Here is a 142,051-nt window from a genome sequence, read left to right as displayed (position 1 = left end):
CTCCTTGTCCCCTCTGAGGTGATCATGTGGCCTGGGATCTGAAGGCAGAAAGAAATTTAAAATATGCCCAGAGCACAAATTCATTCTTCTCAGCTCTTGAGAGGTTGGAAGCTCTTGAACTCTCTTGAATGTTATTTTTTTTTTCCTCTATGCCATATCGGGCAAGAACCTGGTTATGGAGCTGTTGGGCTTTCTTGGAAGATAAATGTGGCCTATTGAATGCCATTTATCATGATCACTGTAAGAAATAGAGCCTGCTGTCAGGGTACCTGGATGGATTACAGGGATGCAAAGCTGGAACAATTCAGCAATCAGCATCTCGGTGTGAAGGCCTTCCTGAAAGAGATGAAGTAATGGCTAAAAACAGAGTAAATTTGTTTCAGAAGGTAAGATTAATCATCATGCAGGAGAAGTATTGCTTCAAGTGCAAGCAATGAAATTGCACTATGAGTAATAAAGTTGCCCAGAGAAAAGAGCACTAAATAAACTAAGTACCAGGAGACAGATTTCAAACAAGTTTTATCTGTCTCTAAAATGCCCCTCTTTGAGATGTAGGGGCAGACATGGCTGAGCAATTGAGCAATCTCCAGGGACGGATTCCACCCTGCCTCTGGTTATCACTCCAAATTGTGCAGTTTCAGAACATTCAAAACTTTCCATCGTTGTCAAATCTGTTTAAGTGTAATGGAAAGTTATTCCTGTCTAACAAAACTGGTTTCTTATAAATAGGGAGGATTTGGCACAGCTTGTGCTTATAACATGTATAGCACAAAATCTTCACTTCTGGGGGCCTCAGCTGTCAGAATAAGGACTGTATGGGATGAGGACCTGAGCTGCCCTGTTGCCTTTGGGATGAGTTTCAGGGCAATTTGGTTTCAAACGTTGCACATTTATAATGTCCCTCGAAGAGCTTTTAGCCAGGAGGTCAGAAAAAGGCCTCCACAGATCAGACAAATGGCTTGGGGTGGCAGGAGCTGATCCATGGGCTGTAAGATGGCCTGGAAACACTTCACCAGCAGCTGTCCATGATCTCAGCATTCTGCCCTCCTGGCCACTGTCAGGCTGCTGCTCACCCTGTGCCCAAAGGAGCCTGGGGGGTTGAGGAGGGATTTCCAGTGGGACAAAGGAGTGGCCCTGCTGTGTCCATGACAGTGATACCAGTGAACAGAGAAGTGACGGAGTCAAAAATCCCTGCAGGGATTTAAAAGAAATGTGGATGTGGCACTCAGGGACAGGATTTAGTGGTGGCCTTGGCACTACTGGGGAAATTGCTGGGCTTGATGATCTTAAAGGTCTTTTCCAACCCGAATAATTCCATGGTTTTTGGGAACATGGTGTGCAAGCAGTGCTCTGCTGAGCAGGGAAGATGAGCTAGTGCTGTTCTGAAGCCAGAAGTTTGTGCCTGTGGCAATGAGTGAGAGAGTCCAGGAGGGATGGAAAAGGGTCAGCTGACATTTTTTTGCATATTGCCTTAATTTTAAGCCACTTTTAAAAGGCTTAAAGGTTTGATTAGGAGAAAAACTTCAGCAGTGAAGAGGTTGGGATAAAAGGCTGGCTGGGTTGTGGAGGAGCACGTAGGAAAAAATGGCAAGACTTTCCAGAGGAATCTTTTCCCTTAATAAAACCCCTATATTTGATAAAGCTTTACTTCACTTATATGAGTTTATGGCTGGCATTTATTTTTGGTTTAGAAACAGGCATAGAAGGAAATTGAAAATATCTAAATGCTTTATCTCAATTTTTTTTTCCTGAATAAGATGCTTTATCTAGGAAACTGATACTTTGAGAAGGCAAGTGAAAGAGACCTTTTAGTGCTTTTCAGTCCCTGGACAAGGGCTCAAGAGACCTGCAGAGGGGCTGTGTACAAGGGCCTGGAGGGACAGCACCAGGGGCAGTGGCTTCCCATTGACAGAAGGAAGCACTTAAATTAGATTTTATCATCTATCTTCATTTATGCACAATATGCCTTAAATTTTTGTGATGTTTCTGGGGAAAATAATTCACAGCTCCATTGATCTGAGGGTGGCAAAAAATTTGTGATTTCAGACTGCTATTGTTAGAAAGAATTGCCTGGAATTGCTACAAATTGGTGAAGCTGGGGCAAATTCTGCCCTTCCAGAGCAGCAACTCTTCCCTTACAGAATGCCCACTCTGCTGTTTTCTGCATATATGGGCTTGTTTTCCAACATTTCTCCTGCTGATATTTCACAGAAAATGCCATGCCAGTAGCTGGTCACCATCAGGGATGAAAATAGGCAGGTAAGGCTGAGGTAGGAGCCTCTGCTGGCCTCTGTTCCCACCAGCTGTGGATAAAGACTCCATGGCCATGGGGCAGCTGCTTGTTTTCCAACAAGTCAGCAGATCAAATTAAAACCAGAGCTCTCAGCTGGCCAAGGGCCCCATCTTCACAACAAATTCACTTATTCATGGATTACAAATTTTCCTTTTCCCCCTCCTATGAGGATTTAGGCGCTGTTACAAAATCAGGGTATTAAAAAAATTTCACGCCACTGTAACAGGTACAATAATATTTTGGATGAATTCAAATCCCTGCAGTTATTATTCTAGCTCAAGCTAAATTAAAATTTGCAACACAAAGAGTGGCTTCTGGACTAATGTAAATCTCACTTCAGGCTTTGACGAATCCGGATTAGTGTTTTTGGTTGGAAAAGACGTAATGAAGGCATAACTGCCTGGAAAAATTCTAAAGATTAGCTACACTCTGCTTAAGGGGAAATTATTTTGATCCACAGCTCTTAATTCAGTTTAATAGCCTCTGTAAATTTCTCTGAATGACTATTTTAAAATATTAACTCTGCAGAGTTGAAGTTGGAAGCATTTTTGTCACTGAAAATTTTACCAGGTCCTGTGGACTTCAAACGCCGCTTCTGCATCTTCCTCTTCTGTGCACCAGGAGGAGGAGGAGGAGTGTGAAAGATGCTGACCTACTTTAGAACAAGGAAAAACAGCTTTGGGAAATAATTTTTAAAAAAGTCCTTCTCTTTCTGAGTAATTCTTGCAGAACAATAGAGCAATATTTGACACTTAGAAACCATACATTCTAATTTCATTGTGTTTTTCATTTAGGAAAACGCTTGGAAAATGGAAGCTCTGCATTCAGCAGGGAAATTGTTCAGTGTCTTGAAGGTACTATTGCTGCTATTAAGAAATCGGTACAGAAAATTTAATATTTAGTCTCAAACATATGGGAATAAATGAGTTGGGAACTGTGGAATTAATCTTTCACAGTTGTACTATTAGAAGTGTTCTCTTGTGTGAATTAAGAGAGAGAGGGAGGAAGGTATTTTGGGGTGATGGGAGAGGGGGGTGCTTGCCTGTAGAGGTTTGGCTGTCACAGAAAAAACCAATCTGACTAGGTGTTTTAGGTTGCAATTCAAGATGTATTCTATTCCCATCTGCTGAAAATGGTTGAAGAGGTGTTTTTCTTTATCTCATAACTTGGGGGGAGGGTGAGGGTGTCTTCTGTTAATGGGCAGCTGTTCAAACCAGGTGGAGCAGTGTTCTTTATCTCTTCCAGGACCCGTCCTCCCTCCAGGGGATATCTGCTGTTCATGGGCCATCCAGGCTCACTGCATGACTGATAAATTACATCATCCCACTGGGAGATGCTCCACCCAGGGGCAGGAGCCCAGCATTTCTACCTAGATAAAATCTGAGATTCAGAACACCAGCACAGCCTGTTTGCACTGGATTCCCAGAGGAAGACTGGACCCATCTCAGCGCCACTGGACCATCAGAGGAAAACTGCATCCTTCTACAGGATCATCTCTACTCCAACAGATCCACATTTGTCACTGTAGGAGGACTTGATTGGACTGCTCCCAGCACCCTGACCAACAGGGTGTCAGGTTGTATTCTGACTCTGTCACTGTTCTGCCTTTTTTTTTTTTTTTTTTTTTCCCCTACTACTACATTTTTAATATTCCTGGTAAAAGCATGTTATTCTTATTCCCATATCTTTGCCTGAGAACCCCTTAATTTCAAAACTATAATAATTCACAGGGAGGGGGTTTACATTCTCCATTCCAAGGGAAACTCTATGTTCTCCTTGGAAAACACCTGTCTTTCCAAACCAAGACACCAGTGAAGATGTCACAGCTGATGCAAGCCTTGGCTCACCTGGAGCGGTTTTAATGGGGCAGCAGGAGATTTATACATTTATATATTATACAGACTGGGGAAATCTGACGTGTGCCTACACTTCTGTCAAAGCAAAAAGAGTCAAGGTCTTCTGGTCAGTGAAGTGAATTGTGACTCAGGGCTGAAGTTCTCCTCTAAAACCTGTCGTGACTTCATTGTTCACTTCTGTGCATGTGCCAGCTCTGAACCTGCATTGACTCGGCGGGAGCACCATGAAAATCATAAGGAGGCAAAGGTCTGCTCCTGTAGAGCTTTTTACATCATGTTTTAACACTGCCATTGCAAGGGGGGAAAACCCTGCTTCCCTCCCTCAGTGCTGCTGTGAGGATTCACCCACTGCTGTCAGTGGGGTCTGCAGATGCACAGAGTGCAGCAGGAGGGTGGTTTGCCCTGGGACTGAGTGCAAAGCAATTTTTTTTAAAATAACTTATCTTTACTGGAAACTTTTGTTTTGCATAGTTTCATAAAATCGTAGAATACCTTGAGTTAAAAGGGAACCACAAAGATCATCATGTCCAACTCCTGGCTCTGCACAGGCCATCCCCAAAAATTCCACCATGGCCCTGACAGTGCTGCCCAAACACTTCTTGTAGGGTGACAGCTTGATAATAAAAGAGCTGACAGCAATTATGAACTGAGGATGGCTGCTTACAGCCAACTGCTGTAAGACCTCTGAAGCCAAATGTCCTGGGGTGACCTTTTGATGCTTGTATGCCCAATTGTCTGTTTTGTTTATGCTGTATATTAGGTTCTGCACATTTAAGACTGGTTCTGAGACTGAAGTGGGGGGGGGGGGAAGAAGAAGCTTTTTGGCATTTTCCAGCGCCAAAAAGACTAAAACTAATAGAAACCTAAGCAAGCCAAGCTTCACACACAGCAAAGACTTCCTCAATTTTACCATGTCTCGTCAAAGCAACAAAAAGTTTTATTATTTCATATTATTCATTCTTTATACTTACATGCATTTTATTCATTAAATAAATAGTTTTTTCCACTTTTCACTAAACAATTTTTCTCCCAAACCAATCAGGGAAGGGGCCGTTTATGTTTACTTCCAAAAAAAACCCTATTCAAACGTTTTCTCCCAAATTTACTCTAAACCAAGACACCAATAAAGACAGAATGGCTTCAAACAGAAGGTGTGTTAAAATCATCTCCATAATGTACTTATCTATGCAGGTATAAAACTTCTAATTTTTCCCTTTGCTCCTTCAATGGGTCTCTAAATCATCTGTTTCAGGCCAGCCTTGCATTAGTCTATCAGATGAGTGTTTTATGCAAGGTGCTGAATTAATAAAAGCTGTTTTCTTTTTTACCACTTCAGCTAATTGAGGATGTAACTCATAGGAAAATTAAAACCTTTTACACATTTATTTTACACCTCTAAATATTCCACCTTGCCAAGGAACAGAGAGTAATTTATATGAATGCATGCAGAACTGGCTCTGCAGACAGCAAAGTTCAACAATATAATTTCTTTCCACAGTGTCTCAGCAGATGATTTCAACTTCCAGAAAAAACTGAAGGAGAAAGATTGAATGAGATTTATGCATTAGTTGTGATGCCTTAAAGCCCATCTTTTTCCAACTGGAATAATGCAGAGACATCTTCCACTATCCCAGGTTGCTCTAATCCCCATACAACCTGGCCTTGGACAATTCCAGGGATGCGGCAGCCACAGCTTCTCTGGGCACCCTGTTCAGCAAGGTGAGCAATCAGAATGATTTACTTAAACATGGAAAATATCCAGCATCAAATAATTATAAAAAGAAAAAAGGCTGAGGAAAAGGTGGGTTTTTTTTATCAAGATGTATTACTTCATTGTCACTTGTGGATTTTTTTAATTGTCAGAAAGAAATTTGAAGGCATATGCTTGAATGTCTAGAAGAGATTATAAATAGCAGCAATCTTTGCTTCAGAATGCAGAATTTTCCAGGAGAGATTGTTGCAGAGATGACAGGTAGTCTTGACTTAACCAGCTCTGAAAAAATCCCAATGGGAGAATTGAATTTTATATGCATTTAAACAATTTGAAGTATTCTATAAAATAGATCTTGCTGCTAAAAATAGTATTATTAATAATAACTAATAAGTTATTAATGGAAGAAGATGGGTGTTTGCTGGTGTGTGATACTGTGAGGCTTAATCTCTCACATAAGAACCTAAATGAGAGGCATCTTCACTGAAGACCCTGCACAAGCGTTAGAGGAATGACTGCAGCATTTCCTTCTGATCCCAGCTCTGTGCTGCAGCTTCCCTCTCTGCGAGGTGGGGATAATGACACTTAATTGAATGTGACATTGATTCTGGGTGGGGTTCACTTGTCCACATGCTTGTCACCTGTCCCTTCTAGACAGGAAAGAGAAAGAGGCAATTTCAGAAATCCTGGAATAGATATTTAAAGCAAGTCAGAAGAATCACAGAATTGTTTCGATTGGAAAAGACCTCTAAGATCATCAATCCAGCCATTCGCTCAGTACTGCCCTGGCCACCACTGACCCTTGTCCCCAAGTGTCACATTGACATTTCTTAAATCCCTCCAAAGATGGTGATTCCAGCACTGTCCTGGGCAGCTGTGCCAGGGCTTGACAACACTTTCAGGAATAGATTTTTCTCTAACAGCCAATCCAAACCTCCCCTGGCACAACTTGAGGCCATTTCCTCTTGTCCTGTCCCTTGTTCCCTGGGAGCAGAGCCTGACCCCCACCTGGCTTCTCCTCCCTCCTGTTGGGGAGTTGCAGAGTGAAAAGTTTCCCTCTGAGCCTCCTCTTCTCCAGGCTGGAGCTGGAGGTCATTGCCAGCTGGAAATTCCTCTTTCTCTCCATTGGCTATGGCAGGGGACTGAAGCCTCAAATCAAATTTAGATACCCATACAAAATAAAGTTTGAGCTCTGTTTTTTCTTGATGGGTTTTTTTTGTTTGTTTTTTGTTTTTGTTTGTTTGTTTGTTTGTTTTGTTTTATTTTTGGGGTGGTTTTTTTTTTTTGTTTTGTTTTTGTTTTTTGGGGGGGGAGTGGGGGTGGTGTGGTTTTGGGTTTTTTTTCTTGGGGAGGGGGGAGGTTTGGTTTTTTTGGTTTTGGTTTTGGTTTTTCCTCAGGTATGGTTTGACTTGAAGGAAGACCAAGACATATTCTGCTACCACCCTTCTCTCTGCACTGTGGCCACAAAACAAATTGTTCAGGGAGCTGACAGAGATGAAAGTCAGGGTTTCCTTTTCCTGGGAGAAGCAAGAGAGTTGCAGTTCTTTATCCAGCTAACCACGGCATGACTGTTAGTGGTGGCACAGGAGGAGGGATGGGAATGTGGCAGGGTGGCCAGGGAGAGCAGGACTGGCTTTTTTTGAATACTACTGAGTTAGATCAGCTTTAAAATCATCAAGAAACAGCAACCAGGCCTTTTTTTTTTTTTTTCCTCTTTTTCTTTTTTACCCCTCCCACAACTGTGTTTCATGTTTGTTGTTTACTTTCTTTCATAGCCAGTTCCCTTCTTCACATCTCTCTGCCTACAGCATGTGTCTGCTTTGCAGCCAGAAGGTTGTTTGGACCTTTGGCTCCCATCTTGCACACCTTAAGTGGTTTTTCTTTTTTTTTGTAAGGGTGGATGGACCCGGTGTGTCTCTTATCTCTGAAGCTGAAGAGATGCTGTAGTACTACACCCCTGCACAGAGGAGCTCCATCCTCAGTGCCTCCATGCTCTTTCCCTTTCTCTTCTGGGAGAAAAATATTGAATTTCAAGCCAGGTGAAATCCTACTCCTTATCCTTGGCTGCCAGAGCTCATTGTGCAGAAGATTTTTTGGGGAGGAAAGGAGTAATTTTCATCAGTTCATTATATATCTACTGAGTTTCTTAGATAAACAGCATGAAAAAGAGCAATTCTGTGAGAACACATCAGGCTTCTTCTTGTTGATAAATGCAGATGACTCAGGGGAAACGTGGTAAGACTAAACTACTGGAATAAGGATGTGATTTCTGGGATGTAAGAATCACAGCTATCCTTTACAACCTGACAGCAGCAGTAGTAGAGAATTGGAGATTATAAACCAATCCCTAAATGCTTTAGCTTATATATCTAAAAAGCTTTTTATACCTAAGAGGCTTCTGCATGTTTTGCATTTATTTTTTTGCCCTTGTTACTGCTGCACGTGAATCTAGTGCTGCTCAGACACATCAGCTGCAGCTTGCTGTGCTTATGGAATTGAATTCCTGCATGAGAGGCAAAGAAACCCTTTGGAAAGAGAGAATGCTGCACCATGGCATGCGTGGAAAATTGCACTGGCCAGAGATTATTGAGGAGAATGGAAATATTTTCAAACCATGGTGAGCAGTGCTTGGCCCTCACCCCTGCAGCTCACTGCTGATGTTCCTAAGCAACTCTCTGCTGCAGCAGCAAGAGGTTTTTAAAATCTCTTTTTTTCCTGGAACAGCAGATCCTGCCTGCTGCTGCCTGCCTTCTACAGCCCTGGTGAGCTCAGTGAGGGAAAACTGGAGTTTTAGCAATTAATGTTAAGGGGCTGTTGCAGACAAAAATCTTAGAACAGAATCATTAAGGATGGAAAAGCTCTCTAAGATCAACTAATTGACCATTAGTTCAGCACTGCTAAGCCCATCATTAAAATATAGCCCTAAATGCCATGTCTCCATATCTTTTAAATCTCTCCAGGGATGGTGAATGCAGCACTTCCCTGGGCAGCCTGTGCCTGGGCACCCTCTCAGTGACAACATTTTTATTAATATCCAATCTAAGCCCTCCGTGGCACAACTTGAGGCTATTCCCTCATCAAAATCACAGTTTTCAGCTAAAAAAAAAAGACAGAAGAATAATTCTGAATCAGTAACTGTGCTAGAGATCCCCTTCTTCTTCAAGATTTGTTCCAACAGAGACTTGGGAGATATTTGGTTTCTCCCTGCCAGATTTCATGTCACTGTCACCTTCTGCCACGCTGCTAGAGCTGTCCAAAAAAAATCACAATATCCCTTCCTTGGGGAAGCCTCTTCCTGCTTTCTTTGGTCTTCCAGTGCTTGCAAGCAACCCTTCCATTCTTAATGAAATGGTGGGAAATCCATTGCATCAGAAAAAGCATCACTTCCTGGAAGACGCAAATAACTGGAATCTATTTCATTGGAACACAAAGTCTTAATGGTCTTATCACAGCTACTGGTCATGTCATGCTTTGTGGTGTGTGTATGAACTTTGTTCATGTGTGGATAAGCAAGGATTCATTTCAACAAACACAGAATGGTGGAATCACAGAACGGTTTGGGTTGGAAAGGATCTTCAAGACCATTTCTGTTCCAACAAACCTTCTGTCCCTTCCAACCCAAACCATTCTGTGCTTCTGTGAGTGTGGTAAAAAGGTAAAGGCTTTGAAACCTACTCCCAGTTCTGCAGATAAGTACATATATATTTCAAAAATGAAATTGCCTTAGAAATTACTCCAGGTGTTGAATTTTGCCTTCTCACAAGGAGCTGATGTGTTTCCACAGTGGCACAGGCAGAAAAGTGACTCCCTTGGCCTTGGGTGCACATGTGCAGTTTTGACTTCTGTATGAGTGTTATACACAAATGTATCCACTCACAGACACGGAACGTGAATTCTTTTCTGTATCAGAAGCTCTCAGAATGGCACACCTGTATTGGTGCTTCTTACAGGCTGTGAGACAAACAAACACACGCTTGGAATTCACTCCCTCCAGGCAAACTGCTTAAAATAAAGGTATCTGCATTTCCCAGCAAGCTGTGAGATAAGGTTTTACTTGTTTTTATGTTCTGTCCTACTTTCTGTTGTGTGTATTTGATTTTCTTTCTGAGTGATAACATAAAGACAGATTACCAGATTAAAAATTATTCAGATTTTTTACTAAATCTGGTATAATCAGGTTCCTGCACTGGAATAAAATCACATGAAATTTGATCAGGGCCTAATTTGCATGATATATTAATTAGTCATAGTCGCTTTATCTTACAGAATTTTGTCATTTGGTACATAGCTGTGGTTTTGCAGAAAATCATTTTCTTCCAGCCTAAGTTTTGTGCTCGTTTAATTTTGGAAGGCTTCAGATGTTTTAATTTAAAGTGTTACACATTGCACAGTACATTGCTCAGTTAATTGCATTAATTTTGATATGGAAGAAAGAAATGAAAAGGAAAAAAAAGTAAAAAAATCCTTGATGCTCATCTTCCAAGAAAATCTTCAAAGGAAAAGGTTGAATTTGAAAACTTGGGTATAAAATTTTTGGACTTACAGCATTTGATAAGTCTGAAAGTCTGAATTCAATGGTACATTTTACACAAAATTCTTTGTGTAAAATTCTTTGGGTTCATTAGTGCAAAGGTCAAAACTCAGTTTCATAATTGGTCAAAGTGAGGGGCATTTATAGAGAAGTGCAGCCCTTACCTTTTAAGAAGAAACTGAGCTTTTTTCATGTCTGACCTTATTAACTGTTAATTACTTGGTTATAAAGTCACTTTGAAAAACACAAGGTCTCTATAGACTGTTTTTACCAGATTCAGGGAACAGTTTGCTACTCTTTTGGTCAATTTATCAGGACATTTTTACAAGGAACATTAAAGAGAGTCAGTGAGAGTCTGATTTGGATCCCAGTCCCTCCCATGCCTCTGATGGAGCTGCTGGGAGGACCAGCTGAAAAGGAGGAATTAAAATCAACCAATATTTAGTGGATGCAAACTATGATGTGAGACAGGAAGAAATTTAGAAAATAAGAGTATTTAAACATTATGAAAGAGTTTATACTCCTCCAGAATTTTAACCTGAGTAAATCCTGCAGTGAGGGTCCCTCAAATAGTAGATTTCACAGGTTAACATCTTAAAGGTTTTTTCATTACCAAGCTGCATCGGTTATTTTTCTAACTCTTTCTGTGATTAAATGGAATTAAACACAGAAAATACAGCCTTAACCACTGCTCCTTCAGTATTCTTTCTTTGCAGGATGTTGAAATTCTAACTGTGAAATCTCAGAGGGGCTAGAAAACAGTAGATCCTCATGCAGATATTATGAAAGCTTTAAAAAAAATAACCCACCAGTGGCAGTAAAGGGATTCATTATCTGCTGTTTTGGAAATTTCATTTGTTTTGACATATTCTGTTTTATTTTTATAGGCTATATTTAATTCTCATAGCAGAAACACCAAGCAACTGGAAAAAATGGGATTTAAAGAGACAGATATTTTGACATTCTCAGAAAAGAGAATCTTTGGGACAGAAGTTTCTCCTTCTGAATGTCACCTGAATTGCAAAGCATTGCAAAAGGAGTGAACAAGCAAAATATTCTGTGGATTAACCCATGTTACATTCACAGAACTTGACATGCAGATCCTCAATTTAGTCCTAAAATATTATTATTAGTAGTATTAATACTACTACTAATAATTAGTTGCTTCTATCCTGATCTGCCTTTTGAAGGGTTGTAGGGCAAAAGTAAAGAGGGAGAAGCTGAGACTCTTCCTGGTGAACCAAACCCCACTTTTGAACCCCCTTCTCTAGACAGTCCCAGCTAAGAATCCCTACAGAGAAGGAAAGAGGAGTTCCCAGAAACTTGTGTAAAACCATTGCTCAGAACTCTACTATTTTTCTTGGTGGCAGAACTATTTCATTACTGTCCTCGTGAAATGAATGTTGCCATTAATTAACAATGAAATTACTGTAAAAAAATGAGCTGCAGCCAGCATCCAGCCCTTGATCCTGTAGGCAGTTATAAATGTCTTATCTTTACTCTTCTGAGCACTAACTTCAGTAGAAATATTTTTTTGCTGAGGAAGTTCACCAAGTTTTTTCGAGGGTCCAGGGAGTTTTGATCTGACGGTGACCAGAGAGCTGCAGGCCAGGAATTTCACAGCCTGAGTGGAACAGAAGCATCATGTTTCTGGTTTTGGTTTTTTGGGGGTTTTGGGTTTTTGGGGGTTTGTTTGTTTGTTTGCTAGGGTTTTTTCTTTTTTCTTTGTGTGTGTGTGTGGGGGTTTGTTTGGGCTGCATTTTTACCTCTGCTCAGTTGAGCTGAGTTAAAGAAAATATTTCATCAATGTCTGTTTTTCCTTCAAATTTTTTGCCACGTGGTCCCCAATCCTAGTCAAGATAGATTTCTGGTTCTGTATTTGTTTGCTATAAGACTACTAGGATGCTGGGGTTTCTTATTACTTTTTTTCCCCTTTGGTTTTTCCTCTCCTCCTCTCTATCAGATTTCTTTCCTCAAACACTTCTTCCATGTAGTGGTTTCAAGTTTGCCTGTTTCCGTTTCCCAAAACACAAGGTAGGTTCATGCTTTTTGCACAACTCCTGTTTTCCATAGGAAATTTAAAAAGGAAGCAATTATCTCTTGGTCTGAGTGCATCCTGTTAAACACACAAATGCACAATGTTCACCAAAGAGAGGAGTATGAATCTGTGCTCAAACTTTTTTATCCTGTAGACCAGCAGGTTGGATTTCCCTACCTGAAAGCACGTGTTTCCTCCCTGTGTACTTTTTTTATGGAAAATATTGCCTCTCCCCACAAGCTGGCCTTGACTTGTAATTTCAGACCTTGTAGTAGAAATCCTACTAGTTCTGTATGTCCTTCCCTTCTTTGGCAGTTTTATATCCTCATCAGATAGATCAGAGGGAATTAATGAATAAAGATGGAATGGAATAGAGCTCAAAAGCATGTAGACATAGCTTATATTCACATAAAAGGCCTGAAAATTAGAATGTATTTTTTCCCTAATTTTTTGGGAAAAAAGGATTTCAATAAGGAACCTGGAAAGGTAAGAGAGCTATATTTATCCTGGCTCAGAGTTTTTACTACTGAGGCCATGGGCTGATGCTGAAAGACTTGAGAGGCATAGAGAGGTCTGATGAGCTTGAAGGAGAGGTTTTGAGTGCTGGGATGGAGGGAAGAGAGGGTGATGAGGTTGGGATGTTGATTTGGGAGGGCCTAAATGTGCAGTAAGAGCATGGGGCAGACAGATGGATGTGGGAGGACTGTGTGGAGATTTGTCAGCAAGGATGAGGTCGGGTTCCTGGTCTGAAAAGCTGAGTGTGCAGTTTTCAGAGTCATCCTGGCTGCCTTGCTCTGTGCTTTTTTTTATATTAGTATTGACCTCCACTGTGGGGCGGGGGGGAAACCTAAATCTGGTGGGGGCTCTCAGACACACATCTGTGTCAAGGGGACTGTGTCCATAACCTCTCCTCCACAAGTGTACATCTCAAACAAGAGGCTGGGCCATTAAAAACTCTGCCATGCTGGGACTGGGCAGCATGATCTGGGAGCCACATTGTCCCATCCCATGGCCACTCCACCTGCTCTTCTACAGCATTCACAGACGGGACCCCAATCACCCACATTCCTGTTTCCTGTGTCTCCCATTTTCCTGCACTTGCCCCCATTAGCCCAGACCCACAGCTCCTGTCTGCCTCCACTGATATTGCATCCCTACCCTCCCATCCTTCATGGTCAAGCCTTCCCCATTTTAGGCACTGGTCGAAGTTTTCTCTGAATTATTGCAGTAAATCTGTTGGAGTGAGTGATGGGGGTCAAGTCATCCCCCAAGGCTACTGACTGTCACTGCTCCTTACAACAATGAGGAATTTTTTCCCAAAGAAAGTAGGGCACTGGAGTGCTGAGTATGAATGTGCAGCTTTCAGAGATTCCAGGAGCTCCTCTGGTCTGTAGCAGATGCTCTGTCCCCAGGGAAATTGTCTGACCCTGGGTCACCAGTCTGATTTGAGACAGGTTAAATCAGGTGCCAGGAGTGCAGGAAATGCACTCTTTGCCTGTCTGAACTTAGAGAGGTGGATTTACAGCCAGCCTTGAGGATTGTTCTCATTCTGCTGGTTGTGCCCCCACATCACAAAGGACAGACATGGTCGTGTAACTCCTCAAGCCTCCCTAAAAATCACTGCTGAGGCTGTCACTGCTGAGGAAACCATTGTGCTGGATTCATTCTCATGCTCTTCCTGGCACCTGAGCTAAGCTGAACATACAAAAGGGATGTCAAATGTGCCTTGATACTCTCCTACTCTGTATTTTCCTTAATATGATCCATTCTAAAAGAGCCTCCCCTCTCATCTAATACAGTGCTGATGAGACTGTGATCAGAGGATTGCCTTTTCTTTTGTATCCTGAACAGAACTAGGTATAAAAAGAAATTGTAACTATTTTCACTCAATGACACGCTAATAACACTTTCTCCTTTTTTAGTTTTTCTTGCTTTGCTTTATTTCATCTTATTTTGATGAAACAACTAAAGTTGCTTCCTTTTCTCCTCCATTTTTCTTTCAGGGCTTTCAGTATTTCTTCCACTTACCCTCCACTATTTTCACCTGCAAAATGCCTCAGTCTGCATGCTGTGTTATGGAGGTGAAGTGTGTGAGGGGAATAAATTCCTTTGTAGGAACCATGTCAGATCAAGCTTATTCTTCTCTGTTTGGAGCATTACAGTGATGCAAAATATCAAAGTAGTTCACAGGAATGAGACTCAGCTCACCTTTCTCTGCCTTTCTCACATACCTGTTTCTGCCTAGGGAGCCATTTCCTCTGTTTTACATATTTTACTCTTTTTTTTTTCTCCTCACTTTTTATACTGATTTTTCTGCTACAGTCCTTTATATTAAAAAAAAAACAAACCAAACAACAAGCCCAAACCAAAACAATTTAAAGCTCGTGAGAATACCCAAACATCTATACTTTATCTGATGTTTCTAGTCTTTGATCACAGGAGTGGGTACGACAGGTTTACCTGACTTCAGAGTCGCAGAGGGAACAAAAACAGGGAGTACAGCACTTGACATTGAAGTCCTGCACAGAAGTGAGTTCAGAGTCTTATGTTGCTTCTCATCCTGGGCCCAGTTTCATTCCTTTGTTTGGATTTATTTCCTGGGTATCACCTTGTCTCTCTGGTCTCTCAGCTTGCATAGATTGTTCCCGTCCTCCCTTTCTGTGCCTTTTCCTACTGCAGCAAAACAGAGAGGATGTATTTTTCCACTGAAAAGTCATTTAACTCATGACTTGTGTATCTTTGGCCTTAACCAAGATGAGATTCCACTATGCTGAGAGATGCACATGCATCAAAAATTGACTTTTTTTGGCCAGAGCTACCGTGATTATATTTAAGTGCTCATGAGGAATGGGTGAGTGAAGTTCAAATCAGCTTCAGTTCCCAAAATAGCTGTGCTGGGTGAGGCTCAGTGCAGGTCTCACCAGAATCCTGTCTTCTGCAGTGATCAATAGTCCTCCTTGGAGAAGTAATGCAAGAACAGTCAAATATAGAATGACCCTTCTTCTGTATAATCTCCATGACAAATGGAGTGTCAGGAACTTCTCTGGATGAGGATGATATCTGCATTTTAATAGCTTTTGATGTAGTTTTATGCTGAGCTGGATCCTCAGTGCAATATTCTCCTATCACTGATTGATTCTTTTAGCTCACGTATGCATTTATCCTCCCTAATAACTTATATAATTTATTTAATAAGGACAAGAATTCTCTTGTTTTAAACCTGCTGTCTCAAAAATTTATTGGCATCTTGTGTTATGAGATACAGTTAACTCATCTCCTCAACTCCTGCAGCAAAGTTGTGTGGGATTTTTACACACCTTTACTCTACGTCCCTTCAACTGCCTCATTTTCAGGCTGAGCAAAAACAGTTGGAAAAATCACCCTAGATAATTGTTACCCATGCTTTACTGACTCAACAGAACAATGATTCCTGTTAGTTTGCAGGAGGTCTGACCTCATACTGGAATTAATCTGCTTTTTCCTGAATTGCTCAGGTGATAGGACAGAGTAAATGCTTATCATATCTGCAGATGACAAAGATGATAAGAGTGGGAGCACCCTCTGCAGGGCAGAACTAGAAATTAAGGATTATTTTAGCAAGCCAGAAAATTATTTAAGGGAATTTTTTTTTTTAAATCCATGTTTTCTTATTTAAGTAAAAACCAGTTGTTTGTGCAAATCCATCATGAGGGAGATATTTAAGCAGTGATGAACAGAATTAAAGCTGAAAAGTTGAATATGTCAACGAAGATTTCCAGCAATGAAAGAGACAATAGTCTGACCACTGTGTGTGAAAAGGTGGTCAGGCAAAGTTTAAGGTGTGTGTTCTCACCTGGAGCTTTGGTATTGAACAGAGCTGAAGTTTAAGGGGGATGCAGATTATTTTGAGATTGAAGAGGAGTTCAGTAAAGATGATGAAAAAAGGCTGAAGAAATGTGCAACTTTTCCTTTAAGAACAGGTAAACCTAAGAGAAGGCATGGTGGGAACTATCACATAAATAACAATTCTTAGGAAGACAGCAAGCTTTTCTCTTTACCCACTGTCTCAGACAAATAACTGGGAACAGAACAGATTTAACATAAGAAGAAGCCCCTTGGAAAGCACTGTCAGCACACAGAGGAACCCCTGAAATCAAACTGGAACCAGTTGTCTGAGTTTTGCAGAGCCAGAGTATTTCTGCCACCAGGGTTTTTAAGGACAAATCAAACATCTGTCAGGGGTACTTAGGTCTAATTAATTCTGCTGTACAGCAGAGATGCACTAAGATGAGCTTTTGAGATTACTTTCAGTATTCTTTCTTCTACTGTAAAAAGAAGAAGAATTAAATCTAAGCAGGCTAACCCTGGAAGAAACCCAGAGAGAAACAAAAGAGAGAAACAAAAGAGAGAAACAAAAATTTTAAAAAATGAAGGGAGATCAGTTAAGCCAATCAGTTACTGATAGACCCAGCTTTTATTCATAACAGTGTAAGTCTGATGTGCAGTCTTTGCACTGTCTGAAAAAACAGTTCCTCTGCTTGGCAGAAAAGAGAGACGAAATTGGGAAGGAAACAAAGAGGAGTATCCAAGGGCAAGGCACCTGCCTGAGGCATAATCAATGTCCTCTGTCTGGTGCATTCAGTCAGGGATTGTAGGAAAAGGCTTCCCTGGCACAGTGAAGGGGCTGGGATGCAGGTGAGGTGTGGAGCAGGCCTGTGACATGTGGGATTTATGCTTTGAAATTATTCTGCACATCATCCAGGCCCTTGGCTATCAGCTTTGTCTGATCATATCTGTCTGGAAACAAAGGCTTCCCTCAAGATGAAATTTAGTTGGGTAGTGGTAGAGCTGATCCAACGTTATTGAGTCAACACAATTTTGTGGGAGCAGAGGAGGGAGAGTTTCCCTGCTTGAGCATGACCTGTGCTGCACTGGCTGCTCTCACCCATTTTATTTGGTGAATAAAAACAAACACAAATGGCTTGTGTTGATTTTGGTAAACCCTAAAATTTGTTCAACGGGGTGAAATGGATGATGCTGTTGAAAGAAAACCTGTCTTTTTAATGTCAGAGGAATACATTAACCTTTGTATTTCCATGAGCTAAAACTCATTTTATTCTTCTTGATCTCTCCAGAAACAGTGAAACTCTTTGGAGGATATTTAGAAAACTATGGCAATATTCAGTTGTAAATATTTTTTTTTCACAGAGCAATAATAAAAGAAGATATTTTTGCAGTCAACTCAAGCCAGCAATAGGCAAAAGCCTGAATGACCTGACAGTGCTTCATGGTAACATGTTAATAACTACTTCAAAATAAACAAAAAAAAAGAGGTTTTTTTTTCTTTTTAAGATAACATTTTTAAGAACATCTTTCAGTGTTGTTGTTTTATGTTTTGTTTTGTTTTGTTTTGTTTTGTTTTGTTTTGTTTTGGTTTGGTTTGGTTTTTTTGGCACAGCAATGTACCCCATTTTAACTTTTAACTCTGTTGTAAATCTTCTGAAGGGATGGTCCAAAGAGATCTTTATTCAAAAGATGAACTTAAATTTTCTGGTTTACTGGTTTTCATAAATCTATTTGACTTACCATGTGAAAAACAAAATTGCATTTTGCAAATAAGGCACTACCATCTTTGAAGTCATATGAGGCAAATTATTAAATCTGTGTTTTCCAGCAATGCATAAAATCTTGGCTATATAAACAATTTTTTCCTGATATTATTCCTTTTGTTGATACGATGCTCAAGCTTTTCTTAAATCTGTACCTCATAATGTCCTTGCTGTTCTTATTTAGTTCATCAGCCTTGTAATATTTTCCAGTTCGGTGTGGCTTTAATTTTTAACAAAAATTCAAATAAACTGTTCAGTAAGTTTTTTCACCAGTTATCATGTCAGAAATCAACCTTTGGGGTTTTTTTATGCAAGATTGGGTACTTGAAAAAGTTCCTGCAGAGCTACAGGTCTGGTGGCCAGTCATGCTGTGGGAAAATAAGGCGAGCAAAACAAGTTTCTTAACATTTTGTGAGGGTTTTTTTTCATTTTAAGAAAAAAAAAATTGTGCTCCGTGTCACTACACGAACTTCTGGAAAGTGAATGGGAAATACTGAATACAGAGCCAACTCTAACAAAAAAATTCAGCAATGAGAGGAAAAATATCAGCAGGCTACAATACAAGCTGGAAGGACTGGATACTCTGGTTGTCAAAGAATCCTGAATGGGTGATCACTGTAAAATACACTAAACTTTTTTATTTTCACACACTTCTTTTTTTCCTTCTGAATCCCACAATATATTCATTCTTAGCTGGTTTCAGCAGGCACTGTAGTGATGGAACAAGGAGGAATGACTTCAAGCTTAAAGAGAAGAGGTTTAGATTGGATTGAAGTTTAAATTCTTCCCTGTGAGGGTGGTGAGGTCCTGGCACAGGTTTGCCCACAGAAGATGTGGGTGCCCCATTCCTGGCAGTGTTCCAGGCCATGCAGGACACGGCTTGGAGCCCTGGGAGAGTGGAAGGTGTCCCTGCTCATGGCAAGGGCTTGGAACTGGATAGTTTTTTAGTCCCTTACAATCCAAACTGTTCTGTGATTCTCTGAATCTGTAAAGCACAAGCAGCATGTCCAAACCCTCCTGCTGCAGATTGAGATCATTTATAGGAAGAACCAGAAATGCTTTTAGGAATTCCTTAATCATCCTTAACATCCATTTCCTGAAGAGCTGTGCTAATAGCAGTGAGTGGGCTGTAAAATAGTCTGAGCATCAGTGATCTTCCCAGAACTGAGTGCTTGCTTTTGCACAAAGGATAAATAAAACTAATAAACCCCAACTCCTGCAGCTTGTGGTTGGGTGGTAATCACTGCAGGACTGCATTGTTAAATAATTTTAATAGTTTAGAATTTCCATGTGAGCAATTTGTACTGTTGTTTCAGTGGCTGCCATTACATATATATATGTGTGTCTGTGTGTGTGTATGTATATATATATATATGCGTGTGAGTGTGTGTATATAATTTTGTAATGCTACTGAGAGAAGATGATAAAAGACTTCATTAATTTGTATTTCACATTGCAGGTTTTGCTAAAGGCTAAAGCACTGGAGTCCAGCAGAAAGGTCGGTGGTTGGGGTGCCAGGCAAGGTCCCTGGGGTACACTGACTTCCTGTAAGATTTGCTTTTAATAGAATCCCTCATTCTGCCTTCCAAACCAACACACTGTTTTCCAGACTAGAAAAATATGCACCCTTTACCTCAGACTTGTTACTTTTCTTTTTAAAAACAACATCTAGCACATTTCAACTCAATCCACATAGTCCACACAGAAATACACATGAAGGAGTAAAGTCCTTAGATGTGGTATTTTAACACGAATTTTATAATCCCATACTTTTAGAACTCTCCTCTAGATCACTGTGTCTGCACATTACACATTGTACACAGGAGTACAGACAGTACTTAAGAAGATCAGTTACTCCCTTAATCCCTAAATAAAACCTCGCTTCTGCATGCAAGAGTGAGTTTGTTTGCACACAATTTTTAGGTGCAGTGAACCTGTCAAGTGACATTTCACATTAGAATAAAAAAATCACATAAAGCTATGAGGGTTTATCACATGTAACAAAAATAAACCTTCTCTGCTCGAGGCAGCTTGGCTGAGGTGACACCTTTCAAAGCCTCTGAGCTGGTGGCAAACAGTCCTTAGCAGCGATGGCAGATGATAGAATGAAAAAAGCATTATCATCACAGTCATACAGAAATATGCACTGTTACAGCCAATGAGCCATGTTATTTGAGAGGATCTTCTTACTCTTGGTTTTATTTTTGACCCTTCAGCACTGCTCTGCATCTTCCTCTAGACCCTCGGCAGCATCAGGTTTTGGTCACCAATACCAAGCCAACTCCTAAGAAAAGAAAATTTTTAATCTGACCTATTTAATGCCCTCCAGCAAAGTCTCTATATTTGAAGCACACAGAGCATAAACTATACATTATAAAGAATTTTATAGTGCATTTCTTCTCCAGCAGTCAGTCTCAAACATCATGAGGAACCATGCACATGTTTTATCTTTTGCTGTTAGGAAGAAGACAGTCTGTTTCCACTGATGGGGGATGGAAGCTAGAGTATGTGATGAAAAAATCAAGTTCTCTGGTATATTCAAGCTCTACTTTTTTTTTTCTTTTTTTTTTTTTTTTTTTTTTTTTTTTTTGTATTAAAGTCTATTGAAAACCAGGCTCTATTGTTTTATTCAAATACTGTGTTAGGAAATGAACAATACACAAGCAAACCATTGTATTAGGATGTGTCACAAGCTTTTTATACAGATTCACAGTGATAAACAGATAAAAAGACATTGCTTTTGATCTATACCAGATACTTAGAAAGAATACAAAGTGCAGCTTTTTAATATTATACAGTCTCACCCAGAGGTGCTTCACCAGAAGTCTGGCACAGAAACAGCTTCTTTTTGAAAACAGAAGTTTCCAAAGTGTGACAAGCACTAAAATCGCTCCATCCAGACCACTGGGACAGAGTTGTTGGCACAGGCTCCTTTCAATGTCCATTCCCAGTTTCAGAGAGGATGCGTGAGGGCTCTGTGTACTTTGCTGTCAGCAAGTAGAAGAGAGCAGGGGCAGGCACCAAGGCAAGCAAAGGCAGGTCCTGCTCAAGCTTATCCAGTTTGGAAATGGAGATGATTCCATAGGCATGGAGTAACCAGTGGCTGAAGAGGACAACAAGCCTTTTCTTCCTCACAAGCAGATCCTTGAAAAACTTGTAAAACAAACACAACATCCTGTTAGCATTCCGCACCTGAAATTTAAGAGGTGTGACAGGTAGAGCACGAAAATCATGTGAAGCCTCCTGGGTTTGAGCCCTTCCAGCACACATCCAGTTTCTCAGCACACCATCAGAGGGAATTCTCACATGAGATTCCTCCAGCCAAGAGAGGAAGGGATAAAGGAAGAGGCTTAAATGTAAAATACGCCACTGAGAAAAGGCAAGAGACAAAATGGTCTCTGCTCCCTCAAGTCTTTTTTACTCTTGAGTTTTAACACAGGAAACACATTTACCCACCTCCACTTCAGAAGCAGACATGTACACAGCCAGTGTAACCAAAGAGAGCACCAGGATGATGTATGGGAAGGCATAATCTAAAGGCAAACATGTAACATGTTACAAGGCAAGAAGTAGCACGGCTTATCCTTCAGCGGAGCTTTTCCACACATGTGAAGCAAACTGAGCTGCTCCAGCTGCCCCTTAGCATGGCACCACACATGCACAGCACTGACGGTCAGCCAACCACAACCTCTTAAGCTGTTCCCCCTGAGGTTTCCTGCTGTTTCTTGGTGGAATTATTCAACACTTCCAGCACGAATTGAAAAAGGCACATAATGAGGAAAGTAGTCAGGCTGAGTGGAGATTTTGTGGCACCTCTCCAAATGTGACAAGAATGCTGGAAGCTAAACCAAAAATAGCCAATCTCCCCAAACTTACACTGAAATCCATCTCTAAAATCAGACAAACTCTGCCTTAGCAAAAAATGGAACTAGATCACTCAGAAGTACATTCCTCTCACACCCCCTCTATTCATTTTTTCGGGGGGAAAGGGACAATCTTTAGCAGCAATGGCTGAGGCAAAGCAGTGTTGGTCAGGAGCCTGGCAAGGACAGAGCTCCTAATGAGCAACCTTTTCAGGAGAAACTCCTCAAAACAACCCTAAACAATATCCTTATTCCCAAAGCAAAAAGTGTCCCTTCCATTTCTCCCTTAAGTCCTTTCTCAGTGTGCATTTACAGGTGTGTTTAGGAGTGTTTTTTAGGAGAGAACTCACAGAGAAGGCCTCCTCCCACGGCCTGCAGCACGGTGAGGATGGGGAAGAAGTAGAGGGCTGCATAAATGCTTTTAAATCGGTCAGACCTTCCCAAACCACAAGCAATCTTCTTAACCAGGAGAGGCCGAAGCAGCATCATCAGCACGAGACAGAAAGCATAATAGATAAACACAATGGTGTACCTAGAGGAAAAAAAAAAAAAAAAAAACAAAACAAAAAATTCTTTAAAATGTGCATTTTCTCATGGAGATTCAGGTCACAATTAAGGAATTTGGGGTTAGTCAGTAAACTCTAAAGACTTTATAGGCAAAAGGTGAAAACACAAAATGATGGTATCGCTTTTCCTTGGGGGAAACAGTTAAGATGTTTCTTTCCAAGGAAAGGCAAACAAAAGGAAGAAAAAAAAGTTTTAAGCTACATAGTGACAGGATAAGAGGACATAGTCTCAAGCTGCACATGGGGAGGTTCAAGTTGGACATCAGGAGGGATTTCTTCACAAAAAGGGTGATCAGACACTGGAATGGGGTGTCTAGGGACTTGATGGAGTCAACCATCCCTAGATATGTTTTAAGGAAAGACTGGAATTGGCACTCAGTGCCATGGTGGTGTTGGGTCATAGGTTGGATTCAATGACCCCAGAGATCTTTTCCAACTAAACTGTGTGTTAGCCTGAGCTATGCCACTTTCTTTAATAACTCAGGAAGTCATTAAGTGTTGCTAAACCCATGTAAAACAACTCAATGCATGAAAGATTCAGGGGATTGATTGCCACTGATCCCAGCTCTACATGAAGACCTTTGGCAGCTTCGAGGAGAGACAGGGACCAAACAGAAACCCAAAGGGCAGGGGGAGGCAGGAACACAAACCCTTCACACTCACAGGGGGTACACGGCCTCGTGGGTGCAGTGCACCGTGGTGATGTAGTCGGGGCTGGGATTGTAGAGCATGGTGTACCAGTCTGAGAGCTTCTTCACCCTGCAGGAGCGGATGTGCAGGGAGCCCGCGGGGTCGCTGAGCAGCAGTGTCACCACGGCGGCCACGCCACACTCCAACAGCGCCGTCAGGTGCTGCAGCAGCGCGCTGGAGCTGTGGGACAACACACACACACTGTCACTGCCACTGCCAGGGAGGCAGCAAGGGTCAGCCTTGTCAAACTTCTAAAGGGGGGAAATGATGCCTTAAGTTTTAGGTTTTGTGATTTTCAGGTTCTGTGCTGCCTAGGGGTGTAGTTCTGAGCCTCCTATTAAGTGTCAGTCAGGTCTCTTCACAGGGTAGGTAGACAAAACAAATCCTTTTCCTGATGAAGACCAAGGACAACTTGTTTATACTTTTTCACGCCCAAAAGTATAAGCAGCAGTGGACTGAAAGGAAGAACAAGAAGGATGGGACCTCACAACCTTAAGCTGTAATTGGACAATTAAGCTTATAAAAGTATGAGACCTTGTGACCAGTCAGCCATTTTGTGACCATTCTTAGTCCATCTTGGGTGTAGCCCTGGTCAGGTGATTGTACTGCCCAAGGAGTACCCTTAAAAGCCCTTCAATAAATATCTACTTTATTCTCCAGCTCTGTCCAGTCTCTGTTCCAGTCTCAGCCTTCCCAAGGCATCACCAGTTCCTGGCAAATCCTGATACCCATTGGAAAGAGGAAGCCTGGGCAGGGCAGAGCCTTCTGCAGAGTTAAAATCACTCCGTCTCAGATGATTTAGTGTGTAAAAGAAAAGAGCAGCGAGGGTAACACACCACACATCTCAGAAGGGGTGACATTGCAACAAGTGATATAAGCAGAATTTCCAAAGCTGCAAGTCCTCATTGAAGACGGTAAATATTCACATATTAAACATTCCCTCCTATCTTTTCACAGAATCGCAGAATGATTTGGGTTAGAAGAGACTTTAAAGACTATCCAGTTCCAACCCCCTGCCATGGACAGGGAAAGTTCAGTAGACTCCAGAACCATCACTTCTTAAAAAACTCCAGTCTAACACCTAATGGCCACATGCAGCTGTGGATTTAAACCTCTTTTTTACAGAACTTCTCTGATGTAAAGGCCACAACAGCTCTGCTATCAAGACCCAAACCCAGAATACATACTCCTAAAGAGAAAACTCAAACTTATCCTCTCACCGCACTTGTGCAACCCTGCTGTCACTGACCCAGGAAAGAGGGGATGATACAACCTGCTGCTTCTGTCTGGTGGGAAACCAAATCCAGCTCAAACTGCCAGGTGGACTGTGCACAGCCACACTAAAGAGGTACAGACCATGCCCTTAGGACAGTGACTGGAAAGGGTGCCCTGCAGGACACTCACGTTTTTAAATAAACCCTCTTACAGCTGCTCTAAACTTCTGTGCAACCATATCAGCTCAATCAACAACAAGGATGGATGGGGCTCTGAGCAACCTGGTCTACTGGAAGGTGTCCCTGCTCAAGAGAGAGAATTGGAACTGGATGATCTTTAAGGTTTCCCCCAGTCCAAAACAGTCTAGGACTCTAAGAACTGCTGGACAGTTCAGTTTAGTATCTCAGATTGGACAAAAGATTTCCAACTTTAAACAACTCATCTAGAGAAAGGGTACACAAACCTCTTCTTCCCAGAATACCACTCAATGAAGAACCAGTGTAAAACCAGGGGCAACATGGCCATGAAGCCGAGGTACAGCCAGTCATAGCGGTCTGGAGAGCCCACACACTCCCGGCAGATTTTGTTGTCATCGGTTCTTTGGCCTCTAGGACACACCTACAGAAAGCAGAGGTTGTATTTAGAACCCCACTGCCAACAGCAAATCACTGCAGAAAATGGAAAAACAGCAGCACGGGGCAAGACATAGACCAGATTTTTAAAGAGATGAAACAATAACCCCAGTAATTTCTCAACCCACACTTGCTCTCTCTGGATTTTCTTTTTTCATATAAACAGGGGTGAGGCATGATTAAAAGCCTTTATGCAAGCCTCCATTTTCCTCTCCTGCTGTCACACCACTCCCTTTCATCTCAGCTCCCTCACCAGGCTGCTCGCAACCACTGTCCCCCAGTTTCTTGCTTCCATCTCATCCCACCTTTCCTGGATCTCGCTCTCCTTTAGCACTTCAATAAAATGGGCGTGCACAGCGACTTATTTCAGCATAGCTCTCCTCATCATCCCGTTCCGTTCCAGCTCTTCCAGCCCCTCCAGTCAGCTCGGGCTCAGCACCGAGCCTCCAGCAGCTCCTTCGGGAAGCGTTGTCAGGGTGCAGCTCCTGTTCGGTCAGGGCGCTGTTCTCGCCCCCCGCAGCCCCCGTCATCCCGACCCGCGGGGGCTGGGCTGGGGCCAGGCCGCTGCTCCCGGCGGGACCCGCCTGAGCCACCCCGCACCGGGCCCAGCTTCGCACTCACCCCGCAGTCCCCGTAGGTCTCCACGGAGCCGTTCACCGACAGCACGGTCCTGCCGCAGTACAGCCCGAGGCACGCGGGCTGGATGTCCACAGCTGTGGGGAGAGCGCGGGCCGCGTTACCGGGAAAGGCAGCGAACGCCAGTCCCGGACCGCTCCAGCCGGTGACAACACACTCAACCCCATCCACACCCCCACCCTCATTCTCAGCCCCGTCCCGGTGCCCCATCCCGGCCTGTCCTACCGGCGCGGAACATCGCGGTAACCCAGCAACCGCGGCTCCGGTACTTCCGCCGCGGCACTTCCGCTTCCGCCGCGGGTCGGCTCCACCCGGGAATGCGGGCGCGGGAACACGCAAGAGGCGGGGCCGAGGGGCGGGCCCTGCGGCGGGGCGTGGTTCCTTCCGTGGGCGTGGTTGAGCGTGATTTTAATTGGGTGGTGCCACGTGGGCGTGGCCGCAGGGTGGGGAAGCCCGAACGGGGCGTGGCCTGTCGTTTGTGGGCGTGGTCTCTGGGGGCCCGTGGCGCGGGCGCGCCCCCGCGGTGTCGCCCCGGCGGCGCGGGCGTCATGGCGGCGCACGGCGACGGTGGCGGTGACGGAGCGGGACGGGCGCTGCCGCCGCACTCGCCCTCGGGCTCGGTGCTGCAGACGGTGGAGATGCACACGGGCGGCGAGCCCCTGCGCATCATCCCGCGGCTGGAGGCGGCGGAGCAGGCGGCGGCGGCGGGGCTGTCGCTGCTGTCGCTGCGGCGGGAGATGGCAGCCAGGCAGGACCACGTGCGGCGGGCGCTGATGCACGAGCCGCGCGGCCACGCCGGCATGTACGGGGCCGTGGTGGTGCGCGGCGGGGCGGCCGCGGAGGGCGCGCACCTGGCGGTGCTGTTCCTGCACTGCGCCGGCTACAGCGCCATGTGCGGCCACGCCGTGATGGCCCTCGGCCGCTTCGCCCTCGACTACGGGCTGGTGCCGGCGCCCACCCGCCCCGAGACCGCCGTCCGCCTGCGCTGCCCCTGCGGGCCCGTCACCGCCTTCGTGCCCTGGGACGGCCACCGCAGCGGCAACCCCGTGCGCTTCCACAGCGTGCCCGCCTTCGCTGCCGCCACCGGTGGGTTTTGTGGGGAGGTTGGGGGTGGCCGTGCAGGCCTTGGGGGCTGGTGGCCTGGCTGAGGGGCCAATGCAGATTATCTCCTTGGTTCCACTGTCGTTCAGATGTCATCAAGGTCATGCTGTAAGGTGCCACAGGAGTACTCAAGTTACCATTCACTCTGCATGCAAGCCTGTGTCTCAGCACAGTTTTGCCTCCTCACCTTCTTCCCCTTTCTCTACTCAGACTTGGCCATTGATGTCCCCGGCCATGGGAAGGTGGTGGTTGACATTGGCTATGGTGGCACTTTCTATGCCTTCCTCAGTGCCGAGCAGCTGGGCCTTGATGTGTGCTCTTCAAGGACCAGAGACCTTGTCAGTGCAGCGAGTGCAGTGACAGAAGCCGTGAAGAAACAGGTATGGATGAGCACTGTGGGATCCCAGCACGTTCCCTGTGGTGTGACTGCACCAGACTGAGATGCTCAGGTTGGAGGGAGAGTTCCATCCTCCCAGCCCCATGTTGAATTTCAGTTCTTACAAGAATGTAAGAAGGAGCCTTCCTGCTTCTCTCTGTCTCTGTTACCTGTGAAGCAGAGGTGGAAATGCAGCAATGTGACTGTGTCTCCTTTGGTCTCTCACAGAAGCTGCACTGCACACATTGCAGCTGTTGTGTGTATCTGTGACCCTCTCTGTGCTGTTCCCAGTTCAAGCTTCATCACCCTGAGAGTGAAGACCTGGCTTTCCTCTATGGCACCATACTGACAGATGGGAAAGATGCCTTTAGTGAGGAGCCCACCACCAACATCTGTGTGTTTGCAGATGAACAGGTACAGAAGCAGGCTCTTCTCAGGCACAAGAGGCACCACAATTGTCCCATTGTCCCTTAGATCCACTGCAAAGAAGAGAGACTGTTCTGATTCTTAGTTTAGGCAGTGCTTGCTTGTGCTGTTGTCATGTCTCTGGAGAGCAGTGTTGATGCACATGTTCTGGTTTTGCTCCTAAGAGTTGAAATACTTCTGCACACCTTAGATGGGTGTGCATTTTTAAAAGGTTTATACCTAAAACCTGTTGATTGGAATCTTCCAGGAGTTCAGGGGTTGAGATAGGATCCCAGCATAGTACATGTCCCTAAAGTCCTAATCCAGGGAACATCTGCTGGGGATTCACAACAAGAGAGAAATGGGGTGTTAAAATTCTGTTCTTGTCTGCAGTGCATAAATGGCAGGGGAAGTTTTGGTTGGACTTCCCAGCAGAGAGGAGTATGGAACACTGGGACAGGTTACCTCAGAAGCTGGCCAACACTGTGTTTTTGGAGATTTTAAAAACCAGGCTGGCCAGGAGCCCTCTCAGTGTAAGGAGAACCAGTCTTGCCTTGAGGTGTGAGAATGGGGCAGGTGGTCTTAGCCCCTCTCAATCCTTTTGAGATGATGCTGGGAAGATTTCAAGTGCTCCTGAATAGCCTCAGTATTTATTACATCATCCATCCCTAACTGTGCCAAAGCCAATCACAGTCCAGAAGTATCCCAAACCTGCTTCTTTTTTTCCTTCTCAGCTGTGATATATCTGGATTTACTACAAAACCCTGGGTTGGAAGGTTTTCCCCCGAGTGCAATGTAAAGGTGGCAGAGAGAACTGAGTGGAGCAATCTTATTTTGTATTAAACCCCAAAATCTAGAGCTGGTTCATCCCTTCTGCTGTAGGTTGACCGAAGTCCGACAGGTTCGGGGGTGACAGCCCGCATTGCCTTGCAGTACCACAAGGGACTCATCCAGCTGGACCAGACCAGAACTTTCCGGAGCAGCACCACGGGCTCCTTGTTCACTGGGAAGGCAGTGAAGGCAAGTGGCTTGAGACTTTCCCCGTGTCAAGGGCTGCTGGAAATGTGCTTAGTGGGAAAGCAGAAAAGCCTTTCTGTGCCTGGGGAAGGGTGTGGGGAAGGAGGGAGGTGCCTGGGGGTCTTGCTCTCCCACAAACCTGGCACTTCAAGGATTTTAGGACCTTATGTTGCATGGCTGCAGCATAATTTGGGATGTACCAGGGCAGGGCAGAGCACTTGGGGAGGGGTGTCTTTCAGGTAACACTGGATTTGTGTGGGGTTGGGAGAGTGGAGAACCTTCTGTTGCCTCTATCCTCATCCTAATCCCTCTGCAGGAAGCCAAGTTTGGGAACTACAATGCTGTCATTGTGGAAGTCTCAGGAGAAGCCTTCTACACTGGCACAGCCACCTTCACTGTTGAAGAGGAAGACCCACTGAAACACGGCTTCTTCTTCAAGTGACCCAAGGCACGAGTGGTGGCAAAGTCTCACTGATGGTGCTGCGCTTCTGCTCATGAATTTCAGTTTTGCTTCTCCACATGTTGCAACAGGAAGAACCTTGACAGCATTTGTCACATTTCAGGATAACAGGCTTGTTGCCCCGTTGTGATTAGCATATTGGGTGCACTGTGATTAGCATATACAAGAAGCTGTAGTATTTTTCTTCTTTTTCTTCCCAATAATTCACAGAAAATGAAGCTGATCTTGGAGAGCTGCCTTCTAATTTATGTGCCTTCTCTGTGTCTGCAAATTATAAATTTCAAAGTTAGATTTCTATTAAATACCAGCTGAAAACACTGTCATATTCCTTGTTTTATGAGCTCCTCCCTGAGCTCATCTGCTGGATTCTGCTGAGTATGTCATGACTCTGGGTTTGAATTACTTGCTCTTGTTGTCTCCTGCTCAGCCAGCTGTGCTGCTCTGTCTCATGCCCCAGCTCCCCTGCTCAGCCTGTCCAGACAACCCCTTCCTCACTCATTTGTCCCATCCTAGGGCTGGATGCAGGCATTTGATCAGAATTTCCTATATTCTTGTTAAGTGTCCATGCTGTGCTGCTTCCCTGAGCCTTCCTCTCTTGCTTCTCTTGGACCACTGGCTGCAAATACCCTGTGGTTAACTTTTTAACAGGAGCAGCTGTGTTTGAAGGTCTGAGCCATTATGACCTTTGACTGCTAATTATTTACTGATTCTGTCCCAGTCCAGGGGCAGCTTGTGCACAGAGTGCAGTCAGTGCTAGATTTGCCAGAGTCCCTCCAGGGAAAACCCAAGCATTTGCAGTGGCAGGAGCAGAGCTTCTGACCTCTGGTGGCCTGTCACTTCCACTCTGTCTCTGGACAAAATGGTGCTTGTTATATGAAGACACTCATGGAAGGAACTGGCACTTGTTAAAATGAGACATGAAAATGAGAACTATTATCTCACAGAAGCTCATGCAGCAGAAGGGAGAAAGTCATACTGGTGAACTTAGATGAGGTTGGCACAGAAAAGCCTGGGAGGGATTTCTGTCAGCTTGAAAATAACTTTGTAGCAGGAGGAAATAAAAATCCCCTGATTTATGAAACTGCTGTGTTGCCAATAGAAGTTTTTAGGGTAGTGTCTGGGGCTCTTGCTCCCAGCTTTCCTGTAAGCCACTTCTGAGCCCCATACAGCCTCTGGTCCAGGAGAAGAAGTGACACACATCTGTGCTTGCAGGGGCATACTCTTCCATGTATTTTCATCTGGGCATCTCCCTCCTGATCAGCCCCCCCCCCCCCGCCTGGCTCCTGGGAAGGAGCTGGGACAGCAAGTCACAAAGCCCAGCACAGGAGGTTCTTCAGGCGTTAATTGGGATGCATCCTTCATTACCTATGCTCTACCCACATCCCCAAGAAAATTTTCAGGTAGGAGCAGGCAGCTATAGCATGGAAGAGAGTGGGGGGAAAGCGTCCTGCTGCTCATGTGAGGGTCCTGATCCCTCAGTCCTACAACAGATGGTCCTTCAAGCCCCAGCCGGGGCGGTGGTCCCGGCCTCCACCTGAGTCTGGGGGTAGCTGCTCCTTCGTGATGGGGAGAGGGGCTGCCAGGGGAGCACATCTGTGGGAACCCATCGGGATGGGGATGACGCCGGTGTGTGGCGTGGTCCCCCGGCCGCACTGCTCGTCGGTAAGGGCTCCGCTCCGCGGTCCAGCCGGGCCGGGCCGGTTCCCCGGGCAACGGCGGCCGAGAGACGTCAGCAGCCGGGGGGCCGGGGCTCCGCAGCCGCGGCGGGGCCGGGCCATGAGGCTGCGCATGGAGCCGGCGGCGGCCGTGCCGGGAAACCTCTCCCGCGGCGGCGGCGGCAACGAGAGCGGCGGGGCGGCGGCGGCCGTGGGCGCGGCGGGGTGGTCGGCGGCGGCGCTGGCCTCGCAAGCGGCCGCGCTGCTGCTCATCTTCGCCCTCTCGGCGCTGGGCAACGGGGCGGTGGTGCTGGTGATCGCCCGGCACCGGCAGCTCCGCACGGTCACCAACGCCTTCGTGCTGTCGCTGTCGCTGTCGGAGCTGCTGGGCGCCCTGCTCTGCCTGCCGCTGGCCTTCCTCAGCCTGCTCAGCCGCCCGCCCGGCGCTTGGCTCTTCGGGCAGCGCCTGTGCCTGGCCAGCGCCGCGCTCCACGCCGGGCTGGGCATCGCCGCCACGCTCACCATGGCCCTGCTCTCGTTCGACCGCTACTGTGCCATCGTCCGCCAGCCCCGGCACAAGATGGGCCGGCGCCGCGCCGCGCAGCTGCTGGCCGCGGTCTGGCTGGCCGCCCTGGCGCTGGCCGGGCCCTGGTACGGGCTGGCGGGCGAGGGGCGTCGCGAAGCCCGTCCCGGCGCCTACCGCTGCGTCTACGTGCTGCCCTGGGGCTCTTCGCGGCTCGGGCCGCCCTACGGCGCCGCCCTCATCGTGCTCTGCTACCTCCTGCCCTTCGCCGTCATGTGCTTCTGCCACTTCAACATCTGCCGGGCGGTGCGGCTGGCCGAGAGCCGCGTGCGGCCGCTCACCACCTACGGGCACCTGCTGCGGGCCTACGGGGAGATGCGCACGGCCACCACCGTGCTCATCATGATCGTCTCCATCATCTGCTGCTGGGGGCCCTACTGCATCCTGGGGCTGGCCGCCGCCGCGGGCCGCCTGCCCTTCTCGCCCACCATGGACGCCGTGGCCAGCGGGATGGCCTGGGCCAACGGCGCCATCAACCCCCTCATCTACGCCGCCCGAAACCCCAACATCTCGGTGCTGCTGCGGCGCAGCCGGGAGGGCGGCTACAGGACTAGGAACAACGTGGTGGCCTACCTGTCGGTGCCGGGCCGCCAGCCGGGGCCCCGGAGCCGGGCGGAGCGTGTCCGGGAACGCTACATCAATCGGCACAGCGGCGCCCCGGGCAGCGCCCTGTCCTCCTCCAGCCCGGCCAGCGGCGGAGAGGTGGCCATGTGGGCCTGCAAGACTCCGGCCGTGCTCTTCTGTCGGGATGGGCAGCCGGACACCATCTCCGAGGCCACCCTGAAGGCCAAAGCTGGCGCCATCGACACCAGCCTCTGAAGGGATGGAGGCTGGGATGGAGGCATCTCTCCCCGGGGCTGTCTCCCTGAAGCAACTCCTGGAGCCCTTTGTAGCCAGATTACCGGGAAACTGTGATGGGACCGTGTTTCTTCTCCGCTGTGTGAGCTCTGCTTTGGCGGCCCAGTCTGCCAGCAGCAAGAGCTGCACAGGGAAGGGAAATCCCCATTCCTTTTCAGCAGGCCTGATGCATCAGTGACAGCCACCGAGCCCAGCCAAGGCAAGAGCTCAGCTGCAGGAACAGGACAGTGTTTGCTCCAGACCTGCAGGAAGTGCCACTGTGAAGCCCAGAGGCTGACACACCAAAGCTGACTGAATGTCTGTGTGAGCTGTTTGTTAAGTGCCAAAAAAGCAATTGAAAGCTGAGCACCGGCAGCTGGAAGCCACTCTGAAAACACCACACTGTGAAAACCTCATTATGGCAGGAAAATGTTGCTTTTACCCGTTATATGTGGAAGTGCCAACAGTCATAAAGTCACAGACTGTAGGACAGGCTGGAAAAGTGATCTATTTATATTTTTTTTTTATTTAAACTCTGAAGCATAACAAAAAAGTAATTATGAAAGTGAAGAGGTATGATACTGGGAGGGAAGGAAAGGAAGGTCATGCCTCAGATGTCAGAATTTCAGCAGCCTTTTCTCTTTCTTTGCAGGTATGATCTACTTAAAATACCATGAATATGAGAAACATGAGTTCCTCAGACAGACTTAAAAGGGTGTGGGTGTAAACTGTGGTGCACACAAGATGTGTGTTTTCTGTTTGAGCTCATCCAAAGTGTCTCACATCTCCAAGGGTTTTACCATAATTAGAGGAGCTATGTGAGAGAAGTGTCTGAAAGGAGAGGTAAAGCAATACCACGTGCTCCCTGTGTGCTCTGCAGCATGTGAAAATGTGTATGTGCACAGAACAGTTATTGTTGTATTGATGGCAGCAATCCATTGGAATACGATATTTAAAAACCAGATGTTTGCTGTTGAAAAAACAAAAGAAAAATACCACCACGGAAGTGTGATTGCACAGCATAAATTCAAATGAATTTATCAGTGTAATCCTTTTGTTCAAGGGCCCAAAGCCTTAAATTAGTATTTTGAATCAGAAATTAAGATTTGACCTTTGTCTTTGCCAGAGTTATGTGTGAGACAATATTTTTCCTTGTACAGGCTTTAAAAATACAGTGTTTCAGTTTTACCTGATTTTTCAGCTGTTTGTGGCATTAGTGAACACAGTATCATTATTTTGTAAGGGAGACAAGAAATAAATTTTCTTTTATGCTGGAAATGAAAGTGTCTCAGCCTGGCATCATTCTCAGGCCAGCCTTGGGAAGGGAACTCCTGTAAAAAATTGCCAGGTGAATGATAGCAGAGAGACCTAAATGTTTGTGAAATTTTAATGCAGCTGGTTTCTATGCTGTAAGCATTACTGTAACTTTCTTCTCTGATGCTCCTGAAGCCCACGAGGAAAAGATCTGACCCTTGACTACTCAGCACTGCTAATTTGCCCTGCAGCTACTGGATTTTGCAGGTTGAGCAGTGTTTTCTTGCAGTTTCAGAAAGAGGCTGTGCAGAAAGCCCACAGCTCTTCCCAGGAGCTGTTTGGCAGTGAGTGAACACTGCTGGCTTGTTGGAAGGGCAGAACAGGAACTCCTGGCACACCTGCCCTTCCACAGCAATTGGTGGCTAAGTGTAAATGGAAAAAAGGGGTGGTTTGAATGATGAGATTGGATTTAACTCTTACCTGGGTAGCTGCAGGTGGTAACAAGGAGATTGGTGAGGGGTAATTGATAATTGGCTCTGGTCACCTTCCCTGTTGCTTCTGTCCCCATCACTCCAGCTGAGTCAGACACTGAACAACCACTGATTCCCTCTTTTTCATACTGGTTTCCTTTTCTATTGATTTGGTGTCCTGGCCAGTGTACCACAGGTCAGGGGAGCATCTCTTTGGCAGTCAGTTATGACAAGGGAAGAACTGGGGGTATCAGGACTGAGGGAGCTGCACTGGGAGTGGAAGTAACACAGCTTTGTAGGAAAGGGGTAGTGAAGCTGCTGTAACACAGGTTTAAACATATTTTTAACAAGCTCAGGCTGGTGCATGTTAGTCTTGCATGTGAGGAATTGAACAAGGGCAGCTGGCTGTGAGGTCTTGGAGGCATCACAAATTGGCACATTTCTGTGAAAAGCTAACTTGGGCTGTAGCAAGGGGAGATTCTTGACCTGATCCTTTTTGACATGGACCTGCTGCAGCTCCAGTAGAGAGCCAGCTTGTGTTTTAAAGCTGTGCCTGGCCTGTGCTTCTCATAATCACAGAATCATAGAATCATTTCAGTTGAAAAAGGCCTCTTGGGTCATCAAGTCCCAGTACTGCCAAATCTACCACTAGCCTATGTCCCTAAATGCCACATCTACGTGTCCTTTAAATGCCTCCAGGGACTGTGACTTTACCACTTCCCTGGGCAGCCTTTTCCAGTGTTTGGCAGCATTTTCTGTGAAGATATTTTCCCTAATATCCAATTTAAACCTCTTCTGGTGAGACTTGAGGCATTTTCATCTGGTCCTGTTACTTGAGAAGAGACCGAGCCCACCTGGCTTCAACCTCCCTTCAGGTAATTGTAGAGGGATCCCTCCCAAACCTCCTTTTCTCCTGGCTGAACTGTCCCTCAGCCACTTCTCATATCACAGCACTCTTGAACAAGTCAGGTACGCAGGTCTCTACACCCACATTTTTAAAAGTATGTTTTTAAAAATACAACCAAATGGTCTTAAATAAACCACAAAACAGCAGCGAGAGACACACACAAACCACACCAAAGGCTGCAGGCTGCCTGCCAAAACAGTGCTTGAAATGCTGCTGTGTCCCCGCTCTGCTGAAGGCTGCTGCCTCTCACGGAGCACCACAGAGTGGGTGAGAAGGTCTGCCCCTGCACCTCACAATGCTCCATGTGTTCATCTGGGAGAAAGAAAGCAATGGATTAAGCCACCGTTCTACTCTAGCTCTGAAAACTCTGTCTGTGGTTGCAGCTGCTTGTTCTTGGAGAAGACATTGCAGCAGGTGACTCCTAGCCAAGCCACTATGGGACATCTCCTAGTTCCCCATGCTGGTGTCACCCCACTTAGAGATCCACTTTCTTTGGGCTGGAAAACTCAGAAGGCAGGAAAGCACTGATATTTTGGACACTACAAAACTGGCTCTGAGGCTCCAACCCTCCAGCCTCTTTTCTTTTTCCTCCCTTGAGATGAGCCTGGACAAAGCAAATTGCACAAATCTTATTTGCTCAAAAATATGGGACATATTTTACCACACCAAAAGTCATGTGGATTATTCTGTGCAGGATATTCAGCATAAGACAAAGAGGAGTTCAAGTGATTTGAAGGCCAGTTCAGCCCTGAGTACTCCAGTACAACTGGAGTCAAAGTTTGACAACTCAGTCAAAGGCAAATTAAAAATGAGTCTTCAGGCTCTTTAGTCTCTTGTTGACTTTCCAGCATACTTAAACCCTCAGTTTAAGAGTACCTTACTATTTGGCAATGATGGCATGCCACTGACTGACCTAATGCATTATATCTTAGAAGGAAAACATTAAGTCTTGATGAATGACAAGCATTTCAGAACACACTGCTCCAACTGCATGCAGGGGTTGTTTTCCTGCTGATTTAATCATCAGATTCATTCAAGTAGTTATTTTCCACTCCCTTCCCAATCTGTGGATGAAGCCTCCGTTCAAAGCAAATGCTGCGTGCATAACTTATGAACTGTGAACAATTAGCAGTCCAATTAGCAGTATTTATAAGTGACAGCCAGATGGGCTGTAATAGTTGCCGTCAATCACCAGAACTGGGAGAGCTCAGGAGTACGAAATATCCTATTGCTGCCTCTCAGCACTGGTGTTGATTCCTGTATCCAGCAGATGCCAGCAGAGATCCAAGCAGCCGGCACAGCTGTCCCGGTGGCGATCCTGAGAAAATCCTCCTTCTGTTAATGAAATCAACCACTGCCCTCAGAGCTGCTGCTGCTTCCCAAATATGAGCACTCAGGGTAGGGGTTGTGACTGATGCCCAAAGAGCACCTCACCAAAACCTAGTTTGGAAGATTCAACACATGCTGTTCTTTGGGAATTTTGTTGTACTGGCTGAAACTAATAATTTGGAAAGCACCTCAGAAAAGTGGCATTTTGTGCATGCAGGCCAGAGCTGCAGACCTGCCATCTGGAGGGCTGGTGAGATCAGTCCTAGTGCTGGCAGGGTGCTCTGTTCAAGCAGCACAGCTGCCTCTGCACTCTGGATGCTTTTGTATTTTCACATGATGACTCCGATTATTAATAATAAATGGATGCACATGTAGATCTGCTTGCAGAGCAGATTACAGAGCCACAAAGTAAGTGCTAGAAAGAAAAGGTCCTGAGTCCTCCAGGAGGAATAACCCACAGTAAGATCCAGTCTTGCGGGACCTCATGCTCAACTGGTTTGCTGCTGCAAGCCATGAGTTGCCATGTGGGGTGAGTCCCAGTGGCTTCACTGGGGCTGAATGTGGGAGGACAAGGATTGCCCTCCTCCTATAGCACAGCCAGCCCTCCTGCTGTTCCCAGCTCCAGAGGAGGGATGGGTTTTCAGTGCCATGCTGCTGGCAGGCCACTGCCTGAGTCCGGAGGTATCACCACAGCCAAAGTGCTTTGCAACTGCTCAGCATTTCTAGGTATTTTTTCCCTAGGAAATCACCACTGCAAGAAGCAGGAGGAAAAGTGACGTGGAGAGAGACAGACTGTGAATCCTCTCAGTGGCATGAAATGGATGAGTCACAGGGGAAATCAAAGTGAAAGTGGCAGAAACCCCAGGGCACAGCACCAAGGCCTGCACTAATCCTGTCTGGGGAGTTAGGGGTGATCTCAGCCAAGAGGACCCCAGGAGGCTGTGACAGAAGGAAATTTAACAAGGGGGGCTGTTTGCTGGGGCTGTTTGTACTGAGTGGCAGAGCACGCCAATGTGCCCACAGGCTCCTGGGGTGATCATAAGAGACGAGTAGCTGTGATTCAGCAGAGGAAATAAATTCACCCTGAGAGGAACTGCATGTTATTTGCGTTATTTCTTGGCCTGCTGGCACTGAGCTCCTCCAGGTTCAGCTCACAAAGGCAAGCACTGCCAGAAGCACACAAAACCAACTGGGGAGCAATTTCCAAGTACTTGTCATCCTTCAATTTATACGTCCATTCTTCTCACTTTTATTTTTAATTTTATCTCTTGCATAGTCAGTTCAGAAGCTAAGGGAACATTGAAAGGTGATCGTGAAGGTAACAACGTTTTTTGAAAGCTTTGTTTAGGCCATAGCATTATGCTTTTCCTCAGGGGTCTTTCATTGTGCACACTGAAGAGTTAAAGGTGTTTGCAAACCACAGTGCTCCACACATTTGCTTTCCCCTCAGACATGGGGACACCTTTTCTTCTTGCCACCCTAAAGAAAAGCAGAAAGATTCAGCCGTGATGACTTCGGGGAAATCACTTAGGAAAATGATATTCCTCATTTCCTGGGGTGGAGATTGGGAGTGGAAATAGTGCTGATCAGCCGTCCACATCTGAAGGAACATTCATGTTCCTCCCAGGGGCCAGAGCTTGAAGGCAGCAGGGATATCTCCTCGTGCTTCTGCCAGCAGCTCTGATGCAGAGGCTTAAACACTTTGGGTAGTGCTTGGGGGCTTGGCCAGAGGGATTCACTGAGGGATTCACACTCAGAGCAGGTGAAAATTGTCCCTATGTTGGGGCTGCACATGGACACCAGGCTGGCTCCTATGTGAGATTATGGAAAATACCAGGCTAGTCCAGCCCACCCCACTCCATCAGAGGGCAGATGGGAGGATGCTGGTGCTTCAAAACCCCTCTGGATGGACCCTACAAATTAACACACCCCACCCCCCCCCCCCCCCAGGCTCATCTACCCTCAGGGTAGGTGTGGACAAAAACAGCAAAATAAATTTCTCTGAAATTCATCTCACCCTCCCAGCAATTCCCTTACGAACTCCCTTGTCCCATAAATGTAATTTGCTTACCTGATTTAGCAACATACTCTGAACTAATCCCAACATCAGGGATAAAAAAATGCTCTGAGTAACCAGGTCACTTATTTTTTTCCAGTGGAATCTAATGTGCTGCAGCACTTGTGCCTGATCTGTGCCTGTGGCTTCTGTGCTCAGTCTGGTGCATTTTACAGAACATTTGGTAATATAGCATCCCTGAGGTCAAGTCAAGTTCTGAATACAGCATCTGAATTGTGGAGTCTTTAGAGAAAATGTAACTCAAATGGTGATCGCTTCCTGCTATTAAATTGGAAAGATTTGCCATAGGAACTAGGTCTTGCCTGAGTGCTTCTCACTGATTTCATAGCAAAAAGGGTTTTGGGCAATGATCAGGAACCGGGTAAAGCACAAAACTGGGACTTCTGTACTTTTGCTTGTGCCCAGGGGATGCTCTGCACAGAGCCTGGCAATGTAAAGCCATGTCAAAGCACACAGGCACAAATTCAAGCAGATGGAAAAGCTGCTGGTCCCCCTCAGCACCCAAAGCCCAGGTAAAGCCACAAGGGCACTGTCCCAGCCCAGCTTACAGCAGTGTCCTGACAGGCCAAAGACAGAGGTTAGGCAGCAGGAACAAAGCTGTGTCCTCCAGACTGGCTGTGGTGGTGTTCAGGATAATCTTGGTTTTAGAGCAGCTCTGCTTGCTGTTGCCCAATCCCAAGGAGTCCTCTCCGTCCTACAGAGCCACCTCTGAGCTGAGAGCACATGAGCAAATACTGGAATATGGGCCAGTTAAGAAAGTAATGGAAAACTGGCAATTTCAATTACTTCCCTTCACAGAATTGCTCTGAGAACTGGAAACTCCAGCTTAATTTCAAGTTCTTTGCAGTGTGACAAGAGAATACATACAAGGTGTAAGGAAAGCTGGGTACAAACAGGCTCCCAGCACAGATCCTGGGACTGGGGCAAGCTGGAGATGCTGTAGTGGAGTGGGGCATTCTGTGGTAATTTCCAAAGCCATGGAAGTGAGTTCAGGTGACCCATGAAGCTGTTTTGAGTTAGTTTATCTTACACACATGTGCATTTTTTATGCCCCCCACATGCAAACACTGTGCATCAACCTGAAGGCTGGGCATTACCAAAAGTCACAGAGGAGCCACAGGCTGTGACCTTTGGCTATTTGACTCGAATTACAACGGAGAAAATTAAAATTAGCCCTCCTCAACCACCTTTATCTGGGGGAAACTGACATAGAAAATTTAGCATGAGAACTTTTCAGACCACGGTAGAGACCGCAGAGGAAAACAAGAAGCGGAATTGATTTTGTACGTGACAGCTCTAAAATGCTGAAGTTGGGAAGTGCCAGCAGATGGCACTTTGCTCAGCCTTTGCTGAGGCTCCGGGCACCACGGGATTTCTCCCTGGCTTAACCGCACACTCTCATCAAGACTGGTTTAGGGCTAAAAATGACACCAAATGCTCAGAGGTTTCAAGTCACAGCACTCCAGATTCAAACGGAGAACTCTCCTTTTCACATGCATCTGTTGGAGGACCCTGAACAATGTCAGGGAGAGAGCTCAGGGAAAGATGTCTGCAGGATTTGCTGCAGAAGATGGAGTGGAGATGGGGCTCATCCCCTCCCTCCCTCATCCATCACCTTTGTGTCCTCTTGGCCTCTCCTATCTCCTCCAGAAGCAAAGCTCAGAGTGTTTCCACCCAAAGCACAGGCTGATGAAATGACCAGCTTTTATGGGAGCTGAGAATCATAGGATGACAGAATTGTTTGGAATCACAGAAGCATTTAGATTGAAAAGATCTCTAAGATCATTAAATCTAGCCATTCCCCCAGCATTGCCAATCTCACCATTAACCATGTCCCCAAATGCAATATCTACATGGCTTTTAGATACCTTGAGGGATGGTGACTCCACCACTGCCCCGAGCAGCCTGTTCCAATGTTCGGTAACTTTTTGGAGAAAGAATTTCAATATCCAATCTAAACTTCCCCTGGCATAACTTGAAGCTGTTTTCTCTTGTCCTTGTTTGTTACCTGGAGAAGAGATGAACCCCCACCTGGCTGTCCCCTCCTGTCAGGGCGCTGTAGAGTGAGGTCCCCCCTGAACCTCCTTTTCTCCAGGCTGAGCTCCCCCCAGCTCTCCCAGTTGCTCCTCCTCAGACTTGTGCCTGTTCCTGTGGCATCCAGCAGTGCCAGCCCTGCACAAGGACTGCAGATTTGGTCAGGCTGTGTGACAGTGATGGTGGCAAAGTGCAGTTTTACTCCAGAGCATCTGCTTGAGGTGTGACATGGGGACAGTGGCAGTGAGGACAGGTCCCACAGCACAGCTGAGAGCAGAACTAGCAACATCCCTGCTTTGCTTACCCTTTCCTGAGGGTCTCCAGCAGAAAGAGATATCAAAGTCTGACAGGTCCATTGGGCCCACAGTCCCCTTTTTTGGGATTAAATAAGTGTCAGAAGTCCAGCAGCTCCTGCCACTGGCACAGAGTGGCTGCCAGCAGCGTGGGAGTGTCTCTCCACCTAGCCATGCCTGCCCTGCTTGCTGAGCTGAGCTGTGCATGCAGTGCTGCAATGCTGCCGTGCCTGCACCAGGCCATGGCCACAAGCCCTTGACTCATCTTTTCCAAGCCGGGGCGCGATGCCAAGGGCACCGGGCTGTGCGGGAGGTGACACCTGACACTCCTGGCTCCGGCGGGACTCCCAGTCGCCACAGCCTTCGGCAACAGGGAAAGCTGCCGGGCTGGAGCAGGGCACAGTCATCAGGGCTGGCTCGACAGGTTTGGTGTCACCAACCCGGGTGGCCCCGTGGGACAATTCCTCCAGAAGCGCCGTGCCCGGCAGCTTCCCTGGCACCGGCGGGTCTGGGCAGGTTTGGAACATCCAGCACACTGCTGGCTCATGGATGTAACTGCAGGGAACAACCAGGATTTGGGGTACAGGAACATTCTTTCATGTGAAAGTCCACTCAGCCAGGACATCAGTGGACGTGGGCTCACACAGCACAGGTGTGCCAGTCCAGCACAGTGCCCACCCTGGTCCCCTTCCCTCTGGGATGACAAACACTGTATCTGAAATTTGTATTCTTAAACAATAGGTGCTGCTGATCCAGCCATGCGGAAGGGTTTAAAGGAGTTTGAAAGTTACTAGGATATTTTTTCCCATGAAGTATCTTGGTCGAATAAAAAGCTGTGTCCTGACCTGGCTCCCATCTCCCACAGCCACCCTGCCCCCATCCTGGGGACCATCCTGTGTCACACAATGGCGTGGCCCAGGAAACCTGCAATCTGCCATAAACTAGAATTTCAGGTCCTCATTGGTTTGTGGGGTTTGGCCAGCTTGTTCACATCTATTTATGGATGAACCGAGATCAGCCCTATGCTGAGGACATGGGGATTTATGATGGGAAGAGCAGCTGAAGCCATCCATTCCTGTTTTCCTTGGGTCCTTTCCCATGGCAGCACCAGCCCACAAGTGCCAGGGCTGGTGATGGAATCTGTGCTCCCTGACAGCCCCCATCCAAAATGGGAAGCCCACAGGTCAGAGCACAATACCGATGCTCCCAGTGGCACAAGCAGTGGGGTCTGGGGGTGTCTTTGCGTGCTGCAAAAATCACTCCAGAGCATTGGAAAAAAAGTAAAACAGCCTGGATGGAAAGGTGGGAGGGAGAGGAAAAGGTGAGCAGGAATAAGCCAGGAGGGACTTGGGCTACTGCCAAGGAAACATCACTAGATAGGCTTGCTAGAGGCACAGTGGCCAGCGCAGCCAGCAGTTCTCCTGGAAAAAGGGACAGGATCCAATCCCATGATGCAAAACTGGCTGCTGCTTCAATGCAGGATCCTGGAAAAGCCCCAGTGGGCTTTTAGAAAAATACCCACCAAGGTGGGCACAGGCATCAGCAACAACAAAACAAGGAGAAATGAACAGGTTCACCAACTGGGAGGCATTTCAGAACCCACACATGGGTGACAATGAGGATGCTGCAATCCTGGAGAGTGGGAAAACCCAACTGCCTTAAACCCAGCAGGGGGAAACCCTCAACCTCCTAAAAGCCAGCACTCAGGGAAAGGGTGAAAGGGTTATCCCGACCCCAGAAATGCCTGTAAACACACCTGAAAAAGAGCAACCCTCAGCCTCTTTTTTAATACCTGCCTCAATTCCTAATTATCCCATTTCTTCCCCTAAAAAATAACTCACGCCTCTGCCATGTACACTCACTGAAATCGTTTTGCTTTATTGCATATTGCCATCTTAAAAAATGTACAGTCTCATAACATTACACAGCATTTCCCACTAGCTAGAACTACTAACATCCTTGCACCTAACAGACTACCTTAGTCACTACGAAGCTAATATGGTCCAAGACATAAACTTTCGTTTACAAATTATCATGGAATTTTTTTTTGTTGTTTTGTTTTTGGCATTATTAAAAAAAAAATCATCTTTAAAATACACACCCAAGAGAAAAGAGTGGCTACTTACACCAGCACCAATCTAAAAGTAGTTTTCGACAATGGCACATGGAATTACCTGCACACAGCCTTTGCATTTATTTATAGAGATATATTTTTTCTTTTTTCTATTTTTTTGAAAGAAAACAAAGAAATGGCAAAGTCAGCCTGATAATCAGGCTGCTGTAAAACAATTTAAAAAAGAAAACAACCCAAGAGGTTTGGAAGGGCAAGAGGAAATCTGTCAGGAAAGGTCCTGATGTGGCACTGGGGTTGCAGAGGCAGGAGCTGGGGTGGGTGCTGGCATCCACAGACCCCGGGAGGAGAGCACCCGTTCTGACCCCCACCACCTGTCCAATTAATAAACACGTGTGACCAACCATTCCTTAAACCATCAGAAGCCAAACTTTTTTTTTAACCTTTTTTTTTTTCCTTCTTATTTTATATATTTTCAATTCCCCCCATAGTCCATTCCCTCAATTGTATCAGCCCCATTTTTTTCAGCCATAAATAAAAAATATAAATAGAGGCACTTTAGTTAAGGAATAGTATTATCATTACCTTTTGTCTTTATTTCCCCCTCCTTCTTAAAGCAAAGTGCTTAACTCCACCTTTGAACGTAATCCGCAGGTTTTGCAGCTGTTTGGATATGAGGTGCTGGACTTTATTTTTGCACTTACCTGCTTTATTTATTACTGCTTTAAATGCTACTCAGAAAGTCTTTTTTTTTTTTTTTTCCTTTCTTTTTTTCTACTTTTTTTTTTTTTTTTTTTTAATCTACAGTGCGTTGAATGTTGCAATGAAGAAAAGAACAAAATGGTAAAACCACAGCTCTTGACAACTCTGCTTTGAGAGAGATTTCACAGCTTTCACTCAGCACACAGACCCCGTGGCCTTCAGGTGCTTAGAACCATTTTTTTTATACAAATTAGTTTAAACAGCACTTTTGCTATACAGTACATATAGTTAACTGACATCCCATACCCCACCAGTAATACCGATTATCTGACAAAAAAAAAGAACAACCAACCTTATTTCAAATAGTGTTAATATCTAGTGCAACAGGGACAAACTCATCTCTCCACAGGAAAAAGAACAAACAAACAAACAAAAAAAAAGGATCACAAAAGTATTGGTGGTATAAAAAGGTTTTGTTTTGCTTTCTTAAAAAACATACCACAAATAAATAAAAGTAAAAAGTAACAGTCCTCTATATACTCAGCATAATTTAAGAATAGAAATGTTAATATGTTAATGGTGGTTATTTTTTATTCTCCAATTCTTAATTTTCTAAACCCTTAAATTATTACTCCCTGAGAGCTCTGAATTACTTTTATTATTGGTTTTTTTTTTTCTTTTTTTTTTTTTTTTTTTTTTGGACTGACATTTGACAGGTAGTTCTGCTTACAAATTTGCAATGACAATGAACAGCAAACCATTCAAAAAAGGACCTGGCTAAGAGATGAGTGTTTCTTGGCATCGCTGCTCCTGTGTGTCCGAGAAAGAAAAAGGAAAAGAAGGCAGGTGAAAGCTGGTGGGTTTTACCCCAACCCCTTTGTATTTCAGAGACCTTTGGTCCTGACCCACCTTGACAGAGGATAGTTTGTCCCACTGAACAGAAAGCAAGAACAAAAGTTACAACGCAAAAGTTTATGCTCTTCGTCTCCTTCGAGAACCGAACCTTTCCCACCGCCTTGGGTCAGAAAACGTTGCAATAGTATAAATACATCAGTGTGGCGTTAACAGCGAGAAGCACTTTGGGGTAAAGTTTGTCCTTTAGCAAGGTGGCAGCAGGAGGAAAAAGAGCATTTCCCAAGGATGACGGGAAGAGCATCGCCGGGAGCGCCCGCGGCGCCGAGCTCGGGAACCAGCACGAATGAACGCACAGATCTGCGAGTTTCTCAGAATCGTCACAACAATGAGAGAAAAACAAACAAACAAACAAACAAACAATGGATTAAAGTTCAGTCAACTTTGCTATTTTTTTCTTTTTCCTCATCTTTTCTTCTTTAAACCGCTTGGCTTGTGTGTGCAAGGCGTCCCCTGCAAATGGCCCGAGGGGGTTCTGAGCAGGAGAGCAGCAGGAGGCAGCTTCCCCACTGGCTGCGGGACCACAGGGACAACCGGCGGCTTGGGGTTGGGTCCTCTCTTGCTCCACGGACGCGGCATTGTGCTTGTGCATGGGGAGAACTACTTTTTTGTAGTGGGGAGGAGGCAGTGCTGGCACTCACCAACTTGAGCCGCCCAAGCACCTCCCTCCACACCCCCCGACCCGACTATGTACACAGTATATACACACACACGCACTCACCCGCGGGGACGAGGAGCGTGCCACTGTTCCGCCTCGAATCGCGAGGCAGTGTCATGGAAACAAAAACAAAAGAACAAACCAAAAACCAAAACCCACAGCCACTTCAGCAAGACTGACCCGCCTGTCTTTAGCTGGGTTTTGCTGTCAGTTCTGTCTCTCAGAAGTTGAGCTTGGTGACGGGCCTCTCGCGGCCGCTCTCCGCCAGCTGGTTGGTGATGCGCTTGCGGTTGCGCTTCAGCTTGGTGAGGTCCTTGTCGAAAACCTCGCCCGAGCGCAGTGCCGACACCAGGTCGTCAAACTCGCCGCTCTCCTCCCCGCTCTCCTTCGCCTTCCTTGCCTTGCGCTCCCGCTCCCGCTGCTCCTTCAGCTGCAGGTCACGGTGCAGGGGGAGAGAAGGCATCTCAGACTCACACAGGTGGTTTGTGGGGGTGCCCAGCACATGCATGGTGACTCCCAAACTCATGGAGCAAAGGTGGTTTCCCACCTCAGTGCTTAGCATGTGAGAGGTGGTCAGGGTTATTGATAGAACATGTCCCTGGAAGTGCTCCAAGGACAGGTTGGACCTGAACCTTGCCTACAGGAAGGTCTCCAAGCCCACAGTGAGGGGTTTGGAACTAGAACTAATTCATTTCCAATCCCAACCATTCTATCATTCTGAGATTCTGTGATACAAACCACAAGCTAGGGGTCACAGCCCCATGGCTGCTGCTCATGGATCACAGCAACTGAAAGACTGCAACAGCTCTGCTGCACGTTTCAGCTGCAAGACCTCACCAAACCCAAGGCCATGAATCAAGTAATCAAAAGTGAAAAGCCATTTGGTCTAAAACCACAGAAGCTACCTTGCCAGTCTACAGTGCTCCCCGTGCCACCCTGACCACCAAGGGGACACAACTGCCACTCCCAGGTGCCCTGAGGGCACTGCCAGAGTTGCTGGCGTGTGCTCACCTGAGCCTCCATGCGTGCCCGGCGCTCTTCCTCCTCCTTCCTCTTCCTCATGTTCTCGTTCTCCTGCTTGGCCTCGGTCACAGCTTGAAGGAACTGGTCAAAGATGCCAAAGAATTCGTCAGGCTGCATTTTGTCTGTGTCTTCTCCAAAGTGCTTCACAGCCTTGGAAAACTGGAAGAAAGAAGACAGGGGTGCATTAGTCTTGGAAAAATCCACTAGGCTGGTGAAACTTTCAACCTGATGGGGCAGAGTGAAAAACTTCCAGCAGCCATAGCACATAGCAGGGTTTTGCCTCATCAAGCTTTGATTTAAACCTGAAATAAATCACCTGATGTGTTACCTGTTGCCCTGCAAGACCTGGCTCACTATCAAGCTCCCTCTCCCCATCTCGCCTCTGGCTCTGCTGAGCCTCCTCTGCCCCAGCTCCACTTTATTAACTAAGCAGCAGTAAAAACAAGGAAGCAAAATACTGTGGGACTGAAGACATAAAACTAATAGTAAGCACGGCAGGGGAAGGGAAACTTGTACTTTTAAGTTTTTCTTTGAAGTATTTTTGGGGTATTATTTATCACTGCCACATGCTCTGCTATTGAAACCAAATGTGTTGGTGAAACTTCTAAAAGAAGATTTCTGCCCAGACTCAGGCACAGCCCTGGGCAGGGAAATAGGGAGTTTTCCGGCCTCTTGTGCTGTTTGCACACCATTAAAGTGAGGGAGTCGAATAAGGCCGTAGCAGAGGTCAGGACAGGACATCCATGATCTGCCAACGTGCCCCAGTCCCCAGGCAGCCCCCGAGTTGTCCTTGGGACTGACACTCTTTGTTCTCACTTCCAGTCTGAAGGAGACTCTTTGTGTAGAGCAAGTTTGTTAAAATTGTGAAGGCACATTCTGGAGATAAGCATGCTTAAAAGAAAAGAAAAACAAAATCAAAGCATCAACAGATTTATTAGTTGCTTTGATATTGCAGGGTAGACCAAGAGGAACATTTTTAAAGCCTGCCTGTATGATTTAGTTTTATTTGCAGGGGTGTCCCAGGCTTTTCAAAAGACATTTAATGCATTTTTTATTTCTTTGTTTACTTAAGAGACTTAACGCTTCAAGATGCAGGGAGGAATCTGAGAAGTGCCACTATATAAGTCAACATAATTGAGGTTAATCTTGCTGATTTTAATCAAGATATTACAATTCTCTGCCATGTTGCAAGAGATGCTGGTGGGGGAGGGAATGCTGAAAAGGCTCTCCTCATGTGATATAAAGTTTATAAAATGGGGATGTTTCTGCTTTCCTAAGAGAAAACAGGAACACAACTTGAACCTGGACATGTGTTTAAAAAGCAAAGAGCTGGAGCACTCCACAGAGCCCATCCCTTTCAACAACCATGGAAAATTGCTTCAGAGTGGACTTCCACAGATGCTGGGGACCACGACCAGACCTTCTCCTCCAGATCCAGCCAAGTCAGCAGAAAATGATACAGTTTGCAGAGCATTTGTCACCAGTCCTAACCCAGTGCAGAGAGTATCTCTGCCAGGTTACCATCAAAAGGCCAAAAGGTGGCCTGGGTTAGCCATTGCCTCAGGAAGGTCCATCATAATGCCCAAGCACAGGTCAGAAGGACAATGCCAACTGGACAATGGGCACAGCCAGGGAGAAGGAAGTGAGGCTGAAAAGCTGCTCAGATCTCAAGGACATTGGTGGCCTTACCAGCTCTTTTGCTTCCATCAGGAGATCTTCAACATCTGAGAAGCTGAAGCTGGCCAATGTGATGAACTGGCTGACAACAGACACAAACTTGTCACCTGCTTGCTGAACTTGAGACTTCTGGAAGTCCAGCTCCTTTGGGGGGAAAAAAAGTAAATCTGGTCAGGCCCTGGCTGATGAGGGACACAAATACCATGGGCCCCTGGTAGTGTCATTGGGAGTATGCCTGAATCAGTGCCAGGGGCTCTGCCAACACCACCACTGCTGCTCCCCCTGCTGTGTGACACCCTGGATTACACTGCCTGAAGTAAGTTTTTAAGCCAAATCCTGCAGGAAAGCTTATGGAAGCAGGATAATTCAGCAAGACAGTGAGTCCTCTGGGATGCCTCCACCTTTTCGTCACCACTCCAGCTGTGCTGCAGAAGTGCTCCCCAACCCTCAGTGGTTTTATAGCCAAGGGGAGACTCCTCTGCACATCACAGGTCCTCCTTGGGCATCATCACTAGGCTTACTCAGCCTCCCTTGATGCATTAGACATAAACCATGCATGTGCCTAAACACACATGGTAACTTCAGTGCCAAAACACCCCTGAGAGGACAGGCACACGTGCAGGGCAGGAAGTAAAGGCAAACAGATCTCCAGGATGTGATATAAAAGCAGTTTTGCTGGGAGCTCCCTGGCCTGCCTCCCCAAGGAGGGATGCAGTGCTGCTCAGGCTGGACTATACTTGGTTCAAATGATACTTACAGTCTCTACTGCTCTCAGGCCGCTTCTCAGAGTGTTTATTTCTTTCTCCAGCTCGGTCATGCTGTTGGAAATAGCAGGATGTTAATTTTCACCTTTTCCCAGCAAAATCTACAGCTCTCCAATCAAATTGACCATGGTTTTCCCACTGAAAAGACTCCAACCCTGCCCACACTGCCTCCTTTCTGCAAATCAGCGTGACTCAAGCAGCAAATCAGGCTGACAGCCTCTAAGCTGGGACTATCTCAAAGTGGCTGCAGCTGCCTGTTTCAAAGCAAAGCACTTCTCTGTATTTTTAATCAAGGGGACTGTGCAGGTTTAGCAAGCTCAGCAGCCTCCAGCCCTCTCCAAGTGAAAGGATGGCTCAGGAAAAGGGCTTTGCTGGGCACAGATTTCCCTCCAGGTCCAGCAGTAGATGGGATCATTGTCCCAGGGCACAGAGAGCAGTTTTTCAGGGCACCATGGTTGGGTGAGCACCAGACAAAGCATCCTTCTGAGGAGCAGCGAGGCTTCCACAAAGGGAGACAGCCCAAATATAGAGAAATAAAAATAAATCACCACGTCTGGCACTGGCTTTGTTTACACAAGGCTCAAGCCCCTGATGAGCTTCAAATTCAAGTGCTTATGGGTTTCTACCACTGTGTCTGAGGGGAAGCTTTCTCACAAAGCCTCGGTGACCACAGACTTGATGCCTTTCCAGGGGTGTCTGTGCGAGGGCTGGGGTCCCTGGAAATGCTGACGTTGGGTCATGGGGCAAGCATTCCTGGCAGGTTTAGTCTGGGAAAATGCAGTTTTGGGAGCCCTGTGCTCCAGCAGTTCATTACTAGTGGTGGGATTGACAGAGGCAGCAATTTCTGCTTCACAGCTGCAAGACTGGGGGGGAATTCAGGGTTTTCCAGAGCTTTAGAAACTTCTTGGTTTCGCTCTAGATTGGACCAAACCCAAATGTTACATATGGTGTCCAGTTTAGAGTGAAATGATAAAGTTTAGGGGGGTAAGGAAACCCTCTGTGCAGGCGTTTTCTTTCCCATACGTGTGCCTGTGCAACAGCTGCAGGTCAGGAGCATGGGAAAGCCAGAGCCTCCAGCAGCATGGAGCATGTCCTGCTCAGCCATGCCCTCAGCTGATGGCTCCAAACTGAGCACCACACACCCACACAGCCATGGAATATCCTGAGCTGGAAGGGACTGACAAGGATCTCCAAGTCCAACTCCTGGCCCAGCACAGGACAGTCCCAAGAATCCCACCCTGTGCCTGAGAGCATTGTCCAAATGTTCCTTAAGCTCTGTCAGGCTTGGTGCAGTGACTATTGCTCTGGGGAGCTTGTTCCAGTGCCCAGCCACCCTCTGGCAGAAGAATACTCTTCCCTGCATGCCAAAATTTGTCCTGTCACTGGGCTCACTCCAATGGCTGGTGATAATTTTACATTTTATATGAGGATCCTTGTTTTGTCCAGTTCATATCTTCCCTGGGAACCCATCACTGCTACAAAAGACCTTTGAAGCTTGGAAGACCCTCGAGCAACTGTAAACTCCATGTATATTTCACAGCATCATGGAATGGTTTGGGTTGGAAGGGACCTCAAAGCCCATCTAGTTCCAACCCTGCTGCCATAGGACACATTCCACTATTCCAGGTTGCTCCAAGCCCCACCCAACCTGGCCTGGAACACTTCCAGGGAGGGGGCATCCACAACTTCTCTGGGTAACCTGTTTTAACCACACCCTCTCTAAAGAGGTGCAGTTTCAACCCCCTTTCATGTCCACAGCTAACAAAAGTGGTTGCAGAAATGTGTGATCTTTGCTGCTCACATCCCTGAAGCATCAAAGCCCATAAGCCCCTGCTGGAGTTTAAAACCAAAACAGAGCCTCATTGATTTCAGAGGTACTTCAGCACATACTTGAGGGCTTTGCAGAGCAACAGTAGATTCCTCATGAACTTAAAGGTTCAGGCTGTGTTTAAGGGCTTTGCTGAACTGAGGCAGCCTGTTCCAAACAGGTCACTGGGCAGGGTTTAAAAAGCTGGCTGCAAACCCCAGAAACTCCATGTTGGTAGAATAAGGGGCAGGCAGGACCTGGATGCAGGTGAGTCCCTCACACAGCTGCCTGGTCCTGCCCATGCTGCAGGCAGAGCCTCCCTGGCACATGAAGATAAACAGCTGCCCTTTATCTGCAGCCACACCACAACCGCTTCCTCCCGGATTACTTAATGCACCATTAGAAATTAATTAAATGCTTTTGTGGTGAGATAACAACAGGAAGCGGCTGCTGCAAGCAGCTCTCCTCCCCCAAGCTCACAAGTTTAGAGCCTTTGCTGCAAGGGCTGTGATTTAAAGCTGCCAGGTGATGTTTGCTTCTGAGTCCTGGGCTGCTCTGAGCCAGCGTGACCATGGCATGGCATACAGCCCGACAGCTGTAGGGCAGGGATACAGCTCCCAGCACCTCTGGCCAGGAGGGTGGCCCAGGGTGAGGTGACATGGAAAAACAGGCTGAAATGAAGGGAGAGGTGCTCTCAGTGCTGCCTAAGTGCCCCCTCAACCCCTGCTTACTTGACTTTGGCTGCCTGTGGGATGTCTCGCAGCTCCTCGTGCAGGCGGAGGACTTTGGGGTATTTCTTTTCCACAACAGTGATGAGATAGTGCAGCAGGGTGATGTTCCTAGGAGAGAGGGGCAGAGAGGTCAGTGTGGCAGCATCTTGGGGAGTTCAGTGGTCAGTCAAAACCTATGGTTTAACCCCAACCCTAATAATGAACTATTTGAGGATTTCGGCAAGGATGCTGCTTGATGCCTGTCTGGAGACATGGGGGTCTGTCCCATGCACAGCTACAGAGCAGAGCAGCCTGGTCCCTGCAAGCAGGGGTTCTCCACAGGAGGAACCCAGGGGAGGTGACTTGAGCATCACTGCTCTTGTCCTCCACTGTCTTTACTGACAGATGAGACCAGGCAGCTTTGAGACCTGACCCAGCTCCTCTTGCTCTGTGAACAGAGCTCAGCAGGGCAGAGCAAACCAGGCAATGGCTGCATCAGCATGGGAGAGTGGAAGTTCCTGTGGAGAAAAACCCCTGGAAACCCTTTCTCTGGCTCTTGGCATCTTCAAAGGGGTTAAAATGCATTTGGAAGATGATCCTCCTAATCAGCCTCGGCTGCAGTTTAGCCAGCCCAGGAAGGAAAGGCCCCATTAATTGTTGTGCTGATATGCAGCTTGGCTTCCCTTGAAAGCTGTCCTGCTCAAAAAATGCTCCTGATCACATCATCACTGATGTACCAAGTTGGGCAGCAGGAGGAGGGGACTGCTCCCACCTACCCACATCCCAGAGGTGATGCTAATGACCCCTGCATTTCCCCAGCACTCCTGGGGCCCGTGGATGCTACCAAGGATAAGGGCAGGGGCTACTCACTTGTCAATGCTGGACTTGGTGTCTGCAATCTTGTTGAGGCTGGAGATCTTAAACCCGAAGGCATTGCCCCTCTGGCCCTTGTTCATGTAGTTCCCAAAGGCCAGGACCACCTCCAGGAGCTGCTGGAGGCTGCTGCTCTGCAGCACTGCCTTGGAGCCAGCACGGATGGCTGAAAGCAGAGAGGGGTAGGACATTACCCCCTGCCAAAACAGCCCACCAGCAACCCCTTCAGGACCTCCCCAGGAGTGACCACCAACCCCTTCCCTTCCTCTTCCCCCAGGCTCATCCTGGCACAGAGCATGCTCTTGCTGGGAGTGATCCCTGTCCTGGCAGAGTCCCTTAGCAGCTCTGGTCACTTGCCTTCCACCTTGGGCTTGACCTCTGCAACTCTCTCTGCAAACTTCTTCTTGAAGTAGAGGGACTGCAGCCTTTGCTGATAATGGTTTATCCTGGAAAACAAAGAGGAGGTGCAGGCTGAGCTTTGCTTGCTCCAGGTAGAGCTCTGTTGCTCCACTGCTCACAGCTGTGCTTACAAAGCATACTTGAGCCAGGGTGATTAAAAAATAATGACCCCTTTTCTCCCTGAAACTGCTGGGATGGGAAAAATTGACAACTGAAGCTACAGCTGTCCTGGGGTGGATCCCCGTGGGTTTTTAAGCACATGCTTAAGCCAATCCCCTTAACTCAGCAGGTTCAACAAGTGCATTTTTACACCCTATTGATATGTGAAAGAACAAACAGTTCTTTCACAACCACTCCTATGCAAAGGTGCTGATGAGGTCTGGGCTCTTTGTGATGAGCTGCAGCTGGAGAGAGGCTCACCTACAACCAGAACTAATGAAACTGGACCATCAGAATGATGAGCTGGGCTGGAAAGCCCCTCTCCTGGGCAAGTCAGTGATGGCTCTGCTCATGTCAGTTGTGTTTATGCTAACCAAGATCTCACTTGTATGCACATGGCAGTCTGATTTGAGTCACTTGGACCAAGGACCCACGGGAGACATGCTCACACACAGGGCCATGAGCTGTGCTGTTGTACTAATCAGAGGTGACAAAGACATCACACTCGGTTACAGACCACAAGGCAAAAATTAAAAAGCCGTGCTGGAAATCAAGGAAAACATTTGCATCAGCACATTGTGCTTTCCAAAGGATGAAGGCATGAGACAGAGAGTCGGTGAAGAAGGAAGGTGACCTGTGATAGAAAAGCTAATTCTGAGCATCACTGAGCCCCGAGGGCTCAGGTCTGAACTTCACAGCTCCATCCTGCCTGCCTTTGACACTCAGCAAGCACACAGCTCATCGGTGCACTTCTCAGGGAGCATGGGAGCATTTCTATTTTTGATCTCCCAGTGCAATTGTAAAACTCACTGACCTTGCCAACAAGTGACTGGCTTGAAGTTCAGCTAAGAAATTCAAAGAGCTCAATGCTCAGTTCAATTTAAATAAGGAGCTTCAAGATTTTAACCCAGCACCTCTAGAGGATGTGCATGCAATAGATAAGGTTATTCATCCCTGAAGACTCCTAAGTTTTAAATGATTGCTACCAGGAGCAGGAAGAAATGACATTTCCTTTCAGTCTCATATAGTCTCAGGAGCCCTGGAGATGAGTCAGTCCTGAGGTGAGAAGTGGTACTCATCTACACAGCAGGGCCAAACGCACATACATCAGGCTTGAATATTCATTAGGATGAAAGGGAAAGGAGCACTGTGTTATCATTTTAACAGCACTTCCCACCTGGGCCACAATGAATCATAGAATGGTGTTCGCTGGAAAGGACTGAAAGATCATTTAGCTGCAACCCCTCTCCCCTGTAGGGACACTTTCCACTTGACCAAGTTAAATTACACAATCTCAGAATCATCAAGGTCCAAAGAGACCATCAGGATCATCTAGTCCAACTATCAACCAGAACCACGACAAAATCCATCTCCTCATCCCTCTCCCCTGCTCCTTCCAGCTGCTGCTTGTATAGGAGCGCAACCCTGAATTTAGGACCAGAGCATCACCAATGATCCTTGTAATTTGGATTATAGAGCAAGCAATTATATTGCTTGCCCTCCTGTCTGCTTGGCCCACTTATTTCTTGATGTGAAAAACAGTAAGAAAAGGGCTTATTTCCCAAGCAGATTGCATGAAACAGACACTCCCCCAATCAGCCTGTGCAGACACTGGCCAAAATGTGTCCCCTGAGCCACCAACCTGCTCATTTCGAAGAGGAACCGGTCAGCCTTGGCCATGCGGTCCAGCTCGTGCTTGTGCTCCTCCAGCAGGTCAATGTCACCCTTTTCAGGAACAAACTTCAGCAACTGGACAGGAGGAAGCACAGCAGTGGACATGAGGTCCATGCACACATATTCTTCAGGAGTTAAAAAGTGATTTATTTCCTTCAGTCTAACACCTTTTCAGCATGTACAGACAGTGACCCCAAGGCTCCTGTGAAATAAGTGTTATTGCTGTCCCTGTCACCTTCCTCACATTACTCCATCACGTCAGTGTCTCCTGCCTCTGCCCTGCCATCACTCAGCTTTTACAACAAATGAATTAAGTCTGCTCCAAGGAGGTTTCAACATCAGCTCTGCCAGAGGAGATGTCAGTCAGGGATTCCCATTTGCTGCAACTCTACTTATTAACAGATGGAAATTTTGTGCAATGAATCCTCCCACATCTCTGCTCCAAGTGCAATTACCAGCTCAGCTTTAAAGACAGGTGAGTAATATGCTTCCAAAGGGATTCAGAGGGGGTGAAAATGGGATTCCCCTTCTGAGGCTTGCACAGACACTGTCTAACCTTTCAAAAACAAACCACCACTGAGCACAAACTTCGAGCTGCAGCCACAAAAAGGGGAAATGGCCCCACCTCAGGGTCCCAGGACAGACCTGAGTACAGGAATGGCACGTGAGGGCCATGCTACTCCCAGAATGCCACATTTGCGGTGCTTTCCTGCTGCTCCGGCCCACCTGGGTGGTTCTTCAACAAGTGGCTGGTAAATAATTTGGGGCCCAGCACACACAAAGCTGAGCTTTGGTCCCAAATTTGGCACAGCATTGTTTCAACATGAGGCAACCACAAAGGAGCACGAAACACGTTGCCCACCTGTTCCAGCATGTCTTTTGGGAGGTCCTCCTGCTCATCCATTGTCAAAATCGCTCGTTTGATCTCCTCATTGGATAGTTTCAGCCTGGGAGGTGGAGGGAAAGGAGAGTTATTCCCAGCCCAGCAATAGGGGAAGGCTCACGAGCCTTTCCTTACACATCTGTGCAACACGAACAGCTGAAGCCCCAGCCAGCAGCAGCATCACAACCAGCTCTATCCAGCATGCTGTGAAGGAGGATGTGTGAGAAATGTGGTAGGACCATGCTCTGCCAAGGCTCAGCACAGCACTGAGCAGCCCTGGCCCTGCTGCCAAACCCCGCCAGCCAATTCCCTCTCCCCACACTGCAGCTGCCATTCCCTATTTCCCTGTTTCACAGTATTTTGTGGAAGGACTGTAAGCAGGACATTAAATACCCAACTTTCAGGTGTAACTCTTGCCCATAGCAATGCTGCTCCTGCAGTTCCAGCACCCCCAAAGGCCACAGTGCCAGTGAGGTTACATTATCACTGGCAACAGAGCCCAGCTCAGGCTCAGGAGTGCAGCTCAGCAGTGCCCCTGAACCCACTGCCACAACCCTTGAGGAAAATCTGGCCAATTTCCACTGCTGTTCTTGGATTTAAACCTTGTCTCTCCCAGTTTTCCTGACCACCTTCAGCTGGAGTTTTCCTCTAGGAAAAAATTAGAAAGAAATCCAAAATTTGGACAAGTGGATGTTCAGCATCCCAGGAAACCCATCATTTTGGTTTTCTTTGGAGGGGTGGGGATTCAGTGCTCCTGGAAGTGCAAGAAGCTGGAAACCAGCCTCTCCCCCACCTTTTTCTTCCTCTACTTCACCTAACAGGAATTGAAGATGCAGCCTCAAACTGCAGATTTCCCAACCCACAGACCACTGTGTCACACAGTGAGCACCACCAGGCTGGGCTTCCCTGGCAGGAATCTTTCTGCCAGCAGCCCACACTGAGCTGAGGCAACAGAGAGATGGAAAGATGCCCTCAGCTCCTCCTTGGGCTAGAGCAGCCATTAATTACAGCTTAATTCGACTGCAAAGAACCGCTCCCTGCAAGGACTTTGATTGCAAAACCACACGTATTTTTCTTTTTCTTTGCATTGCGGTCTATGAAATAATCTAAATTAAATAAAGGGAAAGCCCAGAAACTCCTGCAACTCCATTTACCTACATCCTCCCTCTCGCCTGGCGTGCAGTCGTGGTTAAAGCCATTGCAAGAGATTCAGTTTAAAAAATGTAATTCCCTGTACTTGCATGCAGGGAAAAACCACAGAGTTGAAAAGACATATCTGAGGAACCGCATGGCCCCAGTATCGGTGATCAGTGCTGCCAAAGGATGCTGAAACACTGGATGTGGCTCAAAGGAATGAGCTGAAACCAGAAACACACCTTACAGCAGGATGTGAGACCTTGGAAGTCAACCTGATCAGCAGATCAAAAAGAAGATCAGGAGCTGACTTGATCACTCTGAGTAATTAAACAAGGAGGGTGTTTTTCACCCCCACATTTCTTGAGGGAGCAGACTGAGACTGTGGAGTTGGCTTTTGGAAGCTAAGGCTGATACAGAAAGGGTGCTGGTCTCTAAGGCCAGGGTAGCATGGGCTTGGTTTACTTGGAATATGTTGCTCGAAGCTGGAAGTGAAGGATTAGCTTTATTGAGACAGGTGCATCTTATAGACCTGGCAAGTAAATCTTTATTCCTTATAAGCCCATATTTCTCATCCTGCACTCAGTCCTCTCTCATCCCCTCCTCAAGGGAGCACCCCAGAGAGTGCTTGTTAATTAAGGAGTGAATTAAAATCTACCTCAGCCAGGGGAGGAAGCTCAAAGATTGCACTGAGCAGCAGCCAAGATACTCGCTGGGGTCATCATACAAGGACCAAACCAGAATCCTTGGAAAATATCCCTTCTGCTGCTTGCAGGAACAGGCAGCCACATCCTGAGGTCACCCTACCTGTCCCTTACAATGGCAGTGGCCAGGATGGGACATGATCCAAGGTGGGCTATGAAACTGCAGAAGAATTCTTTTTACACCCAAGCAGAAACAGGAATGCTCAGACCACCAGCACTGGTCTCCACCCTGACGAAAAGCAGACATTGGCTAGATCTGGGCATTTGGGGATCCCTGGGAGGCAAAAATGCTCCTGGGAGAAGGGGGTGGGCAGGCAGCTACTCCCCATCCACAGCGAACACCTAAAGCACAGAAAAGTACCCTGATCATCTCCAGGAGTGTAGGGAGAAGATGAAGGTGACTTTTTCAAGCCCTTACTCATTGAAAGCAAAGCCAACAATAAAAATGCATTCAAAAAGAAAGAGGTTGGGGGAGAAAAAAAACCAACAATTTTTCTCAGGAATCATCACAAGCCAGTGCCAAGAACAAGAGCCTGCCCCCTGCATCAGCAGGGGCGCCAGAAGAAAACAGACTTCTCAGACAACTCGATGGGAAAGGGGCCAGTGAAAGCTCGAAGCTTATCTATAACCACAATAATTATCATTGTTGGCAGCAGCTGTCGAAGGCGAGCTGTCTGAGAGGAACGGGGTCACAGGACTCGCTGTCACAGGGATTTAGAGGCAGCAGCCCGGCGATGCGAGGTGACAGCTCGCCAGCCCCACCAGCTTTTGTTTGGGCCTGTGGAGGGCGTGGTAAGTGTGAAGGGGGAAAACCAAAATTCCACTAAGAAAGGGACGAGCCCTGCCTTGAAAAGCCACATTCATTTGAAGGAGGGGAAAAAAATTAAAAAAGTCTCATGTCACCTCGCCGGGAGAGAGAGGAATCAAACGAGCATTCACTGCCAGCGCAGCTGGAAAATGAAGGAGTGAGGGGTGGGTTTGCAGGGCTAAAAATACACACCCATACATAGGGAGCAAAAGCAAGGGCTTGGTAGGTTCATAGCAAGGCACTGACATCAGCAAAGCGTCCTCCAAAAAAACAGGAGAGAAAAGCAAGCCTTAAAAATGTTCTTGTGCTGCATTACAAGCTGGAGGAAAATCCAGTGATCTCACTGCGCAGTAATTTCTCCCAAAGCAAGGGAAACAGGCGAAAAAATAAATCTACAGAGGGAGATAAAATATCTCACTGGCCGTAATCTTTCCACGCTGTGAGCCAGACAATGCCTGGTGAGCTCACAAACGTCTGGGCTAAATCAGGGGCCAAGCCTGCAGGTCCTTTTGCATGTCAAAGTCTGCTCAGCCCTGTGGTGGCCATGAAAGCGAGGTGGGACAGCAGCAGCCCAGCTGCCAGACCAGTCCCTTTGGAACACTGGGATCAGGGAACCACTGATCTGCCCAGCTTTGGGATGGGCAGCTGGGGTGGGCAGAGGCAAAAGGGTTTGCCCAAATGATACATGGAGTCTGCTGGAGATGAAGGAGCTGGACCTGAGAATACTATAAGGATGCTTGGGCTTTATCCCTACATCGCCTCTGAGACACCTGCATTAAATCACCCCAGAGGGCTTTTGGGGAGAGAAGCTCAGTTGTGGTCCTGGAAGAACCATGGGATGAGCTCCAAAGCACTTCCAAAGCAGCATCTGGGACAAGTCACTGCAACTTCAAAGCCACTCATCCCTGCATGAGGATGGGCCTGGGAAAAGCCAGAGGCCTGAGGACCACCTTGCAGGGCAAGTTTGATCCTGCTTCTCCCCTAGGAATTGGCCCACAGGGAAAGGCAGACAGGCAGCAACTCCATCCTGCCCTTTTTGTGGGATTAGTTACTGGCAATTCCTTTCCAGCCATTGCCTTCTTGGAAGAGAAGGGTTTGCTGGTGAGATGAAATTGAGACCTTCACTCAGTAAGATGTGCAAGATGCCTTTGAAGTTGAGTGCTTGGGTCTCTCCCCTTCCCACTGAAGGAGCTATTTGTGTGCTTGACTTCCAGATATACACTTAAACAAACCTCTGCTGAATCACACCTAAACCCACTCGACGCTCAGCCTACGTACGCCGGGAGCAGCTCAGCCAGTGCCCCAAATCCCATCGTTTTACTTGCTAATAGCTGCCTGCCACAGACATACTCATTTGACTGCTGCTTTAAACTCCGCTTTCATCATCATCCTTTTTTATTTGGACTGCTAGGAAGTACGAAAATCCCCAGAAGCAGCCCAGAGCAGAGCCAGCCAAAACCAGGGCAGCTTTAACCCCAAATGGTGCCACATTCATCGCTCTCACTGCCCACAGGCTGCCAACCACCTCTGGGAGAAGCTGAGTTACCCACTCAGGGGTTTTATTTTTTTGCAGACATCAGCCTCTCCAAGCTTTCTAGGGAAGGAAATCAGCTGGGCTGCCCAGGCAAGGCAGGATCTCCACTTGGAAGACCCAGAAGGAACCTATAGTCTGGGAAAACACCGAATTTGGCTGCAAACCCAACCCACCAGCAATGCTGCTACATCCTGGCCAGTCCTGGGTGGCACAGAAGCTTCTGTGACTCCAGACAGCAGAGTGAATATTTTTAAATTTTACTGATGTTGGATTTTTTTTTCTGGGTGAGTCAGAAACAAGTGGCAAAAGTGGCAAAAAACAACATTTTTTGCTGCTCTTTGGATGTTTTTTTTTCCCCCCCAAGTAACACCGATAGCTCATCCTTTCAGACCACCGCGACCTGGTTTCTTTTTCTCAGGATTCACTCTGATTGGTGTAGTTTATCTTGCTAAAATAGTTTTTATAATTTTGGCAGCTGTTTGGAGATCAGATTAAACTGCTGGTAGCAGTGCTGAGCCTGCCTCATGAGGGGTGTGAAGGAGGCTGTCAGACCGCAGGGCAGCTGTAAGAGGGGGACGTCCACCTCCCAGAATTCCGATGTGGGCAGCAAGGTCCTGGCCAAGTTACTGCTGCTCCCTGCACCCTGCTGACACCCAGCACTTCCCCAGCTCAGAGGGACCCTCTTCAACCACCAGCAAAGAGCAAACAAAACCCAGGCTGGGAAAGATAAGAGGTGAAATCAACCCCCTTTCCACCTCCTGTGGAAGCTCACTGGGTGTCCCAGCCCCTCGGGGGCTTTCCAGGGACACCAAATTGCCACGTACCCAGTTAATGGCACTGCCCCCCCGCCCGGGTTACCCCACCATGAGGATGTAAGGCTATAGCTGGGTTCAGGTGTCACTGGCTCTCCTGCTGCACTGGCTCCTGTCACCAACCCCTTGTTCCAGGGATGAGGAGCACACTCAGGGCAGGGTATTAAGCATCCCCCCACTCTCCAGAGGGCAACAAGGCATGAACCATACCTGGAGAGGAGGATGTTGCAGTTCTGAGCTCTCCGGCCATCTATGACAGAAAGCTCCTTGACTTTGTGCCTGGAACTCAAAGTGTCATCGATGGCATCTTCCTTCTACGAGAAAATAATAATAAGAAAAGCCTGAAGAAGAGCCATGGAGCAGCAAGGACACTGAGTACCCTCAGTACACAGCAGCGTGATACACAGTGGGCCCTCATGAATCAGGAGTGTCACCATGGGTAAAACCCCTCGCCTGTAAACCCAAACACAGTAAGTCATTTCATAAACCAGAGCTGGCTTTGAAGCCACTGGTTAGAAATGTAAATATTTTCTCAGACAGGGAAGATTTAAAAATCTGCAAACACACGGGTGCTGCTGAATAAATAAAGGCAGGCTTTCTTAGCATACATACTTGTGATACTTCATTAAACCCTCGCATGGAGTGTTTCATTATGGGCTGCTGCACACACTCAGCATCGCTCAGCCCTGCTCCAAACATCTGTGATCACCCTTCATGCATCACTCCTCCCAAGCCAGATAACCAATACAGCTTTTTTCACAAGCAACCAGCAGCTTTTTCAATTAACTCCTCCCAAAAGAAAGGATTTGAAAGCCGGAATTGGTGTGGCATAAGAACCTGCATCTCCTAAGTGGCTTAAACATGTTACCTGCAGATGAGTAGCAATATTGTGGTTGTGAGCAAATGGGCAGATCTACGTAACAGCAGCTTTGCAGAGCCGCCCGAGGAGTTCATGCTGTCCTAGGTTTTAATTTACCATATTGCATATTTTAGTAAGGGTAATCAATTAAAAGCTGGCTATTCAATCCTTCTGGAAGGAACACAATCTGGAGCTGCAAGGTCCTGAACGTCTAAATGATCCACACTAAATGTCCACGAGCATACACCTGGCATATGGCCACTGCAAAGGCCAAGAGTGAGCACTGAAATTACCATTTTTTTATTAATTTTCTTGTTTTAATGAAGAAAACATACAGATATGAGAAGTGGGAATAGAGGCAGGTGATGGAAAATGAGCCCCAAGTCTCCCAGCACCAGCTGCCCCTCTCATGTGCCTTGCCTGCTCTGACCAAGCAGAGAGCTTCAACCCATGGGTTTATTTCCATCTTTTGAAAACAAAAACTGTTCAGGGGTAGGAGCTTCTCGGTGTTCAGCTGCATCTAAAAACCCAGCTCCTGGACCCAGACATTGGCTTTGACCTCAGGCCACGCAGCAGAGAGGATGGGTTCTGCCTTACCAGTCTCCCCAGCATCAACTTTCAAGCTGCTCCTTCTGGGTGACCTTTGCACCTCTCTGATTCAACCCCATTTGTCACACATTAACCCCCCTCAGAAGCAGCCACATGCCCCTGTGTCCCTGTCCCCAGCCCCACATCACACTCCTGCAGGTGCTCACTTACCTGTCTGGAGCTACCATTCACAAAGAAGTCCTACAGCCATAGCAGAAGCATGGAAAAAGGCAGGAAAAACACATGCAGTTCAGTGATCTCAGCAAAACCAGAGGGAACTGAGGCACAGAGAATGGAAAAGTGCACTATGGGGGGGTTTTGGCAGCATGGGGAGGCACTTTGGGGTGCTGAAATGGGGGGGGGGGAAGCAGGCGAAAATGTGGGATACAGGATGTGCAGAAGGGGAGAGCTGATGGAAGAGGAGGCTCCATGAATGGATCAAACCAAGGTACATTGTGCACAGAGGTGAGGAGGGGACATGGGATGAGGTGGGAAGATGCTGGCCAAGCCCTGCTACTGGCCCAAAGGCACAGCTCTGCTCAGCCTGCCATGCCAGGAGGAAAATTGCTGGTTCTTGCACATCTGAGGGACTGAGATGCCAACGTGACTGCCAGGAAAAACAAGGCTTTAAAGTGGAAATAACAAGAGGCACATCCTGGAGCAAATCTGGCCACAGCAAAACTTTACCATTTGCCACAGCAACATGCTTCCCCTTGAGTTTTCATCCTCCTCCTCTTCCCTGCTTCTCCAGGGCTCAGCAGCCTGGCCAAGTGCCACCCCAATGCCCAGCAGCACCATGCCCCTCCCAAGACCTGGCTGTCCTGCTGGGCTTCCCCAGCAGACTGGAAGCAGGTGTAGTAAAGCTGGCACTACACCCATGTGCACACACAGAAGAGTTTTCCTTCCTCGTTCCCTTGGCTGAGCTGTGCTGATCAAGAGTCTGGTGGCTAAAAAGTCTCTGGTTCAGTTAAGGCTAAGGATCAATGTTTCACTTATCAATCTCTTCCCAGCAGTTTCCTTGGTGGGAGAGGCACAAAGCACAGCCACAAGCTGCAATAGGTATCTTTATCTTTGTTTAATTGGTTTCTAATTAGGAGCTCTTCCTTTCACTTCAACCCTCAGACCTGCCCAGGATGCTCACACTTGCCCCAGGCTGCTGGAGAGAGAGAAGGACATGGTGGGACTTTCTTTGCAGTACTCTGCTCTGGGAGAGGAAGAGCTTCTCATGCATTAAGGTAGAGAAAAGTTTCACTACAAAAACCCTCCCTCCCTGCCTCAAACCAGCCTCATCCCTGCCCCTTTCCCTGCCAGGAAATGTGATCCAGGCTCTGCTGCAGGATGGTGTAAGTTTTAAATGTGCTCTCACCATCCCCACAAACAATTCCCAGCCCTTCTGTCCCTGGCCCCTGTGCAGGTCACTCTCCCTTGCACAGAGGAGCTGCAGGCTTTACTTCCTTAGCCCTTTTTTGGGAGATGAATTCTTTCCCAGCTCACTGCTAAGCCCCTGGTTCAACAACACAATATATTTTCCACTTGGCCCTGACTCTTTTACATCACTCACCGCTGCAGGACCTGCCAGGACTGCCCTGGCTGTGTCACTGCTACTTATCAACACCACTCCCAGCCTCTACCCCCATGAAGCCTCCCAAGACACCCCTGACAGAGGCACAAAGCCCTGTGTAGTCTAAGCCCTGATGGTCCTGGACTTGCCTTTCTCCATCATTACATGCACACTCTTACACAGCTACTGCCAGTTCTCATGCCACAGCCAATAACTTCTGTTTTGACGTGTAAATGCTGATGTTCTGTACAGTTGCAGGGCTGAGACCTTCTCTGGGGACAGGGACATCTGCAGAGACTCAGCTGGGAAGATACAGACTCTCCCAACAGCTTCATCATTATGAGGCAGGGATGCTCCCAGGCTGAGCCCCAGGAAGCCCAGCGGGTTCCTGCCCTCCCCACATGGAAAGGGCCTTTCCCAAAAGCTGCAGAGCTCACTTAATAGCCTGCATTTACATCTGAGCCTGTGATGTGGGAAAAACATTTGAAGAGATGCTTAAAATTAAGTACATGGTTAAGCCTGGGGTCTGTGCAGTACTCAGGGATTCCCAGGCCCTGGCAACAAAACCAGACAAATCCCAGCAAAGGCAGCCCCACAACAGCCAGCCTGGGGGGGTCAGAGAGCTCTGTGCACTGCACACACCTCTGCCTGCTGTCCCCAAGTCCTGCTGGGGCACTGCCACAGGGATGCACCACTTGACCATGTATTTTCAGAGCCCTGGTTTGTTTGGGGGCATGGGCAGACAGGCAGCCCCCGATGCTCCATGTCCTGTGGATATTGTGACTCAGGAAAGTGAGAGGCATGATCACTGAGCAAGTGGCTCAAGACAGGGAACAGAGACAAGAAAACCCTGCTCTTCCCTTGCATCTTTGTGACAGAAACCAAGTTTTGCTAGAGCTTCAAAATGTTGCGAGTTATTAAACCATTATTATTAGTTCACTGTGACTCAGGGACAGGGTGTTCACTCCCCCAGCCCCTTACCATGTACTCAGTGCCCCGTGGTTTGCATGTGCTACAGAATCACAGAATGCCTTGGGCTGAAGGGACTTCAAAGATCCACTAGTCCAAACCCCTGCCATGGGCAGGGAACATTCCACTGGACCAGGCTGCTCAGAGCCCCATCCAGCCTGGAAAACTTCCACTCCTCCTGATCTCATGCAGCACATCTAACCTCACACACTGGACCCTGCACTCTCCATCCTGGGACTAACACTGGGAGCACCCTGGGGACTTCCAGCTAGACAACCACATCCCTCAGGCCCAGGGAGATGGGTTCCATGGCTCCACTCACACAAAATGAACCACAAGGTAAACCACAAGGAACCTGTCCATCACATCCCCAAGGGCAGCTCCAGCCCCAGCAGCATCTCACAGGAGGGATTTTGTTTTGTCTTTCACAACTGCTGTTCAGATGCTCTCACAGCATCTTCTGCCAGTCCCACCCGAGCCCTACATTCATCTCCCTCTTGGTCCTCATCCTATTTGGGGTGTAAGCCCATGTCACAGCTCTCCTTGCACCATCTCCCTCTTCCTCCTGGCCCCAAACCTAACCAGCCACTTCACCCAGCAGGACCTCAGCCAAGCCAAATTATTTTTAAATTCCTGCCTGGCAATAATCCGAATCACACCAGGTGACTCACGGGCTCGAGGGCAAACCGTCCTGCTGACACTCAGGTTTCTATTCTTGCTCCTCTTCCATTTCCATTCCTTGTCCTCAGACGTGCCCTCCAGTAGGCATGAGTCAAGCTCAAAAAATGCCAGGGGAAAGAGACATTGCTGTGGTCACCTACTCCCAAAACACTGGGGCAGGCAGCACATACTTCTGGTGGGTTACTCTTGATATTTGCCCTGCTCTAATCCACCCTGATCTTCCCCTCAAGCAGCCTCTGGAACAGATTAAACTCTCACATTGCCTAATGAGCTTATGGGTCTGGTCCACTCCTTCCTGGCACCATCCCTCAAACTGAGCCTGGTACGAAGGAGACAAGCTGCTCTCTGCTCCCAGGAACACAGCCAGGTGTTCAGCAGGTGAACATCCTTTTTCAGCTTTTCTCCTTACTTTTTCTACTCACTTCTTGTAACACTCACCGGCTTTGCCCATTTTCATCCTGCCTGGGGTAAAATAAGTGTCTAATTTTCTTTGTGTGCTTTGATGCCTTCCAAACTGGGGCTAAAGTGCTTGAGCAGGAGATTAAAAAGTAGAGACTTTTGCCTGCAATGACATTATTTTGGTTTGGGATATTTGTTCAAAGCTTGCATTTTGCTCTTGGCTCACTACAAAAATAAAAGAAGAGACCCACCCATGGTAGATGTGGGCAAAACTTAGTCCCTCTTGGCCAGAGAAGGATAGAAATTTTCCACCCAATACAGACACATGGAGCAGTTGCTGTTAAGAGCAATCCAAAAATATTACCCAACTGTGGCCACATCTGGGGGTTATTTTCATAACATTCCCCATCTCTTTTTTTGGTTTTAGGTGTTTTTTTGGTGACCCATCTTCAGGGTGCACGTGGCCAGGTGTGTGGGCAGGGGTGGAATCAGGCACACTGAGCCATGAACAGCTGCCTCAACACAAAGGCTCTGGCATATAGATGAGAGGATAAAGCAGATGAAATAAATCTGGCAAACATGACTTTGGCATGGAATAACGATGGGAGATGTGTTTTGGGACCACAAGTGAATCCATAAGCATGATCTCATAAGGTGGCACCTTGCCCAGGTGTGCCCACCCCAGCCAGCTGTTACCTGCTGTCTTTGGTAGGCAGAGAATGTCCTTTCCAGGTCTTCAAGGTCCAGGATTTTGAACACTTTTGTGTCATCTATGTTGGTCCACACGGTGCCTGCCAGCTTGTTCTGCAAGACAGTGGGATCATTGCAGGTTGGAGGGCTCCCACCCAGCATCCAGCACCTCCAGCCTCACTGCCCAAATTATTGCCCAGCTTACCTCTGGAAGCTTGGACCAGTTGAAAGATTTGAGGGCATTCGTTGGCTGAGGGATGCTCTTCTTCTTGAAGGCTGTGCCCAAAGGTGGTCCAAGGGGAGGCATCATCCCCCCCAGGGGTGGGGGGCCAGGGGGAGGTGGGGGACCACCTGGAGGAGGTGGTGGGGGAGGTGGTGGGGGACACCCCCCTGGGAGTGGAGGGGGTGGTGGAGGGGGAAGAAGAGACCCGGGAGTCGGAGAAGGTGAAGGGCCACCAGGTGCTCCTGGTGGCATGGGAGGTCCTCCAGGGCTGGCAGCACAGATCGCCCTCTGGGAGAGAAAGAGGAATGGAGACTGGTCATATGGAGTTGGGGGACACCACATAAGAAATACCTCCCTGCTGATTTTTAATTCATTTGGTTAAAATTTAGGAAACAAAGGAAGCATTTAAAGACTTCAGCACTCCTGACTGAGGCTCAATGCAGCTGAGAGGAAAAATCACCCCATCACTAGGGACAGACACCTTGGTGGCTCTTCCAACAAGCCTCCTTCTCAGTCCCTCCATGCAGCTCAGTCTCTCCAGTCCACCCCACAGCATTTGCAGGGGGTTAGGGAGGGACTGGGCCCACAACAGGGAACAGGTCTGAGGTCTCACCCTGCTCATCTCATGGAGCTGTGCTGTGAGATCTGCCACTTGCTGCTTGACCTGCTTGTGCTCACTGGACTCCTTCTCCAGCTTCTCCTTCATCTTGTTCAGCGTCTGCATCATCTCCTCCTTCTCCTGGGCCTTGGCATCACACTCTCTCTCCTTCTTCTCCAGCTTCTGCTGCAGCTCTGTGTGCTCTGAAACAGCCCCAGGAGACCATTCTGGGTGACAAACTCTCCTTTTTGCCACCAGCACAGCCCATGGGGGCTAAACCCCACACTGCCCTGCAGAGAAGCTCAGCTGACAAAAGGGAGCCTGTGCTGTGCCTTAATGCCCCATTTGGAGCCTCTCCATGAAAAAAATTATTTGCTTTGCTCATTTCCCATGTCAGCCCCATGGCATGATACTATCTCAGTCCTTCTATAAAGCCTGCAGATACATGTGTATGTTAACTGTTTAGCCAAGGTTAGAGTTGACACTATGTATTCCTCCATCACTCACCTTTTCTCATTTTCTCAGCTTGCTCTTTCCACTGCTTCACTTCATTTTCATTGACTAACCTAAAAGGAAAAGAGATGTAGCATGTGAGACAATCCTACTACAGCAAATAGAAGACCATCACCAGCAAGGAACATGACTGAGGAAATGGGATTTAAGGCTCCCAGACTGGTACACCTGATAGCTCTGCTGTGTCCCCTCAGCAGGGTTATGTAAAATCTATCAGGGAATACACAAAAGCTCCTAAATCTCAAATATTGCTTGCAAGTGCTGTCTAACAAGAAGGATGGGCTTCATTGATAAGGTGGGGTGAGTGAGTCCTAGGAAATCAACAGCTCCAGGGATGCTGGCTTGTGTCCAGCCAAGGAGCAGGAACATCACTGTGTGACAGCCATGAGCAAGGAACAGTGACACTTGAGCACTTACATTCGTACAACATTTTTAATGTTGAAGTTTTCCAGGGGAGTGGCGTCGGGGTCCTGCCCTTTGTCACTCTGGATGACAATCTGCTGCACGATCCTGTCGAGCAGCAGCCAGTACTGGACAGTGTTGCCACTTCTTTTATCTGCAGGGAAGAAAGGGAAGAGACTGACGTGAGCAAAGGGGAGGTCGTGGCACTGCTGGGCAGGAGAGCTGGGCTGCCAAGCCTCCAGCAGGCCCTGGGTGTTCCTGGCCTCCCCTGGGACTCACAAGGCATCTGGAGACAGTGGTGCAGGATGGACATAAAGTGCGGGTACGCCTCGCTGTGCGTCAGCCTCTTCCTCGTCAGCTCAAACATCTGGGTTGCACTTTTGGTGTCAATGTGGACCTGTGGGCAGGAGCCAGGAAAGGTCAGGCAGGCCACTGCACCCACAACAGCATCACCCAGAGTCCCAGCTCCAGACCCTATGAGTCACCCCACCCCAAAACTGACAGACAAACCAGCCCCACTGCTCGGCCAGGGGCAAACGGAGCTGTTGGGCAGCCAGAGAACTAAAGGGCTAAAGCAGGCTGTAGTACAGATGTTGCAAAAGAGCTGGACAACAGGAGAGATTTCCAACCTCCAGGTTTTATCCAGAAGACCACTCTTTGTCCCAGGGCACACAGGTGTTTTTAAAACTAGCTGTGACATTGAGTGCCAGTGCCTGTATCAGCAGTATCAGTGAGTATTCGTACTCACCAGCTCAAATCTTTTGGCAAACTCCAGTTCATCTTCATTTCTAAGCATTTCGAAGAAATCTAAGTGCCTGAGGAAAGAAAGGAAAAAAAATCCCAGAACAACCTATTAATAGTAGATACAAATGTGACAATTAATAAATTACAGGCAGCTGGTCTGTCAACAGACCAGGCACTGTGAGGGCTTGAAACACCAGCTGGTCCTTCAGCCTGGACTTCCTAGACACTATAGGATGTCCAAGGAGCCTTTTGGGATGAGAAGCGGTGGATGAGGGCTGACAGCATCCTCTGAACCCCCTATGGGCCATCCTCCCCAGCTTAACCCTACACCAGAATGCAGCAAAGCCATGTTGGAATGTTTTTCTCCCTCTCTGGAGACAGAATTTCTAGAAGAGATGTGACTCTAGAGCCATGTGATTTCCCCAATCCCTGAAGCAAGGGCACTAGACAAAACCCACAAGAGTGCTGGGGGACAGAACTCACCGGTCGAGGGTTGAATTTTCATGTTGCCTCAGTTTATCAATGACTGGCTGGATGCCGAGCATGAGGAATTCGTATCTCAGATGGAGTCTAAAATCCAGGCTTTCCTGCAAGGGACAGTAGTGGGCTCAGCAGAGCAAGGTGCACAGAAACTTCACTGAAATGAAAGCACCCCAAGCACACCCCAAGGCCTCCCTTTCCCAGAGCCCCAGTGCTCACCACGCCTGCCCCCTGGCTCAGGACGGCATTGATGAAGGACATGATGGCTGTCTTGAGGCTCACTTCATCCCGGTACCGGCCCGTGCTCTTGTCCAAGTCGTTGATCAGCGTCTGCCAAACACAGGGTGTCACTTAAATGCCCCATGACAGCCCCAGTGCTGCCCAAGCCGCCAGGGAACACAGGCAGGAACAACTCCTCGGGATGCTCCCTAAGCTGGTGATGCAGCATCAACACCCATTTGGGCCAACACCAGCCCACCCAGGTCCACTGCAGCCACACAGAGCTGTGATCACAGTGACCCTGCACAAGCAAGCCTTTTTTTTCTTTTTTGGTGGGCGTTGCCTTAGAAAACTGTTTCCTCCCTCTTCACTCAACTGCAGATCTCACCAGATACAGTTCTGGGGTAATTCCAGATTTTTCAACTCGCAAACAGCCACAACAAAATATTTGCATCAGCCAAATCTTAGATTTAAGATTTTTGTATATCATAATATATACAGGGAAAGATGGAGGAGCTTAGGTGTTGTCTAAGTCCTTCTTCTTCACCTTCTTCTTCACGGTTTCGGGTATTTTTTTTCTAATTAGGTGAAAAAGGTATTTTTCTAGTTAGGTGAAAAAGGTCTGCATTGCGGGGTAGTCCGCATTGGGTGGTCATTATTGGGTCAAAAATATAAATTATATAGGTGTCATCTCATTATTAGGTGATTAGCACTTAAATAACCTTGGAAAGAGTTAGAGACACCTCCATTTTCTAACTTGCTAGTTAGAGCGCATGACTCATAAGGCCATAATATAAATAAAAAATCCAATAAACACTAAATCCAAACGCAAAACCATAACTCAAGTGCTATTAATCCCAACTCTAACACAAACAAAAAAAAAGAAACAAAAAACCCCCCAAAACAAACAAACAGAAATCCCCCCAAAAAACAAACAAACCCCTCCCAAAAAACCCAAAACACCCACCCCAAACAAAAAAAACCCCACCAAAAAAAACCAAACCAACCCCCAAAATCAACGTATTAGGATATTCAGGTGGAGAAATGGCCAGGCATGCTGAATTTCAAGGGCTGAGAGGAGCAGCCCCACCCACCTGGAAACGAGTCCTTTCGCTGGCGTATTTCTGGTAGTGCAGCATGGCCTCCAGTACCTTTTTGTGGCCCCCAGGAACCAGGCACACGGCGCCCATGATTTCCAGCACTGCCACCTTGGTCTTAATGTTCTCCGTGCTCAGACTCTGAGCGATCACGTTAATGCTCTCCAGGTGGGCCAGCACGTGGGCCCGGCCCAGGGAGTTGTTCATTAGTGCTTTTATACATCCAATGAGCGAGGTATGTATTCGAGACTCTGCTGTCTCATAGTCCATGCTTTTGAGAAAGTTGAGGATGCACGATAAGCCATCCAGGTCGATGAACCGGGTCACAAACCTACCAGAAAAAAGGGGATTTTCTGCTTTGAAACAAAATGCCAAAAGTGTGTGTTTACCCTCATGATACAGGTTATAGCAGTGGTCAGAATGTAATGAATCACAGTGTAAATGTATCAATCTCTGAGGGCCCAGCCTTTGCAGAGAAGTGGCCAATATTAATTAGCGAGACTGCTCTTCTGAGGTGTTTTATAAAAAGTTACAGAAAACAAAAAGCCGTGCACAGGTGTCCCAGAAAACCTCTTACACTCTGCTAGAACACTCCAAAAAGCCTTTACTTCCTTTGTGCTCCTTCCTAAATACTGTATGTTTTAGGAGGGACAGCCTGGCCTGCTGCCAGTAAGGAGAGATACAGGATTTGAAGAACAGCGAAGGGGTTCAATAGATGTTCCTCTCTTGGCACTGACCCAATCACTGCCAGGAGGGTATGGAAAATTCTGGGTTCTTTTCCTTATAAGAAATGTAAGGGGTGAATCTTTTCCCTATATGGAAAATACTTGCTACGCATGGGAAATGCATTCCTACACCCTCAAGCAGAGCTAACTTGTCTGTTGGTGTAAACCTAGAACCCTCCTGTATAATTTCTCATGGATACTAGAAAGCCTGAAGGACTCCTGTGGCCCAGACACAGGGATGAGGTTGTAAAACTCAATTTAATTGGTGCCTGGTAGCATAGGCAACCAGGCACCACCTGCACAAGGTTCTTCAGAGTGAGGATATTTCAAAAAGAACCAGCTGACCCAGCCATCAACCAAACGGGATGGAGGTTGGAAGTTTGCAGTCACACTACAAAAAATACCAACTTGAGTCTTGAGACCAGTTCTGAACCAGAAGATCCCAAGCCCTGAAGTCACCTCCCCATCAGCGGCAGACAGCTCAGTGTCACTCCTTCTGCCTTCTGCCACCTCTCCCGCCTCACCATCCACAGCTTTCCCCATCCTCACCCTTCTCCCTCAGGCACAGCTCCCCAATTTTACGGGATTTCTGATTTTTTGCGATGACTTACAATGCCACAGAACAGAAAGCAGGCAGCAAACACAGGGCAGTGCCCCAGGCAGACGCACTAGAGCAGGCAGACACAACACTGCACACTGCTGAGGCATTTTAGGGCCCCCATGCCCAGTGCCATCCAGGCTGGGTGTCCTCTGGTTTGGCAAAAGGCTTGGAAAGCGAACGAGCCAAGAACATCCCAGCACTGGGATGGTTTTAATTCAAAACAAGCCATGCTGATGGGCAGCAACAAAAGGGGTAATTGCCGGCTTGGGGAAAACTGCTTTCTCTGCTTCAAAGCCTGCTCTTCTTCCAGCCAAAGTCAATAGGAAAGTCGGTGTTCACTTCCCTGGGTGCAAAAGTAGGTCCAACAGGTAAAATTTCCTATGGAGTCTGCTGCATCCCTCAAAAAACACTCAAACCCCACTTGTAAGGGTTTTGTAAAGTTTCATGGCTGGCCACCAGCCCTGTTCACTTCAGGGGCCACCACCCACAAGGGCCAGGTGTCAGAGAAATCAGGTGCCCACCCTGGGAATTTCTTATCATCACCCCAGGTGGAAGAGGGAAAGGTATTTACAAGCAATAGTAAATCTGTTTCTTCTATAACCAAAACAGGTCAGGCATTTCCTAATGGAACATATTCCCATCAGAAGATGCCAACCTGAGGCACATTAAGTGTTGCAGAAGTGTGCATGAGGACTCCAAAGAAAATGAAATTAGGAAAAGCTAGAGACATACAGAGAGAGTCCCAGCCTCCATTTATCCTCCCCATCAAAAATTGTTTTCCATTTCATAAAAGCCTGAAGATTCATGTGATTTTATTCCCTTATAAAGTACAAGAGGAGTTGAAACTGAAACAAAGGGCCTACCTGACCAAAATAAATTGCTGTTTTCTTTTTTAAAAAAATCAATCTTTAAGGAATTTTAACCTTCTGTTCAGTACAAAGGAAAATTTGGAAAAATAAAGAGGTTGCCTGATTTGTCTGAACAGAGAGGGACTGTCCTGGTGGCTCTTAGTCACTGAAAGGACCAAGAAAAAGGAACAAAATGACAAAATGTGAGACAAAAAAAGCAGCTGGTGAAACAAAACAGAAAGGCAATTAGTACCTCAGAGTCCTCACCTCCCTCACCCTGTACACCTCCCATTTATATTCCTATTTAACCCCCTGCTCTGCCAGAGAACTCAAATCCAAAGCCACAGCACTAAAGCCAGGAAAGGGAATTGCCTCATTGGTTTTGTCCGCAGTGCAGTCTTCAAACTTTCGATTGTTTTATTTCTCTCCTCCTCATCTTCTTTTTCCAAGGCTATCAGTGATTTTCTCTGTGAAAGGAGGAAGGCAGGAATCAGAAGAGGAATCTCCCCATGTGCCCCAGGAGGGGCAGTGCCCACCACCCACCGTGCCAAGCCATGGGGATTCTAAACCCATCCTGGAAGTCTGGAATCCTTATGGCAATCTCAGAACTTGGGAAAAGGAGCAGTGAGGAAAACCAAAGAGACAGCCTGGACTGAGGACAGAGGGATGAAGGCATTGTCTCCAAGCCCCCACACGACTCCTGCTCTCTTCTGCTCTGCTCTGCACTGCTGTGGCCTCACCTTGAGTCCTGGGGACAGTTTTGGGCACCATAATATAAAAAAAGATATCCAAAAAAGACATCAGGCTATTGGACATCATCCAGAGTAGGCCATGGGGATGGTGAACAGCCAACCCTGTCATTCCCAAGTCTCCCAGTACAACCCACCAGTGTGCATCCCAGCTGGGGACAGTGGATGTGCGCACGGGATACATCTCAGACACTGGATTTTGCTCTCCAGCTGGAGCTGGGCCTGGGATTTGACTCCTGCACCATGGCTGCCTGCTCCCTGGGCATGCATGAGGCACAGCTACAGCTGAAACAGCTCCCTGAGTGGTTCCTGCACCACCCAACAGTGCTGGACCCCAGAGGTGTCAGGGTAAGCCCTGCCAGCCCTGGCTGAGGCTAATCCAAAGCAGAGACAAAAGGTCCCAGCAGACATGAGGAGCTGTGCTGACCCCTCCATTTAACCCAGCTCCTCTTCAGCAGCACGTCAGGGAGATCAAAGCCACCCTCCAGGCATCTGGCAGGCTTTGATCACAAGCTCTGCTCAGGCTCAGGGCTCTGCCTGGCTGGCAGCCCGTGGCCAGCACTGGGTGTTCCTGCCTTCCCAGAGGGAAGCAGCACACTCCCTGCTGGCTCACAGCCCCTGCTCATCCCTCTGCCCCATCCCTGGGAAGTGTTCAAGGCCAGGTTGGATGGGGCTTGGAGCAATCTGGTCTGGTGTGGAAGGGGGTTGGGACTGGATGTCCTTTAAGGTCCCTTCCCACCCCAAGCCCAGCCATGGTTCTGTGATGGTGTGAAAGGCCCCGGGTACTGTAGGAACATCTCCATCGTGCAGCTGTACCTGTTGGTCTAACAGATGACACTGCCTCTGCTAACACCTGCCACTCTCTGAGGCACAATGCTGCCACTCTGTCCCCACTGTGCTGCTGCCTCACACGGGGCTCAGAGGCACCAGAGCTCTGGGGGAATACTCACAGCAGCCATTGAATTCAGCTGATCAATGTAGAACTCTGGCCAGCTGGTGGCTCCTTTATTTTCTTCCTGGTCCTGGTAGGGGATTAAAAAAAAGTGAAACAAAGCCAGATTAGTAGAAATAGTATTAACATCCCTTACCCTTCATGACCAACCATTTCCGAAGCACCCCTGAGCTCTTGCATTACTTTCTTTTAGTATAAGAGTGACTTTCTATATTCTGAGCTAACCCCTGACTCCAGCTATGGGAACATTACCTGGTTTATTGAACTGCCATACTTTAAATACAATTACAGCACCTGCCTATGACCAAACACTGCTCCGCTGATACTGCATCAGTCTTGTGATTATCAGCTTCAGGGAAATCACACTGAAATTTTACATCCAAATCTCTCTTGTTTCAACTTTACAGTGCCCTTGAAGCTTTGGCAGCACAGCCATGGATATGCTCAGGGGGGAAATGTTTACAAGCAATGAAGAGTGTTTAAATGTGACATGATCTAGGTTGCACTCCTAGAGCAGAACTCTAACTTATCCACATATCAACATCCTAAGAGAGACTCCAGGCACAACAGTTCCTCTGGGAACTTCATAAGTCACTACGAGGGAACATGCATCTGGCAATGTCACCTCTTAAAGGATGTCACCCCTGGGCCCATGATCCATGGAACTGAATGATGCAGAGCCATTTTTGGCCATCCTGGGTCACGATGCCCTGCATCTGTCAGGGTTCATGAGGGGTTTTCAGGTTCTACCTTGTTCTTGCAGGACATGACTGAAGGACCTCTGAGCCCAGCTCAGGTAACTAATGCTGCACATTCCCAGGGGCTGCATGGAGTAAGTAGGCAGAATTTGGGAGAAAACTTCATAATTCACCTTTTCCCCAACTTTATCTTCCAGAGGACATATATATCAACAGAAGAAGAGGATTTCACAGCAGAAATGCCACACAGGTCTAGGCTGGAGTCAACAAACACTACACAAACCCTGAACATTACCCATCTTCTGATCACAGCCTGACTTGATGCACTGGCTCTGCCCCTTCCCTAACTTTAAGAGACGTTTGCAAACCTCATCCTACACCACAAACACCTAGGATGGTGGGAGCTGGGTGACCTCCTCTCTGCCCCCACGTCTGTGCACGCAGACAACCACAGCTGCTTCCAGCAAGCCCCAGGAGCTGAGTCCCAAATATTTACTGTGGCTCGAGAGGAGTACGTGGGAAACATTTGTGCATCCAAACCTCCCAAGCTGCAGCATGCCAAGATGAGGACAAGCAGAGTCAAGGACAGGTAATTTGGAGGAGATTCAGTTTGCCCCTGGGCAGAACAGCCTGTGCCTCCAGACCTGACCTTTTTCCTTTCACTGTGCCTGGCCCCAAGGTAGGGACAAAAGGAGATCGAGAGCGCCAAGAGGCCTGGAATCCTCTGCCCTTTAACACCTTTCCTGACCTCACAGTCCATCAGAGGTGCCAAGCAGCTGGGCTGAGGCTCAGACCACCTGTCTGCTTGTTGTCAATTCTGTCTGACACGGCCATCGGGGCTTTCAGCTCCTCAGCTGAGCCCTGGGCACTCACTGGTGCTAACTCTCTTCTCTGAGCTGCCTGTGCCCTGCCAGGGAAAGGCACTGCACAAAGCCTGTGGGCATTCTGATTTTCCCAGCTTTCCTGCCCCACTTAAGAGTCCAGCATGCAAATGTACTCCAGGGGACAGCAGAGCTGGGACACTCACGAGTGCCTTGAACATGGTCCTGTCACCTCCTGGAGGTGTCACTGAAGGTCATTCCCATTTCCCCTCTTATAAGGAGCATCTCTTTCCCAGTAGAGACACCAGAGTTGGGAAGGGTGGCAAGGTCCCCACCACGCCACAGCAGCAAAAGGTGTCCAGATGTGCCCAGCCAGGAGACCCAGGCAGGGAGTGGGATCCATGCTGAGGAATGGGGAGGGAAAGCAGCAGGGCTGGCCCATCCCACATCCCAGGACCTTCCCACGTGCTGTGAACACCTGTGAGGCAGGCAGGGATGCGGACCTGCTGCTCATTTAGGGTTGAAAAGGAGCGGTGGAGCAAATAAAGGTCTCCAGGGGGTGGAGGGGAGGCTGAACAACAAAATTGGCTAAACTGCTCATTTATAATTAACGTGCTGCATTATAAATATTTCCCTTTGCTCGGCTCCCTCGGGCTCTTGCATTTCCTCCCTGAAACCCCCAATTTAGAGAGCACTCTCAATTAAGTGCAGCAGAACCTCATTAATTCCGACGAGCAGCTGGGCAGGCTGGTCGGAAAAGCAGCTTCCCAGGAAAAGGGGGACTGCACAATAAAGCAGGCAAAGATCAGGGCAAGGGCTTCCCTCCCCTCAGCTCGCTGCAGGACGTAGCTCAGCGGTAATTACTGGGGCTAATGGTCTACAGCACACTGATAAGTGTCCTTTGGTGGTAAAGAAATCTCCTGACAAAGCGACAGCCCGGAGGGAAGTGAGTCACAAGGCTCTGCTCAGAGCCAGGAGGAGGGAGGAAGCTCTCCAGCACCAGGGTTTGAAAGGTTGAGTGCGTAAACTGGTTTCCCAGCACGCAGGGTGGGTTTTGGGGATGTGGGTTACAACCACATCTACAACCTGAGCATCTCCAGGATGTTCCATTGCATCACTGAACATCTCCCAGTTTCTTATTCTCTGGGCTGAGTCTTTGCTCTGTGTGCTCTCAAGCAGCAAAGGAGTGAGGGCTGATCTGAACTGAACCCTGCTGGACCCCAGACTGAGCTGCTCTGTTAAGGACACACTGATGGCTTTAATTGCACATCAGCATCCCTCACTGTCCTCCAGGCCCCAATGTGCCACCACACGCGTGCTCAGCTGCAAAAATGAAGACGTCCCAAAGCTGTGCAGACAAGGACAGACCTTGCTCTATCCCCTGCTTTGTTCCACCTGCCCCCCTCACCTACTTCGTCATTCCAGGGACCTGATAAAAACAAATCCCATCAGCCGCTGCCCTGGTGTCACCATGTCACCCTCCCATGTCACAGCCTCTGCTGTCCCCTAGCCTTGAGTTCTGTGCATGGGGCTGATGGATGCTGGCACTCGACTGTTTTGTTCCATGGTGGCAGTGGCAGGGGTGTTGTGATGTGAACCTGATAAATGAGCTCCATCCCCTCCTCAGCCGCGCAGGGAAAGCAGTGCCCAGGCAAGGTGCCTCATTAGCAAGAGCTTCCTCAAGTGAAGGTCACCAGTCTGCCAGCTCCAGCCATCCCTTTGCTATTCCCAGGGAGATTTCACACTCCCTCAGCCCTGTCATGTCTTGGTTATGAGGCTGACACTTCCACTGCCTTTGTGCCTCCCCCTCGGAGCCTCAGCAGCTCCCACAGCCAGACTTCCTTCTCTTCCCAATGACCACTGCACACAGGAGGTGGGGGCTCAGCTCAAAACAAGTTCAAGGCTGGTCTCAACCTATCTGCACCTGGAAGGTGCATCCCCACAAGCTCCTGCTGCTCTGACCCACAGAAATGCAGCTGCTGGGAGCAATGCAACCTCACAGCATGTCCCCACGGAGGTGGGGCAAAAAGACAACTGAGATGCTCCTCGGTGCTTTGTGACACCTGCTTTTCTTCCTAAACAATGTTATAAACACATATTATAAAGTTGGCTTTTCACAAATATTAGAATGAATACTATAATTGTACTGTATTATGTTTTGTTAATGGAGTTTGAAAAAGTGATGAGTGTATTTTCTGATTGTGACAAAATGTAAGTGGTAAGAGGAGTGAGTTTTTTTCTGAATTGATCAGGCCAGAAATTATGGGGGAAGGGTCATCACCCTGTGGCCCAGCGTGAAGGCTGCTGGATTTCTGGGGGTTTTATCAAAATAAAAGCAACCAGAAAACCTCAAGAAAAAGATTTATGAGACCCATGTTACCAGGCAGAGTGGAGTCACTCACAAGTGAATCTATCACATAAAATGATTAAAAACAACTCGAAAAAATGTTTAAATCATGCATATGTAACACAGCATCTTTAAAAATAGAAGTCTGAGGGGGTGAAAATGTGCTGCTGGCTGACTTTAGGGCTAGGCACCCTCGGCCAAGAAACTTAGGCTTTCTGTCTCCTAACTGTCTATTTTTATTTTTTTATTAAATTTATAAATTTTTAAAGAAGCGTGGAACTCATTTTTCACCACAATCTTCTGGCAACATCTTTTAGATCCTCAGTCCACAGGTGATGTCCCACCTGATCCAGCAGCTGCTTCCCAACACTCACAGCCCACGGTGGTGCTTTTGGATAACTGGATCTGGAGCTGCTTTGGGATAACTGATGGTGGCTGGCTGAGTTCCCCACCCACCTGACATCCAACACACCAAGCTACATCCTACAAGGCTGGAAAGAAAGCCAGCCCATGCAAGCCCCAGAGAGCCCTTCAGTGACAACAGCCTTTCCTCCAAGGTAGGAAGTGACAGGACAAAAGGAAACAGCCTCAGGCTGTGCCACAGGAGGCCTAGATTGGTTATTAGGAAAAATTTCTTCACTGAAAATGTGGTCAGGCACTGGAACAGGCTGCCCAGAGAGTGGTGGAATCACCATCCCTTGAAGTGTTCATAAAAGTGAGGATGTGACACCTGGGGCCATGGTTTAAGGGTGAACACAGCAGCATCGGGTTAATGGCTGGATTCAATGACCTCAAAGGTCTTTCCAACCTTAACAATTCTATGATTTTGGTGGTTCACCTCCCTCTTGGCACCACCTGCAAGGCTGGTCTGCTCCAGGAGAACTCCCCAGGAAAGTCACATGAAAGGATTAAAAAAACCCCTCTTCAGCTGGCACCAGCTGCAAAAACACAAATAGCCCCTTCATTTTTACACATTGTCCTGACATAACTTATTTTGCACAGTGTTCCCCAACCCTTCTTGCTGCTCCATAACAGCACAGCAAGGGAAAGCTGGCAGCAGCTGGCAGCTCACTGCATTTTGTCAACCCCTCCCTCCCTGACTGCTCTGGATGATCCACCTGGATGCTGTTTGCAAGGACAGAGAGAAAAGCAGGCTGTGGCATGGATGGGTTTTAAAGCCAAGGGGTCTGCAGCCTGTATGAGATGTTTAAATCCAGCCCAGCTCCACCAACCTGGCCCAGCCTTTGCCAGGCATGTGCTGGTGGAGGTTTGGGCCCACCACAGCCCTCCAGGGCTCCCTCATCCCTCCAGGTATTCCTGCAACAGCACCTAAATGATCCAATAAAGCTGCTGCTTCCCCCTGGAGCCATGCTGCAAAGGGCTGGAATTCCATCAGACTCTCCCCAAGCCGGGATCTCAGGGTCTGAACCAGCCCAGCCCAGCCTGCTCTGGTTTTCCATGTGCTGACACTTCCTAGACCCTCTCCTCCACAAATCCACACGTGCCCTGCTGCTCTTTTCCCAGGGTTTAAAAATTATGCTCCCCATAAGCAAATATAGCATGACCAGATGCCTTTTCATAGTCAGCTGGTTCATTGTTTGAAAAGCTTCTCTTTAAAATCCAAAAAAGATTGCTAACAGATGCATTTTTTGGCCGGAGAGCGAGAAAAACCTTGCTTAAACAAAAGTGTGTTGTGATTGGAACTAAAAGGGGAATTACCTTAAAAGATAAAAAACTGCAAACATTTCCCAGTGAAAAAAACACCCCCAGCCATGCAAACAGCCAGTTTCTCTAGGGCAGCCTGAGCAAATGACACCTGAGATGGTATTTCAACCTGCTGCTACAATAATAGTAGGTATATCTGGATGCCCAGAGACCATGAAACCCTTCTCATCCATCCCAGGTGACCCTGGAGCATGGCAAAATGCCGAGCTATTTTATCCTCCCCTGCATGCCATCTTTGTCAGCTTTTGCTCTTAGTTCTGCCACTGCAGCAAAAATACAGGGAATTGATGTTTTTTAAATGAAGGAAATGGAGCACAAGCCCCATGGAGGAGCTGCAGGACTGAGCAGGACAAGTGGAAGAACGAGCTGGAAAGAAAAGCTCTCTGGAGGGAGTGGGTGGAAGGAGCAGTTGGAGGGGAAAGAGGCTGGCTGGGAAATAGAGGATTATTGGAGAGGCATCACTCATTTCCCTATTTATCACATATTTCCCCTGAAAAATCACCACTGCTGCCTCTTCCTAATGCAAAAGGATCCTGGTTTTTTATCTGACCCCTGAGGAAATTTTAGATACAAGTTTTGCTTCACCCTGCTCAGGGTGATGCACCAGGGTTAGTGATGCCACCAGGTTTTCAACACAAGCTTACAGAGCTCAGCATCACTTGGCATTCCTGCAGCTCATTTTTCCTCTACTCCAGCTTTAGAAATACTCAGCTGGACCCAAAGGGAGAGGGGCAGAGCCAGAGCCTGTATTCACATGAGCTGTTTTTCACTACCCATCCTTCCCACCTGGTTATTTATTCTGAGCTTCTGCCCCAACACCCTGTACCTGCCCACATTTTGAGGCTCATAAAAGCCACCCTTTGAGCTGCTTTAACAGCTTGACATGATGTGCATGGGCTGTCAGGAGCCAAATCCCCTGCGGTTAAACAGGTCCTGCAGACTAAGCACAAAGGGTTAATCATTAACTCCCTCTGGAAAAAGGCCATCCTGAGTCACCCTCTTCCACTGAGGCAAACCCACAGCCAAAGAAACAGCAGATCTGGAATCCCTCCTGCTTCCTCCCTGCACTTCCGAGCAATATCCTCTCCTGGAGAGCGGGGCCAGCGGGGAAAGAAGTATTTTGGGATGAGGTATGAAACGAGTCATCCTCCAGAAATACCACTGCTGAAAGCAGATTTCATCCCACTGTTGATGCATGTCTGCCTTTGCATTTCCCTGCTTTCTCCCAGCCACAGAGGGGCTGATGACTTCAAAGAGGGTCTCTCCAATAATCTCTAAATCTCTCTCCTGACCCCAGCCCTGCATGGCTGCTGGATTTAGTGCAGACCTTGGTTCCTCCTTGGGCTGCTGCTGACAGAACCCGCCAGCCTCATCACGAGATGCTCTTTGTCCCTCTGTCCCCAGAGCGACACAGGGTGATGCAGGAGGGGTGGGACCACCAGGAGTTCATGCAGTGCAGTCCCCAAGGATGGGACCAAACCCGCTGTCTCCGCAGATGGAGAATTAGGGAACACAAAGCCTCTACCCTGCCAAGGCAGTCCTGTGGGCTGAGATAAAACCAGCTGCTAGAAGGGCAGAGAAACCAGGACACAGGGCTGCAGGCCAGGGGGAAATATTCCAGGGAAAGAAACATGCCTGGGGAATAGCTGGATTTCCTCTATTTCCTCTCAACAGGCGCTGCCAATGACAGGTGTTGTCAGGTCTCTTTCCAGGACAACCCAGCAATAAATGTCTCATTTTTGGTTTCCTTTTATGAAATCTTGCCCGTCACAGGAATATTTAAAACAACAACATCTGGGATGTGCTCTGGAGAGCTGAGTGTGGTGGATGACACTGACAGCAAAGCAGAAGCACCAGCCAAAACTGGCAGCAGAGTAAAGAGCAAAAACTGCTCAGGGGACAATTTTGGATTGTTGGTAAGTCAGGCAGCTGGCTGAGACTGATGTCCACCTTTGCCAGCCCCCTGGGACCCAGCAGGTGAACCTGGGTGTTACAGGCATGTCGAGCAACAACCTACTGTTAACCACAGGTTTTGGGCACATCCTGCACATCCCAAATTGCTGCCACTCAGAGTGCAGCCAAGCCAGGGAGGCAGGACCCCTGTCCTACCCCCCAGCTCTGCTGCTCTGCCCAAAAAGGAGACACTGCCCCTCTCCTCAATGCCAGGCTACCACGTAGGTGATCTGGCCTCATAAATACACAGGAGCACAAGTAAGATTTACCACGAGCTGCCAGAATATCCACCAGTGTTTCTGCTGCTCACTGGTGATCATGACACAGGGCAGGACAGCCTCGAGCCTGCTGTGCACAGACATGTTCTCCTGCCCATGTAATTCCTCATTTATTCCACGGCTGGAGCCTTCACTGATATGTCTCACTCATTTTTAATTAAAAAAGCAGGAGAAAGGCATTTGTCTCCACCAGAGCAAGCAGTAGCACATATGCTCTGCAGCTCACTGTGATGGCATCACAAGTAGGGAAGGAGTGGCTGGGAAGAGCCAGAGAAATGAGAAGCAGAAAAGCACAGTAGCCAGGATTCAGCCTGCCCCCAGAACCTCAGAGGATGCCACAGGCACTTCTGTGGCCCCTTCCCCCCGTGAGCAAGGAGTTTCACAGCACAGCCTTTAAAAAACCATGAGAGCAAGGAGGTTCTGGCAAGGGAAAGAGCCACCATCAGCTCCATCTAAACCCTTCCTCAGGAGATTAGATAGCACCTAATCTCCACTCACAATAATCATTACAGGGCTTTACTTGATTTAACTCTCCCATTATCCAGACACACCAGGGCAAGGCTCTGCTTATCCACCAGGGAGTGAGGAGTGAGCATCCCCTGCCCATTCTCCTGTTGATCCAGACCAGTGCCTGTAATTTGTTAACATCCCTTCACCCCTCCCATTTAAATCTCGGGCATGGCAGGCCTCTGTCTAACAATAATACAGGGATTTCAGGGGTATTTATGAGAGGCTTAAAACTTAATCCTACATGAGCAAGGTAAGCCTGCTCTTGGCCTAAAATGTGGATGGAAAATCTGGTGCCATTGCAACAGCAGGAGAAAAGAGGCACTTACAGCAGTGAGCAGCCTTTGAGTGGGGCCAGTGACTGCCAGCCCCTGCAGCCAGGTGAGGGGCACAGGGGCAAATTAGGGAATGGAATCACAGGCCCCTAGAATGGTTTGGGTTGACAGGAACCTTAAAGGACACCTGCCACCACAGCAGGTTCCTCCAAACCCCATCCAACCTGGCCTGAAACACTTCCAGGGATGGGGCATCCACAGCTTCTCTAGGCAAGCTGTGCCAGTGTGTCAACACCCTGACTGTAAAAACCTTTTTCCTTTTATCTAACCTAAATAAACTTCCAGTTTTAAATCCTCCCCTTGTCCTACCACAACAGCCCCTATTATAAAGTCTGTCCTCATCTGTTTTATAAGCCCCCTTTAGGTACTGGGAGGGGCTCTAAGGAGATGGTGAGCAGCCCCTCACCCCTGCAAGGCCAACCTCAGTGCCCACAGAGTTCTACGTGGCCCTGATGTGCTGGCAGGGATGAGCAGGGGGTTGGGGACACCCATGTGGGTTGTGGGGACAGCCCCTCCAGCCTGAACGGGCTGGGGACCAAAGACCTTGTCACTCCAGGAACAGGTACGCTTCTGTGACACCCCAAATACCACCTGGCATCCCAAGTGAGCTGTGTCCTTCCCCCCAGCTCCTCCCCATCCTGCATGAGAGGGAAGAGGCTCAGCACTCAGCAAGTCTCTCACTTTTTTCTTGCTGCAGTAGATCTGCCACTTCTTCTCCGCCGGCAGCGCAAACATGGCCTCTCTGTGCTTGTCCGTGAGGTCAAGTTCATCCTGCAAAGGGGAAAACAAACACAAAACATGCAGCTTGAGCACACAAACAGGTGATGGCACACACACAACCCCCCAGACAAGCAGTGTAGATCCATGTGGGGCCACGCCACAGCGCAGACATGACCCCACAGCATCACCCCAGGACTCTCCCTTTGTCAGGGCAATGACACCAATTTTAATCCCGTTCTTGCTGACCTCTCCTGACTCTGGGCTGCAAGCTTCCCTTCCCTGCAAACCTCCCTGACATCTCCTTCAGTGCTTTTAAAGGCTGTAAGTTGTGGGTTTGTTATCTTGCTTTATATATATTACTACATACTAAAACTTCAAAATCTAAGATTTCCACCTTGGGATATTATACACCTCTATTCAAACTACACACCTATAATCCTAGTGCTATCACCCAACTTTAGAAGCCTATTCTACGGCCTTGGGTCAAATGCAGTGCCTTCTTAAGAGTCAGTGCCTGCTAGCACAGAAAGTCTAAAATTCTCAGCTTCCAGGATTCCAACAGTAAGTGTTTTGGAAAGGACATACATGAAGCCATCACAGCTGCCCACAGGATACACACTGACAGCTTCAGGGGAGCAATCTCATCTCAGACACACACTGCAAAGAAAAATTTGAACAGGATCTTTCCTTTTTATCATCACTGGAGCACCTCACCCCGAGTGGTCCAGCCCATTTCCATTGCTGACACCCTCATATCATCAAAAACTGTAGGTGCTTTGGCTTCTGCTTTGTTTTCCTACAGCTAAAAATAGAAAGCTCTTTCCCTAATACCTACAGCCCATAAAGAGGTACACCCTCTCCATCAAAACTGGATCACGTACTGCCTGGCAGAGATAAAGCTGTTTACTGACTGAAGCCTTTATTGGTTTATCTGATGTTTTAAAGTACACATCCATTTTCGAGTTGGAAGCTGGGTTAGCAGCGTGCCCTCCGCCGGGATGCCCGAGCATTATCAAAGCCTCATCGCTTCCTGGTGCTAGATGTAGGTCAAAGCTTTTATGAGGGAACTAAATAAAACATTCAGGCAGGGCTGGGAGGCTCGTTGCTAAAGCCAACATCGATCTCAGGACGGTGGGTGTCTTAAAATCAGCACTACTGATGGTAATCCTCATGCTGGAGGGGTTTGGGGGCAGCAGTGAGATACTGGAGAGGCTGCAGAAGGTCACAGGAAAGCCCTGCCACGGCCTCAAGCCAACTCATCCCACCCAGACAGCGGATTCAAGAGGATCCCCATTAAAAATTACACATTTATTTCCAGCAAAAAAAAAAAAAAAAAAAACCCACATGGAGAACTGTTAAAGCTTCCCTGCCTGAACAATAACACTTAGCAACTAAAACTGGCAGCTTCTGTACCCCAATCAAAGCTCCATTTGGGGAAGGCTGAGCAAGATGCCTCTGGCAAAAGATGGGTGCCTGCATCAGCAAGCCCACAGGCCACCAAGAAATTCAGCTGATCTAATTCAAGCTCATATTGCACCCAGCAGCCAAGTAAGGGAGCTTTCAGCTATCTTGTAACCCAAACCTAGGGGCCCTCCAGCACAACAACCACTGACAGAGGGCTGCCAGCAGTCCCAAAACATCTCAGAAAGGCTTATCTGTCCACTGCAGGTATTGATTTCTCTTCTGGATGAAATTACTCCTCAAAAGGAAAGGTGTTGCAGAGCTTTTTCTATTACATATTCATGGAGGAGGCTTTGCCTCTTCTCTGACCTTTTTACCCCAAATCTTCAAACCATGCTGCACAGAGCTGATGCTGGTCGAGTTCTGGAAGCAGACCTGGACACCTTTACAACAGAAAAAACCATGCTGCTACAACAGAGACTGTGGAAAAACAAAAGGATTGACAAAACCTGAGCCCAGTGTGGACACATCTCAACCTCCTGCCCCCAGGGAGGAGAACCAGCGCTAGGGACTGCTTCAACAAGTGCCATTCCCAAACATGCCCATGTCCTCACAGTTTGGGAGGCCAGAGATTGGTATCAAGCAACCAACCTCTACCTCAGCCTTGGGCAAGTCCCGTCACTCTTCCATGCCTCAAAATCAAAACTGCACTTCCCCGTTGTCTCCTCAGGCTATGAGCCAGTAAAACACCCAAGCTTTGCTCCAGCCTCAGTTCATAGAAATCATAGAATGGTTTGGGTTGGGAGAGACCTTAAATATCATTTAGTTCCAACATTCTCCACTTTCTAAACCAGCTTGCTCCCATACAACCTAGCCTTGAACACTTTTTTGAAAGTCTAAAGGTGACCAACAGGATGACACCTACGCAGGGACCTGGCTGAAATTCAGCTCATTGGAAAAGTAAATCTGGGAGTGTGGCGGAGGACAAGGGTCTCCTGAAGAATATTTACCTCTGTGGTGGGGGTTTGAGAGAAACTGCTTCCACTGTGACCCCACTTTCTGTCCATGTGAATCTGATAATTGGGCATGAAAGCACCAGCCACGCACATCTGCACTTAGGTCCTTAGAAAAATATTTACTGAAGCTTTCAAAATGCCCATGCCCTAAACAGACAACTTGTGCAAATGTTAAGATTCATTAACCAAGGAAAAAAAATCTAAATCAAGCTGAAGCCTAAGCAGGAGCAAGGGACAAAACAGAAGAACATATTAGGTAGGTGCTGGCACATGACAACGTGCAAACACATCCAAAAAAGGTGCAGAAATGCTTCTAAGTCTCACACAGCACATTTCATCGTGCCCCAGCTGTAACATGTTCAGTCATCGCAGCCCTACATCACTCAACAACACCTACCTAATGATATCTTGCAGGATGCTTGGGAGAGGTGTTTAAATAAATACTGTGTGGCACCCAGTGAATATGAAAATCCTCACAAAAAGAGTGGCTAACGACTGTCATTCGGAGCTGTAACAGTGACTCAGCTGTGAGGTGTCAGGTCTTTGCTGGTTTTTACGTCTGTGTGGGGATTCCTACCGCCACCTCCAGCCCTTTGCTTGGGCTCCCTGATGTGCATCTCAGTGCAGGCTGCTCAGAAACTGCCCCTTCCAACGCCAAAAGATCAAGAAAGGACAGGAACAGCACCTGTTTTCTGGGGGCTCATAGCTCACTGTAGAAATGTAGCTCCCACAAAGCCTTTAACGATGGAGAAGCCCGTGCAGAAATTCACACCCATATGGGCCTTCAATTAATAATCATGAGCTTGATAATTAGGTGATTCTAACTGGCAATTCATTTTATGGGCCATTTGCAATCCACACACTCCCACTACAGCGTGCCATGCTGGCAGCTGCTGAAGAGTGAGGAAACAACCAGGGGGTCAGTGTCCATCACCCTCACAGCCCTCACCCCTCGCTGCAGCCTCACCTTTCACAGCTCTGCCCCTTCCTCCTGGCTGCTTCCATGTCAGGATCTGCCAACTTCACTATTTTTAGTACTTTTCTGGAACTGGGTCAGTGGCACATAAAGAAACAGCCTCTTTTTACCACCAAAAGGAAGTCTCTGCCCAGAGTGTTTTTACTGGAAAGAGATATGCTGCTCTTAAATATTTATCCCGTACAGCTAAACTATTCACCTTTACATCAGGAAGCAGGTTTCCACATTAAATCTTCATTTGAATATGGTTTTTTTTAAAAAAAACCTCACACAGGGGAGCTTTGATTCTCAGTGTGTATTTTGCTATTTCCAGGAGGTACAACACGTCCATGCTGTGGGCTCTGCTGATGGCTCTCCACTCCAGCCAAGCAAACCTCACCCCCCATCTCTGAGCACGGCACGAGCTCCACTGAAGGTGAGATCTCACACCCTTCTCCTAAACCTACCTAAGAAATGTGTGGCTCAGCTCAGCACACAGTGAGCGCAATCCTGTGGCCAAACAAGGGGCCACTGTTTTCCCTTGGAGGACATACAGCAACACCCAGGGACAGATGTTCTCATGTCCTGCACCTCCCTGAGCCGGCAACTCAGTGGTATGAGGAGATCTCTGGTCAAATAAACCTCTGGTCAAGCAGGGCCATTGCAATGTCCAGATGGCTTTCTGATACCTCTCCAAGGAGGTAGATGCCACCACCTCTCTGGGTGGTAGCACTAGCATCTCCTACCACCTCCTGAAGGCAAAGCCAGATCAAGCCAAAAAGCCACTGGAAGAAATGTTCAAGCCTCCCAGCAGGAAAAGCATTAAGTCCAGCCTCAGACTCACAGCACAGTGCTGTTTGAGGCAAACTCCTGTCCCTGCCACTTCACTCAAGCCATGTTTTAATGAGCACCTTCCACAGACTGAGTGCCACAGGCTTTCATGAGGACAACAGGAGGGACACAGCAGGAAGCTGCAAGTCTCCTGACTTCAGCAATGACCTCCTGGATGGGTTCCTGGAGCTGGGTGAGCCCAAGTGCTGCCCACGCTTGTCCTCAGCGTGATCAGCATGGGTTTTTCCCCCACATACCACAGGTCCTTCAAGCCATCAAACATTCTGCATGAAGCATCCGGGAAGTAGAGATCAAATAAGGAACAACTCCCTGTAGAGGGGTCTGCAACTCCAAAATAGCCTTACACGTTGTAAGAAAAGAAGATGAAAAACCTTTAAATCAACAACCTTTTAATGCACCTTTCTGGCTGATAAATTGTGTAAGTGTAGTACATGGAGGAGACTGGGGGTCACCCATTGCCATAAATAATGATTATTTACAATTTGCTGGCTTGTGCTGGGTTTGTATGTCCATAAACACATATGATTACAGAAAGATAGAAAAGCTTGTTTTGGGCAGGACCATAAAGATCAGCTAATTTCAACTCATTCCCTGTGGGCAGGGATGCCACCCACTAGACCAAGCTGCTCCAAGTTCCATCCAACCTGGCTTTAAAACTTCAGGGATGAGGCATCCAAAACTTTTCTCTCTGGATTTATTTATACATATGTGTGTGCAGAGATAGATATATAGATATATACATATATCTATATATAGATATATAGATATATAGATATACACACACACACATACAGAAAGATGTCATTGGATCAACAGATGACCAACACAAGAAACAGCAAGTGAATTTACTCCTGGTGGATGGATGTACAGAGTTTAAAAACTTCTGTAAGCGAGGCTATAGCATGTAAAGATGAGATCTCTTGCATCATCAAATGAAGCATGAGAGAGATCTAAGATTGTTCAAAAAATCTGGGGAAAAAAATAGAAGGGAGAAACAAAATGTGAACTTTTTGGTCACATTTGGCATTAAGGGGTCCAGCATGGGAATTAAAAAGTCAATAAATAACGGCCCGTTGAAGCCTGCACCACCTTCCTTTCTCAGAGGTCATATTGCTTTTTCACTCTCTTCCAGGCATTCTTCTCCAAGTTCATCAATTTGATTTATCCCAGAACGCTGTGGTGTCAGGGGAAATGGCAATCAGCATTTTTCCCCCCATTCCTCATCTCGTGTTTTTCCGCTGCCGGCCGGCACGGCTGGAGCAGCAGCTGCTGCCTCCACTGCCAGCTCTGCTTGCCTTCAGCAAACCCCTGCCTCAGAACACACCCTACTCAGCTCCTTGTTTTCTCTTTAAGCTGTTTTCTTGGGGAAAAAAAAAAAAAAAAAAAAAAAAAAAAAAAAAAAAAAGACACTTTAATCCTTATTAATTGTGGCTGTTAAAAAAAAAAAAAAAAAAAAAAAAAAAAAAAAAAAAAAAAAAACAAACAAACCTCCACACCCAATCCAGTAGGAGGAGGAGAGCTCCTCCAGCTTCAGCTTTATTTAGGCAACTATAATTCCCAGTGTATGCAGATTTGTCTCAGGGGCTTTTTTTAAAGTCTTTTGTTTTTATTATCACTAATAAAAATGCCTCCTCCTCAGCACACTTCTTTTCAGCTGCAGAATCCTGAGAGCTTAAAAACAACTCTTCAGACAAGCCAGCCCCTGCTAATATTATCACTGTGTATTTTTAATTTCTCCATGACAACCTGCAGCTGCAATTACAGAACATGAAAAATCAACTATTCATATTTCTTAATGAATAAGCATAACAGATAAAAGATTACTCATTTTGCCTTTATCATGTAATGAATTTCCTGAGAAAAGGAAATTGCTCACAGCCAAGTGAATGAGTAGCAGCAACAAGGAAAAACAGAAGCACTTCAAAGTGCTCATGCCTAGTTAACCTCCTCCCACAATGAATTTTTCCTCCTAGTCTCAGGAAGACCCCAATCCACCCTGCTCAGTTATTGACCTGAACACATTGGACAGACATAAATAAAATATATATTCCTTCCTTCTTCTGCAGGAAAGATTATGGCCATCAATAGCTGATTTAGCCCTCCAATAAACTCCAGCTGCAATTGATTCATGTTGCCACTAGTTCAAACACCTAACCTAGGCAGACAGCATGTAATGCTTTAATATTTTAATTCAATTAATTATTTTAACAGGCTAAAGGTTTCAAAGCTACTTATAACTCAATATTAGTGTATTTTAAGAGAGGTATCTACTTAAGTTTCTCCTTCTTTTTTCTTATCATATATATATCTGTAACCTCACATACACTCTTTTTTTTTAATGTTATTTATTGAGCTCGGCCTCCTGTGACCTTTTCACCGACCTCATCTAGAAAACCTTTCTCCCATTTTAATTAACCCAGGGTACTTTTCCAGCCTGAGTTATTGATCTACACAGTTTCACCCTGCAGAGCACTCTCAGATCTAGAAGCCCTGCAGGTGCATCATCAGTGCAGTTTTTCCACACAATTATACATACACCCTGAAAAAACAACAAAAATATGTCTCAGCCTATTATCTACTACTGTGACAGCTCAAATGGTTTCAATCCAATCCATCAGAGCTGGGGACGGCTGTCCTTTGGTGGGTGCACCACCATAATAAAGCACAGAGCTGGAAAATAAGTAAGGTTTCAAATGTGGACCTCTCACCTCTTTACAGAACCAAGGCAGCAGCTCCCTTTTCAGTGTGATTTTTACACTGCTTCTGCTGCTGGCATCCCAGGGAGCTGCTCAAGCTGGAAATCAAGCCAACAGGTCAAGTGTGGCTCCAGATGTCCCCTTCCTGACAAGGATGCTCAGGTAGGAACACTGTGGATGGTTGGTCTGTGGCTAAACCGTGGCAAGGTTTCCCCAGATAATGCTCTGGGAAGGATCTCAAGGAGCTGGATGGAATTAGAGGCTACAAAGCCCCACACCAACTTGATCCTGAAAGTTCCCCAAGAAGTACCACTCTGGCTGTGGGACCTAAAGAATGCAGTCATGGGAAGCAGAGGCCAGCTATGGCCTGATGCTGGTGGAGCAACAGAGGATGGAAATGGGCACCCGGATGGGACAAGTCCTCATCCCCCACAGGCCTGGCTTCAGCCACACCTGGCATCCTAATGGCATTTTTAAGAACTTACTCTGGTGCAAGGAAGGGTCACCCTGAGAGGAGGTTACTTCTGACCAAGACTGGATGAGACTTGGAGCAATCTGGTCTGGTGGAAAGTGTTCCTGTCCATGGCAGGGGGGGTGGAATGAGATGATCTTTAAGGCTCCCTTCCAACCCAAATCATTCTGTGATTTCTATGATTTCAGGGTCTGACACCCAGCAAGATGCCATGTGCAAGCAGGCATCAGACTGGCTTATAACTGTTGGGTGTGGTTGGGAAAGGGGAACTGACCCCTGCAAATAACAGTATTAACTTGAACACTGGAGTTCATGGGAATTGGGATTCCTGAGTAGGCAGGGTCCTCCCTGCAGGGCTGAGAAAGCTTGGTCTGCCAAAAGCTGACCTTGGTGATGTTCCCACGCTGAGGAACACTCGGACTCTGCCAACAAGAAGATACCACAGCAGCACAGACAGCGTCCACTTGTATCTGCAGATGGATACAAGGCAGGCACAGGCTATTCCCAGCAGGAATGCTTCCAGCTGAGCATGGTGATAGAGAACAACTCATCTGCTGTCCAATCCTGCTCATAACTCCAGCAACGCCACCCAACCACTGAGCAGGCAGGAAGAAGACTGCTGCTGGAGCAGGTTCCACATCCAAAGAGGCTGGTACCCTCCATGGTGACCTGTGCCAGAAATACTGGGAGCAAGTGCAAGCCAAAAACCTAAATGCCTCAATTAAGGTCACTGATGCATTACCAAATGAGCTGCCCAGGCATCTCCCAGGGATGTGGCCTCCTCTTTTACGAAGTGCAAAGTGGAAAGCATTTAGCAGGTAGACTATATTATTTTTCCACTTCGCTTGTACTCCCTCCTGGAAACAAAGGGGTTCCTTATGTGCTCTCTGCCTTCAGCTGAGATTCACATTGTGCTGTAACATGGCTCCTTTGTAAAATCAGGGGTTGGGAACAGCATGTTTTTTGGGCAAGCCCCCACGCTGGTTTGTAACAGTAATAGATACTGCAGTTACAGAGCTGTTCTTGCTGAAATGCAGTGTTCCTCAGTGGATTGGTTCATTCAGGTCCAGGGAACACACGTAGGCAGAAAACCCTTATTTTCTGACCAAGTAGGTGTGTGAGTTCTCTATCAGATGCTTGCCTATCAAAAAGTACATTCAGAGATTAACTGGGAGGGTGTTAACAACACGAGGTGATGAAAACAAGCGCCGTGAGCACTGGGCTGGGATGGGAGCCTGGCAGGTCCAGACTGTTCACACCTGAAAAACAGAAAGTGGGCACACAGATCTCTGCAGAGTGAATTTAAAAGTAGCTCTTAACAGTCATTCGGTTTGCCTTCTTAAAAGTGATTCCTAAGCCAAGGGAGCTTGGTTTTGAGAGACAGCAGTGGGATGGGGTAGGAGCTCCATGCCGGCTATGGATTGACTCTGTAGGAAGGGCTTGCCCAGAACACAAGGGCTACTGCAATTGTAATTTTTTCCAGACACCAACCACACACTTTTCTTTGCAGATATAGGGGAAACGGCTTTGGTCACCATTCAGTGGTTCTCAAAATTCTGAAGTCCTTCATGCTGGAAGGACCAAGCAGCAAAACACAACAGCTGACCTGCAAGCATGAAATGCAAAGCTTGGCTTTGCAGCTGATCCCTCAGCTGCTACTTAAAAGCCGTGTTGTTTTGCAAAGCCCAAAACCTCATACTTTCTCCTTATTGGATTAGAAACCGGGGGGGAAAGCACATTACTGAAGTTCCTAAGTACAACTGGATATCACTAGCAATGAGTTCCCAGCCCAGAGCTGTTATTGACACACAGCAGTGCTCACGCTGATCACACCACCAATTTCTCCTCACGTTTATAAGCTCCCTGTTCAAGCAGCACATAAAACAGCCATCATCCCAGCATGTCAAGGGGAAGGGAAGGCACAGCTCCAAGGGACAGTTATGCATGGAGAATCCTGCCCCAGAACTGCACATCATGAGCCACAGACCCATCGACCACCACGAAGTATTTCAAAGATTTAATGTCTGTGACAAGGGATACTATCTCCTATCTATCTCCTGATAGCAACCAGAGAGCAGCTTGGATGAAATGCATTAGTTGCCCCAAGTACAGCAAAAACAAATGCTGTGGTAAATCTTATAAGCTGCCAGAGACCTTTTTATTGTTCCTCAGGCTCACAAGTTTCCACTACTTCATAAAGCAGCAGGGATGAATACAGCCATGTGAGGGGAAGGCATAAAGCCCAGGCAACATCAGTGGGCAAAGGCCTGCACCCATCCCGAGTCTGGGCTGCTGGGCACACTGCACACACAGCCACTCACCTCCTGGTGTCACCTCTCCAAATCCGAAAAAACTTGTCAGCTGCTGGAGTCTGGGCAGAGGGACCCAGAGAAGGTTACCTGCTCTGGTTTCACAGGCTAAAAACGGGCTGCTGTACATCACAGGCAGGATGCAGTGCTGGATGGAGGCTGCTCTAATTTTTTCTGCACCACTAACTCGGGAGTGAAAAGGCTGCGAAGCCCCAGTGGGAGCAGTAAATGGAATTTCCTCAAAGCCTGGGGAAGACAAGCGTTGAGGAATGTCTGAGGCAGCATCTCCTCTGAACCCATCCCTCCACCAGCAGGGATGCAGGCTGGGAGCAGGGTGTGGGATGAGGGAGAGGCAGCATCTTGTGCTTCAGAGATGAGCAAAACCACACCAGACTCAACAGCTCCTCTGAGCATCCAAGCTACCTGAGGAGTCATCAGAGCATCACTCTCACTTTGCAGGGATGGAGATGCCACTGTGACCCACCTCACTGTGAGGAGAGGGGTCCTGGGTCATGCTGGGGCTCCTCCTACTCTCTCCAAACCAAGGCATCCCAGCCCAGTGCACACCACCACACACAGAGCATTTCATTGCAAGCCTTGGAGTGACAAGGAGTGTTAAGCAGATATAAAGGACATCAGTCATTCACCCATCTGCTGGAAAGTCTAGTTGCTGGCGGAAAATAGAGAGGATTGTTATGGCAAGATCTACCATATGGCACCATTATGTGGAGCTTTGCAAGTGCTTTCTGTGACTGTGCAAGCAAGATTTCAGCCTTTGAAGAAATGCTGTATTGTTAGCTTGGATAGGCAGGAGCCTCTTGAAAGAAGCTGTGGCAGATGGCACAGCTTTGTTCTCTTGGTTTGCAGGCAGCTTGTGCAACCCCCAGATTTCCTCCTCTCGGGGGCACAGTGATCAGTGATCCTCCTGATGTGTCCTGAGGGACGACTGATGACTCCTAAAACTCCTTAAATCCCATGGATGCTGCCTGGCAGGTGCCATACTACTGCACTAGCCTCAGGAAGCAAACGCTGCCTACCCAAGCCAGCAAGACACGGAGGTGTTGATGCACGGAAAGCTGCACAAAACCTTAAAGCACTGCCCCAGCCAAAAGAGCTGCAAATCAGTAAATCTTGCTGAAATACCCTGCTTTTGTTAGTGCCTCTCTGCCAGCACCTGCTCCTCCCTGGGTGGCTGAGCCTGGCCGGAGCCCCGGCAGGACAGGGGACAAAGAAAAGCCTTTCAGACAGGGCCGGTGCCTGCCTGAGCGACATCCCAACAATGCTCCAACAAAACCCATTCAGAGCAGGCTGGGGGAGAGGAGAGAAAGGGAAAAGGTTCCTCTGGGAGGAAGTGGTGATCAGTCATTGACCACAACAACATCTGCATCTGCCTTGAGCCAGGGAAAAGCCCCTGCCTGCTGCATATGGCTGGCTGGGACAGAGAGCATCGTCCCTGCAGTCTGGGATGAAGATCAGGCATTTCTTATTGCTGAAATTTGTGCCCAGGTGAAAAAAAAAAATCCCATTTCCCCATAGTTCCTATTGCAATTATGTGAAAAACATTTGCACAGACACAGAATAAACCCCTAACTATTTATCTATTCTATTTACCTATCCTAATTAAAATCCAAAGTGTCCATCTAACAAAAAACAGGCCAAAAAACAGACACTGGGAGAGCAGCCCAAGCCTTTAGCTGACCTTGGAGTTACAGCTGCTCCATGTCCCTCTGCAGCTCAGGCCCTCATCCTCTGCTGCTGGCACCGGACAATCACCAACTTCTTACACTGTGGAGTTTCCTGCCTCAGATCAACAAGGCACACTTACAAACACACAAAGCTCAGGGAATATTTTGCAGGATGGCTCCAAAAAGAAAGGGACTTCGCCCTTCAATGTAAGCAGCAGGCTGGGATCTGTGGAGCAGGGATCCCACTCTGCTGTTTGTGTCTGTGGGAGGATTGTCCATGCCAAGGGACCAAATTTACTCCTGCAATGTCCCCAAAGATACCCCCCATCCCAGGCCTGAAATCCTCCATCCCTCCCACTCTGATCCCCGATGTAAACAAGTAGGGCAGAGAAGTTACGATGAGGCTGCAAGAGCAGAGTTGGCAAAGGACCAACTCCAGCTGGCAAAGCCTCCAGATCCCCTCCAGCCCCTTTAACTTCCCTGAGCCCAATGGGCTGAGACAGAGCAGGACTTTGGAGGGAGCCCTAGTCCCACAAAGCAGGCACAAGCCATCCCACCCAGGAGGGCCAAGCACGATGGCATCGGGCTCCCACAGGCGTGAAGATCAGCCCAGCACCTCTGAGTGCTTCCTCTGTCTCTCTTCCAAATGTTACACAGTCGGTTTGTACAGGAACAGTGGGATACTTTCCAAACCATTTAACTAATGCTGAAATTTAATACCCCGCACCAACAGGTTACAGAGAGCAAGAAGGAGCCGTTGTAAGGACAGGGTTGGGGGGGCTTGCAACTTCACTCCCCTGAATGGGAATCTGCCTTCTTGTGCCCACAGGACAGAGCTTGGCTTCCCCCTCCCTCCCACCCACAGCTGGCTTGGGTTGAGATCTGCCTGATGGGTTTTTTGGGGAGCCAGGGGGTCGCAGCTCCTCGTGCAGGAGCACGGTGGGCACACAGTGTTCCCCTCCCTGCATGACCCCAGTCCCCAGAGGCCAGTGTGGCTCCTGCTGCCAGCATGCCCTGGAGCAGCAGCTGCCTCCGGGCCTTTTTCTCACCCTTGGCTGGGAAAAAATAACTAAAAAGCTCAACAGCATGGAGAATGACCGGGGAGCAGAAGGGCCACACCAAGGTGTGCCCCAGGCTGGACTGGCTCCTGCCTTGCTGCACACACAGAGGTTTCCTGTGGCACTGCCACTCCACAAAGCATCTAGATGAGTTTGGAAGAGATGTTTTTTGAAATCCTGGGCTGAGATGAGGTACACAGACTCGGTGGGACTCCAACAAATAAGCCTCCAGAGATGCCCTCTTCAGCCCAACAAGCCTTTGGCTGGGGCATGGGAAAAGGGATCCACAGGAAAGAATTTCCTCAGGAAAACCTGATTTGGCCAAGTTATCAGTAAAGAATAAATTGGGACAGAGACAGCCACTTCTCCTGAACAAACCCAACCTGACCAGAAGGGTCCTGCTGCAGGGACACCTCATCCCCACTGTGCTGTGCTGGTGTCCTGGTCTGCCACACCCTGCCCTTGTAGGATGTCTTGTCAAAACCAGCTTTTATAATACAAACTGGAGCTTTACCAAGAGTCCCAGCTCAACAGGTCCATGCTGCCTGGCATCTAATGGGATGTGCTGTACCTTGAGATGTGACTGACCAGTGTCACAATTCCAAGCTCTCTCTATGCATCCAAGCATGGTAAGAAAACCTCATTTCACTGCTGAATGAACTTGAAGTAGAACACCATCCAAAATACCACACCAAAATGTTTCTGCTTAGAGGAAATTAAAGCTTTCTTTGGCTGTCAATTTTTTTTCTTAATCCATGTCTTTCCGGGCTTTGGAGCCAAGGGATAAAGAAACAATATCCTAACTTTCCAAATCTCAGTGTAGCCCACACCTGACAATTTCTGTGAAGCTGAGTGCCCAGCAAGTAACGTCATTTTGCACCTACGGAGAACCCCCTGCTATAAGAAATTAAGAGTTTCTAATGAGAGAGACCATCCCAAACTGGCAGTTCTTCAGCGAGGAGTGGAGCTCGGGCTTCAGCAACAGCAGCCATAGTTTGCCTCAAAACCAAGGCTGCAAAGCTAGAGTTGAAGAGCTAGAGTAGAAGAAACCCCAAAACTAGAACGGAAATGGAGAAGTCTCCTACTCACCACCAGCTCGGTGAACATGGCATCCAGCTCCTCCACCGGTGGCATGGGCAGCGAGGGCTCCATGGTCTGCAGGGCAAAGCTGCTGTCATTGCGCAGCCGGTACGTGATCTCGGGGTGGTCGCTGCTGCGGAAGCAGCAGAAGATGAAGGAGATCCCCCGGCCGCTCCTCTTCCTCGGGGCCATGGCCACAATCCTCTGTGTCCCTCCCTGCTGGGCACTAGATCCTGCAGGGAAGAGAAGAGTGGAGGCTGGAGCAGCCGCCCCGCAGCGCTGCGCTCCCGTCCCGCGGTGGGAGGAGGAATCGAGCCACCCACGCGCTCGGCACGGAGGGGAAGAGCAGAGACAGTTTCCATGCCAAATATTTCTGCTCAGATTTGACGTTTACAGTCCTGGCAACCTTGACGACCACGCAAATTAAAAAGATGGATTTGCTTTGCCTCGTGCCAGAGCTGGCAGCAGCAGGGGTCACGCCACTGTCCCCGTGTGATGAGGAGTCCTGGCCCCACGGCTCTTGCCAAATCTGCCTCAACCTCCCCATGCCATGGCAGCCAGGCCAGCCCCACTCACACCCACACCTCATATCCCCTCATGCCAGGGGTACAGAAAATTCAGGAGACTGCTGTCAGAACAGCTGGATGTGCTTGGGGCCACCAGGTCCCCACCATGGGTGATTCAATCCTTGAAGACCTCATGTGGCTCAGCATGCCTCAAGCTACAGACAGCAGCAGAGCTGAAAAAATATCCTGCACGCTTCCCCCAACTCCTAAACGTCCACCAGCAACCCCCAGTACGGCGGCCCTTTTTCATGGAAAGTTTTGCTTGGCTTTAATTAGATAAACCTTACTTGTAGCTCCAGTAAATATTTACAAGACGCTGATTTCAGCTGATAAAAATCACACGGTGTCGGTAGCTCAGATTTTCCTAAGCAATGCTGACATCGGGCATCACTTGCCCTGGTGGCTGCTTGGGTTTTACTGATTCCTGAAACTCTGGGACCAAAAAGACAGGAACCATGTGCCCTGCCTGCCTAATGACAGCAAGGACCAAGCAAAAGCTGCCCCAAAATTGGGACTCTTAAGTCAACAACACAAGAGGAGGGTCACCTGTGAGGAATGAGGAGTGTGGAGAAACAGTGTAATGAGAAAAATCAACCAGCCAAGTAGGGAATTTCTGAAAGTCTAAACATTTGTCTTACAAAGTTACACACCCACATATTTTATCTCTGCGAAACAAGACACTGAGATGTTAAGAGACTGGACAAACAGCCAAGGTTGAAATATGGATGACTCAGATTTATTAACAAAGCTATGAAGAGACTCGGGGAAAAAAGGTCAGCATTTAGAAAGGAGTGTCTGATCTCCCTGGAGCCTGCCGTTCCCTCCAACTATGGATTTATACAGCAGAACAAACAGCTGCTGTGCCCTGTGGAGAGACTGGGCTAGGGTCAGACCTGAGGTCACACCCTGCACCACCACAGCATGGCAAACACTGCCCTCTGAAAGCAGGGACTCTGCAGAAAATTCAGGCTCTGCCCACAGTTCTTAAGCCGAGGATTTGACCCTTGAAATGATCTCGATGGCACGTTTTTAGCACATGGTGTAATCATCTGCTGAACCACGGAGGATGGGGAACAGCTCTTGGATCTTCACGCAGGATAATCCCAGGCTGTGCAATTGCTCTGTGCCCAGCCTGAAGAATCCCCCCCTCTTCTTGAAGGGCCCCAAATCTCATTTCACATTTTTACATCTTGGATGTAGAAATATGCAGCCACTGGAGGAATTTCAGCTGCCATGAAAGCTCTCTCATCACGGCTCCCCAGCAGCCAGCACCGCAGCAAATCCATTAGTTGCCTGCTGGCATCCCCCCCGGTGTCAGCAGGGTTTGGGGACCTGCTGCAGAGCTCCTCTCCTAAAGAAGGCAGGGAAACAAAAAGCCAAAGGCACACGGATTTCTGTCTGCTCCAACACGGAAGAAAACACTGCAGGTTTGGGTTTTAAAGAGTCACAAGGAACAGGGTGCAAAGGGAGATGCTGGTGGCTGCCCAGCACAGGAGCTCTGTCCCAACCTCCACTGGGTCCTCAGACATGCAAAGTTTGCCCACTTGGTCATTCCAAGTCCATGAGTACAGCCACACAACTCCCAAAGCAGCATCTGATCCTGCCCCAGGAGCTGGTCTGGAGCAAACAGATCCAACTCTTCCACAGCGCATTTTCCACCCCCTTTTCAACAGCATGTCAACCACGTCCTGCTGCTACACACAAGCTCTGACTTGGCCTTACAAAAACGTGAGGAAAGCTTTTATCAGAACAACACCTGCCCTTCAGAGATACGCACTCCTGACAACGTTTTATGAGCAGTCTGAATGGCAGACCAAAAGGCAAGGTTTTATTTAGGGGTTTAAAGCAGACGGCCATGTAGCAACCAAGACAAGGTACTTCTGAGCTGCTCCCAGCTCTGGAGCTATTGAGGCTTCTCATTTTCATCTATAAACAATTTAAAAAACCAAACCACCCTATAATGTAGACTGAGTGGGCTGTAGGTTATTAGCAACCAAGGCTAAAAAAAGGTTAGGGAGAGAATATGTTAGCTACCAGGCAAATAGTATTAAACCTTCAGAAGGCTGATGAATATTCATTGACATGATGGATCAAAATCAAAACACAGCTCCCTGGCAGGTCCTTGGGAGCTGCAGACAGCGCAGCTTGCATCGTCAGAACAAAGTCCAGCTACACAGCCTCCTCCTCCCCTGAAAATCCTGCAGAAATTGGTTATTCAAGAAGAAAAAAGCAGCAGCCCCTGGCAATCTGGAGGCTTGTGTTAAGGAGAACAGAAGGGACAAGTTCTATGCCACATCATATGTTAAGTGTCCTGCTCCCACCTCCTGCTTGTACCTTTGACCGCTAATTAGATCAATAAATTTAAGTCAGATTGTGATCTGATGGTGCCTTCTGGCCTCTACTATTGAGCAGTCCAGAATTCATTAAGCTTAATTGCCCCTGTATGAACTCAGCCAGGGGAAGATAGGTTGGGAAGGGTCACTGAGGGAACTTGTAGCCAAGCCCAAATCTCAAGGCAGGACTGATGGGGCTGAATCATTCCCAAATAACTTTGTTTTCTCAGAAACCAGGGTGAAAACACGTGTGTGATGGGCTCAGATTGGAAACCCAGACTGAAGAGAAGGAGAAGGAGCTTAGCTCCTGTGTGTGACCGGCATGGACAAAGGCCACCTGGCTCAGTGATACACAGAGATAGTCGTTTACTTCTCCCAGCCCTAAAAAGAAAAGCATCAAGCCTACGTTGCCCTGAGCAGTGTTTAAATGAAATCAGTCATTAGGAGAAAATTGGACCCTGGTGTCGCTTCCTTTGCTTTAAGGAAAGGAGAGCAGCAATTACCACTTGCATATTCAACAGCCTCCTCAGCGAGCTAAATTAAACTTCGTGGAGCAAACGAGCTGCCAAAGCCTGTCTGTGACCGATGCCCCAACCAGCTGGTTGGGAGCCAGCACCGGTATTGCAGCACTGCGGTCTGCAGCCTAAAAATACCCAACAAGGGCACAAACACATGCAAAGGAGAGCACACGCTCCCCTTCACACCCGCCTCCTCCAGACCCACCCAGCAGCCAGGAGCTAAACCCTCAAACATGAATATTAGCTTGTTGTTTTCCTGGCTCCCCTCCCAAAATGAGGATGCAAGATCCTGAGCTCTCTCTCTCTCTCTGAATGTGGAGCTTTATTCCAGCGCCTTGCACAAGGAGGGTTTGGTGCAAGTCTAACAGCACTCACTGGCCATCTCTGCCATGTCCTCACCAATTTCAGCATCTTGGGCCACGTCCAGCTTTGCCTGCCTTTACTCTGCAAGAGCTCCAGCACCGCTTGGGATGCTCCCAAACAATGGAAATATTCCAACTCTCATCCATCACTGCAAAGTGACTGCCTTGGCCGGTGATGGTTGGGAGGCACTTGGCCTCAGCAAGGACTTTAGGAAGACATCATCACTGTCACCAAGTGTCAGAGCCAGGTGTCCTGGACCCCTTTTCTCAGCACTCAGAAAGCAGGAATTTGGCATTCCATACAGTGCACCTTGTAGTTGTCCCACCCCACCACTGAGCAACACTCTTCTTCCCTCGGGGCTTCTCCCCATGAATTCAACACCCAGAACACGGCACAGCCCAAGATAACTCGCATTATTTTTAAAAGTAAACAATTCTAGATGGTTTTCCCTCCCCTGTAAGTCACATCCAGACCTCCACAGCAATAAAAACTGGATGCTTCCACAGCATTTTTCAGATCACCTGCACATTTGCAGCATTCCCTGAGAAGCACCAAAGCCCTTCCCAGGCAGGTTTTAATTTTTCATCTTACAGACCCAAGACAATCAGCACCTTCCTTGGCTCCACTCAGTAACCCAAGCTCTTCTTGGGTTTGGTTCTGATTGTGAGCCTTCCAAACTGTGTTCATGGTGCTCTGCCCATCCAAGAGACAGCAGCACATCCCTCTCAAGAGAGAGAAGCTCCTCCATTTCACATCTGCACCAAAGACGGTGCATGGAAACACTCTTTACTGAGCAGGGAGGGGGGTGTCTAAGCATTATTCATTTTTAAAAATAAAAGGTTTGACATTGAGCTCTTGCATGGATGAAATGCTCAGAAAAAGGATTGCCTTCTCCTGAGCAGGAATCACCTTCCCTCCAACACAGAAGCTTAAAGGATCTGAGCTCATTACCAGCACCTCCACCATGCTCAGCATGGTGCTGGTATCCACAGCACAGCTGCTCCTGTTTAAAGCAGCCAGAATGATTTTTTTGGCCACAGACTCTTATGCTGATTTCCAGAACCTCCTTTCTCCAGTGTAAAGCACTTTTCAGGCATAGGCTGTACAGGGGAGCAACATTTGTGTTTGGTGGAAATCAGTGCATATCGTCAGGAGGAGGCAGAAAGCCCAAAACATTCAGCAAAAAGGCTTTGAACTATTGATTGCCTTTTCTCCACCCATCTACTCTCAAAACAGCAGCCCAAAAGGGATGGGAACAGGACCCTTTCCATGATGCAGCTGCCAGGAGGAGCCTGATTCCTCAGTAGTGCATCACAAGAGCTGTGATTCTCAGCACAAGCAAATCTCAAGGACTTGGGTTTCATGGATTTATAAATACACCTGCCAAATCCTGTTCCCCTCTATGAACCCAACAAAAAGAGTGTTTTGTGTCTCTGTACTTGCTTAGGCTACCTGGTATCTAAAGGCCACCTGTCCCTGATGCCACGAGGAGATGGCTGCAGCCACAGGCTCTCTGCTCACTCCAGCAAAGCCCCATCTGTCAGCATCATCAAAAACCCAGTGCTTGCCTAAAAACGTGTCACCTCCTCTTTCTATTCTTCCCTTTTACTGTGGCATTTGTCACATCCTGAAGCATACACCTGGGCCTGCTGTCTCAAAAGGAAACGTTCTGCTCAGCTCAAGGGCAGATGAGCTTCAGGGGCTCAATGGCCACATCCAGAGTGCAGCAAGAAAAATTAGATCAAGTTTCTTACAGAGCCAAAGAGGGAAAGACACAGTTTCACTGCATCTGTAACATGCCAGAAAATCCCTCCTTTTTCCACTTTCAACTTACACCTGTCAAAAGTGCTGGGAGAGACTTTTTTTGTTTGTGTCTGCATGGGGCTCCCACCTGGAGGTGTTGATGCTATTCAGGGAAAAGAGCAACAACCTCCACCGTCTGTGAGAGCTCCATGGCCTGGCTTGCCTGTCGCCTTCTCCAGCACATCAGTGAGGTCCCTGCCAAGGGAAGCACACAGGCTGCTGACTCTGTAATCCACTTTTCAGGGGGAAGAGCGTGGTGCACAGCGGGGTGAGACGGGATCTGTCTTAACACTCTCCAGCTGAAATCAATCCTCAGAGCAGCGCTGCTCGCTTTGGCAAGCCAGCAAAAATCTGGAACAGGGGATGGCTGATGGTGCGCTCTTCTTGCCAGGGCATGGAGACAAGCTTGGATCCAAGAAGGCAGAGGGCTTGCAGCATCCATCAGGAGCTGGTCCAGGGAACCCCACACAGCCCTTGATCCCCTGTGGTGCACGGCTCAGTGCACTTATTAATCCAGCCAGGAATGATGCTGCTGCAGCAAAACTTTGTTTAGTTTTTGAGGATTAAAAACCAAACCTTGCTGGAAGTTTCCCAGCCATCTAGATGGTGAGCAGCACAGTAACACTGGAGGTCATGAGTTCTCCACTAAAAGGGTAAATTTCATCAGCGACAAGCTCAGCATCGGCGCCAGATCCTCCAAACCACCACAGACCACTTCTTAGAGGAGCTCCAGCAGATCAGCTCAGGCAAATACCATTTATTTCAGGATCAAGGGCAACAACATGGAGCCACAGACAAGACCCAGTTTGCAAACCTATAAAAATATATATATGTATTTCTTGATATTCACTAGGGTGCTGAATGACCCAATTTCACAGACACACACATCCCCTTTTCCCAGAAATCAGGCAGACTCGTGGTCTTCTTTTCACAGAATCAAACCAAAAAAGTGGGGTGGGATGGCACTGGTGGCAGGAATAAACAGTTTTCAAGTCACATATCGCTCCCCTAAATGCACTCCATGATTTGCATCCTGAAACCCAGGCACAACACTTATCCAAGTCCAAGAGACTTTCCAGGAAGGCAGAGAGAGGCAGAGCTGGCAAGGGGGGCTCTTCAGGAAGGATGCTGGGGCATTCCCCTGACTTCCCTGCATCCCAGCCCAGTTTTAAAAGGCAATACAAAAAAAAAAAAAAAAAAAAAACCCAACAAACAACAACAACAAAACCCAAACCAGCAGAAAGGAAAGGCTGTGGGTCCTGGTGCTCCCCTCACCCCGCTCTTGTTTTGGGGCAGCAGCTGTCAGTGCTGCATTGTGGTGGGGCTCTATGTGCAGGGAGGGATTAGCACCCACCCTAGGCTCCTTTGAAAGCCTTGGAGGGAAGAGCCTCCCAGAATTTCTCCTGTGCCATTTGCACCTGGTCTCTCAGGCAGCCTTTGGGAGTGTCCAGGCTGGGTGGTGCAAAGCCTTGTCCAGGCAGCCCTCAAGGACAAAACCAGTTAAGAGAGAGGGATGCAAGACCCCCTGGGCAGCTCAGGGGGCTCCTACAGGTTCAGTGAGCATCCCAGGGGGAGCATCCTCTCCCATCCTGGCTCCATCCCTATCACCCAGCACAAGCACCAATCCAGCCCCACTCCTTTCCACTGGTCATTTTGGCCCCAAATGGAAGAAAACTGCTCATTCAAAGCACAACATACCTCCAGAAGGTGCTAATATCAGCTGTAAAGCCCACCCCAGATATCACAAGTTCTGACTACTCCCTTTGACGATGCAAATGCTGTTAATACAAACTCAGCAGCCTGGCAAGCCAGAGAGGAGTTGTATTTCCCACTGGAGGAAGATAGTTGTTTGCTAATTAGCCTTTTCCTGGAGAACAACAGTTCAGTCAACAACCTTCCTCTATTTTAATTCCTCCCTTTTTTTCACCTTCCAATGAATATTGGGAATGTGACTGTGATTTATTATATGCAAACCCTCACTGCTGAGCTTTCCATTTCACTGCTCCCCATTTCAGCACTAATCCCCGGGGTGAGACAGGCTGAAGGTAGGCAGGTTTCTCTCCTCTTTTAAAGCCTCTTAATCTGGCTTCACAAAGTGGAGTTTCCCAGTAGCTCAGCAGCAGATGCTTCCAGTCCATCAGCACAGCAACATCTGCCATGGGGCCACTACTGGCGGGGTCCCAGAGGGCTTTTTGGGGGTGGTTTTTGGAGCTTTTTGGCACTGTCCGTGCTTAAGGTGAGGCTACTGGAACCGCAGGTGTTCAGGCATTTTGTGGTGTGGAGCAAGCTGGTTTCTTTCTCTCTCAAAATGGAAACTGGATGAAGGCTGCTGTCCTTCCCAGCAGGGACCCTGGGGGCTAAATATCATTAAACTTCAAGATATCATTAAACTCGTAGTACAGAAGGTGCCCAGAGCAAACAAAACACACTTGTCAGATCTCTCAGCTGGCCTACCCATCTGCAATGCTGATTTCCTTTTAAAGCTTTTTAAATTCTGATGTTAATCCAGAGTGATTTCCCCCCCTAAAGTACAAACCTGGGGTTGAGAACTCCTTGATAAATACATCTAATGGCAGAAAAGGCCTGCTGGCTGCTTTTCCTTCCAGTATGACATGAATACCTCCCTGTGCTCTAGCAGATGAACACCAAAAAACAATGTATGTGATCTTACATCAGGCACAACACAATCCCAACAGCTCCCACCCAGCCCGGGATAAAAACAGCAACTTTTATCACATTTCACTGAAATGCTGTCTGCATTTAAACAAAAGAAAAAAGAAAATCAGACGAGCACAACAAGTGAGATTAACTGGAAGGCTCGGTCACACTCATTTTATGTGGCTACAACACAATGTAGCTCATGGCAAAAGCTTTGACTGGGATGGATCTGCACCATCCAGAGCCACAGGGCAGCAGGACTAGATTTTCCAGGACAGCTGCTCAAATCCACCACCTACAACTCAGAGGACCTGTCTGAATGAGGGCACGTGGTTTTAATTGCCTAATTATCCAGCCTCTGACCAGGGGGTGGACTAAAAGAAGGCTCCTCTTCACCTGCTGGAGCATCCAGCAGGGAATGTCAGTGCAGTGGAGGTCCCAAGGGGATGCATTTAAAAATCAATAGAGCCTATTTTAATGCTTAATCCAGGAAAGTATCAGCATCAGCAGCATCAATACAAACCGAATTTAAACACACCGAGTACATGCACGGGATTGTTAGTTTTTCCTCTGTGCATCAATGTAACCAAATCTGGTTTTCCCCAGAGAGTTTAGAGTCCAAACAGGGCATCCACAGCATCTCTAGAGCTTCAGGCAGTCTGCCTGCTTTCATCTCTGTAAACTGCTCAAAAAATAAACCTCTGCACCCAACTTGAGCAAACATTTCAGTGAGGAAACCTCCTGGAGGGGCAATATCACAGCAACAGTGGTCACATTCCTGCCAGGGCTGCATATGGGAGTGGATTTCTCCTCTTTGCAGGTTTTCACACGGCACCCAGCACAAATTGCAGCACAAATTGCAACACAAGCTTCCTTCCCACCCCTGTAGATATTTATACAATCATCTTCCTTTTTCATTAAAAAAAAAAAAAAAAAGCCTAGCAATTGCAAATAACCGCTTTGAAAAGTGACCCAAGGGGATCCTGAGAGGCTCAGACACCCTGAGAGAACATAACTATGTTTGATTTTCTTTACATTTAATCGCTCCTCCAAGCACCCACTGCTCTCTGCAGAAATGCTCCCATTTCTTTCTCCAATCAGTGCTGCCCCTTTCCAAGCTGGCTGGGGCCAGAACGCTTGATTTTCCTTGGGTTCGTGCTGGAAACAGTGTTGCTCATTCAGAGATGTTTTAGTTCTTGCTTTGCAGAGTTTGCAGAGTCAAGGTCTCATGCAGGAGCAGAAAAGGCTGTGGGTGCACCAGGAGCTGGAAGGGGAAACAGCCAGGACAGCTGACGCCAGGTGACCCAAGGGTGTTCCAGAGCACCTGGAGTCATGCTCAGATGATAAATCTGGGGCACACCTTTGCAGTGATGGCATTTTTACTCCTCCCCATCAACACCAGTCTGGTTCACCCACAGTCCAAACGTCACACTTCAGAGGTGAGTCCTGGGGGTGGCTGGGTCTTGCAGAGCTCCCCAAACCTGGGTAAAGGCTTCAGGAGCTCTGGTGATCAGTGACTTGTGGCATTCCTTCAAAGCTGCCCTCCTTTCATGGGTGCAGGACAATGCGTTTGACTGACACCGGGTCTGCCCAGCCCTGCAGTGAGAAAGTACATCCCCAGCACCGTCCCATTCCTTCAGCAGCTTTTGGAACACATCTCTCAGCAAAAGTGGCAACGGAGTTGGGTGATGGAGGCCACCCAGGGGTGCAGCTTTGAACTCACCACAATGTCAGGTCTTCCAACACGGCCCAGACAACACCATAGGTAACAAAGTGGGGCCCAGCAAGTTTAGCCAAGATTGAAACCCATGACTCCATCTCCAACCCTTTCCTAGAACAGACAGCCTGCAGGTTTGCTGCCCAGACACTGCCTTTAAACATTGAAAAACATTTTCCCCCTTTGTCTGACCTCTGCATCCCACTGCCCCAAATTAACACTGCAGTCTGGATGGCCTAAACACGTGGTAATGACATAATGCAAAGAGAAGACTGACCCTCAGATCATCCACAGTCTTCAGACTGTCCACAGGGGAAGGAAATAAAATGGCTTTTGGATAACAAACGTTTGCAGCATTTTCCAGCACAAGAGCTGTAACACTGAAGTGAAAGCTTGAAGAAGCTGCAAATTGGATTTAGGTACCTGAAAATTCCAGATTCACTCCACTACTGCCAGAGTTGTCACAGGAAGAGAAAGCATCCTGAAATAATTGCCTCTCCAGGCAAAAATTTTCAAAATGCCCTTAATGCAGACTTCTAGAGCTGGCAAGAGCTATCCATCCCCATGGAGTGCAACATGAGCCATGAGAGCAGGCAGAGAGAAGAGAAAAAGCATCTTCCAGGCAATCATAGGCATTTTCTTCCCAGCTGAGTGCCTCGTGAAAAGAGCATCTACAGGAGCACTTGACACAAGCCAGGGCTTTCTAAATTCACTTTCAGAAGATTTACCAACACTGCCAACACGTCCTATGGAAAAGGAATTCGTGCTATGCAAATCCAGCCTCAGACTGCTCCCTGCCTAATCTAGCTTTAGATTCAAATGCTTATTACCATGGCGTCTAATCGGGTCATGTGTAATAGACAGGTTTAGTTTGGGCTCCCAGGACTTCAGCCGTGTTCTTACTAAGGCACTGAATGGAGAAAGAAGAAAGGAAACAAAGAGGAGGGGAAAAAAAAAAAAAAAACAGCACTGCAAAGAATTCAGATTTTGGTGGAAACCAGGCCTGGAAAGAAGCATTGACACCTACCAGTAAAAGGCAGGCTGATATGCAAACATTTGGCAGCTCACCAAGAACACACTGAATGTCAAGTCCTGTTTGCACCCTGTCACATCCCTGCAGGGAAGCTGGTGGTGGCTGGTCTTTCAGGGTCTGTCCCTTCCCCCTGAGACAAGGTGATGAAATGATCTCACACCCACGTAGGACCCATCCACCAGCAGCTCCAAGCCCAGCTGGTCACACAATCACCTCCAGACTATCTTACAGATGCTCTGAGCACCCACAGCAGCACCTCCAGAGCCTGGAGAGCATGTGCCAGCCAGGAGCTGCTGCTGGTTTAGGGAGGAAGAGGGTACATCACTGCATTAGGGTCTGCAGCAGGACATGGGGACCATGGGAAGGCCATTCCCAGAGACAACCACCTCCCCGTCTGCTGGCACCAGCTACACAGCTCTGGCCAAGGTAACCTCTGTCCCAATCAGCACCAGCCAAAATGCTTCCTTTAACTTCTGAATTTGTAAAATCTGTTCTGCTCAAACCAACCCTGGTGCCTCCAGGATACAACCCACAACCTCTAACCTCCACCAGGCAGCTGCAGCTCAGCCACTGGGCACCAGAAATAACCCAGAGGCAGGGACACAGGACCCCCCACTCGGGATTCTCCTCTCCATCTGCTGCTCACCTGCCAGACTGTGCTTTCCTGCAATACAGCATGGTGAGGTTTCCAAGAGCACTGTCCAGCTCCCATCTTCAGGATGGTGAATTCCAGCAGCATGGGCTCCCCTGCCTCCACAGCACCCACATGGACTGGCAATCAGCTCCAGCAAAAAGTCAAGACATCCAAATGTTGCTACCAGTTTCTGAAGACTCTACAAGACACTGCTGACCCTGTTATGCAGCCAAAACTACATTTGGTGGGGTGAGCAGCACTAGGAAATGCAACAGGAATGGAAAGATTTCCTTCTGTGAATCTCAGCAACATAAGCCATTTTTAGAGTGAGGCTGCAGGATGAACTTACATTTATTAGACATCAGAGAATTCACTGAGGTGAACATCCCCCTGGCAACACCTACATGTCTGCAGAGACCTGCAGCATGGGCTCCCTGCTCTCTCATAACATGGCAAATCCAGCTAAAGCACTCTTTATGGCTTGGATGTTCATAACATTTATGTGTATTCCCTGGTGTCTAGTACAGGCTGAGGTTTCATTGCATCCCTTAATAAAAAGCCTCCGCAACATCCTCCTAACTTGATGGCTGTTTTGACAAAAATTGCAGCAGCTCCACAGATTCGAGAGGAAAAACCAATCTGAAAGAAAGGACAAAACCAGGCAATGGACTAAGTGAATTGTCATTGATGGGAGGAGGAGCACATGGACAGACCGACTTTAAAGCTCCCCTTCATTAGGAAATTAAACTGAAATCATGGGTTAACTTTCAACAATGCACATTATTGCTGAGGAGAGTGAGGCAGCTGATATTCTGCCACTCAGGCAAATGTTTCTCTATGCTTCATCATTTCCTGAATTAATAATCAAACGCTTTGAAAGGAGAAGGAAAGGAAAAAAAACAAACAAACAAACAAAAAAAAAAAAAAACAGAGAAACTGGAGGCTGCAGCTCTGAGTGTTCTCATCAGCATTTTCAAGGATCAAGCCAGATTTACCAGTGCCTGCATCACTGCTCGGCTGTGCTGGTGCCTGCCCAGGCTCTCCCTCCAGCACCTCCCCAGCTCACAGCTGCACCTGGAACTGGTCTGGGGGACTTTTTCCCTTGCTCCTGTAGCCAAAGCAACCAGAAGGGATGGTTAAACCAGGTGGAAAGACCCCTGTTCCCATGCAGCCCAGCCTGCGGCACAGAAGGAAGAAACTTAGCAAGATTCCCTGCCTGAGGACACAGATGGAGAAGTTTATGGAGGAGCCCAGCCTAGCACCAAAGGAGCCATGCAAATAGTATTTACCAGGTCACAGGTATTAAATACTCCAGCAAAGTCATGCTCACAAAAAGAACAACTGACATTCCTGTATTTACAGCCACTGCCACCTCTACAGCAGTCTCCAGGACAGGGTCATTCCCAGTGATGGCTGTGAGGAAGTCCTAGTGAAGAGATCCATGGCAAAGACACTCATGGATAGCTCACACACAAGTGAAAAAATATTTCCAAGCCTCAGAAGCTGCGTTGCTGGAGCTGTGAATAACACACAGGCAGAGAGCATGGTTTGCTTATGATAAGCCAGGATGACAGCCCAGTGGAAATGTAAAAATAATTTAATGAATAAGTATATTTAGATTTATAATCCCCCAGCAGCTTTATTTATAGGGATGCCAATCACTTTTACACAGATATAAAATTGGCTGGCAGAATGCCTCAGTCTATATCCAGAAACCCATCTGTAACAAATCTAAGCTGTGATATCCCCGCATGCGTTTGGCAAAACAATAACGCTGATGCCAGTCAATCCTCACTTTAAACGTGCAGATGGGCTGAGGGGGGCTCGCCAAGCCTTCCCCAGAGCCAAGGATGGATGAATTCCCCTATCACCTACTGTAAACTGGTTGGGAAAAGGACCAGATGAGGGAAAACCAGTCATCATCTGGGCTGTGTGGATTCCAACACCAGCGCAAAGCTGGCTGGAGAGCAAGCCGGCGTCCAGCTGGCTCCAGGTGAACCTCTTTCAGAACCTTCCATCACTGAAGTGAGGAGCTGTGAGCAAGGTAAAAAACCTCATAGAGCTCTGCAGCACCTTTAAAAGGTGGGGACATTAAAGCAGGGCTCTTGGGTATGGTTTTTTTTTTTTTGATTCATCATTCAAGGGACAAAGCTGGGACAGAGGAAGATGCAGGAGAAATTAACTGAAAGGCATCATCTGGCTCAGTCTCAAAGCAGATGAGGATTTCTACTGATCCTTGCCCAAGATCTCACAACTTTATCTAAACCTGCAGATGTCAAGGGAAGAGGCTGCTGTGGATTTCCACAGGGCTGGTGACCACCTGGAAAACTGAAAAGTCACAACTAATTCACAAGGAACAAAGAAAAGCCCAACTTCACCCCAGTGGGACTTCTGAGGATTGGTTGTCTCAGAAATGGGGCAAAGTGGGGATGACTCCACGTGAAATACACATTGTGAGTAACTGCAATTCATCCATAAAGCTTTCAGTATATTGGCAAATGCCAAGGTAGAAAAGGTTACTCTGGAATAATACTTTGAATAGCTCTGGGAATAAACCCAGCATTAATTTTCATCACTTATTCAGCAAATGACTTAAATAAACTGAGGAAGGCTCGTGCACACATACTGACAGTATTATTTGGTAGACTTTTGCCTCTGCTCCTGAGATCATTTATGGCAAAACAACTCCCAGCAAAGACGATCACTTTCCAGACCAATGAGTGTATTTAACTACCCTTCAGGACAAGATTACCTCTCAAGATCCCTTCCAGCACAATTTTAGTACCTTTTTACACCACAAACTATTTTCACACTGGCATTTGCTCTGATTTATCCCTGGAAATAAGTTTGTCAAAAAGAATAATTGATGAAAAGAAAAAAAAAAAAAAAAAAAACAGAAACCCAACAGCAGTTTTCTCACTCAAGGACAAAGCAAGGTTAAACAACCGAGAGCAGAGCTACGGCATCCTCGATCCAAATGTTTTCCAAAACATTTCCAAATGTTTCTCAAAGCTTCCAGATGAAGCTTTCACAACTAGGCTGCAATCCCTCCAAAGCCTCAGGCACTGAGCATGGCATCAATGGTGTGTTGCAGCAGAGACACCAAGGAGATGGCTGGTGGTGACTTTGCCAATGACACACCTGCCAAAACACACCCGAGAACCCTGCACAGAAAACACAGTGTGTCAAAGAAAAACCACCTCTGCTTCCTCCACATGGCATATTCCAAAGTGACAGAGGAGCTTGACTGCTACCTAGGCTTTCAGGAAGGGTCAGTCCCTCTGTGCTGGGCACTGGTGAGGCCACATCTCAAGTGCTGTGTCCAATTCTGGGCCTCTCACGACAAGAAGGACATTAAGGTGTCCAGAGAAGGGAAGGAAGCTGGAAAAGGCTCTGGAGAACAAGTTTGATGAGGAGCAGCTGCGGGGGCTCAGCCTGGAGAGAAGGAGGCTCAGGGGGAACCTTCTGGCTCTGCACAGCTCCCTGAGAAGAGGGTGCAGCCAGGTGCAGGGGGCTCAGGCTCTGCTCCCAGGGAACAAGGAACAAGACAAAAGGACATGGCCTCAAGCTATGTCAGGAGAGGTTCAGGTTGGACATCAGGAAGAATTTCTTCACTGAAAAGGTTGTTAAGCATTGGGACAGAATGCCCAGGGGGGGTGGTGTTGTCAACATCCCTGGAGGTGTTCAAGAAACAACTGTGTGTGGTACCCAGTGCTATGGTTTGGTTGACCACGTGGTGTTTCATCAGAAGATTGGACTCAATGACCTTGGAGGACTCTTCCAACTTTAATGATTCTAGAAATGCATGTGGGCCAGATGTCCTCACCTTATCTACAGGCTTTTGAGTTTATTCCAAGCAACTTGGAAGATTCTTCCCTGCCTCTCTTTTGGAATTACAAAAAAAAAAAAAAAAAAAAAAAGTAAAAGAATTCAGTAAAATATTTTTTTAAAAAAGGTTAAAACCCACTTACGGAATGGCAAGGAGAGAAAACCATACATTTCCTACACTCAAGCTAAAAATGCTGAAGATCTGTCCACACCACCATCAAACGTGGATATTTATGGTTATTACACAGAGAAAGCCGAGACAGTTGTAGCAGATTCTGGTCTGAGCAGCTGACCACAAGGACAGCAGCCAAAGGATGAGCACTGAGGTCTCAGCAGTGCTCAGCTGCAGGAACTGACCACTCTGGGGAGAGGGTACTGGCACACAGCTGGTCCCCATCCTCAGCCTCCTCATCCCAGTGCTGACACAACTTCAGTGGAAACAGCGGCGCCTCCAAAGGTCTGAGTCCTTCCAAATGCAAACTCATCTCCACCTCTTTCAACGTGGACACAATCAAAGCCCCTCCTATCAACTGTACATGGGCTTTGGATTAGACCTTTTGTAGAGTAGAGAAAAAAAAGAGCCTTTCTTGAGGATGATAAAGTCTAGACACTACAATATATTTTCCAGCTGATGCAGCAAACCTAAAAAGCCCTCCCTTGATCTCGGACTGTCACGATCAAAGCCATTACCCATTCAGAGCCCTTCTGAAACTTTAGCTTCCAAATGTGCAAGTTATTTTTAAAATCTAAACCAGGCCAAGCCTCTTGTTTGGAGTTTTATGAGGAAAACGGGGTGTGATCCTCCCAAACCTTCCCCCACCACGTCTGGAAGGGGCTGGTGGGCACATGGTGGAGGACCAGAGCAGGGAAGGAGCCCCATGTCTGGGGACATTTCAGTGGCACCTGGTGGCCACAATCTCCTTGCATGCAGGGACACAGCTGAATCCCCCAAGGTGGCTATGGTGTGGGGAATACTCCCCATCCTTGACTGAGATAGATTTTTTTGGAGACCAAATATTGTTTGCACCCCCATCCTCAGGATTTGTGCCTGCCTTTGGCACCCTCTGTCACTGACTGTGTTACTCTGGAGACAAGGAAAAGCAAACAGCTTGAGATGCTTCCATATGCTACAGAAAAATAAATGAAACTAAGCACTATGATTTTCCTTTACCAGGTAGCAGGATGATCGAGTGCACAAATAACATCCAGCTCTACACCGAGTGACAACCAGGGAAATAAGGTGCTCAAAATCATACTCCAGTCTCTTAGAGCAGTTTTTCAGTTGGCTGAAAGGAAAGAAGAAATGCACAGCCCTGCAAAAGAACAGGAAAGCCAAAGGGGCATCATCCTCTGCCTTAAGTGGGATGCTCAAGGAGAGGTGGTGGAAGACCAGCCAGCTCAGCCCAGACCAGCTGGCGCTGTGTGATGAACACCAGAGCTCCTGGCATGTTGTGGCCTCTGCGGGAGAGGGAACCTGTGGTCAGTCCCAATCACCAAAGTTTCCAGTCCAGACTGGAAAAAAACAAAGGGTGGATGGTCTGGAATGATGAGGAGCTTGGAGAGAACTTTGAAGGGCTTTCTGAAAGCAGGTGACCACCAAGCTTCCCCTCCCACATCCTAAGGTCGACTTTTAACGGGGATATTCTTCAAAGAGAGATGAGGACAGGAGGTGGTTCACCCTGCAGAAAGAAGAGAGCAACGCAGAGCATTCACATGCTCCAAAGCTATTTAAAAGCCAAATGAGGCTCCCTAGTGAGCACTTAATTTAACAAAGCAACTTCTAAAGCACCAGACAAATGAGCCACATCATCTCCTTTCCTTCCCAGCATCCTCTCCACCACTCTGTCATCTCCCTTCCCCTCCCGTGCTTTCACTCTCCTCCACTCTCAGCAGCTCTGCTCCTCCTCTCCACATCTCCCTGTGCCCAAACCAAGCAGGTCTGTGAAAGGCTGAGTGAAACAGGCAGGCACACACCAGTAAAATGGAGATTAGAGACCTGCAACCCTCTCCAGCAGCCCTAACAGTGGCTGGAGGGACCATGCTGGGCAGGAGCAATGCCTGTGCTGCACATCACACATTGCCAGTGCTTCGGGAGATGTTGTCTGAACTGCCACCAGCTTTCCAGCTGGGCAAACATCAAGGAAAAAATCAGGCTGACAGGCTTTCTTAAGAGTATTTCTATCACACAGGACTTTTCCCACCTCCACACACACCAGAGCAGAAAGAACAAACACGATGCTGGCTGTGACAGGCACCACATCGGTCCCAGAGGGGACAGAGGATTTGCCAGCATCTCTCCAAACTGTTAATCCAGAGCTGGAGCAGGATGTGGGGATCATGCCCAGCTTCAGCTTTGCCACAGTAGAGTCCAACACATGCCCCATCACTGTGGCTTATCTTTACTCTTCCCAACAAACACAGGAAGATTCAACCAAAACCTTCACACAAGCAATTTTCCCTGAAGCCACCCAAGCCCTGCAGATCCCTTTGGTCCCACTTGTCCCCTCCAGGCCTCTTCCCTTTCATGAGCTTCTCCCAGGGAAGGAGAACAAAGCCCAGCTGCACATCTCTGTCCCCAAGAAGGGCTAACACAAAGCTACCAACCTCAAAAATTTATGCTCCCTCTCACACGGTAAAGCAGAAAACTGACAGCAAAGGTTGCTTATGGATTTAAAGTATCTAAACCCATCAGGGAAGCAGCATACACTCCAAACTCTCACTCCCAAGGCATGCACATTGGACATAGTAAATGAGGCAGGCAAAATGCAGCTGACAAGCCAGCACCTCAGAACCTACCACAACAGCTCAGGAAGAGAGAGAAACTGAGGGGAAAAAACCAAATTGTCCAGCCCCACACTGCCATCAGAACAGGACCACTCATCTGCTCTTGGTGACAAACACTGAAGGGAAAACACCACACAATTCACTCAGGCTCCAGGCACGAACCAGGGCTGGGTTCAGCACCTCACTGCTCTCCCTGCGAGGTTTCCCAGCCATCCCACCCTCCTCTGCAGTGACCTCCTGTGTCTTTCTCATCTCCTGTGTTAGAGATGGGAAATGTGTGCATTAACAGTCCCCCCTTCCCAAACCAAACATGCAGATCCAGGCTGAGAAACGGCTAATTCCCAATCCTGCCAAACTTACAACGGTAACTTATTTCCAGACAGAGCTGTGATTTTTATTTTTATATTTTGTGATTATTATAATATATAATATATTTTTATATTTTTTTTTAGGGATACCACCGGGTTAAGGAGTCAAAGCTGTAACTGTACGAGTGAAAGGAAAAGCTTTTCATTCCTCTAAGGCCTTTTTTCTTCCCCCCTGCTCCTGAAATGACAGGGAGCAACACAGCCCTTGCCAGTTTCGCGGGGTGAAGGCTTGGCTGAGAGCAGCCTCATTAAACTGCCTGGGTCCTTCAGCGCCAATCCAAACATTCAGTCCTCTGATCACCACATGATGGGCTGAGAACCACAGGCAACTCACAATTAAACCCGTGACAATCAGGAAAAAATCCGTACGACCTCCTCCCCGCCACCCCAAGCAGGATCCACCAGCACCATCCCCACCCTCCCTGCTTCCCTTTATTTATTTATTTGTTTACTTACGTAAGCCTCATGACAGAGAACTTGGGAGGAAATGGGATGCTTTAATGATTGAGCGACACTTAGGCAGCCCTCTGGAAGATAAATACGCCCTTTGGTAACCCTGCAACAGAAACAGAAGGTACAAACAGACAGTAACTAATTATTCTGATTAAATCTTGGAAGACCTGAAATACCCGACTGCAGCAGAACAAAGCCAGCGTGCTGCGCAGGGGCTGCTCGTAAAAGAAAAAATAAGTCACACCCTTTTTTTTAAAAAAAAGAATTCACTCAAATAAACCTTTAAGTGCTTCTGTGCTGTTTTTGTTTGTGTGTGTTGTTCCTTAAGGTCTAGGCAGCTGATAGGAAATCTCTGCCATACCCTGGAGGGATCCCGTCGCCCTCAGCTAAAATTAGACTTCAAGGGAAGCGGGCGAAGGCGGCGTCTCCAACCCACCACGCACTCGAGGAGGGTTTTTCCTCCCTTCCCATCGAAACCAAACACAGAGGGGTTCTCGGATTAAAAACAATTAAGGAAAATAAACAAGTAAGGCGCACTCCTAAGGAGAAAGGCGGGGACAGCAGGTCTACCCTGCTGCCAGGCTGGGAGGGATCTGCACCAGGAATGATGGATGCAGCCGAGTTCACTGGGTCTGGGCAGGACGCAACGGGATGCTCAATGCAGCAGTGAGAGGGACTTGCAAAGCCCACCAGCGGCTCATCTACCATCGTGGATATGGAATAAGGCACCTGCTTCACTGGTGCCCAAGACGCCAGTGCCAGGAGCTTGTTACAGGCAATGTTGCAGACTAGGACAAGGGGATGTGCTCAGCAGACATTCCCGTACTCTCCTTGCCTTGGAGGAAAACCATAAATCCCCTCCACCCCTTCCCCCACCACACTAAATGCCAGTGGAGCTCAGGGGAATATTTAATCTCAAACCTCAGTAATCAATCAGTTCACCCTCATGCATGAGAAAGAGTCACAGCGGTAAGCACCAAATCCCATTTCCATCCAGCAGTACGACGGTTTAATTACGTACATAACATTTCCCTTCTCACATAAATCCTGAAGAGATCCAGGCAGCCCCCAGGTTGTGGGTGGGGAAAGACAGTGATGGGGAAGAACATGGGGAAGGGGTGGAAGAAAAGGAGGAGAAACCATTATGGCAATTATTTAAAATTACAACTTTATATGGCTGCTCCACTTTGCTGTTGGCACAGCCATTGCTTGACCTTGTGTTTGCTGTCCCAGAGGATGGGCAACAAGCCCAACATCCAGCTCTGCCACCAGAAGTTGTATCTGTTTCATTCCAGCACACCAGCAAGCATGTGGGAAAGAGGACATGGAAAATGCAGGATGGGCACACATGGAAAGGCCTGCCCGGGCTGTGATACAAATAACAGCAACAGAACCTCTCCACTGGTGCTGCCAGGCTTATTCCAAAGCCTGCTCACTTCAAAGGGGTCTGAGAAAGTTTGGGATCACTCCCTGCCAACACCTGTTATTTCCAAGCGCAAGAATGGCAGGACCATCACACAGCTGCCAGTGCAACAGGTAGGCAGCTGTGAGCTACATCCCTCCTTCGTCCAACCAGACCAGTCCCAACGGGCACAGCTCAAAAGGGGCCATGTTGAAATATATACATACTGTTTTTAAATATAAACACATGCACAGACTTTTCCAATATACAGGAACAAAAGAGGGGACACCCTGCTGAAACCCCATGTGCAGCCCCACTGCTCTCACAGCAACGAAGGAAATGAGAAGCAGAGACCAGGCACACAGCGTGTTTTGGCTCTGGGAACATTTCTGGGTTCTCCAGCTTGAGTTCTGACCTCCAAGAGATATAAAATGATCTTGGAGCTGCTCTGGAGGAGAAGGGGTGGGGTCCCTGGGGTCTCAGCCAGGCAAGTGGAACAGGATGAAGAGGTGCTCAGGGGATAGCTGACCCAGTCCATGCCCCACCAGTTTAGAGGCCTTCAAAACACCCACTGTGCACAAGATCCAGTGAGGAACAACCCCAAACCCCCAGTGCAGAAAGCAAGGTCCCCTCATCGATCCATGACCACAGTTCCAGCCTCACCAGACCACAGCACTCAGACAAAGCAAGGGAAACAGGCTCAGGATGAGGGCTTTGGGGTTACCTTTGACTTCTCTATGTGTAGCAGAGTTGTGTTTCTGAATCCTCTTTTTCCAGGCAGATCCAGTGGTAGGATCTGTAACACATGTGCATCGCTTCCAAGGGGCTCGTAAAAGCAGCTTTTGGAAAGGGGAGGCGGTGCAGAGCAATAGGAATTTTTCAATTCATCGTGAGAGGAAGCATCACTCAGAGATGTGGAAGGAAAACCTACCTGTAACCCAGATCTCCTCACTGTGGTCTCCTTCAAAGGGCAATGATCCCACCCCTCCCTTTTTTTTTTTTTTTTTTTTTTTTCTTCAATTTTCCCAAGATCTGTAACATCAGGAAATGCTGGGCAGAACAGACTATCTCCTCAAATTCCACAAACAGGGAAACTATTGCTCTTACACCCTGCCTGAACTCTTTAGCCACACCAGGAGGTGCACAATTAACACGGATCAGGCACTATCAGATGCTGGCAGCATGTTCCCAGAGGATCCATCTGTATCCTCATCCTCTCCTAAAGAGCAGAACTTTTGCAGTGCAATTCAGGACAGAGATACACCGTGCAGTATCTAGAGCAAATTAAACCTCCCAGGCACAGCAGCAAAGCATGGATTTATTGATTCATGGAAAACGTCCTTATAAATTACTTCACTCAGACCAACGGGACAAGACAAAACGAGGACTCTCCTCGGCAGTGAGATGTTGCACTGCAGTTGTTTCAGTCCCACATTCCAGCAGAAATCACTTTTTCAGAGCAGATATTTCTTACAAGGTTTCAAGGGGCAAGCAGAGGGCAACACAGAGGCAGATCTGTGTCACATCTCACCTGGTCCCCACCTCTCTGCCCCACAGCAGGCAGAGCCAAGGGATGATTTTTGGAAGCAAATAGGGGAAAACACTGCTTGACGTATGTATAACAGCTGCAGAAACTCCATCCACACCTGCCTGCTGGCTCACACAAGGCTGCAGCCACCAGGTGGGAGGGGACACAGAGGCTCTGCCCCCAACAGCTTCCCAAACACTGCCCCAGCCATGCCTCCAGGTCTCCTCACTGTGGACTGTCTCCCTGGTGAGATGTGGCACAGATCCTTTAGGATCTCTTCTACACTATCCTCTCCCAACCCTGTGTAGCTACATTAGACGTGTTTACTCTGCAAGTGATTTCTCCTGGAGTATGGGGCTCCCTAACACCCCAGCTTGTTGATCTTATCTGCTACTGATGGCTGAATGTGCTTTCATCAAGCTGAGACTCCCTTCAGGGCTACCTGTGGTCTGCATGCAGGATGCTGAGCCAAGGCTAACGCCACCTTCTGCAAGTGTTTGTTCCAGTGGCCAAATGCAGCTCAAATATAAATAAACATCCAGATGTCCCCGTGTCTTGTTCAGGATCACATGAACCTGGCTTTGGCTTCCAGGCACGGGCTGAAGAGCTGCTGGATGCCATTTTATAGCTTCTTGATGAAAAGGCAAGAGGAGCATTCCCACTCTTCAGCACAAAACATTTCCCCAGCTTTTATGCCCGTGCAGCACTCCCCTGCACACTCATCGGCCAAACCAGGGTCAGGCACTGCCCTTCCACCATGGCTCCAGCAGCAGCCCTGCGACCAAACTGCCTCTTTTGCTAATCACAGCTCAAAATGCTATTCCACAGCTCCAAATCACTGCCTTGTCTTCATATTACCTCCTAGCTTTGAAAATCAGCACCAACCCCAGGCCCACTTTAGAACACGACCAGCCAAGACGCTCAGACTCCAGGACGGCACCCACCAAGGGTTTCTAGGAATGCCTCCTCCTCTCCTGTCAACTCCCCCGCTGGAAACATTCAAACTACAATTACTTAATAACGAGTACAGCATCTCTGGCAGCAGTCTGAGGCAGGGACTCCCAGCAGCAAGGAGTGCAAGTTACCAGGGCACACAGGAACACACAGCTGTGTTTGTGGTCCCCGACGATCCGCCCTGCCACGCTGCCTCGCCCCTTGCCCCAAACACACCCCTGTCCCTGGGCACTGATCAGTGTTGTGATAAATAAACGTGTCTCTTCACATCTATTCACTTCACCCACCACGGAGGGGGTGCCATTCCCACTGCACTGGCTTTGCAGAATGAAATGCTCATGGCTTTCCCAGTCTCCGGTGTGATGTGGTCTCTTGCCTCCTCCCAGCCCCAGGGCACAGCTCCTGCATCCTCCTGGCTTAGGGACAGTGCAAGGGCGGGGAGGTGAGATCTCACCTTTCTGAGCTCAAAACTGGCCCCACGGTGGAGGGCTGCTCTGCTCCAGAGACACCAGGAAAGGAAGGACAAACTGCCTTGCCCCTGGAGAGCAATTCTCGGCTTCCCTGAGCTAACAAACTCAGGCATTGCCACAGGGGACAAGGAGCTGATCTTTCAAGGGTGAAGCTGATTTCCCCAACTTTTATCTATAATTTGGTGCAGGCACCAATCTCTTCTCTGTAGTGGCCAGTGACAGAACCTGAGGGAATGGTCTGAAGTTGTGTGAGGGGGGTTAAGGCTGAATATTAAGGAAAGATTCTTCCCTCCCGAGGGTGGTTGGACACTGAACAGGCTCCCAGGGCAGTAGGCACAGCACCAAAACTGACAGAGTTCAAGGAACATTTGGATAACACTCTCAGGCACATGGTGTGATTCTTGGGATGTCCTGTCCAGGGCTGGAGTTGGACTCAGTGAGCCTTAAGGGTCCCTTCCAGCTCAGGACATTCTATGCTCCCATGATAATTTACCTCCCCTTTGTAAACCAAGTCAGGGATAAAACAGGTCAGTGGCTCATTATTTTAGGAACCATAGTGAGACATATATATACATATATATTTAATTAAACTTAAACATTTAAACACTTCAATCAGCTTAATTATTCTAATCCAGGTGTTTGCTGGTGTATTTTTTTTTGTTTTGTTTCTTTTTAAATAACAGAAGTAATCATCCCAGGGAGGGCAAAACCCCATTTCTCATGGAAGTCATCCAGGCTTTTCCTGGAACGCTGGGACAGAGGAGCAGGAGAGTGTGAAGGGCTGGCACAGAGGTGGATAAGAGGGTTAAATCGTTAAATCCAGCTGCTCAGAGATAAGCTGGTTACACATCAGGGCAGCAAATGGGGGAATACGGCTTTGCCAGCCTCCAACAAATACCTGCACAAGGCACTTGCATGGCTGACACTGGGTATTTAACTCACAAGTTGCCAGTATTAGAGACCCTGAAGCCACATTTCACTAAAGCTCTCCCGATGAACTGCTTTCCTGGCTCCTCTGAAGCCGGCAACAGTGAGAGCTGAAAAAAATTAAGTGACTACTGGCTTTGAAGCCAGCATGACAGGGAAGATGCAGCAGAACATTTTACCTGTTGTGACTTTCTGGTCTTTCATGGACCCAAACACAGAAGAGTCTGAGATGCTGTCACACAGGACAAACCTCATGAGATAAAGCAACCAAAGACCCACCCAGCAGCTCTGGCAGAGCACCTACACAGACAGAACAGGGTGCAAACAGGCATCCCCCAACACACAGCTTGTGTGTTTTGCACCTAATCCCAAGCACACACACACCCAAGTGGCACCTTTGGACTAACACATTCAATTTCACCACTGGCCTTTAAGTCCCCTTTTGCCTTCCAAGAAAAAGAAAAAAAAAACTTCTTCCAACTGCTGCTCAAGCTGACCAACAGCTTTCTTATTTTCCTTTGCATCCAGAAATACAGAACTGCTGCTTATGTGAATGATGCAAAGATGAAGAGGGACCTTTTCTCTGTCCTGAAGCCACCAGCATGCCCAGTTAGGTGCAGCTGAGCCACTAAACTTTAAAACCTGTCAGACAATGGAAAGCTTATGGCTATGCTGGAATTCCTTGTGCTTCCAAAACCTGCGTCACACAAAACTCTGGAGCTGGAGCCCTCCACAGAGATGACCATCAAGCATCCCACAGTCTGGCCCTGGTCCAGACACAGGAGAGAGTCTCAGCCATGGGATACCCCAATCCTGCTCTTCTCCTGGCTCTATCCAGAGGCAGCCAGCTGCATCCTGTGTCAGTGTGTTTTCCATAATCAAAAAGGGAGTTAGCCTCCATAACCACAACCCAAAGGGTATATTTAGCTCAAATGGGAGACAAAGGAGATTGTGTCCACTGCAGATTAAATTAGCTGAGCCTGCTTATGCCAGGAGTGCCCGTCTGCCATCCATCGCAGCTCCCACGGGTTTATTCCTAGCTCCACACTTCAGTGGTCCCCATGAGGAACAGACCTGCTCCATAAAAGCTCTGAAAAGCAAGGAGGTGGAAGAATGGGTCCAACAGGTTTCCAAAGCCTTGGGCAGGACACAGAATTTCACAAGGGTTTGTGTCACCTGTCTAGACCCTGGAGCCACAGCATGGAATGAGGCACGGGAACCCATATGGAGCTGCACTTTCTCCAGCCCACAGTGAGGAAGAGGATGGCAGGGAACAAGGGGGACCCTCTGAAACCACCCTAGAGCCCAGCATCAGTGTGTCTCCTGCACCCCAGCACAGTACAGGAAAGGGAAGACATTTCCCTCACAGACTTCAGGACCTTTCCTTCAGATCTGCCTCCCAGGAAAAGGCTCATTCCTCCTGCCTAATTTCCATGGATATCATTTCATCCCCCACCTCCTTTACTGCAGTCTCACACAACTTCAAGACACAGCCAAAGACGTGGTTATTTTTACATTTTCCTCCCAGGAGATGGTATCTCCACAGGGCACGGCTGCCATGCCTCATCAGATCACTGCACCAAACCACCTCAGCCCCATGACAGCAGGATGAAGTCAAGGGGACACCCTGCCACCAGGTATTTTTCTGTCTCACTGGCATCAAAACTCAGCAGCTTTTCAGTCAAGAGCATCCTAAAAAGGCAAAACAGCACCAGTCCTGGAGGTTGTTCCAGCTCCTCTCACCGTAACTCCCACCCAAGCACTAAAACCATCTTCCAGCCATCCCAGTTTTGGATTTTTCTGAGGCTTTTGCAGTTGTCGTGGAACCCTGGAAGGCACTTGCTTCATCCAGGTCTTTGTGGATTCAGGATTCCCAAGCTGACCCAAATCTCCCCAGCACAGAAAGTGACGGGGTTTGGTCATGCCATGATCTCAAGGTCGACAACGTGACCTCCTTGATGTGATACATGGGCTTCAGCAAGGATTCCACGTCTTTAGACCCACATCTCTTACTGGGCACTTTTACACTGGGAGAAGAAAAAAAGCAGCACTTCCACAAACAACGCAAGAGCTTTTGGAATTTAGGGGACTGGGGAGATGGAGAGCAAAGTTCTAGGCATGCAGGGAAAAGCTGCTTTGTGCACCCCTAGGAAAGGACCAAAAGGAGTAAAGGGTGGTCTCCTGCATGTCACAGCACATCTGCAGCAGCTACACCCTGCAAGTTCACCCAATGTTTTCCTTTCCTCCTTTTCCTGAGATCACTCTCACCATCATTTGTCCATAACAGCGAGGCCAGGCATGCAGGGAAGAAGGTATCACCTGTGTATGGCTTATCTGTAGCTACTTTACAAATAAAAGTGATCATAATGAATGTTCGCAGCCTAGAAAAGACCCTCGTGCCCTTCCCCCTCCTACACCTCCCAAAGCAGAGCACAGATCCAGCTGCTCTGCAACCTTATCTTGATGCAGAAAGTGTCTGGGACAGAGATAGAAGGGTTCCCCCGAAGGCACGGCTTATTAAAGGCATCTCTCCCTAATCGGTTCTCTTCAAAAACGCCGCACTGAAGCACCGTTCCCAGACTGGTTTTCGTCACAGCAGCAGCAAACCCCTCCAGCCTGGCCAGGTCTTGTGTCCCCCTGGAAAGCAACAGGGTTTTTCCAGGCTAAAAAGCAACATAAGACCAGAGTGATTCGAGCAGCCAAGGCACTCTGGGGGACCTGCAGCTGAGAGTCACAAGGAGTTCCCAAACACACCCTTGCTCTGCCCCAGGGATGTCACAGCAATGGGGGCCAGCACAGTAATGAAGTCCACGGCATGTTCCCTCTTCATCAGCAGCTTTTCCCTCCAACCCCACTCCTGCTACCGCGGGGGATTGCACACTGGGAGTCAAACACTCCTAATCCCAGGTTTCAAGAAGTAGAGCTACAAAACAATGACACAAAGAGGCGGCAGTTCGCACGCATCCCGGGAACCTCCCCGCAGCCAACGCCTCTCTGTTTATCCAACACCACATCTTCACTCGTTCAGCTATTTCCATCCCACCCTGCTATTAATGGATGCAGAAGGCTGTTGGGTGAGGCGTTCGACAAAAATCTCATTTAGAGATCAAGACAAGCTTAATTGGTTTCCAGCCAGACCTGCACAAAGATGGGTTACTCCACAAATACAGTTGCTAATCTGCCCATTATACTCCCTAAGCTCCCACCCACAAAGAAAAAGAAAATAAAGCAAAGATGCACAAAGGAATGCAGGATTTTGAGCTTGTTACTTCCAGCGAGGAACACATCAGGAGTGGTGAGTTCTGTTGCAAGAACAAGGGTTTTGCTTTTCTCTGAAGGAAAAGGATAACCAAGCTGTAAACAAAATAACAACAAAAAGACCTAACATAGATTAAATCTGCATTTTCCACAGGCAATCCCCAGCCGTTCTTGAAGAGCATTTCCAGCAGCTATTGTTTCTGTGGCCAGGCAGAAGCAGGGGAAAAGCTTACACGGCCAAGGAGACGTCATGTCACAAGTGACAGAGTAGAAAGGATGGGGAACCTCGTGATTAAAAAGCACAGGACTGAAACCCTGGAGAGCTGAATTCACTTCCGAACTTAGCTGTAAAAAAAAAAAAAATTAAATTCGCGAATTTCCTGTGTGATCACATCCTAGATGATTTATTCATAACCTGGTGTTGACAAGCCAAGGGAGGGGGAAGGAAGCAGAAGGAGGAAGGGGAAGACACAGTCCTGTGGGCTTTTAATAAGCTTGAGGTTAGACCAGCAGTGGAAAGCTGCGAACATCCATCTGTATTGGGCACTGCATGACCTGGAGCTGGTGCTGGGAAAGCACTGAGTACCTCACAAGCTCAGATAAGAGCCTGCCCTGCTGCTCTGCCCAGGTGTGTACCATGGGCTCACAACACCACAGCCCCACCAGCAGCATCCTACAGGCTTCCTTAATGCTGGACTCCCAACAGAAACACAGCCATGTGCAAAATGGAAAGGTTAGGGACGGTTTCCTCTCCTGGAACTACACAAGAATTTAGAAACAAGAACACGAAGCTGTCCCCTGAATGCAGCACGTTATAAATGAGACACAGCCCAGCTCCAGAGCAGCTGCAGTGGCAGCACAGGTAAAGGCAGGTGATGAAAGGGCCGTTTGGTTACAACTTTCTCCCCTTGTGCAGCAGCCCAGGACTCCCAGCTCCAGAGGAGAAGGCCTGTTTATTTTCCTGAAACCTAGCCAGTTCTGCTAGGCGGGAAGCTCTGCACCCAAGGGAGAGCTGAGCTGCAGATCCTCTAGCAGGACAGAGCCAAAAACAAGGCCAGAGCCAGAAAGGACAGCAGTCCTGTGCTTGGGACCTTTACAGCAACATCCCTTGGGCTCCAGAGCACCTTTGCAGGGCCTTTTGCAGCAGGCGAGTTCAGGATACTCCAGAGAGACAGAGAGGTGTTTTCCCCAGACCTTCAGCCACAATGGGCGCTCACAGATCCAAGGCTTGGTGCAAACAGCAGCCCAGTCTCTGGCGTTGGACAAGAGCTTCCAGGCATGGACATACAGGGTTGGTGCTGTTCCAAAATGCTGCTGTGGGAAACCCAGGGTGAACAGATTCAAACTTTTCCTTTCAGCAGCGAGAAAAGCTGTAATTAGCAGCACTGAGTCCAACCCAGGGGCTGGATAAGGACATTCCCGTGACATATCTGACAAGGCGACTGTTGGATTTGTTTTCCTTGGCTTTCTTCACCCCCCGGAAAAATGAGCACCCATTTTTCACAGGTCTTTTTGCCCCACTCTGTGTTGCCTGGAGTCAGTTTCCCAGAGTAAGGGCATACATTTCAGAACACACTCTTAACAGCCCATTACCACAGCTGGAGCTCGGGTCTTGCCATCCCCAGGGATGGGTCCCTCCTTAATTATCCCACACCCCGTGGCATACTGGGGATGCCAGACCCCAAAGACACAGTCTCAATTAGACTTTCAGCAAAATGAAAAACACAGTCCAAAGCACAAGGCAAAGGTAAAATAAAAACATGAACATGAGGCAACTGAGCTGCAGCTGCAAGACACATCATCACCACTGTCTCACACGTCTCTCACCTAGTTCAGCCTCATCCCCAGAGCAAAACCAACAAAGCTTCCTGTGATGCAACTACAAGCAATCCTTTGGAAATCAATTCAGAGAATTTTCAAGCTAAAGTGCCTCTTTACTCTCTTTTTCTCAGGATGAAAACTGTCACACTATAGAGTGGCTTGAAAAGCCTGGATGTAAGGTAAGTCCCAGTGTGCCAGCTAAGAGAACAGCACAATTTCATGACTAGGTAACCCAAATCACAGCCTTTCACACACCACTGCAGTTTGAACTATGACCACCACTGCATCAATTAAGAACTGACAAATTTTGCTGAACCCAGTAAGTGGAAGAGCAGCATTTAACACACAAGTAAATGGAGAAAAAAAACATGAGCATAAAGGCTCAATTCCAGCCCCAGCCCCAAAAGCAGACTGACTGTAGGGATTACAATATTAGCATGCTCCAAAAATCTTCCTCAACATCCTTCTGCTCCGTGAAATGCGCAGGGATTTCTCATGGCTCCAGAGCCACCAGCTACTTCACATGCAATTTGCCAGCAGCACTTCCCATGGAAAAATAGATGGAGCTCATAAATGGATCCAAGTGATCCCCGAAAAGGCTCCAGTCTCTTTGCAGGGTCCCAAAATGCTGCAACAAGGAGATGGCACAGTGAGAACTAATCTCCCAGACCCGGAGAGCTTTGGTAAGCAAATGGCTTGCGTAAAGTTTCTGTCAGAACACCCATTTGGAGCGCTGGCATTGTAAACAAGGTTGCTCCAGAGACACCTGGGATTAGCACTGTTCAAACAGTCCTTGGCATGACTTACCAGGAACAGATTTGCAAGTTCAGCTTTTTCTCCTGCTCACGCTCACCCGACACCACAAAACAACACCGGAGCTCCCACAGCCTTAACCCTGCTGTCTCCTACACGGAGTAGGAGACACAGGGCAGGAGCCCTGCACTTGTCACAGGACTTGATGGAAGAAGAAAACCCCAGGAGGCAACACCATGGGGCTGTTTTTTTCCTGTGCTGCAGGATGAGATCCAACACCAGGCTGTCCACGAGCAAGCTGGGAGAGTGTCCCTCTGCAGAGGCACAGCAGCTGAAAGCCATGCATGGCATATGCAAGGAGATAGTGCCAAGCCAGACAGGACAGCTGAAAAACACCAGGCACCCTAAAGGCTTACCCTGATATCAAGGCACAGAGCAGCCTCTCTTCCCTGCGCTGGGCACACAAGCCAAGACACTCCTCGTGCCTCAGGGGCAGAGGGAAGAAAACCTCAGCCAATGCGTCCTTTGCATGCAATTCCTGTGGAAGCCAGGCACGACAAGGGTATCCACCTTCCCTGACACATCTCCCCCATCCTCAGCTCTGGCAAGAAGGTGCTGTGGTTTCCAGGAGAAGCAGCAGCATGGAACAACAGGAACACGAAGGATGACTGGAGTCACGGCAGGGAAAGCTTTACACAAACAGGTTTACAGTCACTTCCAACCACACAAGCATCCTTGAAGGAAACAGCTGCACCGGACTACAGCTGACACACTCTCCAGGATGGGACATGAGTTCACAGCTCCTCTAAGCACCATTCATTAAGCTGATGCTGAGGCCAAGCAAAGAACAGGAACTCAGAAAAAATACCCCACACACTACATGGCTACGTAAAAGTCAGATGGGTGTGCAGCTCCAAAAAGCTGCCTCAGAAGGTCTGGACAAAAGAAACACTCAGGAGCAGCAGCAGGGCAGATCCACCACGGACTGAACTCTGTGTCCAACAGCCTTCTGAGCCAGAAAACACTCCCCTGCACTGACCCCATGGCCATGCCACAGCAAACAATCTTGCTTGTTTGGGGTGAGGGAAATGGTCTCTGGACTGTTCCTCAATCCTCTTCCTCCCTGCTGGAGCTGGGAGGAAAGCCTGCCAACAGAGTTTGCCTGTAACAGGCACCAAGCTGCTAGAAAACCACCTGAGCAACATAAAACATCTTTCCACACCTCCCTGCAACACACTGCACTCTCCTTCTCACACCTCAGACCTGAGTGGCTGCAGATCCCACCCCTGAACAATGCCCCTCTGCGTCCCCCATTTTTACACTCCAGTTCTTTCTTTATTTTAATGACAAGTGCTGTCCTCTCCTCCCAGCTCAAGTGGTGCAAAGCTGGCTCCCGGGTGCAGGGCACAGCCCCAGCTCCCCTGCCCTGCAACCTCAGCGTACAGGCAGTTGTGTTCCTGCCCAAAACCAGTGTGAGGACTTTCCTGCTCGGTGACAGTCTGCCCTCAAACGCTCGACCCTACAGCCTCTGAGGATGCTCTGCTCACTAGAAGGGGATGCAAGCTGATCCTCACTCCTGCAAAGCATCAGAGGAACCAACATCCTGCAGAGCCTTCCCCAAAAGCTGCCAAGCTCAGTTTTGCATATTGGTACAGAGCCCAGCTGCTGGTGTTTCACACACCACCCCCCAGAGCCTGCCTCTGAATGGCACAATTTTGATTTGCTTCCTCCTGCCATACTGCCCCAGGGCAGGATCTGCCAGCAGCCCAGCCCATCTCCACGGGAAACAGGATGAAAGCCCCATGTGAAAGAGGAGCAGCAGGGAGCCAGGAACACCAGGAGATCCCACTGTGTTCTCCTCTGCTCTCCTAGGGATGGGCACAGGTCAGGTGGATTAATTGGGTCCTTCCCCTCTCTTCATCTTCCCGATCTCTGGCTGTTGCCAAGCTGTTTTGAGCTTTGGCATGACTGCTTTCCACCCAGGGCCTTGCACAAAAGGGGATGAGGAGCCTCAGCGCAGAATTCCTGGCAACAGTCCAAACCCAGAGGTCGGTAACTGGGTCACTGGGTTCAGCTTCCGAAAACCATTCCTTCAGGAGGTGTGGTAAGAGCAGGCACAGCCGCCTTCACCACCGCAGACAGAGCCGGACACTCCTGAGAGCCTCCACCACACCCTTGCACACCTCATTTCATTGCCCTGTCATGAAAGCACTCGGTGGCACAGGGACAGAGCAGCCTGGACAGGGAGAGCCCCGATTTCCACGCAAGCTGCGTGCACGGGGGAGACATGATTCAGGTAAGCAGCACGTAGCTGAAAGCACATCGCTATGCACTGTGCTCAGCCCCAGGAATGCGGGAGGGAAACATGAAGCCACTTGTCTGGCACGGCAAATAACCCTTCAATCATCCGCCAGGCCCTGCCGGGGAGCTCTGGGTTAGGAAAGAGAGGATGTCTCCAGCCAGCAACGCATCAGCTCTCACACCAACAGCACCACAACGAGCTGCTGCGCTTCCTCCGTGTCTGTAAGTGAGCTCCAAATACAAAAAATAAAAATCCAAGTGACACGTGCTGCAGGAAGAGAAGAGGTTTGAAGAGCAACCAACATTAGCACCCATCAGCAACTGGCATGATGAGCTGGTGGGTAAGAACACACCTGTCCAACACCGCCCTCCCAGTGGGTGAAGGCAATGTTTTGAACACAGTTTCTCAAGGCAACTCAGCCATGAGGAGCAGAACAGCGAGAAACTTTCTGAGTCACGGTCACACTGACTCACCAGTGAGTGTCTCTAGGCTGGGCCACCCCATCCAGTTTGGCTGACTCAGGAAGGGACCATGAGCAACCTCCTCGTCCAGGTGCTCCAGGCAGCACAAACCTCCTCCTTTAATGTATTTGCAATAAGCTGCCCCCAAAAGACTGGGGTTGAACACAGGAGGGAGCATGAACAGGATGGGGTAATCAATCAGAGACTCACATGAAGGCACAGAGGTTGCTCCAGACCTGGGCACGGGATGGGTCGGATGCCCTTGGGAATGAACCCTCCAACCCCACCATGAGGAAAACACAGGCCAGATGTTCAGACAACTTCAGGCATTAATTTGGTTAATTTGCTATAATTCAGGTGGCTGGTGTTCAGGCCACACCAATCACGAAGCAAAGTGCTGTCAGCTCAGATCCTGAAACTCTTCAGTCAACTAACCACGTCCTCATGGTGTGCCAAGGCCGCTTCTCTCATTTCCATCTCCTTTGGTTTTCTCCTCAGTGGCCACAAAGATCTGAAAGCTTTGACTCACTGAGCTGAGATTTTCTGTGCTACCCCAGAACTCCTGGTTCCTCAGTGTATTCCACAACGTTATGACATGCCACAAGGACAGAAGCTACCAAGAGCAAGTGGTCTCCTGATAGGGCAGGAGGGTAAGTAGGCACCAGCACAGCTTTTCTCCCAATTAAGGAAGAAAGGAAAGAAGAATCAAAGGCAAACAGCAAATTACAAGATGTATCTGGCAAGGGGCTAAGGAGCCTCTAATTTTTGTATTAAATAGAAAGTTGGAAATCATAGACTCACAGAATGGTTTGGGTTGAAATAGACCTTAAAGACCATTGAGTTCCAACCCCCTTCCTCCAGTTTAAGGTTGCGCAAAGAATATGTCATGAAGGGCGAGGGAACTAATGCAATACCCAGAAGAGCTTCTGCTGGAATATTTAATGACTTTCCAACCCTTAACTAGCTGTTTCTCTCATCCCCTACTATGGTAAGCACATAGAGCTAGTAAATCTATGTGACTTAGCATCTGAATTAACCAACACATTCAGTATTTCTGCCCAAATTTACAGCCCTTTGCTCAGATCTGCTCCTCTTTTTTTCAGCATGGCACTGACATCTGTTGTGTTGCATGAGTGAAAAGTACATATATGATTATCTTAAAAGAAAGAGGGAGGGGGAAAAATCAATGCGGACATGATTTGAATTTTATGGCATTCGGCTGCCACGACTTGCAAATAAACAGCTGTCCCAGCAGGTCCATGCAAGCTTAACAGAACAGCAGTAAAGTATAAGCTATTTCTTCCCCTTTAAAAGGGTTTTCTTATATAAAAAATTATATTTTTATAAGAAAATAAATTGCAGGTTGAAGAATCATAGTTAGGTCACACTCAATTCCAGCAGAACAAGCACATCCTGCTTCACATGGCCTCACCAGTCACTCCACAGCAGTGGCAGCTTTCTGAAGCCAAGTTAAGATATTTAATTACCAGCATCAAGTCAGAAACCAAAGCGTCCAACAAAATCCTCATTTGTGAGCAAAGCCTGCAGAAATGTCGTTGAGCAGGCTTTGGCAATCTCCAAAGCTGACAGCTGGATGCCCTGGCTTATCGACTGCTAGAGCACACGCGGAAAAAAGCTCTGAATAGTTGCAGTGCCGAGCAAGCCTTCAAGGCAGCCCCGCCAGCCTCTTAAAAAGGCTCACAGAAATAGACAGGCTTCATTTATTAATATTTCAGAGATAAAAGTGGCCATGTAGGACCAGCTCACTGGGTGCCTGAGCAGGAGGAGGATGGGCAGAAGACCACCCGCTCTGAGTGGTGCATCTGTCAGGATCTCCATGCAGCCAGTTCAGGTTATAAAGGCATCAGGTACGTTTGCAACCTGGGCATGTGGTGGGCTGCTCCGAGTGCATCAGCCAAAGGCCTTTAGGGATGGATCCAGCAGGGATGGTCAGTGCATGGGAGCTTCAAAGCAGGAAGATGGAGTGAGAGAAGCCACGCTCCTGGCTGGCTGACAAACAGAATAGCCCAGCTGGCCCAACAGCTCCATGTCCCCACTGCCTTGGGTTCCTCAGCTGTGACATGACAGCACGGGAAAAAGAGGATGAAGGAACCAAAACAAAGCACAGAAGCAAAGGGAGATAAACACGATCCAGTTAGACTGGCTGTTCCCAGGTCTTGCCTGTCCTCACTGGAGGAGCCAGCCTGCCATGGCTGTCCCTTTCCTGCTCCCTCCTGCACCCCTGCCACAAACAAAGGGTCAGATATGGAGCCAGCTCAGGTCAAGACCGGTTTGACTCCGTTTCAAGCCCAGGGGAGCGGATTCAGCGCTGATTTTACACCTCACCCATCCTGTTTGCCTCCCCGGGGCAGAGGCCAGTACATGGAGCAGGGTGCACGCCTGGCTGGCTGGACCCAAAAACCCCAGGGCCGTGTCAGGGCAGCACAGGCAGAGCCACACACCAGCTGAGCACCGGCCAGAGCCAGGAAGCGTCACTGCTTCCTCCTGTCCTGGCGTCACACAGCGTTGGGCGGCCAGAGATCGTGGACTTTGGCTTTTGCTTCCTGCTCCTGACAGAGCAGGGGCAGGTCTCAGCATATGGCATTGGGAGAGCAGGGCGAGTCACTCATTAATCGAGGAACAGCAAGGTGGAAGTCTGACCCGCGGGCTTTGGGGGAAATGCATGCCAAAACAAACTCCAGCGCTCGTGGAAAAAGCTCCAGATGCTGCAGGACCCATCTACTCCTAATGGGACTCAAAGAGGGGCAGCTTTGGAATACATTGTTTTTGGCAAGGGAGGATAACAAGGCTGCACCACGGTTCACCACTGAGGCATTAATACACACCAGCACCTGATTTTGTACGCAGTATCAGAATCAACCTCTAGAGAGGGGGAAAAAAGGAAACCTCTGGCTTCTCCCTCTCCGTGCTGCCGGGAGAAGCTGGCTGGCTGTACAATGCCGCGCATCTGCAGTGCTCAGGCCCGATCAAAACCACCAGGGCAGCCTGTGCCATGGGCTGCCCTCTCCCCACCACCTGGAAAATGGGATTTGGCTGCACCCTGTGATGTTCCACGGGGAGCCCCTCTCCCCCAGTTTGGCAGCACAGCCCTGTCAGTTCACGTGGTTTTTGTCAGGAGGCACATTATCATCCATCTTTGCCTTAAATTAACCTTGATCACTCAAAGATGCAGGAAGATTGTTCCATACCAGCACCAATGCAAGAGGCAACGTGGTGTGAAAGCCATGAGCACTGCAGACCCCAGGGACGAAACCCCACTGCTCACACTGAAGGTTTCATGCCAAGCAAAAGACCAGGATCTCACCACAGCCATCACACATCAACGGCAGTGGGTACCAACCCTCACGGCTCCACACAGCAAGGGCATTGTCCCTCCTCCAAGTAGACCCCTGACCGGATTTCTCTCTCCCAGGATTTTTGGGCGGGTGCAGTCAGTGACAGACCCGACCTCCCCACCTGGTGCCTGAGCCACACACCTGCTTGTAGCCATAGCCCAGCACCGGCACATGCCAAAATCCTACTCCCACATCAAAGCATCAGCTGGACCAGAGCACGCCTGCAGCAAAACGTGTGACACCAGCACCAGAGGCTTGGCCATACAGACGATGGGGCAGCCCCAAACTGCTGCGCCTATGGGGAGGCACTCAGGAGGCTGAGACGCCCCCAAAGGCCGCGGGAGCCCCATCAGGGGGGTCACATCGGTGGTGCGGGAGTCGCCGCAGGGGTGGGAGCCGCCGTGCCAGCCGGCGCCGGGGCTGCAGCAGCCTCCGGAGGCGTTGCCATGGAGAAGGCAGCGCAGTAGCAGCATCCCGCATCCCACGCCCCGGCGTGGGCGCCCCCTGCCCGGCGCCCACGGGGCTGGGTACCGCCCGGGACACGCCGGGGCCGGGGGACACGCCATGCTCCGGGGCGCCGGCAGCGGGGCGGGCGCCGCGGGGTCCCGGCGCTGCCCCCGGGGCAACAGCTCCACGCAGCGCCCGGGGCGGGGTGGGACGCGGGCTCGCTTTTCCCTGCTCACACGGCGGGGAAAAGGCAGAGAAGCCCCGGCCCCCGCCCCGCTGCCGGCGCTCCCGCACCCCTCCCCACCACGGCCGCGGAGTACGGGAGAAGGGCAACCAACACACTCCGCCAAAAGCCCCGCAAAGCGAAAGGGGAGGAGCGCCGAGGGGCTCGGAGGACTCACCGCAGCGCGGCCGCCGTTCCTGCCGGGGCGGAGGGCTCGGTGGCCGCGGTCCGCCCGCCGTTCCTGCCGGGGCGGAGGGCTCGGTGGCCGCGGTCCGCCCGCCGTTCCTGCCGGGGCGGAGGGCTCGGTGGCCGCGGTCCGCCCGCCGTACCTGCCGGCGCGGCGCTGCGCTGCGCGGCGCGGAGCCCGCCCGGCCCCTGCCCACAATGGGCCGCGCCCGCCCCGCCCGGCGCGCTGGCGTCACCGCCCGCCCGCCGCCGGGACTGGGAGTGACGCGCGGGGCGGGGGCTCCGCCGCCGGGGTGCCCTGCTGGGGGTACCGCCCCGGGGGTACTGCCGGAGGTTCTGCCGGGGCTGCCGCGCTAGGGGTGCTGCAAAGGGTGTACGGCGCCGGGGACGCCGCACCCAGGGCGCCGCACCCGGACACCGCTCCGGGAGTCCCCGCGCGGAGCGCTGCGGGTCACGGCTCTGCAGAGGAGGCGGAGGGCAGACAGGAGGGTCCCGCTCCCGCCGAGCGGCGAGGATAAAGTTTCACCCGTCTGGCGACATGGGTGACGCGGACACGCGGGATCTGTGTCGCAGCTGCCTGGCAGAGGCCTCCCAAGATGCGGCAGTCTCCGCTTGGATTTAAGAAATCAATTTTCCAGGGTTTTCCATTTCACGTGAATCAGAGCAGCAATTGGATACACGGTTGGATTCCCACATGTATGGGAATAACCTCGCTGCATGAGTTCTTGGTGCAAATCAAAATTCAGATCAAATTAATAGTGTGGAACATTGTGCCTTAAGTAAACTTTTTCTCTTTTTCTGGATAAGAGGTCAAGCTATTTACATCTTGCATATATTTTTTTCTTTTTTGGCAACAACTCTATGGGAAGGTCTGAAAGGCAGGAAGGGATTTATTGTGATTGTGTTTCATATGGAATCTGCACAATAATTGATACAGAGGCAAAGGAAAAGCCAGTGTTGGGAAAGTAAAGGAAGAGCATCCTTAGAAGAATTGATACCAAAACATGGAGTAAAATTATAGAATCACAGAAGGGCTTGGATTGGAGGGGACCTTCAAGATCATCCTGTTCCAACCCCCCTGCTATGGGCAGGGACACTTTCCACTAGACCAGGTTCTCGTTGGCCTTTTCCATCTGTGCCTTAGCCTTCCTGACCCTATCCCTAAACATCAAAATTGTATCCCTGTACTCTTCCTAGGTAACCTGTCCCTGCTTCCACTGGCTGTGCATTTCCTTCTCACTCCTCAGTTTGAGGAGCAGGTCTTTGCTCAGCCTTGCTGGTGTCCAGCCTGCTTTGTTTGATTTCTTGCCCGTCAGGTGTTGAAGCAAATACAACGCAACAATCACAGAGGCAGTTTTGGGATAAATGCTGTCAAGGGCAGGTTATCTGGAGCAGCAAACCCAATGATGGTGGTGTGAAACTGGCAAGACAAGAGGATAAACATCTGTACCAGGGCACAGGTTTTCGCAAGAGAAATTATAACTCACAAAATCTACCACTGTCCTTGATGGAGCCAAATACATGATGGAAAAACAGAGATCTAATGGATATAAGAGAGATTGATTTCCTAAAGGCTCTAACAAAATCCTTCATCAAAACATACCGAGGGGAGTAAGGAGCCATGAAAAAAAAAACCTCAGTGGTTTATAGACAGAAACCACAAAGGCCAGACTGAGGTGGTCCGTCTGCACTGGAGCTATGAGAAGGGGAGATCTGAATCTGTGCTCAGCATCTTCATCAGTGATGTAGGAGTGGGAGTGGGTGGGAACCTGGTGAGGGTTTCTGGTGACACTGAGCTGCTTGGAAATGCCAGTGACACCTGTCCTGGTTTAGGGTAAATTTGGGAGGAACCTTTTGAAGGGGTCCCTCTAGAAAGCAAATTCAAGTAGCCCTTCCCCCAGCTGGGTTGGGAAAAGATTTCCTTGGAGAAAAGTAGAAAAAACTGTTTATTTAATGAATAAAGTATTCACAAGCATAAAAAAATGAATAATATTGAACAATAAAACTTTTCACTGTTGTAAAGAGATGGCAAATTCAGAAAGTCTTTGTTGTGGGGTGTAGCTCAGCTCACTCAGTCTCTTATCCTCCTGCTCTGGAAAATGCCACACCCCTGGTGGGCCACAGGTGTGAGGTACTGGTGTTTTTCTGGATTTTCAGTCCAGAGCAGGGCTGATCAGTTCCAAGAAAAAGAAAAGCCACAGTTCAGGGAACTTCTCTGCCTCAGCCAGCTAAAAACTAACTAAAAAGCACAGGAGAGCTGTCTCCCACTGTCCACACTGCAGACAACACAGTCCATGAGAAGGATGTGGAGGAGTGAGTGCAGTTTCTACAAACAAACTCCACGCTTCTTCTTCCTCCGTTTGCTCTCAGAACCAGTCTTAAAGGTGCAGAACTTAATATCCAATATAAACAGGACAGACAATTGGGGATCCAAGCATCATAAAGTCACCCTAGGACAGCACCAAGCCGCAGCAGGACCTCGGGATGCTCAGTGACAAAATGACAGATGAAAATCAGTGGAGACAAAAGCAAGTGGTGAGCCTCACAGGGAGCACTCCTAACATCATGCACATGGCAATAGGCTCTGGACTGACTGCAACCCCTGAGGAAAAGGATCCTGGGTTATAACAAGGAATTTGATGAAGGCATCAACTCATTGCAGAGCAGCAGTCAAGAAAGCAAATAGATGGATAGGAGTTCATGAGGTAAGAGGAAAAAACTGCTCTACAAATTCCTGGTTTGCTCTCCTCTTGAATACTGTGAGCAGCTCTGGCCTCTGTTCTCACCAAAGAATTAGTGATCAAAGATAGGGAGCATTTTTCACTGAGGTAAAAGGTTAGGCCACGACTATTCAATGCAGCATTTCTATACGAGCCTCGGGCTCAGGAAGTCCTGGAGCTGCCTGCAGCCTGCTGCAGGCTTGGAGCGTTTATGGGAAAATATCCCTGAACACTTCTCATACCCCTGGCTTATCATACACCATTGGCTATGAAAGGTTGCTGGGCAGGATGGTCCTGCCTCCAACCCAGCACAGCTTTTCTTTTGCTCTTCCATTCATCTGTTTCTTTTTTCTCCATAAAGTGCCTTCCCAGGACCCCCCTTCCCACTCTTTTCCTCCTCAAGGACTTTCATTAACCATGTAGTGATGGTTCGATCCGGAAGCTCCCAGCCTGGGTAAGTGTGTGCTTAATGGTTGGCATCTGGAATTGCATCTTCCTCATGGAAACTGCTCAGCCATCTTCTTGTAATTGCCTCCTCGGAGTTTGTTTGGACGCTGCTTATCAAGCCCCATTGTGTTGCTTTCCTGCTTGTTTTTCCAACAGCCGCCTATTAAATTAAGCTCCTGTATTCAGACAGGAAAACCCAATAACCAGCTGCCCAGAGCCTCTCTGGATAAGTAGGACACATGCAATAGTCATCGTGAAAGACTGATGAGCATCCGGCCTCAAGAAAGGGAGAGCATGGACACCAAGCCTGCTTGGAAAATAATCCCTGTAATGCCTTGTAATAGGAGGGGGTAGGCAGCGTTTGCTCATTGGACGAAAAACTAAACCAGGACTTTCTCAGAGCCAAGGGAAAGAAAATGGGTTTCTTGTTCTAAATCTGTAAGAATATACTTGGTAGTGTTCATCGTTAGATGCTCTTTAGACCCGAATAGATGTTCTCTGAGACCAATCCATGTCAGATCAATACTGTCTTATCCCTGGGGGAGAGTTTTTATGTGTCTGTTTCAGTGAAACTTAAAAGGACACTCTTGATTCAGCTGACAGTAATGGAATATGGAACCCATCCCCTCACAAAAATTAAATAAAATTGATTTTGGAGGAAAAAAGCCCTCTCGAGGTTATAGGCTTTCACGCTGCACAGATGATATGCTCGGCAGAAAAACAGGCCACAGCTTTTATTTAATTGTTGTTCTGCTCTAAACTGAAGACTTGCACCAAAAGAACAAAACCACCATCTGAGCCCCTACCACCATCCCAGTCCATGGGAGCTCATGGGAAGATTTCCATCAAAGCAATCAGGACTGGTTTTGGCTCAAAGGTAGGAGACAGCATCATGCTTTTTGTTCTTTGATAGGAGGTTTTTAGAGTACTAGAGGACTTTCAGCGGTGCTTTATCTGGGCTGGGATGTTCTGTGTGAAAACAAACCACACCTTAAACCAATGTTATCTCCAAGAGTGCTGAGCCCGAGGATGTCACCCCAGGATTCACATCAGCTCCCTGCAGCTGGCAGGGGGAGGCAAAGCTTTGGCGTAACATTTCACAGCCTGAAAAGGGAAAATAAACGCATTCCCAAGGCAGGACTCAGCCGGCTGGGAGCGTTAGCAAAGGCTCAGTGGATTTAGGCCCTGATTCTGCAAAGTCCTTAAGCTTGTAAGGAATTTGTAATTTGCTTGTAAGCAAATTCCCATCCACTTCAGTGGCATTTAATCACATGCACATAAGTGCTTTATGGCGTATCAGGGAGTTGTACCTTGGTGGAGGTGGGGATATCGGGAGCCCAAGCAACTGAATTCTTTTCCAGTGTGTTCAGACAAGGGTAAAATCATGGAATCATATTACAGAATCGTAGAATGGTTTGGGTTGGGAAGGATCTTAATTTAGTTCCAACCCCCCTTGTCATGGGCAAGGACACCTTCCACTAGATCAGGTTGCTCAGAGCCCCACCAAGCCAGTCTTTCTAAGAAAAAAAAAATGTAATAAATAATTGGAGAGCAGATTGTGAGATTTGTTGCAAACAGCTATAACAAAGTCTTGCTCCAGTCCTGCCCTGTGTAAGCCCACTCAGCTGGGAGATGCTGGGAGAGCACAGCCTCTCCTGGCTGCTTCCCCTGAAAGAACACCATGCCCTGTGGGAAACAGATGACTCAGATGAGTGGCAGAGAGATATGAAGCACTTGGAAGAGTGCTGGGGGTGTGGGAAACCGTGAATTATCTCGATGCCTTGATCAAGACCCTCCACCCCACTTCTCTCTCTGCTCCTGTCATTGCCTTCCTCCCCTCTCCTTTGGTCCCTGCAGCTGCCAGAAGCCTCTCATGCTTCCCTTGCCATCCATCCTCCCAGCTGTCTCCTGTGAGATACTGCACGTGTGGCCATGCCCTGGTTTTGATCATCTTGCTGGTACCTGCATGTCTTTGGCAGACTCCTGGCACTCAGCTCCTGATTGTTCACAAAGCCAAGGGTCAATTTTCCTACCTGGATTGTCCTGCCAATGCCAGGCTTCACCCACAGCCTTGTGCCAGCCTCAAATGCTGAGTCTGGGGGAACATATATTGTTCAGGGTGGCTGGAGGGCTCAGTCTCTTCCCCCCTGGACTCCCCAACACAGCTAGAAAACAAGAAATTCCTAATTAGGGATCTGTAACTTTGCCCAGGTCTTTTTTTGCCTCCCTATTCCTAAAGATGACTTGCACTGAATTGCTGTAAAAGGTACTTAACAAACAACAATAACCAACAAACAAACAAACACCCAAAAACAAACCAAAATCCAAAACAAACTAACAACAACAAAAAAAAGGCAAAACAAAAAAACCCAACCAAAGCAACCATACCAAACAAACAAAACAAACCACCAGAGCAAATTCTCAATGCAGTGAATTCTCAAGTCCAGTGTCCTGTTTTCTTCCTCACATGCATGATTATTTATCTCCTGAGAGCAGGGAAGGAGGTGAGATGAGGGGTACCATCCAGGGGAAGAGGTGAGGCAGGAGGAACAGGAGTGAGGGGATGGCAGAGGAGTGTAAATCAGTGCCTCTCTCTCTAGGCCAGACAGAGACTGCTGCAGATTTCCAGCAGCTGTTGCTGGGGCTGTCAGAGAAGGGTTTAACAGAGATGTGTGCATGCATAGCCTACAGGGAGAGCTGCTTTTATTTGTTCACATCTAGCAAGGGTTGAATTTATTGCCTTTTCAGAGGGGCCAGCAAAAAACCAGAGCGTCACTTAAATCCCATTTAAAACCTCAGATTAAGGCTTTGCAGGAAGGGAAAACAGGGAGGTGGAAATGGCCTGGCCAGATCTGGCTCCATTGCTTGGGGGGTGGGCTACAAATCCACATGGCTATGACAGCCAGGGGGACAAATGAGACTGTTGTTTCATCAATGGAGCATCCTTTGCTCCAGACCTGTAGCAGCAACAGAGTGAGGAAGTGCCAAGTCACCTTACACTCATTATGAGCCTCCAGCCTCTTATTGAAGTACAAAACAGTTAACCCCTACGTCACCAGGTGGGTCCCAACCCAATTCTGCCATCCATTAAGGAAAGAAGCTTACCCAAAGGAATTAGGAGCCATCATCAAAGGCCTACCTGCATTTGGAATATCTCAATCCTCATGATTTTTGACATGATTCAATATTCTATACTTATCTTACTTTTGCAAGATGCCTAAGACAATTCTTGGCAGAATTTGTCCAAAGTGACTCAGCCAAGGTTACTCTTAGAGTCTGTGATCGACCTGAGAATGGCTCACAGATACCCCAAGTCCTGGCTGAGCACAATAAATCACAAAACCCTCTCCATCTTGCTCACTATTTTGGTCCCCCTGATTTGTCCTGCATCATTAAATTTTTACAGCTCCTGACTCCAGATGACTTGAAGTTTGTGCCTCCTGTCTCCAGTAACTGCAGAGCTAAGAGGTTTTGTTCCTCCCAGCACAAGGGCTGGAATGTGAAGACTCAGCGACCAGCACAGGCAGGAAAATTTCTCCCATCCCTGACAGCTGTATAACTGGACATACGTGCTCCTGGTATCTTTCAGAGCATCAATGTGGCTTTTACAGGATCTGGTGCTGCATTTCTTTCTAATCAGCAGCGTTCAGGACAGATCTGTTACAGGACTCGAACGATGATGTTGCAGTCAGCAGAGCAGCAGGGTCCTGTTTGCATCCCTGCCAAGAGATCACATCCTGCATAGAGGGAGTGGGCACAGTGCTGCTCCAGCCTCCCTGCTCCATCCCTGGGCACTCCTGGGGTGACATCAGCACCATGAGATCATCTCTCTTGACTGGCTATATTTTCTTACAGGTTTTCCCAGGAGGGCTTCTGGTTACTCTCCGGTTGCAGTTTCTGGGCTGTGAGGACTTCTGCAAGCTCGTATTCCCTTCTCCATGGTGCCCACTTGTTGCTCCACCCCAGGGTCTCCATCAGCTGAAGCTGTAGCTCCATCAGCTGTGCTGAGAATGTTTGTGATGGGGAAGTATTGCAGCCACCTCTAGCTGATCCAGGTTGTACCCACAGCAACAGCCCTATTGGAAGGTTTTCCTGGCTTGGACTCTGCAAGAAAGACCTTCTCTTTCCTCTGCTCAGCCTTTTCTCTGCCCAAGCATTACAAACCTCTCCTCCTTCATCTGCCTTGCAGTAATTTTAGGTCCATGCAGAAGACCCTGGTTGATATCCTGGCAGGATCTCCTCAGTATCTAAAAGCTGGCCATGGCTGGTGATGCTCAGAGGTCTCAGACGCAGGTTGCAGCCTTGGGGGAGCAGCACCTTCCTGGCACAGAAGGAGACCCTGGGAGTGCAGGGATGAGGAGCTGGGGGCATTAGGAGATGTGGCAGTAACAGCAGCCTCCCTGTATCACTGCCCCCGTGGTGAATGGAAACCTGAAAATGCCCTCACTGCCTTGGAATACTGGTGACAAAAGGATGTTGCTAAACTGGCAGAGAGGGAAATCCTAGTCACAACAACAGCAAGTGGGACCTCCCCAGTTGCAACCTCCTTAGTCACAGTTGGATTACCAACCCTATTCTTATATTTTCCATGGGGGTGGCATGAGTAAGAGCTGACTCCTAGGGATGTCTGTTGCCTCCAGAAACCCTTAAGGAGAGAAATGCTGATAGGACTATCAGGTTTGGCTTGTCACCTCCCTATGTGGGATGTTGAGCAGTTGTGCAAGGAGTGGGATGGTGACTAAGGTGCAGGACAGAGCCAGCCCGGGGGGCCAGGATGTTGAGGACTGCCCCAAGCATCCCCCAAGGCAGTGTCACTGAGAGAGTAAGGCCATGCACAATTCAGCCTTTTCCACAGTATCTGCAACACCTCAGTCACCCCAGAGATTATATTTGGGATATGGACTTGCCTTGAAGAAGAGTACCCAGCCCCTGCTCAGTTCATGGCTCTCCCTGTTTCTGTCAATGGTGAGTCGGGAGTGAGATCAAATCGTGGGAGTGTCTCAACATCTCTCTGATGCTGGTTTATGTATAAGGGACAGTGCAAATGATGGGCATAGGACTCAAACACACGCCAAGTCTCACAGGACTCCTGCAGCTCCCAGCCATGGAGCCTCAAGCCCCTGACAGCGTCCCCCACAGCCAGCTGGCCTGTTGGGGTGCAGGAGAGGGAGATGGCAGCCCCCAGCTCCCTCCAGGGTCAGGAGCTGCACC

General features: G+C 48.2%; 4 protein-coding genes across 5 annotated transcripts; 2 read left to right on the top strand and 2 right to left on the bottom strand.

Moving 5' to 3' along the window:
* Window positions 1-20,627: 20,627 nt before the first annotated feature.
* JKAMP (JNK1/MAPK8 associated membrane protein) lies at window positions 20,628-25,912 on the bottom strand. Its single transcript, XM_066321603.1, has 7 exons — window positions 25,845-25,912; window positions 25,605-25,696; window positions 24,815-24,969; window positions 23,110-23,316; window positions 22,231-22,412; window positions 21,474-21,550; window positions 20,628-21,170 (listed from the first exon to the last, which is right to left on the bottom strand). Exons 1-7 carry the CDS (start codon window positions 25,855-25,857, stop codon window positions 20,952-20,954), a joined length of 945 nt encoding a protein of 314 aa, XP_066177700.1. The 5' UTR covers window positions 25,858-25,912; the 3' UTR covers window positions 20,628-20,951.
* Window positions 25,913-26,142: 230 nt separating this feature from the next.
* L3HYPDH (trans-L-3-hydroxyproline dehydratase) lies at window positions 26,143-29,296 on the top strand. 2 transcript variants are annotated; one of them, XM_066321602.1, is made up of 5 exons: window positions 26,143-26,705; window positions 26,931-27,100; window positions 27,388-27,510; window positions 28,384-28,521; window positions 28,835-29,296. In XM_066321602.1, exons 1-5 carry the CDS (start codon window positions 26,168-26,170, stop codon window positions 28,958-28,960), a joined length of 1,095 nt encoding a protein of 364 aa, XP_066177699.1. In that variant the 5' UTR covers window positions 26,143-26,167; the 3' UTR covers window positions 28,961-29,296. The 2 variants fall into 2 exon arrangements, with proteins under 2 accessions (XP_066177699.1, XP_066177698.1); XM_066321601.1 differs by having other exon boundaries at window positions 28,384-28,525; window positions 28,839-29,296.
* Window positions 29,297-30,754: 1,458 nt separating this feature from the next.
* Window positions 30,755-32,571, top strand: GPR135 (G protein-coupled receptor 135). Its single transcript, XM_066322286.1, has one exon. The coding sequence runs from the start codon at window positions 30,755-30,757 to the stop codon at window positions 32,033-32,035; it is 1,281 nt and encodes a 426-aa protein (XP_066178383.1). The 3' UTR covers window positions 32,036-32,571.
* A 9,697-nt stretch (window positions 32,572-42,268) lies between these two features.
* DAAM1 (dishevelled associated activator of morphogenesis 1) lies at window positions 42,269-133,840 on the bottom strand. The gene is made up of 26 exons (XM_066321600.1): window positions 133,666-133,840; window positions 115,589-115,688; window positions 96,537-96,760; window positions 82,965-83,054; window positions 73,618-73,689; window positions 72,291-72,385; window positions 69,742-70,075; window positions 68,648-68,758; window positions 68,432-68,535; window positions 67,953-68,019; window positions 67,484-67,601; window positions 67,220-67,358; window positions 66,797-66,855; window positions 66,305-66,492; window positions 65,674-65,979; window positions 65,475-65,582; window positions 59,932-60,035; window positions 54,709-54,793; window positions 53,815-53,921; window positions 51,972-52,060; window positions 51,612-51,780; window positions 50,763-50,870; window positions 48,218-48,278; window positions 47,473-47,604; window positions 45,772-45,942; window positions 42,269-45,190 (listed from the first exon to the last, which is right to left on the bottom strand). The coding sequence occupies exons 3-26, from the start codon at window positions 96,717-96,719 to the stop codon at window positions 44,981-44,983; spliced, it is 3,210 nt and encodes a 1,069-aa protein (XP_066177697.1). The 5' UTR covers window positions 96,720-96,760; window positions 115,589-115,688; window positions 133,666-133,840; the 3' UTR covers window positions 42,269-44,980.
* Window positions 133,841-142,051: the final 8,211 nt, after the last annotated feature.

This window comes from Sylvia atricapilla, chromosome 6, assembly GCF_009819655.1.
Source record: "Sylvia atricapilla isolate bSylAtr1 chromosome 6, bSylAtr1.pri, whole genome shotgun sequence".
NCBI classification, from domain to species: domain Eukaryota; kingdom Metazoa; phylum Chordata; class Aves; order Passeriformes; family Sylviidae; genus Sylvia; species Sylvia atricapilla.
This window is presented reverse-complemented; position numbering and strand designations above follow the sequence as displayed.

What these genes read in the sequence shown, in the direction of transcription:
- JKAMP (XM_066321603.1), bottom strand. An exon ending in AGACCTACGGGGACTGCGGG is followed by an intron (nt 24,970 to 25,604) that starts GTGAGTGCGAAG and finishes TGCTTTCTGTAG; the next exon opens with GTGTGTCCTAGAGGCCAAAG. An exon ending in TGTCTGCTTCTGAAGTGGAG is followed by an intron (nt 21,171 to 21,473) that starts GTGGGTAAATGT and finishes TTGTTTTACAAG; the next exon opens with TTTTTCAAGGATCTGCTTGT.
- L3HYPDH (XM_066321602.1), top strand. Translation starts at nt 26,168, where the DNA reads ATGGCGGCGCACGGCGACGGTGGCGGTGACGGAGCGGGACGGGCGCTG. An exon ending in CAGAAGCCGTGAAGAAACAG is followed by an intron (nt 27,101 to 27,387) that starts GTATGGATGAGC and finishes TGCTGTTCCCAG; the next exon opens with TTCAAGCTTCATCACCCTGA. An exon ending in GTGTGTTTGCAGATGAACAG is followed by an intron (nt 27,511 to 28,383) that starts GTACAGAAGCAG and finishes CTTCTGCTGTAG; the next exon opens with GTTGACCGAAGTCCGACAGG.
- GPR135 (XM_066322286.1), top strand. Translation starts at nt 30,755, where the DNA reads ATGAGGCTGCGCATGGAGCCGGCGGCGGCCGTGCCGGGAAACCTCTCC.
- DAAM1 (XM_066321600.1), bottom strand. Translation starts at nt 96,719, where the DNA reads ATGGCCCCGAGGAAGAGGAGCGGCCGGGGGATCTCCTTCATCTTCTGC. An exon ending in CCATGTTCACCGAGCTGGTG is followed by an intron (nt 83,055 to 96,536) that starts GTGAGTAGGAGA and finishes TCCCCTTTGCAG; the next exon opens with GATGAACTTGACCTCACGGA. An exon ending in AGCTCCATGAGATGAGCAGG is followed by an intron (nt 65,980 to 66,304) that starts GTGAGACCTCAG and finishes TTTCTCTCCCAG; the next exon opens with AGGGCGATCTGTGCTGCCAG.